Here is a 144179-nt window from a genome sequence, read left to right as displayed (position 1 = left end):
ATGAACAGCACAGGAAATAATTTTAAAAATGTAATGTAGTTGCCTACTTCTCTGCAATCATTTGACTATAACTCTTGTTGCAATGACTGGCTACCCCCAAGGCACCTGCCATGTTTGTAAACATGTTACCATTGCTTTTACCATTGTGTTTGCTCAGTGCCAACATAAATCCCCCATGCTATTTATCTATTGTTTCACCGCACCACTCAAAATCCTCCTGAGTCTTAATGGAAATACCTAGCCTGTGATGCAAGGAGACCTATTCAAAACGGCATTTTGAAGTATGTAATGCAGTACTCTAACAGCAGTATTTTATGTACTCTAACATACCTCTCTGGCTTGACCCCAAATAATTTCACATTGAAATACATTAGGAATGATCAGGGAGTAAACATTTATTTATAGTTAGTACAATTAAAAAAGATTGTGCCCTCTGTGCCCCCTTTGCACTTTCATTAGTAGTGAATCAAACATTCACTGCTGATTCGCAAAGGCATGTTACAGTATGTAAAAGAGTACTTCTCTAGTAGCACTTCCCATACTCATTAATGTATGTGTGACAAAGTTCTGTGGTGCCGATTCCAGTACTAAAATCATGCTTTTGTGAAGATTTCTTCTAAATGTCATCGCCTTAGATACATCTGTTTCTCAACTCCAAATTGTTTGCTAGAAATACGTCCACTGTACCCTTCAAACACACAACTTACTCCACCGAAATATAGACGACATCACTGTTAAACACAGCTCTCATCTCTAAATAATGAGCACTATTGATAAGCCCTCATTCTTCTCTTATGAAAGAGTTATGCTCTGTACTCGAACTGCCGGAGCATATCAAAAATGTATAGGCAGTGTGGCACTTGGTGCGGGGGCACTGAAACAAGGGGTGTGGCAGGTGCTATAGCGCCCTCGGACCTAGACGCAGATCAGAAAGACAATGGAAAACAAACCAGGCATTCACTCAGTTTTAATTTCATGTAACCTTAACTGTTTGTTCCAGTGCAGTGAAAGGTCAAAGGCACAGCGAACAACTTTAAATAAATTATTGCACTTTTGCTTGCCATGTAGATCTAAATTTACATTATGTGGCTTCAAAGAGACGACATTTGCTAACAGATTTTTTTCACTCTTGTAATAGCGTCATATCAAGCATAAATATATGAGGCCGATGGAAGGCACCAATGTAAAATAAAAATCACTTCTCTTTAAAGTTAATAAATATTAACAATCCGGCTGATTTGGGAAACAGCCTTTACCATGAAGGTTGAAGAACAAACAGCCTTAGCAATGAAGGCTGAACTACGCAAGCCCTACCGTGCATATGGCATATGCCTTAACCACGCATGTGCATGGTGAACGCATGTGCGCGGTAGGGCTTGCAGATGGACAGAAGCAGCAAGAAATTGCAGTGAGGTAAGTGGGGCTGGGGGGTCTGGTTATTTTAAGTGGGGTTGGGGGGTCGGGTTGTTTCATGTGGGGCTGTGGGGTCCGGGATGCTTTAAATGGGGCTGGGGGGTCGGGGTTGTTTTAAAGACGGGCAGGGTCAGGGTAGTTTAGTGGTCTGGGGGGCAGGGATTGTTTTGTGGACTGGGGGTGGGTCTGAACTGTTTTGTGGCCTGGGGGTGGGTCAGGGCAATTTTAAGTGGGGCATGGTTGTTTTGTGGGCTGAGGGTGGGTTGGGGTAGATTACTGGGCTGGAGGTGGGTCAGGAGTAATTAATGGGCTGGGAGACGGGTCGAGGACGTTTTCTGGGCAGGGGCGAGTCAAGGAAGTTGTCAGGGGGGGTGAGTTCAGGGTAGTTTTCAGTGCTGGGGGGTTTGGAATCGTTTTCATGGCTGAGGGGCTGTTTTAGGGCTCAGGGCTGGGGGTAGGTCTAGAAATTATTTTTAGGTCTTAGAGGGCCAGGATAGTTTTTAGGGCTTGGGGGTAGTTTTCAAGAATATGGAGAGGGCAGGGCGAAAAAGTTACTAGGGCTGGGGGGTAGTTGGGTAGTTTAGGAACTCAGGTCAGGGGCAGGGGTCAGGTGGTTAAGACTTACCTGTAAAGTCTTAACCACAGATATGTGCTTATCATATATGCCTTAACAACTTATGATTTGTTGTTAAGGCATGCGTGGTGAAGCCATATTCGTAATTAAGAATATTGTTGTTCAGCCTGCATGGAAACGGCATGTGTGGTAATATATGCGTGGTTCCATCATACAACTGGCTCATTTTCATTTAGGAGTTTAAATTGTGGAATGTTATGGTAGGTACGTTTTAAAGAAAGGTGAGAAAGCAAACAAAAGCCCTTCTATGCATGCGTGTCTAATACCATGGTCAATTTTAAATGCCTCTCTTTTGAGGACGAATTGACACAATGGGACAGAATCTTTTAAAAAAGGGACTCAAATGCAACGCAGCCCGGAAAGAGGCTGCACTGTCTTGCATGACAGGGAGGGAGAAGGAGAACACCATAGCTACATGACACCCCTTTCCCTAGTGCTGGCACTGATTTTGACTGCCGTGTGCTAGGCACACACCTTTGCACCATATCGCTAAGGTATGTGCCTGAGTTTAGCATAGGATTTGTATAGGAAGGTTACCCTTCCTGTGCAAAATACTACGCCTAGACAAGTTCAAACACTTATGCCACTTTGTATGTGTGCTGCACAGTGCAGCATGCATGGAATGTAGGAAAAGAAAGGATAAATTAAATCATTTCTCTTCTTAACACCTCTCTTCAGAAGGCGTTAACTGTTGGTGCTAAACCCTGTCTACACTTGTTTGTAGATAGGATTTTGCATCAAAAGTCATGGGTGGTTGCATGGTAACGCCCATGTACCACCCATATAACGCCCCTCAAGGCTAAGTAATGCAAAGCAATACTTTGCGCTGCTTTGCATTACTTTTAGGTTACTTTCTATGCAAAATAAGTTTTGAGCTGAAAAGTAAATTGATAAAAAAACATTTTGTGCTGGTTAACGCCGCTTTTGTAATGCTAACCCAGCATAAAATGTTCGAAAATCTACCCCTTTGTAGTCATATGTTTAAGAATATTGCATTGTAATGTGGCATTGAATCACATTTTTGCAAAGAAATTCTTGGACGACCATTTCATCCAGCTTCTCCCCTCCCACAATCGCATGATCCCCACTTAAACTTTTTTTTCTCATTTGCTGCATGTTCTTGTTCAGTAATGCCAGGATTTTTGAATCTCCATAATTTTATTCAGTAAATGTCCATGGCCAGCATCTCCAGTCAAATAATTGTTCCAGCACTACTGGTTTACTGTGACTCAGGTCTGAAAAAAATATAGGTAAACTATTTTTTAATAATTACAATATTGCAAAACCAATGCTGTTGCCTTTCTGAAAGACACTTTACCAAAACTGAATACCTAACAGGTAAATATTGTGCCAGGTGATAGCAAAGGCAGCAAAAGATGTACTTAATGTCATGTCACTCTTCTTTAACCCCTTCGCCGCGGCACGAATTCCGCCGCGGCGCTGGGGGGGTTCGGGGTCAGCGCGGCGCCGCCATGCTCGTGACGGAACCACTCCGTCATGAGCCACGGGCGCGCTGTGCTCATGACGGAGTGGTTCCGTCACGACTCCGCCCACTTGCATTGATCGTCCGCACAGGTGGGGAATCAGTGCCGCATGGGCGGAGCGGCCGCCAACGGCCGCAGCATGACGGAACCACTCCGTCATGAGCACACGGCTACCGTGGCTCATGACGGAGTGGTTCCGTCATGAGCAGGGAACGGGTTAACTCAGCCCCTTACAGCAGACCCGAAGTAGTGTCAACACCTTGTCTATCATGGAAACAACTTTGTAGTGCTCAGCCTGATATATGAAGCAATATACTTTGGGTTGTATGTATCAATGTGTTGTGTTGTCCTTGCACCACACAAGGGGGGTGCAAGGGTGACACAACCCTAAAGTAAGATTTATCAAGCCACGGAAGGCCACCTTGCATGACCCTGCATTGCTTGATAATTCTGGAGAAACACAATGCAGCACATATTGCTGCATTGCGTTTCTCTGCACAAGGAGGCGTTCCATGGGCGGACCATGGCATTCCATCCATTGATTTTGGTGCATTCCTAGATTTACCAATACTGGTAAACATGAGAATGCATCAAAATGCTATTCCTCCCCAGATAGATTCAACAAGGGGAAATATCTTTATTTCTCCTCATTGTTTCCTCTTTCTAAGTGTGCTGAGCTTAAGCCGCTGAGGATTGTTTTTGTGCATGTAGGTGTCCTTCCTGCACAAAAACAATCATGCCTACAATGCAGGCACCCTTGCACCATGGCACACAGGGGACTATAATGGCGCTAGTCAGCTAAAAGGGCACCAGAGCAAGGAAAGGACAGGAATGCACCGTATAATAACTACAGTGCCCTCGTGCCCGTTCCCTTTCATGCATCACAGCACAGCAAGGTGGCTTGCTGCACTGAGCAAAAGTTTAATAAGTATACCCCTTGGGCTTTATAAGGTCATGCCAGTAAGTACATCAATCTAAACTCCATAGAATTCAATTGTCCAATATCCGGCAGAGATGTAAACATGAGACTATTCACAAATACATTTTGGAGTAAGTAAGGTAGTATTCCTGTGGTACTATTTTACAAACGCATATGCTTTTGTGAAATTTCCCTAAAACATAAAAATGGCGATATTCTGCTGGGTGTATAATGAATGGCCTTCCCAGACTTCCCTCTTTCACTTTTATTTTTTCATTTTCGGTTTGGCAATTTCCAAGTGTTGTGTTGTGGACAACATGATTTCTCTTCATGGAGCATTAAAACAGATAAATAATATACTTATAGATTTTTAATGCTGGTGTTCTTTATAAGTGTTTTCAAATATGCAAGACGAGGGACATGAAGGAAATTAAGGTGATTTGCCCAGAATCACAAAATTTGGGGAAGCAAAGATTTTTATTTTAACACACTGTTCTGGTTAAACATTCAGTAATATACCTACTAAAGTATATTTCCTCCATAAGAATTGAAAACAGCAAACATTTAGCAATATTTAGTTTTCTACACATGTATTTTTATAGTGCATACTTCGCCATCAATGGTAGAGTACTGTTTTAAATTAAACACAGGCTCATTATAAAATAGGAGATTATACAAATAACATTAATGCATGATAGGGAAAGACCAGAGATGTGCCATTTTTAAGGCAATACAACACATTCCAGCCTTTTTTCCTGTGCCGGTGCCATTTTGGCTGCCTAGCACCAACACAGGCATCCTTGCACCATGGTAAGGCAACACAGCGATTTGCACTGTCTTGCTTTACTCTGGATACAAGAAACCACTCAGGGCCATGCAAGGGGGCCTTGCATGGCTTCATAAGTCTCATTTTGGACTTGTGTCGCTCTTGCAAGAGTCATGCAACTCCTCTCGTGAATATGCCGCAAAGTTTTAAAAAGTGTTGTCTTTTTTAATGGCAACAAGCACCAGTGGCGTCACTAGGGTTGGTGTCACCCGGTGCGGGTAACTGATGGTGTCACCCCGTCACGACTTACCGCATGGACCTCCTCCGCTCCGAGTCCGCTTGCCTACAAGCCCTAGATTAGATTATATCTACTTGCAAACAGTCACCAGTATACAACGGATCAATTCTGTGTGTATACAGAGCATGTGGAGAGTTATTTGAAAGTAAGAGCGAAGTCTGGATGTAAGTGCAAACCCTCAAATTCCAACAGGCCATGTTTTAACACAAGTACTTACTTCCAGGCCCGATTATCCACTTTTCCACCATCCCGCTCCTGTGTACCTTATCTCACAGCTGACCTTCGGGCCCCAGCCCCATATCAGCCCCATCCAGCTCTACTTTCATTAATCCCGTAAAAAACATTAGCAAAATCACCTTCAAACTTAAAACATTAAATATAGCAGTAAATATAATTAGCACGCACTTTAAAATATGTTCCACAGTTGCCCTAATGACCTGATTGCTAATTAAATAAAAACAGAAAGGCAATGACAGGGTCGGTTTTATCGCTAGTATGTAATACCGTCTACAGGGAATGTCACATGAGCCAATGAGGATTACAAGATGTAGGAATCACATGGCATCCATACTGGTGGGCAGTACATTTAAAGAGGGTTTGGGCTGGGGAAGCCCAAACTCAGGATTTAAAGCATACCGTAGTGGTTGGGGCTTGGCTTTACTAATAAAAATGTATATCGGCCCAAACTCTTTTTAGCAACATTAAAATAATGAAAGACTGGGGATTTCTAACTTTATAGTAACACAAAAAAAGTGAAGTTCTAACTATACCATTCATGTTTGTCTGCAGGTCTTTGATGACAGTTCATAGCCACTGTCCTATGTTAGGATTGTAACTTTTGAACTGCAAGTAACACAAGAATCTCTGTGACAAAGGCAGTAACCCACTGAGCTATCCAAATAAAATACAGTTTATCTGCATTTCAAAACTACCAACAGGCAAAGGACTGCTCTCCAGCAGGATCATTAATCACCAGTTCTCTGGACATGTTTTATTGTTGCCTTGCATCCATGGCCATGATAATGATGTGCCTTGCTGGGCCTGTGCAGATTTTTAAAATAAAAACAAACAGTAATGAGGTCCCTAATTATCCCCTTCCATTCATCTTTAAGACTTTCATGTATACATCCATCTATCCATCGTTTCATACTTTCATGAATCCTTTCACCATTCCATCCATCCACCCTTTCATTATTAGTTTTCCATCCATCCATCCTTTCGCTCACACTTCCAAACATTCATACATCCTATTACCCATCCATTCGTCAATCCATTCATCTTCATCTATCCACCAATTCACCCTCCTTTTATCAGTCCAGCAGTCCATCCTTCCACACCCCCATCCAGGCGGCCATCCATCCAGACTTCTATAGTTCCAGCCACTTTCTTTCTCACACTCATGCAAATATTGTTTTGTCCTTACATCCATCAGCCCATTTGCCCATGCATTCATCCTTTTATCCTTTTTACCCTTCCTTCTTGTCACAGTTCCTTCCTTATTTTCATATGCCCTTCATTTCCCTCTTCCTCCCACCCATCTCCCTCTACCTCCATCTTGCTTTCTTTCCCTTTCATTTCCTCTTCATTTCTTTGTTGTAATTCGTTTTCCTTGCTTGACCTCTGTTATCGGTGTCCCGTGTGTTTTTAGTGCTTTTGTCGGCGGGGGGAGGGAACCCGGGCATTAGAGAAGAGGAAGCGCGTGCGCACTGCAGAATTTGAGTGCGCCACAGCACCACTACCAAGAAATAGGATGTGATAAATGCAAAGTGTGTATAGGAACACCTCGATAGAGTGTAGTCTCGGATTCCGCTTAGTTAGCAACAGAAGTCACATGAGCAAGAGCTTGAGCTATTGCCATTGTAAATGACAATGCCTTTTATTTATGTGTTTTAAAAACCTGCAAGCGGTGCGTAAAAACGCAGTTTGTACTTCTAGTTCTTGCTCACCGGAAGCAAGGCTGGCAGTAACTGCACCTGTTACTGTCAGACGCTTCTAGTGAGCAAGGACTAGAAGTGCAAACTGCGTGCTTATGCACCGCTTGCAGGTTTTTAAAACAAGAGTAATTCCAACTAGGAGTCTATTTTTGTACAATGCTAAGACTATCTGCCAACGAAAGATCAAAACATTACCCACAATTAATCCCACATAACACCAATATAAAGTACCACATTCAATAATATGCATAACACCATTCAAGCTTAGTGCAAATTACTGTATGTCAAAGGGGCTATCCAGTGCAACTTTCAGAAGCAGCATTATATCAGATGAGCGTCACCATAAAATGCAGTGTGGCGTAATACAACCTCTTAATTATTACGGTTCAATGTCAATATACAACATCACCATGAGGGGTTCACAATAAGCTAAAAAAAACTGTACGGCATTGATCAAAAATAGGTAATGCGTTCTTTCATATCTCTATCCGCTATCCACACAAGGCCCTCGGCTTTTCTTGTAAAATGCTTTTCCTTACACCCTCCCGCGTAATACAACCTTTCACAAAAAACTTTGATTTCCAACTTCATAGTTTTTCATACTGTATCATACTTTAACAACAATGCCAATGATGAACAGAGTTGTGTAATCAACGCAGTTAACCAACAATTCAGGGAAGAGCGGGGCACATGATTTAGTTACCGAGGGAGGCTCGATAACAATCAGCATGTGAGTGCATCCACGAGCTAATGGTTAAACTATAAGTTTGTGCAGATTCTAGTAGTTGGAAACAGTGACTTATGGGAGTTGTATTCTTTGACGACTAAAACAGGCGTCCCTCCGTCAGTATTTATGGGGTGAGCAATTAGCACCCAGGATTGCGTTCAACCTACAAGGCGCACCTATTTAAAAAAACATTTAGTGGATTATTTCACTAACTCTCTCCATAATTCTGCATCCCAAAGACAGAGCCGCCTCACTTCTTGCGCACTGTTTTACTCCAGAGAAGCCAAGTTTAATCTGTGAGTCGAACTGGGGCGAGGGGGGTAAGATCAGGTCCTGTGGGTGGTGCGTTCCCGTCAGTTGGTGAGGCACGCAAGGGTGGGTCAGCAGGCTGTCAGTGATGCCAACACTCGGGGGCCTGCGGCCGTTGCCCGTTAGCCTTAAAAACCAGACTCCACGCTGCTCTCCTTGCAGTTGGAATAAAATTTAATTATAGTGGCGCTGTGGCAGTGTGGCGACCTGAGACCTCCTCACCTTCGCTCCTCGTCCCTCCTCGTGATGCCAAGTCACACGCAGTTTGGGCCCAATGCTGCGGGATTCGGATTCCTCCAACAACGCCGCCCGACTGCACCCCTCTAGTGACGACGTAACGTCACTGCCGAGGCGCGCAGACGCGTCGGTGGAGGAGGAGACAGTGCGCGCTGCGCACTGGCACCTCCTGCTGAAGATTAGGTTGCGTGCGTCTTTGCGTTTCGGTTTCTGGAGTTGGACTGCTGGTTGGTTTCAATAACATTTTGCACGGACGGTTGCAGTGCACCACACCACACCGACCGGACCGGCCCTTTGGTGTCACCCCCCGTGAGGGTGTCACCCGGTGCGGTCCGCACCCCCCGCACCCCCCTAGTGACGCCACTGACAAGCACTCAATTTTAATGAAGGGACAGCAATTTTCCTGTCACTTAGCTCAGGTAAAAGTATTAACTTGAGCATTTTTATGTGAGTGCTGTTTGTCAAACCGGAGTAAAATCAGATCATTTTAAATTTCCAAAAGGTGAAATGGGAATATTTACTAAGGATGACTTTACTGGTTCCGCATTATAACTAAGGCCTCCATTGTTTCACACTCTTTAATCTTTTTGTCATTCGTTTCACCAATTTGCCACAAATATATATGAATAAGGATAATGTTGTACCCACAACCTCTCTTATTCTGATGTGGTACATTGATGTTTGTAGAGAACAATGAGAGAGCTAGGGAGGCATGGGGTGCGTCCGTATCCCCTGTGGTATGTATTAGTTTTATCAAAGTTGGACGAACCCAAAAGTGTTGGTACAATCACTGTCAAGCAGTGCTTGGGAACCCACTAGGTAAGTAAAAAGACCCCTCACACACCAACCTAGTTGGTGTCATGCTTCATCATAGGGGTCCCAACCGGGTGGCCGAATGCCCCCCGGTTGTGCTACGACGCCTGACTACAGCGGAGCTGGTGTGGTGCAAAGGTGTGATGTGGTGAAAGTTTAAAAATATCTCTGAGAGTCCTTGCCGGGGAAAGTTTATTAATGGCGGCTCAGGATATGTTAAAAATAAAACTATGTAATGCAACTACGAAAGAGTTTAGTTTCTAATAGTTGTCTATGTGGTTGGTCTACATGTTTCAGCCCACGTCAGGGTGTAAGGGGCTTTCGTCAGGACCAGTGAGTGCAGTGAGTGGCAAAGTGAAAGATGCCACGTGGATGGTGAAAAAATAAAAAGGTAATTTACCTACACACTCGCTAAGGTGTGTGGAATCGGTATCGGCTCAATGGCAGACACCGCAGCGAAAAAAGACCTGTGGGGAAAAGAAAACACAACACAAAGACATGTATAACACATGATTTGAGGTGCTAAGTATCGCAGCAACTATAAGATGCAATCTTACTTGTTGTGAGGAGATCAACACTTGCAGACGGTTGTACCTGTGGCAACACACATACTGTGCTTGTGTGGCATGCTGCTGTTGTCTGATGCTGACTACTGCCAGGTTATAAAAAGGACGTAATGTGCCCTGTGAATAATATCGGTGAAAATAAGCTCCTAACACTCATTCTATGCAATTGCACGGGAACCACTTGTGCAACCATAACTATGCCCAAAGTCCATTCTAAGCCTCTATCGTCCATCAAATCTGCTTCTGTTGTTTTCTTCCGCATTGGGCCTCTTCATTCAGGCCTTCCATGAAAATAGTGCTTCTCAGTATCCGTTGGAGTGCCCTCCTGGCAAACACTCACAGCTCACTCGAAAGTCTCAATGTCTCAAGGCAGTGCACCAATATATTTCCTCTGCGGCAAGCACTACAGATATTGTGCTCTTCGTTGGTCATGGGCACAGATCATCTTGTGCAGACCCAAGTACTATTAATCAGAAAGAGCAACAGACTTTCACGCTCAGCAACACTTTCATGCTCCAACACTCGCTATTCAGTGTCAGAGGATGTTTGGGCTGCTGTTTCATTTAATTTTCCTTTCATCATGTAGTGCCTTAGATCCTCCGGTGCACTGCCCTTCCGTTGGAGCAAAGAAGAGAGGGGGGGTGACAAAAACTCAGGCCAAGGGGCTCAAGGGACTGCACACTGTCAGAGGTTACCAGCACATGACAGGTAGGAAACTAACCAGCCCTGCCATCCACAACAGGGATCCTTCTCTTACGCTCTTTTACACTGAAACTCTGGTTTTGTGATGTCCAACGCCGTCTGATGGAGCAAGTACGATGCTTTGGAGATACCATTGATGGCGCGCTGGCGATCGCTGTCCAGCCTTGCTACTTTCTGGGTGCTGGGACTGTTGGGCCAAGACGTTCGCCTTTCATCTGTAGCTGTCACTGATGGGAATTAGGCTTAAATCGGTGTTCTGCAGGTTATTATGACTTAATTCCCGCAGAATCTAGTGACGTAGGAAATGTGACACAGTTGTTAGTTTCCCTCAGTTTAGTATAAAAACAGTTCATTGTATTTAACAATGGGACTGCAAGCAGGTGGCCTACAATCTGCAAGGGAGTGACCATACACCATAGGACAACTCTGGTCTAGAATACACTGTCATTCTCAAAGGCAGTACTTCTAGCCTCTTCAATTTGGGTACCCTTCATTATCCTCTGCCATCTGAGGGTAGATAATTACATGGGAATTCTATCACATGGTGGCATTGCCTAATGGGGTAAACATTTTCTTTTTTTTTCAATGATTACGTCCAGGTGTTCCTAAATTCCTTATCTAGAACACCTCAAAAGAGAAATCACATGATACAGATTATCAGGGACATGTAGATACCTCCCTTTAATAACTGTGCATCAGGTGCACTATGCAATACACAGGCTAAACAATATCTCCTCATGATTACTGAGAATACCTGTCACCCTAGTCTAATAATTCTGAGGTCTCTGGTGCGTGATCTACAACTTTTCCTTTCCCTAGTCACCTGTCCGGAGGGGGCACTATACCCACTTAAAATCACAATCCTGCTGCTCAAGACAGCAAATAAGAAACTCTTGGTGTCTCTTATGACTACATGTAGAAGTGCAATATCATAAGGAAAGTTAGGTCACCTTTAGCAAGAGCCACAGATTTATAGTTCATCCTTAGGGTCTAATCAGGGAACATCAATCTAGGCTGCTCGTCCCTTAAAGGAAGGAGCAGTAACATGACTAACTGCAGGTGACACACTTTTAATCCTGTATATCTCTTTTGTTTATTTTTTTTCAATACCATTATAGCCAAATAGACATGCACTGGTGAAGTGTTGTCTGTCATATTCACAGCATGAAATATCATATCTGTGAAATTTAGTAACCAGAACAAGTCCAACCAACTGTTGCGTAGCGATGGGCATCGTCATGACCATCCCCTCACAACACAGGGAAGCTTGTAATAGTATTAAAAGCAAAAGCGTAAACACAACGCAAAAACAAAAAAAAGTGCATAAAATAAAACACACATGCCAAGCCATCAGGTATACTTGCTGTATACCAAGCACAGAAAGCATAGACAAATTTCAATATCTTATGTAAATGAGCGGTGACGCACAACATAATGTCATGCACTTTATGCACAATGAACCTGCAACCCAACAACTAATATTCTGGCTTGCTTAATTTGTCAGGCTCAAAAATATTATTCCATTTCCTTACTCAACACAACTTACTGTGTCGCTTCTGACACACAGGACCAGCAGGAACAATTCATAGAAAGACAAAATGCCCAAAAATAAACACGAAAATTTCTTTCCAAAGAAGTTATGCAAAAACACATCTGTTTCAACACACAGCTGACAGCACCCTCCTTTTTGCAATTCGCACATTGATTAGGTCCCACAGGTACATATGGAACATTCGTTCCACCACCTCATTATATGGACCATCGGTGTTTCGTTGGCTGTTAATCCCTGCTTTTTCACTACTCCTCTTCACCTACTGTAACATTCTCAGTCCTTTCTAGTCTTCTCTCACCCTAATTCCTGCCTATAGCCATTCAGGGCGCTCATTTCACCATTATTCCTTCACAACTGACAGCTTCGTCAAACCAACTCACGTGTCCAACTGTAGTCTTGTCAGCCCTCGAACCACCCAGAACAATCCATGAATGATCTGGGGGCAGAAGCAAAAAAAAAAAAAAATACACAACACACAAAAGAAAAACACTTCACATAACACACAAAAATATCAACTATAACTTTTAATCAGGAGACAAAACATAACACACATTAACAAAACACAAAAAATAAAAAATACAAACCTAGTGGTACTTAACTGTAACCATCTTGTAAACTTTGCAATGACTAAAACATGTAAGCATGTTAAGCCACCTTAATTTTAACTGTCCAAAAGGAAAACATTTTCACAGACACTCGGGTGCCGATCACAATCCTGTAAAAACCGGGTACGAACCGTCGGACGGAGCATATTCACCGTCCGACGCGTACCCGGTCGCACCAAACTACAAACATGGAATCACGATTCGCACGGACGCCACAGTTCCGTACGAATCGTACAAAAGCCCGGCCGACTAAAAATACCATACAAATGTGTTCCGGGAAAGCGCCGACGCGACGTCGGGACGCACGCAGGCAGCCATTCACGAACCAGGAATCACGATTCGCACCGACGTCATCCCGCACGGTGAATATTTTCCGGCTGCCAAAAACTGCCGGGAAATCAAGACGACGCGAACAAGGAGTACCTGCACGCGACGGACAGACATGGACCCGAACCTACGTGTCATCCCGGCCCTCATAGCACTCGACCTCCTCTACAGGATCCGACGCAGACGCCGCAGAAGGTCAGAACAACACAGGGAGGGGGGAAATGGGGGGGGCAGGAGCATGGGCTGGCCACTAAACCCCCACCCAAGTCACACAGCACACATGCCCTGACCATACCTGACCCCCAGGCCCTGGTCACTATGAGGGGGTGGGTGCGTGTCCAGCAACGCCAGCGTCCGCCACAACGGAAGTGCCAGACGACACAAACCGGCAACAGTACCATACAGGTACGTCCCGTACCCACGCCTTAAGAGCGTGGGTACGAGTCGTACCCCGCCCACAACTACGTCATCCCAACAATGGCGAGACGGCCGTACCCACGTGGCAAAGGCCTGGGTACGGCCCGCACAAGCACCACATAGTGTGGGGACGCACATGTACGGGCCGTACCCCCACCCCTGTATGCATGGAGCGTACCCCCACCCCAACAGTGTAAGTACGACCCGTACCCACACCCGTGGTCCCATGGAGCGCACCCCCACCCCACCAGTGTAAGTACGACACGTACCCCCCCCGCGTATGCATGGAGCGTACCCCCACCCCACCAGTGTAAGTACGACACGTACTCCCACCCGCATATGCATAGAGCGTACCCCCACCCCACCAGTGTAAGTACCACACTACCTCACCCGCGGACGTACGGACCTACCCCCACCCCACCAGTGTAAGTACGACACGTACCCCCACCCGCGTATGCATAGAGCGTACCCCCACCCCACCAGTGTAAGTACCACACGTACCCTCACCCGCAGATGTACGGACCTACCCCCACCCCACCAGTGTAAGTACGACACGTACCCCCACCCGCGCATGCACGGAGCGTACCCCCACCCCACCAGTGTAAGTACGACACGTACCCCCACCCGCGTATGCACGGAGCGTACCCCCACCCCACCAGTGTAAGTACGACACGTACCCCCACCCGTGTATGCATGGAGCGTACCCCCACCCCAACAGTGTAAATACGACCCGTACCCACACCCGCGGTCCCATGGAGCGCACCCCCACCCCACCAGTGTAAGTACCACACGTACCCCCACCCGCGTATGCATGGAGCGTACCCCCACCCCACCAGTGTAAGTACGACACATACCCCCACCCGCGTATGCATGGAGCGTACCCCCACCCCACCAGTGTAAGTACCACACGTACCCTCACCCGCGGTCCCATGGAGCGCACCCCCACCCCAACAGTGTAAGTACGACCCGTACCCACACCCGCGGTCCCATGGAGCGCACCCCCAGCCCACCAGTGTAAGTACCACACGTACCCCCACCCGCGCATGCACGGAGCGTACCCCCACCCCACCAGTGTAAGTACGACACGTACCCCCACCCGCGTATGCATGGAGCGTACCCCCACCCCAACAGTGTAAGTACCACACGTACCCCCACCCGCGTATGCACGGAGCGTACCCCCACCCCACCAGTGTAAGTACGACTCGTACCCTCACCCGCGGACGAATGGAGCGTACCCCCACCCGTGTATGTTCCAAGCGTACATATCCAGAAATAGGAGGTGTGTGTGCAGATTCCTCCCAGCAGTGCCCAGAGACAGGAGGGGTGGGTGCAGAGTCCTCCCAGCAGTGCCCAGACATGAGAGGGGTGGGTGCAGAGTCCTCCCAGCAGTGCCCAGACATGAGAGGGGTGTGTGCAGATTCCTCCCAGCAGTGCACAGCGACAGGAGGGGTGCGTGCAGATTCCTCCCAGCAGTGCCCAGACATGAGAGGGGTGGGTGCAGAGTCCTCCCAGCAGTGCCCAGAGGCAGGAGGGGTGGGTGCAGAGTCCTCCCAGCAGTGCACAGAGACAGGAGGGGTGGGTGCAGAGTCCTCCCAGCAGTGCCCAGACATGAGAGGGGTGGGTGCAGAGTCCTCCCAGCAGTGCCCAGACATGAGAGGGGTGTGTGAAGAGTCCTCCCAGCAGTGCCCAGACATGAGAGGGGTGTGTGCAGATTCCTCCCAGCAGTGCACAGCGACAGGAGAGGTGGGTGCTGATTCCTCCCAGCAGTGCCCAGACATGAGAGGGGTGGGTGCAGAGTCCTCCCAGCAGTGCCCAGAGACAGGAGGGGTGGGTGCAGAGTCCTCCCAGGAGTGCCCAGACATGAGAGGGGTGGGTGCAGAGTCCTCCCAGCAGTGCCCAGAGACAGGAGGGGTGGGTGCAGAGTCCTCCCAGCAGTGCACAGAGACAGGAGGGGTGGGTGCAGAGTCCTCCCAGCAGTGCCCAGACATGAGAGGGGTGGGTGCAGAGTCCTCCCAGCAGTGCCCAGACATGAGAGGGGTGTGTGCAGATTCCTCCCAGCAGTGCACAGCGACAGGAGGGGTTGGTGCAGATTCCTCCCAGCAGTGCCCAGACATGAGAGGGGTGGGTGCAGAGTCCTCCCAGCAGTGCCCAGACATGAGAGGGGTGGGTGCAGAGTCCTCCCAGCAGTGCCCAGACATGAGAGGGGTGGGTGCAGAGTCCTCCCAGCAGTGCCCAGAGACAGGAGGGGTGGGTGCAGAGTCCTCCCAGCAGTGCACAGAGACAGGAGGGGTGGGTGCAGATTCCTCCCAGCAGTGCCCAGACATGAGAGGGGTGGGTGCTGGGACTGTTGGGCCAAGACGTTCGCCTTTCATCTGTAGCTGTCACTGATGGGAATTAGGCTTAAATCGGTGTTCTGCAGGTTATTATGACTTAATTCCCGCAGAATCTAGTGACGTAGGAAATGTGACACAGTTGTTAGTTTCCCTCAGTTTAGTATAAAAACAGTTCATTGTATTTAACAATGGGACTGCAAGCAGGTGGCCTACAATCTGCAAGGGAGTGACCATACGCCATAGGACAACTCTGGTCTAGAATACACTGTCATTCTCAAAGGCAGTACTTCTAGCCTCTTCAATTTGGGTACCCTTCATTATCCTCTGCCATCTGAGGGTAGATAATTACATGGGAATTCTATCACATGGTGGCATTGCCTAATGGGGTAAACATTTTCTTTTTTTTTCAATGATTACGTCCAGGTGTTCCTAAATTCCTTATCTAGAACACCTCAAAAGAGAAATCACATGATACAGATTATCAGGGACATGTAGATACCTCCCTTTAATAACTGTGCATCAGGTGCACTATGCAATACACAGGCTAAACAATATCTCCTCATGATTACTGAGAATACCTGTCACCCTAGTCTAATAATTCTGAGGTCTCTGGTGCGTGATCTACAACTTTTCCTTTCCCTAGTCACCTGTCCGGAGGGGGCACTATACCCACTTAAAATCACAATCCTGCTGCTCAAGACAGCAAATAAGAAACTCTTGGTGTCTCTTATGACTACATGTAGAAGTGCAATATCATAAGGAAAGTTAGGTCACCTTTAGCAAGAGCCACAGATTTATAGTTCATCCTTAGGGTCTAATCAGGGAACATCAATCTAGGCTGCTCGTCCCTTAAAGGAAGGAGCAGTAACATGACTAACTGCAGGTGACACACTTTTAATCCTGTATATCTCTTTTGTTTATTTTTTTTCAATACCATTATAGCCAAATAGACATGCACTGGTGAAGTGTTGTCTGTCATATTCACAGCATGAAATATCATATCTGTGAAATTTAGTAACCAGAACAAGTCCAACCAACTGTTGCGTAGCGATGGGCATCGTCATGACCATCCCCTCACAACACAGGGAAGCTTGTAATAGTATTAAAAGCAAAAGCGTAAACACAACGCAAAAACAAAAAAAAGTGCATAAAATAAAACACACATGCCAAGCCATCAGGTATACTTGCTGTATACCAAGCACAGAAAGCATAGACAAATTTCAATATCTTATGTAAATGAGCGGTGACGCACAACATAATGTCATGCACTTTATGCACAATGAACCTGCAACCCAACAACTAATATTCTGGCTTGCTTAATTTGTCAGGCTCAAAAATATTATTCCATTTCCTTACTCAACACAACTTACTGTGTCGCTTCTGACACACAGGACCAGCAGGAACAATTCATAGAAAGACAAAATGCCCAAAAATAAACACGAAAATTTCTTTCCAAAGAAGTTATGCAAAAACACATCTGTTTCAACACACAGCTGACAGCACCCTCCTTTTTGCAATTCGCACATTGATTAGGTCCCACAGGTACATATGGAACATTCGTTCCACCACCTCATTATATGGACCATCGGTGTTTCGTTGGCTGTTAATCCCTGCTTTTTCACTACTCCTCTTCACCTACTGTAACATTCTCAGTCCTTTCTAGTCTTCTCTCACCCTAATTCCTGCCTATAGCCATTCAGGGCGCTCATTTCACCATTATTCCTTCACAACTGACAGCTTCGTCAAACCAACTCACGTGTCCAACTGTAGTCTTGTCAGCCCTCGAACCACCCAGAACAATCCATGAATGATCTGGGGGCAGAAGCAAAAAAAAAAAAAAATACACAACACACAAAAGAAAAACACTTCACATAACACACAAAAATATCAACTATAACTTTTAATCAGGAGACAAAACATAACACACATTAACAAAACACAAAAAATAAAAAATACAAACCTAGTGGTACTTAACTGTAACCATCTTGTAAACTTTGCAATGACTAAAACATGTAAGCATGTTAAGCCACCTTAATTTTAACTGTCCAAAAGGAAAACATTTTCACAGACACTCGGGTGCCGATCACAATCCTGTAAAAACCGGGTACGAACCGTCGGACGGAGCATATTCACCGTCCGACGCGTACCCGGTCGCACCAAACTACAAACATGGAATCACGATTCGCACGGACGCCACAGTTCCGTACGAATCGTACAAAAGCCCGGCCGACTAAAAATACCATACAAATGTGTTCCGGGAAAGCGCCGACGCGACGTCGGGACGCACGCAGGCAGCCATTCACGAACCAGGAATCACGATTCGCACCGACGTCATCCCGCACGGTGAATATTTTCCGGCTGCCAAAAACTGCCGGGAAATCAAGACGACGCGAACAAGGAGTACCTGCACGCGACGGACAGACATGGACCCGAACCTACGTGTCATCCCGGCCCTCATAGCACTCGACCTCCTCTACAGGATCCGACGCAGACGCCGCAGAAGGTCAGAACAACACAGGGAGGGGGGAAATGGGGGGGGCAGGAGCATGGGCTGGCCACTAAACCCCCACCCAAGTCACACAGCACACATGCCCTGACCATACCTGACCCCCAGGCCCTGGTCACTATGAGGGGGTGGGTGCGTGTCCAGCAACGCCAGCGTCCGCCACAACGGAAGTGCCAGACGACACAAACCGGCAACAGTACCATACAGGTACGTCCCGTACCCACGCCTTAAGAGCGTGGGTACGAGTCGTACCCCGCCCACAACTACGTCATCCCAACAATGGCGAGACGGCCGTACCCACGTGGCAAAGGCCTGGGTACGGCCCGCACAAGCACCACATAGTGTGGGGACGCACATGTACGGGCCGTACCCCCACCCCTGTATGCATGGAGCGTACCCCCACCCCAACAGTGTAAGTACGACCCGTACCCACACCCGTGGTCCCATGGAGCGCACCCCCACCCCACCAGTGTAAGTACGACACGTACCCCCCCCGCGTATGCATGGAGCGTACCCCCACCCCACCAGTGTAAGTACGACACGTACTCCCACCCGCATATGCATAGAGCGTACCCCCACCCCACCAGTGTAAGTACCACACTACCTCACCCGCGGACGTACGGACCTACCCCCACCCCACCAGTGTAAGTACGACACGTACCCCCACCCGCGTATGCATAGAGCGTACCCCCACCCCACCAGTGTAAGTACCACACGTACCCTCACCCGCAGATGTACGGACCTACCCCCACCCCACCAGTGTAAGTACGACACGTACCCCCACCCGCGCATGCACGGAGCGTACCCCCACCCCACCAGTGTAAGTACGACACGTACCCCCACCCGCGTATGCACGGAGTGTACCCCCACCCCACCAGTGTAAGTACGACACGTACCCCCACCCGTGTATGCATGGAGCGTACCCCCACCCCAACAGTGTAAATACGACCCGTACCCACACCCGCGGTCCCATGGAGCGCACCCCCACCCCACCAGTGTAAGTACCACACGTACCCCCACCCGCGTATGCATGGAGCGTACCCCCACCCCACCAGTGTAAGTACGACACATACCCCCACCCGCGTATGCATGGAGCGTACCCCCACCCCACCAGTGTAAGTACCACACGTACCCTCACCCGCGGTCCCATGGAGCGCACCCCCACCCCAACAGTGTAAGTACGACCCGTACCCACACCCGCGGTCCCATGGAGCGCACCCCCAGCCCACCAGTGTAAGTACCACACGTACCCCCACCCGCGCATGCACGGAGCGTACCCCCACCCCACCAGTGTAAGTACGACACGTACCCCCACCCGCGTATGCATGGAGCGTACCCCCACCCCAACAGTGTAAGTACCACACGTACCCCCACCCGCGTATGCACGGAGCGTACCCCCACCCCACCAGTGTAAGTACGACTCGTACCCTCACCCGCGGACGAATGGAGCGTACCCCCACCCGTGTATGTTCCAAGCGTACATATCCAGAAATAGGAGGTGTGTGTGCAGATTCCTCCCAGCAGTGCCCAGAGACAGGAGGGGTGGGTGCAGAGTCCTCCCAGCAGTGCCCAGACATGAGAGGGGTGGGTGCAGAGTCCTCCCAGCAGTGCCCAGACATGAGAGGGGTGTGTGCAGATTCCTCCCAGCAGTGCACAGCGACAGGAGGGGTGCGTGCAGATTCCTCCCAGCAGTGCCCAGACATGAGAGGGGTGGGTGCAGAGTCCTCCCAGCAGTGCCCAGAGGCAGGAGGGGTGGGTGCAGAGTCCTCCCAGCAGTGCACAGAGACAGGAGGGGTGGGTGCAGAGTCCTCCCAGCAGTGCCCAGACATGAGAGGGGTGGGTGCAGAGTCCTCCCAGCAGTGCCCAGACATGAGAGGGGTGTGTGAAGAGTCCTCCCAGCAGTGCCCAGACATGAGAGGGGTGTGTGCAGATTCCTCCCAGCAGTGCACAGCGACAGGAGAGGTGGGTGCTGATTCCTCCCAGCAGTGCCCAGACATGAGAGGGGTGGGTGCAGAGTCCTCCCAGCAGTGCCCAGAGACAGGAGGGGTGGGTGCAGAGTCCTCCCAGGAGTGCCCAGACATGAGAGGGGTGGGTGCAGAGTCCTCCCAGCAGTGCCCAGAGACAGGAGGGGTGGGTGCAGAGTCCTCCCAGCAGTGCACAGAGACAGGAGGGGTGGGTGCAGAGTCCTCCCAGCAGTGCCCAGACATGAGAGGGGTGGGTGCAGAGTCCTCCCAGCAGTGCCCAGACATGAGAGGGGTGTGTGCAGATTCCTCCCAGCAGTGCACAGCGACAGGAGGGGTTGGTGCAGATTCCTCCCAGCAGTGCCCAGACATGAGAGGGGTGGGTGCAGAGTCCTCCCAGCAGTGCCCAGACATGAGAGGGGTGGGTGCAGAGTCCTCCCAGCAGTGCCCAGACATGAGAGGGGTGGGTGCAGAGTCCTCCCAGCAGTGCCCAGAGACAGGAGGGGTGGGTGCAGAGTCCTCCCAGCAGTGCACAGAGACAGGAGGGGTGGGTGCAGATTCCTCCCAGCAGTGCCCAGACATGAGAGGGGTGGGTGCTGGGACTGTTGGGCCAAGACGTTCGCCTTTCATCTGTAGCTGTCACTGATGGGAATTAGGCTTAAATCGGTGTTCTGCAGGTTATTATGACTTAATTCCCGCAGAATCTAGTGACGTAGGAAATGTGACACAGTTGTTAGTTTCCCTCAGTTTAGTATAAAAACAGTTCATTGTATTTAACAATGGGACTGCAAGCAGGTGGCCTACAATCTGCAAGGGAGTGACCATACGCCATAGGACAACTCTGGTCTAGAATACACTGTCATTCTCAAAGGCAGTACTTCTAGCCTCTTCAATTTGGGTACCCTTCATTATCCTCTGCCATCTGAGGGTAGATAATTACATGGGAATTCTATCACATGGTGGCATTGCCTAATGGGGTAAACATTTTCTTTTTTTTTCAATGATTACGTCCAGGTGTTCCTAAATTCCTTATCTAGAACACCTCAAAAGAGAAATCACATGATACAGATTATCAGGGACATGTAGATACCTCCCTTTAATAACTGTGCATCAGGTGCACTATGCAATACACAGGCTAAACAATATCTCCTCATGATTACTGAGAATACCTGTCACCCTAGTCTAATAATTCTGAGGTCTCTGGTGCGTGATCTACAACTTTTCCTTTCCCTAGTCACCTGTCCGGAGGGGGCACTATACCCACTTAAAATCACAATCCTGCTGCTCAAGACAGCAAATAAGAAACTCTTGGTGTCTCTTATGACTACATGTAGAAGTGCAATATCATAAGGAAAGTTAGGTCACCTTTAGCAAGAGCCACAGATTTATAGTTCATCCTTAGGGTCTAATCAGGGAACATCAATCTAGGCTGCTCGTCCCTTAAAGGAAGGAGCAGTAACATGACTAACTGCAGGTGACACACTTTTAATCCTGTATATCTCTTTTGTTTATTTTTTTTCAATACCATTATAGCCAAATAGACATGCACTGGTGAAGTGTTGTCTGTCATATTCACAGCATGAAATATCATATCTGTGAAATTTAGTAACCAGAACAAGTCCAACCAACTGTTGCGTAGCGATGGGCATCGTCATGACCATCCCCTCACAACACAGGGAAGCTTGTAATAGTATTAAAAGCAAAAGCGTAAACACAACGCAAAAACAAAAAAAAGTGCATAAAATAAAACACACATGCCAAGCCATCAGGTATACTTGCTGTATACCAAGCACAGAAAGCATAGACAAATTTCAATATCTTATGTAAATGAGCGGTGACGCACAACATAATGTCATGCACTTTATGCACAATGAACCTGCAACCCAACAACTAATATTCTGGCTTGCTTAATTTGTCAGGCTCAAAAATATTATTCCATTTCCTTACTCAACACAACTTACTGTGTCGCTTCTGACACACAGGACCAGCAGGAACAATTCATAGAAAGACAAAATGCCCAAAAATAAACACGAAAATTTCTTTCCAAAGAAGTTATGCAAAAACACATCTGTTTCAACACACAGCTGACAGCACCCTCCTTTTTGCAATTCGCACATTGATTAGGTCCCACAGGTACATATGGAACATTCGTTCCACCACCTCATTATATGGACCATCGGTGTTTCGTTGGCTGTTAATCCCTGCTTTTTCACTACTCCTCTTCACCTACTGTAACATTCTCAGTCCTTTCTAGTCTTCTCTCACCCTAATTCCTGCCTATAGCCATTCAGGGCGCTCATTTCACCATTATTCCTTCACAACTGACAGCTTCGTCAAACCAACTCACGTGTCCAACTGTAGTCTTGTCAGCCCTCGAACCACCCAGAACAATCCATGAATGATCTGGGGGCAGAAGCAAAAAAAAAAAAAAATACACAACACACAAAAGAAAAACACTTCACATAACACACAAAAATATCAACTATAACTTTTAATCAGGAGACAAAACATAACACACATTAACAAAACACAAAAAATAAAAAATACAAACCTAGTGGTACTTAACTGTAACCATCTTGTAAACTTTGCAATGACTAAAACATGTAAGCATGTTAAGCCACCTTAATTTTAACTGTCCAAAAGGAAAACATTTTCACAGACACTCGGGTGCCGATCACAATCCTGTAAAAACCGGGTACGAACCGTCGGACGGAGCATATTCACCGTCCGACGCGTACCCGGTCGCACCAAACTACAAACATGGAATCACGATTCGCACGGACGCCACAGTTCCGTACGAATCGTACAAAAGCCCGGCCGACTAAAAATACCATACAAATGTGTTCCGGGAAAGCGCCGACGCGACGTCGGGACGCACGCAGGCAGCCATTCACGAACCAGGAATCACGATTCGCACCGACGTCATCCCGCACGGTGAATATTTTCCGGCTGCCAAAAACTGCCGGGAAATCAAGACGACGCGAACAAGGAGTACCTGCACGCGACGGACAGACATGGACCCGAACCTACGTGTCATCCCGGCCCTCATAGCACTCGACCTCCTCTACAGGATCCGACGCAGACGCCGCAGAAGGTCAGAACAACACAGGGAGGGGGGAAATGGGGGGGGCAGGAGCATGGGCTGGCCACTAAACCCCCACCCAAGTCACACAGCACACATGCCCTGACCATACCTGACCCCCAGGCCCTGGTCACTATGAGGGGGTGGGTGCGTGTCCAGCAACGCCAGCGTCCGCCACAACGGAAGTGCCAGACGACACAAACCGGCAACAGTACCATACAGGTACGTCCCGTACCCACGCCTTAAGAGCGTGGGTACGAGTCGTACCCCGCCCACAACTACGTCATCCCAACAATGGCGAGACGGCCGTACCCACGTGGCAAAGGCCTGGGTACGGCCCGCACAAGCACCACATAGTGTGGGGACGCACATGTACGGGCCGTACCCCCACCCCTGTATGCATGGAGCGTACCCCCACCCCAACAGTGTAAGTACGACCCGTACCCACACCCGTGGTCCCATGGAGCGCACCCCCACCCCACCAGTGTAAGTACGACACGTACCCCCCCCGCGTATGCATGGAGCGTACCCCCACCCCACCAGTGTAAGTACGACACGTACTCCCACCCGCATATGCATAGAGCGTACCCCCACCCCACCAGTGTAAGTACCACACTACCTCACCCGCGGACGTACGGACCTACCCCCACCCCACCAGTGTAAGTACGACACGTACCCCCACCCGCGTATGCATAGAGCGTACCCCCACCCCACCAGTGTAAGTACCACACGTACCCTCACCCGCAGATGTACGGACCTACCCCCACCCCACCAGTGTAAGTACGACACGTACCCCCACCCGCGCATGCACGGAGCGTACCCCCACCCCACCAGTGTAAGTACGACACGTACCCCCACCCGCGTATGCACGGAGCGTACCCCCACCCCACCAGTGTAAGTACGACACGTACCCCCACCCGTGTATGCATGGAGCGTACCCCCACCCCAACAGTGTAAATACGACCCGTACCCACACCCGCGGTCCCATGGAGCGCACCCCCACCCCACCAGTGTAAGTACCACACGTACCCCCACCCGCGTATGCATGGAGCGTACCCCCACCCCACCAGTGTAAGTACGACACATACCCCCACCCGCGTATGCATGGAGCGTACCCCCACCCCACCAGTGTAAGTACCACACGTACCCTCACCCGCGGTCCCATGGAGCGCACCCCCACCCCAACAGTGTAAGTACGACCCGTACCCACACCCGCGGTCCCATGGAGCGCACCCCCAGCCCACCAGTGTAAGTACCACACGTACCCCCACCCGCGCATGCACGGAGCGTACCCCCACCCCACCAGTGTAAGTACGACACGTACCCCCACCCGCGTATGCATGGAGCGTACCCCCACCCCAACAGTGTAAGTACCACACGTACCCCCACCCGCGTATGCACGGAGCGTACCCCCACCCCACCAGTGTAAGTACGACTCGTACCCTCACCCGCGGACGAATGGAGCGTACCCCCACCCGTGTATGTTCCAAGCGTACATATCCAGAAATAGGAGGTGTGTGTGCAGATTCCTCCCAGCAGTGCCCAGAGACAGGAGGGGTGGGTGCAGAGTCCTCCCAGCAGTGCCCAGACATGAGAGGGGTGGGTGCAGAGTCCTCCCAGCAGTGCCCAGACATGAGAGGGGTGTGTGCAGATTCCTCCCAGCAGTGCACAGCGACAGGAGGGGTGCGTGCAGATTCCTCCCAGCAGTGCCCAGACATGAGAGGGGTGGGTGCAGAGTCCTCCCAGCAGTGCCCAGAGGCAGGAGGGGTGGGTGCAGAGTCCTCCCAGCAGTGCACAGAGACAGGAGGGGTGGGTGCAGAGTCCTCCCAGCAGTGCCCAGACATGAGAGGGGTGGGTGCAGAGTCCTCCCAGCAGTGCCCAGACATGAGAGGGGTGTGTGAAGAGTCCTCCCAGCAGTGCCCAGACATGAGAGGGGTGTGTGCAGATTCCTCCCAGCAGTGCACAGCGACAGGAGAGGTGGGTGCTGATTCCTCCCAGCAGTGCCCAGACATGAGAGGGGTGGGTGCAGAGTCCTCCCAGCAGTGCCCAGAGACAGGAGGGGTGGGTGCAGAGTCCTCCCAGGAGTGCCCAGACATGAGAGGGGTGGGTGCAGAGTCCTCCCAGCAGTGCCCAGAGACAGGAGGGGTGGGTGCAGAGTCCTCCCAGCAGTGCACAGAGACAGGAGGGGTGGGTGCAGAGTCCTCCCAGCAGTGCCCAGACATGAGAGGGGTGGGTGCAGAGTCCTCCCAGCAGTGCCCAGACATGAGAGGGGTGTGTGCAGATTCCTCCCAGCAGTGCACAGCGACAGGAGGGGTTGGTGCAGATTCCTCCCAGCAGTGCCCAGACATGAGAGGGGTGGGTGCAGAGTCCTCCCAGCAGTGCCCAGACATGAGAGGGGTGGGTGCAGAGTCCTCCCAGCAGTGCCCAGACATGAGAGGGGTGGGTGCAGAGTCCTCCCAGCAGTGCCCAGAGACAGGAGGGGTGGGTGCAGAGTCCTCCCAGCAGTGCACAGAGACAGGAGGGGTGGGTGCAGATTCCTCCCAGCAGTGCCCAGACATGAGAGGGGTGGGTGCTGGGACTGTTGGGCCAAGACGTTCGCCTTTCATCTGTAGCTGTCACTGATGGGAATTAGGCTTAAATCGGTGTTCTGCAGGTTATTATGACTTAATTCCCGCAGAATCTAGTGACGTAGGAAATGTGACACAGTTGTTAGTTTCCCTCAGTTTAGTATAAAAACAGTTCATTGTATTTAACAATGGGACTGCAAGCAGGTGGCCTACAATCTGCAAGGGAGTGACCATACGCCATAGGACAACTCTGGTCTAGAATACACTGTCATTCTCAAAGGCAGTACTTCTAGCCTCTTCAATTTGGGTACCCTTCATTATCCTCTGCCATCTGAGGGTAGATAATTACATGGGAATTCTATCACATGGTGGCATTGCCTAATGGGGTAAACATTTTCTTTTTTTTTCAATGATTACGTCCAGGTGTTCCTAAATTCCTTATCTAGAACACCTCAAAAGAGAAATCACATGATACAGATTATCAGGGACATGTAGATACCTCCCTTTAATAACTGTGCATCAGGAGCAATATGCAATACACAGGCTAAACAATATCTCCTCATGATTACGGAGAATACCTGTCACCCTAGTCTAATAATTCTGAGGTCTCTGGTGTGTGATCTACAACTTTTCCTTTCCCTAGTCACCTGTCCGGAGGGGGCACTATACCCACTTAAAATCACAATCCTGCTACTCAGGACAGCAAATAAGAAACTCTTGGTGTCTCTTATGACTACATGTAGAAGTGCAATATCATAAGGAAAGTTAGGTCACCTTTAGCAAGAGCCACAGATTTATAGTTCATCCTTAGGGTCTAATCAGGGAACATCAATCTAGGCTGCTCGTCCCTTAAAGGAAGGAGCAGTAACATGACTAACTGCAGGTGACACACTTTTAATCCTGTATATCTCTTTTGTTTATTTTTTTTCAATACCATTATAGCCAAATAGACATGCACTGGTGAAGTGTTGTCTGTCATATTCACAGCATGAAATATCATATCTGTGAAATTTAGTAACCAGAACAAGTCCAACCAACTGTTGCGTAGCGATGGGCATCATCATGACCATCCCCTCACAACACAGGGGAGCTTGTAATAGTATTAAAAGCAAAAGCGTAAACACAACGCAAAAACAAAAAAAAGTGCATAAAATAAAACACACATGCCAAGCCATCAGGTATACTTGCTGTATACCAAGCACAGAAAGCATAGACAAATTTCAATATCTTATGTAAATGAGCGGTGACGCACAACATAATGTCATGCACTTTATGCACAATGAACCTGCAACCCAACAACTAATATTCTGGCTTGCTTAATTTTTCAGGCTCAAAAATAATATTCCATTTCCTTACTCAACACAACTTACTGTGTCGCTTCTGACACACAGGACCAGCAGGAACAATTCATAGAAAGACAAAATGCCCAAAAATAAACACGAAAATTTATTTCCAAAGAAGTTATGCAAAAACACATCTGTTTCAACACACAGCTGACAGCACCCTCCTTTTTGCAATTCGCACATTGATTAGGTCCCACAGGTACATATGGAACATTCGTTCCACCACCTCATTATATGGACCATCGGTGTTTCGTTGGCTGTTAATCCCTGCTTTTTCACTACTCCTCTTCACCTACTGTAACATTCTCAGTCCTTTCTAGTCTTCTCTCACCCTAATTCCTGCCTATAGCCATTCAGAGCGCTCATTTCACCATTATTCCTTCACAACTGACAGCTTCGTCAAACCAACTCACGTGTCCAACTGTAGTCTTGTCAGCCCTCGAACCACCCAGAACAATCCATGAATGATCTGGGGGCAGAAGCAAAAAAAAAAAAAAAAATACACAACACACAAAAGAAAAACACTTCACATAACACACAAAAATATCAACTATAACTTTTAATCAGGAGACAAAACATAACACACATTAACAAAACACAAAAAATAAAAAATACAAACCTAGTGGTACTTAACTGTAACCATCTTGTAAACTTTGCAATGACTAAAACATGTAAGCATGTTAAGCCACCTTAATTTTAACTGTCCAAAAGGAAAACATTTTCACAGACACTCGGGTGCCGATCACAATCCTGTAAAAACCGGGTACGGACCGTCGGACGGAGCATATTCTCCGTCCGACGCGTACCCGGTCGCACCAAACTACAAACATGGAATCACGATTCGCACGGACGCCACAGTTCCGTACGAATCGTACAAAAGCCCGGCCGACTAAAAATACCATACAAATGTGTTCCGGGAAAGCGCTGACGCGACGTCGGGACGCACGCAGGCAGCCATTCACGAACCAGGAATCACGATTCGCACCGACGTCATCCCGCACGGTGAATATTTTCCGGCTGCCAAAAACTGCCGGGAAATCAGGACGACGCGAACAAGGAGTACCTGCACGCGACGGACAGACATGGACCCGAACCTACGTGTCATCCCGGCCCTCATAGCACTCGACCTCCTCTACAGGTTCCGACGCAGACGCCGCAGAAGGTCAGAACAACACAGGGAGGGGGGAAATGGGGGGGGGGCAGGAGCATGGGCTGGCCACTAAACCCCCACCCAAGTCACACAGCACACATGCCCTGACCATACCTGACCCCCAGGCCCTGGTCACTACGAGGGGGTGGGTGCGTGTCCAGCAACGCCAGCGTCCGCCACAACGGAAGTGCCAGACGACACAAACCGGCAACAGTACCATACAGGTACGTCCCGTACCCACGCCTTAAGAGCGTGGGTACGAGTCGTACCCCGCCTACAACTGCGTCATCCCAACAATGGCGAGACGGCCGTACCCACGTGGCAAAGGCCTGGGTACGGCCCGCACAAGCACCACATAGCGTGGGGACGCACATGTACGGGCCGTACCCCTACCCCCGTATGCATGGAGCGTACCTCCACCCCAACAGTGTAAGTACGACCCGTACCCACACCCGCGGTCCCATGGAGCGCACCCCCACCCCACCAGTGTTAGTACGACACGTACCCCCCCGCGTATGCATGGAGCGTACCCCACCCCACCAGTGTAAGTACGACACGTACCCCCACCCGCATATGCATGGAGCGTACCCCCACCCCACCAGTGTAAGTACCACACTACCCTCACCCGCGGACGTACGGACCTACCCCCACCCCACCAGTGTAAGTACGACACGTACCCCCACCCGCGTATGCATTGAGCGTACCCCCACCCCATCAGTGTAAGTACCACACGTACCCTCACCCGCAGATGTACGGACCTACCCCCACCCCACCAGTGTAAGTACGACACGTACCCCCACCCGCGCATGCACGGAGCGTACCCCCACCCCACCAGTGTAAGTACGACACGTACCCCCACCCGCGTATGCACGGAGCGTACCCCCACCCCACCAGTGTAAGTACGACACGTACCCCCACCTGTGTATGCATGGAGCGTACCCCCACCCCAACAGTGTAAGTACGACCCGTACCCACACCCGCGGTCCCATGGAGCGCACCCCCACCCCACCAGTGTAAGTACCACACGTACACCCACCCGCGTATGCATGGAGCGTACTCCCACCCCACCAGTGTAAGTACGACACATATCCCCACCCGCGTATGCATGGAGCGTACCCCCACCCCACCAGTGTAAGTACCACACGTACCCTCACCCACGGTCCCATGGAGCGCACCCCCACCCCACCAGTGTAAGTACCACACATACCCCCACCCGCGCATGCACGGAGCGTACCCCCACCCCACCAGTGTAAGTACGACGCGTACCCCCACCCGCGTATGCATGGAGCGTACCCCCACCCCACCAGTGTAAGTACGACACGTACCCCCACCCGCGTATGCATGGAGCGTACCCCCACCCCAACAGTGTAAGTACGACCCTTACCCACACCCGCGGTCCCATGGAGCGCACCCCCAGCCCACCAGTGTAAGTACCACACGTACCCCCACCCGCGCATGCACGGAGCGTACCCCCACCCCAACAGTGTAAGTACGACACGTACCCCCACCCGCGTATGCATGGAGCGTACCCCCACCCCAACAGTGTAAGTACCACACGTAACCCCCACCCGCGTATGCACGGAGCATACCCCCACCCCACCAGTGTAAGTACGACTCGTACCCTCACCCGCGGATGAATGGAGCGTACCCCCACCCGTGTATGTTCCAAGCGTACATATCCAGAAATAGGAGGTGTGTGTGCAGATTCCTCCCAGCAGTGCCCAGAGACAGGAGGGGTGGGTGTAGAGTCCTCCCAGCAGTGCCCACAGACAGGAGGGGTGGGTGCAGAGTCCTCCCAGCAGTGCCCAGACATGAGAGGGGTGGGTGCAGAGTCCTCCCAGCAGTGCCCAGAGACAGGAGGGGTGGGTGCAGAGTCCTCCCAGCAGTGCCCAGACATGAGAGGGGTGGGTGCAGAGTCCTCGCAGCAGTGCCCAGACATGAGAGGGGTGTGTGCAAATTCCTCCCAGCAGTGCACAGCGACAGGAGGGGTGGGTGCAGATTCCTCCCAGCAGTGCCCAGACATGAGAGGGGTGCGTGCAGAGTCCTCCCAGCAGTGCCCAGACATGAGAGGGGTGGGTGCAGAGTCCTCCCAGCAGTGCCCAGACATGAGAGGGGTGTGTGCAGAGTCCTCCCAGCAGTGCCCAGACATGAGAGGGGTGTGTGCAGATTCCTCCCAGCAGTGCACAGCGACAGGAGGGGTGGGTGCAGATTCCTCCCAGCAGTGCCCAGACATGAGAGGGGTGGGTGCAGAGTCCTCCCAGCAGTGCCCAGAAATGAGAGGGGTGGGTGCAGAGTCCTCCCAGCAGTGCCCAGACATGAGAGGGGTGGGTGCAGAGTCCTCCCAGCAGTGCCCAGAGACAGGAGGGGTGGGTGCAGAGTCCTCCCAGCAGTGCACAGAGACAGGAGGGGTGGGTGCAGATTCCTCCCAGCAGTGCCCAGACATGAGAGGGGTGGGTGCAGAGTCCTCCCAGCAGTGCCCAGACATGAGAGGGGTGTGTGCAGATTCCTCCCAGCAGTGCACAGAGACAGGAGGGGTGGGTGCAGAGTCCTCCCAGCAGTGCCCAGAGACAGGTGGGGTGGGTGCAGAGTCCTCCCAGCAGTGCCCAGACATGAGAGGGGTGGGTGCAGAGTCCTCCCAGCAGTGCCCAGACATGAGAGGGGTGTATGCAGATTCCTCCCAGCAGTGCACAGCGACAGGAGGGGTGGGTGCAGATTCCTCCCAGCAGTGCCCAGACATGAGAGGGGTGGGTGCAGAGTCCTCCCAGCAGTGCCCAGAGACAGGAGGGGTGGGTGCAGAGTCCTCCCAGCAGTGCCCAGACATGAGAGGGGTGGGTGCAGAGTCCTCCCAGCAGTGCCCAGAGACAGGAGGGGTGGGTGCAGAGTCCTCCCAGCAGTGCACAGAGACAGGAGGGTGGGTGCAGAGTCCTCCCAGCAGTGCCCAGACATGAGAGGGGTGGGTGCAGAGTCCTCCCAGCAGTGCCCAGACATGAGAGGGGTGTGTGCAGAGTCCTCCCAGCAGTGCCCAGACATGAGAGGGGTGTGTGCAGATTCCTCCCAGCAGTGCACAGCGACAGGAGGGGTGGGTGCTGATTCCTCCCAGCAGTGCCCAGACATGAGAGGGGTGGGTGCAGAGTCCTCCCAGCAGTGCCCAGAGACAGGAGGGGTGGGTGCAGAGTCCTCCCAGCAGTGCCCAGACATGAGAGGGGTGGGTGCAGAGTCCTCCCAGCAGTGCCCAGAGACAGGAGGGGTGGGTGCAGAGTCCTCCCAGCAGTGCACAGAGACACGAGGGGTGGGTGCAGAGTCCTCCCAGCAGTGCCCAGACATGAGAGGGGTGGGTGCAGAGTCCTCCCAGCAGCGCCCAGACATGAGAGGGGTGTGTGCAGATTCCGCCCAGCAGTGCACAGCGACAGGAGGGGTGGGTGCAGATTCCTCCCAGCAGTGCCCAGACATGAGAGGGGTGGGTGCAGAGTCCTCCCAGCAGTGCCCAGACATGAGAGGGGTGGGTGCAGAGTCCTCCCAGCAGTGCCCAGACATGAGAGGGGTGGGTGCAGAGTCCTCCCAGCAGTGCCCAGAGACAGGAGGGGTGGGTGCAGAGTCCTCCCAGCAGTGCACAGAGACAGGAGGGGTGGGTGCAGATTCCTCCCAGCAGTGCCCAGACATGAGAGGGGTGGGTGCAGAGTCCTCCCAGCAGTGCCCAGACATGAGAGGGGTGTGTGCAGATTCCTCCCAGCAGTGCACAGCGACAGGAGGGGTGGGTGCAGATTCCTCCCAGCAGTGCCCAGACATGAGAGGGGTGGGTGCAGAGTCCACCCAGCAGTGCCCAGACATGAGAGGGGTGGGTGCAGAGTCCTCCCAGCAGTGCAGACACAGGAGGGGTGGGTGTAGAGTCCGCCCAGCAGTGCCCAGACACAGGAGGGGTGGGTGCAGAGTCCTCCCAGCAGTGCACAGAGACAGGAGGGGTGGGTGCAGAGTCCTCCCAGCAGTGCCCAGAGACAGGAGGGGTGTAACACATGTGTGTGAGGCTGGAAGTACACACATGCATACTGCCTAAAACGGAACATGTCCCCATGAACTCATGTCAACAGACTCCATACACAAGTACAGTGATCACCAAGGATGCCACGAATGTTGCAGGTGGAGACATGGCCCTGCATGCATGGCCAAAGTTGAAGGGCTCCGTCACACACACAGCTCATGTAGACACAGCTCAGCGCTAAATATTGGGAACACCCTGTAGGGAAGATATCAGGGTACACAGAGGAAGTAATACACCTTGGGACAATTGCACCATGCAGTAACTGCTTACATGAACGAAGAAAGTTAGCTAACACCTTGTGATGGCACACAGATCCCAGGGTCCCCCCAATGAGCAGCACACTACTACATTTCCCACACACCCAACACATGAACACCACCCAAAACCATGTAGCAGCCCCACCAACACCAATACCAGCAAAGCAGTAGTGTTATAATGGAAAAAAATATATTGCTTTATTCAGCATAACCCCAATGTTCGTGGATTGCAGGCAGTTCAATATTTACAAAGCCCATAGGGCAGTCAATAAGTCTCAGCTGGATGGGGGACACAGTGGGATGCGTGTCCCCTAGCTTGCCTGCACAGTCAGACTCCGTCGTCTTCCACAGGGGTGAGGGCATCATGGGGGGGGAAGGACCAGGCACCGCAGGGACATCAGGGCAAAGGGGAGGCGTTGTGGGTGCAGGGATGGAGGACTCCACCACAGGGGGTGGGGCAGGGCCAAAGGCGGAGGCCAGGATGTCACTACACACCTTTGCAAGGTCCTCCAGGGATTCCCCTGCACCCGAAGGAACCACAGGCCCCAAGGAGGGGGGGGGTCAGAGGGATGGGTCGCAGCGCCACTGGGGGAGGGTGTGGACAGGGGGGACTCAAGCACCCTGACCGTGGACTTCCTTGACCGCTTGCGGGGTGGTGTCACTGTGGGGCTCAGGGACAGTGCGGCCATGAAGGAGTCTTTGGGGGAGATGTGGCCAGGAGAGCTGAGGGGAGGGGATTTGGAGGGAGTGGATTGGGTGGAATGCGGACTCCCACTCTGGCTGCGTGTCACACGTTTGCCCCCCGACCCAGTGGGTGTGCCTACTTCACCCTGTGTGTGCGTGTCAGGAGGAGTGCGGTGGACCTTCCCTGCTGGTGTGGTGCCTGTGTCTGTTGATGTGGGTGCATGCCGACGTTTGGGTGTACGTGGGACAGGCATGGGAGTGGGAAGTGTGGATGGGGCAGGGGTAGGTGGTGGGAGGTCGCGCTGCAGGAGACCCACTGCTGCAGTCAGTGTCGAGTCTATCGACCTCAGCAAGCTGCGTTGGTCAGCCTGCGATGAATGAATGCCCTCCAAGTATGCCTCGATGTTGTTGAGGGTCTGGCTGTGGGCATGGAGGACATTAAGGATCGCAGCCTGACCAACCTGCAGCTGCCGCTGGATGTCCACAGACTCGGCATTGGCGGCAGCAGTGGAGACAGGGGCAGGGGGTGCGGTGCCTGGCATGAAGGAGACATGCGGTGACCGGGCACGCTGGGAAGGGACACGAGCAAGTGGGAGGCGGCTGATGGGAATGGAGGGGGCGGGGCCAGATGTTGTTCCGCTGTCAGCTGCTGGTGCAGCCTCCGCCCACTCGGAGAGATCCTCCTCGGACCTGTCAGCTTCATATTCCGACGTGCCAGTCGACAGGTCCTCGGGCGCACTCTCCTCCGCCTCTGTCCCACTCGATGTGCCAGCCCCGATGTCACCGCTGGCACTGGTGCTCGGTCCCTCCGCTTGGTCTGTGTCCATGTCTCCCTCCGTGTCCCCCGACGATGCTGTGGGCAGGGTGAAGAGACAGAAATTAATCAGACACCTGTACACATCTGTCACATGAGTCCAATCTACATAGGTTACATTGCATAGCCTGAAAAGAAAGATCCCTAACATCTACAAAACAAGGTACTGATGTAGGGCATGAAACACACAGTTGGTTGACCCACCATGCCACTGAAATACCATGGAGAGCATGACACAATAGCAAATTACAGGAAATGGAGTCTGACATAGCACCCAGGCCCTGGGGACAATCCTGCACTGCATCTGCACCACACAGCGTTGCCGAAAATAGGGATGACCAGGGACCATATCCATGAACTTGAGACACATGCAGCATAGGAAATGCTGAAAACATGCCCAACATGACTGAGTCACTGCACCTTGAGTGTATGTCCAGACAAACATCACACACTGCCCAGACCCAGCAAGTAGAATTCAGGATTTGACATGTAGGCTTTGCCCGCACCAACCACCCCCTACATGAGGAAATTTGTTGAGACACAGGTGGCACTAACATCTCTTAGTCTGGGTGATAGACACAGGGGCAGGCAAAATGCAAGATTGGACGCCAAACACCCAAGGTGCACCTGTACAAATAATGAGGTACCAGCGCCCATCATCAGATGAGTATAACAAGACACACAGGCACTGGCAACTGTGAGTATGAAGAAGGACAATCAGGTCAGGCTGCACAGTGGACACTTGTACTACATTTCACGTCTATATACATGGTGCCAGGGGACAATGGCACAGAGCACAACTGTTGGACCCGGCCTCGCAGAACGGCCCTCCGTGCACCCGCACCACCGAAACCTGGTACCTGCAGCCCCAACCACCCGGCCCAGCCGGCCCCCCCTACCAGAACACCCGCACCCGGCCCGGACATCCCCGTCCATGGCCTCCCTCCTTTCGGCCACCCCGGGCCCGCATGCCCACTTCATGCGTCAAGATGGCCGCCCGGCCCCAGCGCGACCCTGGCCTAGAGGCGCCACTCCGGCTGGAGGACATCACACTTCCAGGGGGATGAGAGAGGGAGGAGCAGTTTCTATCGCACCTCTGGACTCCCCTGGGACGATGGGTTTCGATCGGCCCTCCGGCCTCCCTGAGAGCTGGCTCCACGCCTGCTGGGTGTCTGGGACTCCTCCCGGCCCGGCCCTGAACGAGATCAAAAGACAATAGCAGGAAACCCCGACAAGCGACCCCCAGGTGACAAGACCCCTGCCTCCACCGACCCCGGACATCAAAGAGGGGTCGACCTATAACAAGGGGTGCTCCGGGCCGGTCCGAGAGATTCGACGCTGGAACAACGTAAGCCTGCTGAGTGACTCGCGGCTCCTGAAAGATCGTAACATCTCTGAACTTGCGCCTAAGCCTGCTGAGTGACTCGCGGCTCCTGAAAGATCGTAACATCTCTGAACTTGCGCCTAAGCCTGCTGAGTGACTCGCGGCTCCTGAAAGATCGTAACATCTCTGAACTTGCGCCTAAGCCTGCTGAGTGACTCGCGGCTCCTGAAAGATCGTAACATCTCTGAACTTGCGCCTAAGCCTGCTGAGTGACTCGCGGCTCCTGAAAGATCGTAACATCTCTGAACTTACGCCTAAGCCTGCTGAGTGACTCGCGGCTCCTGAAAGATCGTAACATCTCTGAACTTGCGCCTAAGCCTGCTGAGTGACTCGCGGCTCCTGGAAGATCGTAACATCTCCGAACTTGTGTCTAAGCCTGCTGAGAGACTCGCGGCTCCCCCAGATTCTCACGGCCCCGCCGGACCCCGACTACGACCCCGTATCCCCCGGCTCGAGGATTGTGAGCTGTGCGCCGGATACGTCCCTGCTTGAACTTTTGCCAAAGACTGTCCCGCTACCCCCCTACCTTTCCGAGACTCTTGCACCCGTGCACACCGTGTACATATTTGCCGTGATAGCCTACTTGATAAAGATTGTTTCTGAGAATAACCGGTGTGATTACTCTGTGTCGTGTGGCGCCAGAAGTACGATCCTAGCTGCGAGATTCCTCCCCCTGGGGAGTCTCCCGCCAGTACCCGGCTACGATACTTTGAGGGTGGGTCTCAGGGTAGTCAGGACCCCCTTTCCGGGCTCCTCTGAGGTCGCCGTCTAACATTGGTGGCAAGCGACGGGATTCGGGCCCATCACCTAGAGATCGTACCGTGAACAACGGACGCACCACCGACAAGGATGGCAGAAGGAAGCGCCATGAGCCCCGCAGAAACCAACGCCAACAGGGTGTTCCAGGTGGAGCATCTAGGAGAATATACACACAAGGAGCTGAAGCAGTTTTGCAAAGAACTTAAAATCGCTACCACTGGTCTCAACACGAAGGAAGATTTGCAGAAAGCACTGAAAACTTGGGTGGAGACCGGGGCCTCCCGCCCGGAAGGCACGGGGGAGCGCCCCGACGAAACCGAACCTCCCCAAAGTGAAAGCAGCAGCAATCAGGTGCGAGGAGGCGTACCAGACGGGGGCTTCTCCCCAGAAGAACTCGCGGACAGAGAGAGAAGCCGCAATCATGAACTAGAGCTAGCCAAACTCAAAATTGAGGGCGAGTTGAAGTTAGCGGAAAAAAAACTAGCGGTAGAACAAATGCGTGTACAAGGCGAACTGGAGGAGAAAAAGCTCCAACGGGAGCACGAAGGAAGGAAGCTCCAGCTGGAGCACGAACGCAGCTTAAAGGAACTCGAGCTCAAGGCCCGAAACGAGGAAGGGAGGCCCCCAAGTAACCGAGAGACGGTCTCCCCAGCGGAACAGAAGGTCCACATCCCGAAGGATGTGGTCAAGGAATATTATAAAAAGGATGACATTCAGCAATGGTTTCGGGCCTATGAGGTCGCCATGACCTCCCATCGGATCCCGGAGAAGGACTGGGGGGCGGGGTTGTGGGGGCGGTTTCTGAGCGAAGGAAGGGACACCCTGCTCGACCTACCCCTCTCCCTGCAGACCTCCTACAGCCACATGAAAGAGGCTCTACTCACAAGATACGGCCTCACCCCAGAAATGTACCGTCAGCGGTTCCGGGACTGCAGGAAGATCCCGGGCACCACATGGGTGGAATATGTAAACTTTTTCAGTCGGGCCTTCGATGGGTGGACCAAGGGCAGCAAGGTCACCACCCTGGCCGAACTCACTGATCTCATGTTGTGGGAACATCTAGCTGCGAACTGCTTCGTAGAGCTACGTCAACATCTGCTGGACAGTAAGCTCACAGATCCCCGGAAGCTGGCTGTGGAGGCCGACCGCTGGACCAACACCCGGGTCTCCCGGGGCATGGTAGGAGAGTACCCCCGAACCAGTCAGGGACCACCCCGCCAGAGAGGAGGAGGGAACCAGGGAGGGCCGAGAGAGTCCCAGCCTAGCCCCCCGAAGACACCACCTCCACCTTTCCCGGCGCCCCCTCCACCAGTAACCGGGCCCCCTGGGAAACGGGGACACCGGGTGACCGTCACATGTTTTCGCTGCCAGAAACCCGGGCACTACGCCAATGACCCAGAGTGCCCCATGGCCCCCCAAGTCCCCCCGATGAGACAGATAGCCAGCGTAGCCCTGGGGGAGGGGGTAGAGGAATCCGAAGAGTGGGAACCCGCAGCAATGGCCCTAGTATCCCTGGGAGATAGGGAGATGGTCCCTGGTAGCCTCCTCCCCTCCAACACCCAGAAGTATGGGCAGCTTGTCAAAATCAATGGCCACCAAGTAGAGGCCCTGCGAGACACCGGGGCCAGTATCACCGGTGTCCTCAGGCACCTAGTCCCCGAAGAGCAGATCCTCCCCAACGTCTTTTGCCCTGTGATATCCGCAGACAATAGAGAGAGCATGTGCCAGGTAGCCCTGGTGCCATTTGAGTGGGGAGGGGTGATAGGCAAACTCAAGGTGGCCGTAAGAACCTCCCAGCCGGTCGACTGCCTTTTAGGGAACGACCTAGAGAGTTCCCCATGGAAGCACGTAGAGCGTAAGGCCCACCTGGGAATGATGGGACTCCCCGAGTGGGTGTGCGCCACCACCCGATCTATGTCCGCCCGACTCACTCCCCAGAGGGAGGTCGAGAGCATCCCGATCGAAGAGATCAGAACAGTCCCCGCCGAGGGTCCTTCCGTCCCCCCATCAGAAGGGTCCGTCGCTAGCGATGAACCCACACCATCCGACCCGGACCCAGTCCCTGAGTTAGGCGATCTACCCGAGTGGGCCCAATGGCGCCACGAGGGCGGACCCACTCGGGAGGAGTTTTGCAGGGAGCAAGCCACTTGTCCGTCCCTGGTCGGGCTGCGGCGCCTAGCCGAGGGCCAAGCCGCAGGTGACCAGACCGGGACGCACCAAATCTATTGGGAGAATAGCATCCTGTACAGTGAGCAGAAGTCGGTGGAGCTGGGATCGGGACGGGTACTGGTGGTACCCCTCCGCTTCCGAGGTTTCCTCCTGGGTTTAGCCCACGACGTCCCCCTCGCCGGTCACCTGGGACAGGACAAGACGTACAACCGTCTTGTGACCCATTTTTACTGGCCTAAGATGAGAGCAGCGGTAGAGGCCCATTGCAAGTCCTGCCCCACGTGCCAGGCTAGTGGAAAGAGTGGAGGGAAACTCAAGGCTCCCCTCCAACCCTTCCCGGTCGTCAGTACCCCCTTCGAACGAGTCGGGATCGACATCGTGGGACCACTGGACCCCCCCACCTCCCAAGGCCACCGTTTTATCTTGGTCCTAGTGGACCACGCCACCCGCTACCCAGAGGCTATCCCCCTGCGCACCATTACGGCCCCTGTGGTGGGCCGGGCCCTGATGGGGATCTTTTCCAGGGTGGGGTTTCCCCGCGAGGTCGTGAGCGATCGCGGCACTAATTTTATCTCAAAGTATATGACGTCCCTGTGGCAACAATGTGGAGTGTCCTATAAGTTCACCACCCCGTACCATCCCCAAGGAAACGGCCTAGTAGAAAGATTTAATAGGACCTTGAAAGGGATGATCGCTGGCCTAGACGAACCCCTCCGGCGGAAGTGGGACGTCCTGCTCCCTTGCCTATTGTTCGCGTATAGAGAGGTCCCCCAGAAGTCCCTAGGATTCAGCCCGTTTGAGTTACTCTATGGGCACCCCGTCCGAGGTCCCCTCAGTTTGGTAAAGGAAGAGTGGGAGGCGGCACCCCAGACCACCCCCCGAGATGTGTTCCCATACGTCTTGGCCCTCCGGAACCAGACCAGGAAGTTCCGAGAACTGGCCGAGGCCAACCTGGAGGCGAGTCAAGAAGAGATGAAACGCTGGTACGACCAGAATGCCACTCTGGTTGAGTTCCAGCCGGGCCAGCAGGTGTGGGTCATGGCCCCCGTGAAGCCTGGCGCCCTCCAGGACCGATGGACTGGGCCGTACAAGGTGGTGGAGCGAAAGAGTCCAGTTACGTACTTGGTGGACGTCCAGTCGCCCCGGGACCCCCTCCGGGTCCTGCATGTGAACCGACTCAAGCCTCACTTCGTGCGGACAGAACTGAGCCTCCTGCTGGCCACCGATGACGGGGCCGAAGATGAGTCGGATCCCCTCCCGGACCTCCTGTGTGTCAAGGAGCAGGATGGCTCCGTGGAGGGAGTGAACCTTTCCCCAGCCCTCACGGCCCAACAACAAGCGGACTGCCGCCAGCTCCTAAGACAATTTGCCGATCTCTTCTCTCTGACCCCCCGGGTCACCAACTGGTGTGTTCATGACGTGGACACCGGGGACAGCCCGCCGGTGAGACACCGAGCCTACCGGGTTCCTGACCGGGTCCGGGCCTGCATTCAAGATGAGGTCTCGAAGATGCTGACCCTGGGGGTGATTGAGCCCTCTGACAGTCCCTGGGCCAGCCCCGTGGTCCTGGTCCCGAAGGCAGCGGCCCCCGGTGTCGCCCCCGAGCTCCGATTCTGCGTGGATTACCGGGGGCTCAATGACGTTACCCGAGCCGATGCCCACCCCATTCCACGAGCCGACGAACTCATTGACCGACTAGGGGCAGCTCGGTTCCTCAGCACATTCGACCTCACCTGCGGATACTGGCAGATTGCGCTCACCGAAGGAGCCAAGGAGCGGTCCGCTTTCTCCACCCCCGACGGGCACTACCGCTTCCGCGTGATGCCCTTCGGGATGAAAAATGCCCCGGCAACTTTCCAGCGACTGGTGAATAGGGTCCTGGCCGGGTTGGAACAGTTCAGCGCGGCATATCTAGACGATATCGCCGTCTTCAGTTCGGAGTGGAGTGAGCATCTCCAGCACCTCCGGAGGGTGCTAACCGCCCTGCGCCAGGCAGGCCTCACAGTAAAAGCTAGCAAGTGCCAGATCGGGCAAGGCTCCGTAGTCTACCTGGGGCACCGGGTCGGGAGCGGCCAGGTAGCCCCTCTACAACCAAAGATCGACGCCATCCTGGCCTGGGAACCACCCATCACCCAGACGGAGGTCCGAGCCTTCCTGGGACTCACAGGATACTACCGACGCTTCATTCGGGGATATGGCAGCCTGGTCGGCCCTCTCACCGAACTCACATCTAAAAAAACAGCCAAAGAAGGTGCAGTGGACGGCTGCCTGCCAAGAGGCTTTCGATGCTCTAAAAAAGGCCATGTGCACTGCTCCCGTCCTCCAGGCTCCCGACTATGCCAAGGAGTTCCTAGTCCAGACCAATGCCTCCGAACATGGCATTGGGGCCGTCCTGTCCCAAGTGAATGACCAAGGCCTAGACCAGCCCGTCGCCTTCCTCAGTCGGCGGCTGCTGCCCCGAGAGCAGAGGTGGAGCACCATAGAGCGCGAAGCCTTTGCCGTGGTCTGGGCACTCAAGAAGCTACGACCCTACCTGTTCGGCACGCATTTCAGAGTCCAAACTGACCATCGGCCCTTGCGGTGGCTCATGCAGATGCGAGGAGAAAACCCCAAGCTACTGCGGTGGTCAATCTCCCTCCAGGGGATGGATTTCACCGTAGAACACCGCCCTGGTACGGACCACGCCAACGCCGACGGCCTCTCCCGGTTCTTCCGCCTCAGCGAAGAGAACCCCCCAAGATGATGGGCAGTTCTCTCCGGCTTTCAGCTGGGGGGGACGCGTGTTGGACCCGGCCTCGCAGAACGGCCCTCCGTGCACCCGCACCACCGAAACCTGGTACCTGCAGCCCCAACCACCCGGCCCAGCCGGCCCCTCCTACCAGAACACCCGCACCCGGCCCGGACATCCCCGTCCATGGCCTCCCTCCTTTCGGCCACCCCGGGCCCGCATGCCCACTTCATGCGTCAAGATGGCCGCCCGGCCCCAGCGCGACCCTGGCCTAGAGGCGCCACTCCGGCTGGAGGACATCACACTTCCAGGGGGATGAGAGAGGGAGGAGCAGTTTCTATCGCACCTCTGGACTCCCCTGGGACGATGGGTTTCGATCGGCCCTCCGGCCTCCCTGAGAGCTGGCTCCACGCCTGCTGGGTGTCTGGGACTCCTCCCGGCCCGGCCCTGAACGAGATCAAAAGACAATAGCAGGAAACCCCGACAAGCGACCCCCAGGTGACAAGACCCCTGCCTCCACCGACCCCGGACATCAAAGAGGGGTCGACCTATAACAAGGGGTGCTCCGGGCCGGTCCGAGAGATTCGACGCTGGAACAACGTAAGCCTGCTGAGTGACTCGCGGCTCCTGAAAGATCGTAACATCTCTGAACTTGCGCCTAAGCCTGCTGAGTGACTCGCGGCTCCTGAAAGATCGTAACATCTCTGAACTTGCGCCTAAGCCTGCTGAGTGACTCGCGGCTCCTGAAAGATCGTAACATCTCTGAACTTGCGCCTAAGCCTGCTGAGTGACTCGCGGCTCCTGAAAGATCGTAACATCTCTGAACTTGCGCCTAAGCCTGCTGAGTGACTCGCGGCTCCTGAAAGATCGTAACATCTCTGAACTTACGCCTAAGCCTGCTGAGTGACTCGCGGCTCCTGAAAGATCGTAACATCTCTGAACTTGCGCCTAAGCCTGCTGAGTGACTCGCGGCTCCTGGAAGATCGTAACATCTCCGAACTTGTGTCTAAGCCTGCTGAGAGACTCGCGGCTCCCCCAGATTCTCACGGCCCCGCCGGACCCCGACTACGACCCCGTATCCCCCGGCTCGAGGATTGTGAGCTGTGCGCCGGATACGTCCCTGCTTGAACTTTTGCCAAAGACTGTCCCGCTACCCCCCTACCTTTCCGAGACTCTTGCACCCGTGCACACCGTGTACATATTTGCCGTGATAGCCTACTTGATAAAGATTGTTTCTGAGAATAACCGGTGTGATTACTCTGTGTCGTGTGGCGCCAGAAGTACGATCCTAGCTGCGAGATTCCTCCCCCTGGGGAGTCTCCCGCCAGTACCCGGCTACGATACTTTGAGGGTGGGTCTCAGGGTAGTCAGGACCCCCTTTCCGGGCTCCTCTGAGGTCGCCGTCTAACAACAACCTATGCTGTAGACACTGAGAGTGTCCACGTATTGTGATGACACATTCAACACCTAGGAAAGGATGCCCCAGGGGACAGTAGTGGCCACACAACTCCATGCTCCTGAATGGTAATGACTGCAACACACGCCACCATCCCTGCACTATGCGTATCGCACACTCATGCACATCATGTCACAGGCCACTACATAGGACATGCGCGCTGTAAGGCATGACACTTGAGAGACTAACTCCCATGTCTGGACTCAGCATCAGTGCCAACTGACATGGAACCCACATGCAGTGAACTGGACAGGGCACTGGCAAGGTCCCAAAACCTGTTACACACCACCCCCACACATGATGCTACAGGCATAGTTCACGTGGACAAAGCGCCAGCCTACATTACCGTGTGAAGGAGTGACTACACACAGACCAGGGAACACATTGCAAGGAGGGGAAGGGAGGCAGGAGCACAGCGCTATACTGGGGCTATCAGGATCTGCACAGCACCTTTAAACCCTGGCAGTGAATCCATGCTACTGTGCCCTTACAAATGCTGGTGACACACAACAAACACACATGTACCTACCCCCTTCCGGCTGCTGCATCTCCTGTAAGCGCCTCTCCAAGTCTGAAAAGACCACCGGCAGCACATGCCTGTGGAGGTGGCTCAGACGGCGGCGCCCGCGGTTCTTGTGGCTCTCAGGTGAGTCCCCCAGCAGGACCCGTGCGATCCTCCGCGTCCAGCACCGGATATCCTGCCAGCGTTTCCTCACCTGGGACAGGCTCCGCCTCCGACCATCCACCCTCCTCACGGCACTGACGGCGGTCAGCCAGATCTGCTCCTTAGCAGAGGCGCCTACCTGTGAGGATGAACAAGTGACACCACATCAATACACCAGCCACATGTCACAGAGAGACATATTAGAACACATTTTCTGTTCACAACCAGGCATAGTATGCATCCAACGCATTGCACCTTTGTTAGAGGGACATGATCCCCTGGGGAGGGAAAAAGCAGTACGTGCCATTGTAAGTACACAGGTGGAATGATGGCAACGTCACAATCAATGATCAAGGCTCACACTGTGCATCACACACACCCCTCCTGTGTCTGGGCACTGCCGGGAGGAATCTGCACCCACCCCTCCTGTGTCTGGGCACTGCTGGGAGGAATCTGCACCCACCCCTCCTGTGTCTGGGCACTGCTGGGAGGACTCTGCACCCACCCCTCTCATGTCTGGGCACTGCTGGGAGGACTCTGCACCCACCCCTCTCATGTCTGGGCACTGCTGGGAGGAATCTGCACCCACCCCTCCTCTGTCTGGGCACTGCTGGGAGGAATCTGCACCCACCCCTCCTGTGTCTGGGCACTGCTGGGAGGACTCTGCACCCACCCCTCTCATGTCTGGGCACTGCTGGGAGGAGTCTGCCCCCACCCCTCCTGTGTCTGGGCACTGCTGGGAGGACTCTGTACCCACCCCTCTCATGTCTGGGCACTGCTGGGAGGAATCTGCACCCACCCCTCCTGTGTCTGGCCAGCACCTCAAAGCAGTCACATGCCACAGGCCACTGACGCCACCTCAGCAGAGTACACAGACACACACAGGCACAGGACATTCACCTGCCATTGCCAGATGCAGATACAAACCTCACTGCACATGTGCCACTAGATTGGGGGGGCTCACAGGTGTGGGGCTGGCTCTGCACGTCAGACACACAGCACTGCTCCCTGCTCACATGAGATGTGCAGGGCATATCCAGGCCTCATGCATCTGGGGTGGTCCACTACACATATGCACCCACACAAATGACATTGGACTTACACACACCGATGTCCAGGGGACAAACACATCATGTGGACACTCTCAGCACAGGTACAGTGAACAAACACACATCTGTAGGTACAGTCACCTGTCACACTGGGGTAACCACAGAATCACAGGAGGACTGTAGTAGCTACATACCCTGCAGGATTAGACAGGCACAATGTGTAATGCCACATGCAGTGATTGTCACAGTAAACACAATGCAAGTGAGGAGAGCAGACATGCACCACAGCATGCTCTGGCTGGGAGCCATCAGGCATTTCCCCCCCTGGGACACCCCCTACAGTACATAGCATGTGTGTCACACCTGGACACAATGCCAGAAGTCACAGTCACAACAAAGGGACAGTCTGTGCCAGTGGCCTCTGCACTCACCTGATACCCTGGTCGCCCATACAGAAGGGGGTACTGTGGGAGGATCACATCCAGCAATGCCATGTTCTCCTCCAGGGTGAATGGCTGTGTCCTCTCCACAGCCCTTGACATGGTTCCAGGGAATCAGTAGCAGCAGCTGGGTCAACGAATTCAAAGATGTGCAGGCAAGTGCTCCCTCATGGGACCTGGCTGCCTTATATGTGCCTTTCTGCCCTGTTTCATGCACAGGAGTACAGAGTGATTGGTCACTCACATTTGCATCCTATGTTTCCTCCAATACCTTCAAACCTAGCACAGTCATTTGTATTTTAAAGTGTTTTTTTCTTCAGCATGATGTAAACTCCAGAACCACATTGCAACAAAGTATATTCATTCAAACTGACTTCTGCTGTGCACCTTCTGGACGAATTCAAACTTTAAACTTGGTCTCCATGACAACCTGCATGCATGTTGGCCTTTAGACTTCTCCCTCATGTCTCCCCCATGTAATTTGGAGCTCCACACACACGTACGGTGCATACCGGGGCCCTAGGGCACCACAATTGCATCTCAACGGCCGGTACACACGCCTGTACGGTCCGTCTCACAATGGGTCCGCATAGTCGCGACAACCCATAGTGGTACGGACCGTACTCACGCTTGTACGTTCCCTATCACTATGGCCGTGTGCGCGTCGGCGTACTCATAGTGATAGTGAACGTACAAGCGTGAGTACGGGCCGTCTCACTATGGCTCCGCATAGTCGCGAACACCCATAGTGGTACGGCCCGTACTCACACTTGTACGTTCCCTATCACTATGGGTGTCCTCGCGTATGCGTACTCGTAGTGATAGTGAACGTACAGGCGTGTGTACGGTCCGTACCACCATGAGTACGCATACGCGTGAACACCCATAGTGGTACGGCCCGTACACACGGCTGTACGCTCGCTATCACTATGGGTGTTCTCACGTATGCGTACTCATGGTGGTACGGACCGTACACACGCCTGTACGTTCACTATCACTACGAGTACGCATACGCGTGAACACCCATAGTGGTACGGCCCGTACACACGGCTGTACGCTCACTATCACTATGGGTGTTCTCGCGTATGCGTACTCATGGTGGTACGGACCGTACACACGCCTGTACGTTCACTATCACTACGAGTACGCATACGCGAGGACACCCATAGTGATAGGGAACGTACAAGTGTGAGTACGGGCCGTACCACTATGGGTGTTTGCGGCTCATCGGAGCCATAGTGAGACGGCCCATACTCACGCTTGTACGTTCCCTATCACTATGGGTGTTCTCGCGTATGCGTACTCATGGTGGTACGGACCGTACACACACCTGTACGCTCACTATCACTATGGGTACGCATATGGCAGCACTCCCATGGTGATACGGGAACGTACACAGGCCCTCTTAGCGAAAGTAAGGAGTATTTGACACATCACAGTGGTGACAGGCAGCACACAGGAAGGAATGGGTCTGACATACCTGTCCATGGATGGACAGCAAGGCATTGTCTGTGCAGTACTACATGTGTGGGGCACAGGTGTCAAGGGCTGTGATGTGGCACATTACTCCAGAGTCGAGTAGGCACCAGATGTATGATGAGATGTGTACACATGTACTGTGTGACAGTGCAATGTGTGCCAGGCATGGCCTTTACTCCTTTGACATGTGTGCATGTCGGACTGCACACTTGGGATGAGCGTCACTGGCATGGCACGGACGACAACACAGGGTAGTGTCCCGTGAGGCCCCGTACAGGGGTTACCACACCTGACATTTCACTACCCACGGTGCACGATGTGACTATGTCATGTATGTGTGGGGGATGTCCATTAGGTTGATGTTGGAGCTCCCTCAAAAGACGCAGCTGTTGCAGCAACCAACATGTGTCTGTGTGTAGACGGACATGGCACACTGTTCCAGACACCATGCCACATGTGGTATCGGATGTGATGTGCCTATGTATGCATGGGACACGGAGTGGCGTTACATGGACATGCCTGCATTCTCCCTATGAATGTGTGGTGAGTCATCACATGTACACCTTAATGGCAAGGTGTGTGGGCTGTCCCAGTGTGATGTCATGTTACCTGTGGCTCTAGTGTTCCGCTACCAGTCTCTGCAATGGACATCCTACTTCTGCTGATGTGTGGATGTTTGTCACTCCTGTGTTGCGTCTGGCTGTTCACTTACACTGGGACACAGGTAATCCCATGCCATGGCATGTGGAGGTTCACAATCTCCGTGTGTAGCTGGGTCTTGGTAGGAGTGTCACCTGGCAGCCATATGTATCCAGGGCATGTGGCACATACCAGACTCCGTATGTAGCAAATGTGCATAGACAGATTAACATGTGCTCAGTACAAATGAATTGTTGTTGTGGTGCACTCACTCTTCCTTGTCACTTCCAAATCACTGCAGGGCGCTGCCTATTCCCCGAGCAATGCCGGACTTGGCTGCCATGCAGGACAATGATCGTATCCGGTGCTACCGCTTCCCCCAACGTTTGATTCTGGAGTTGACGGCGAGACTGGCACCACACCTGCAACCGCTGCACAGGTATCCTACGGCACTGACACCCAAGCTGATGGTAATGGCAGCCCTACATTTTCTAGCCACGGGTACCTTTCAATATACCATAGCTCATGTTGGTGGCATGTCCCAGAGCATGTTCTGCCGTGTGCTGCATGATTTCTTAGAGGCCATGTTGATTCACCTGGATGACTTCATCAAGTTCCCAACCCCTGAACAGTTGACTGTGGTCAAGCGTGGCTTCTATGACCTGGGAGGGATGCCCCATGTCATTGGGTCCATAGATGGGACACATGTTGCTTTGGTACCGCCACACGCACAGGAGGTAGCGTACCGCAATCGGAAGCACTACCACTCCATCTATGCCCTTGTGGTGTGTCTGTCCAACATGGTGATTTCATATGTCTGTGCTCGTTTTCCAGGATCAGCACACGATGCCTACATCATGAGGCGTAGCAGGGTGCCTGAAATGATGACGCAGCTGCGCAACGAACGAGCATGTGTTGTTGGTGGGTACAGTCTGTCTGTCCTGTATTTTGCATTGCCTACCGGCACGACCGCTTCACCAGTTCTAACGATGTCCATGTGCTTCCCATGTAGGGGACGCTGGCTATCCCAACATGCCATGGCTGATCACACCTCTCCGCAACCCCATCACGCCGGCCCAGCTCCGCTACAACACCGCCCATGGCCGGACAAGGCGAGTGATAGAGAGGACGTTTGGCCTCCTGAAGAGCCGATTCAGATGCCTCTACAAGACCGGTGGCGCACTTCCATATGCCCCGGCGAAGGTCTGCAAAATCTTCATGGTCTGCTGCATGCTGCACAACATGGCAGTTGAGAGAGCTGTGCCACTCATCCTGGAAGAACATGACCAGGAGCATCCACCCGTGGAGGACGAAGGGCTTGGCAATGGGGCCAGTGATGTGGAGGATGTGGAGCCGCAAGAGGACATCCGGACTCGGCTCATACGCAACTTCTTTGCTTAGTGGTGAGTACCAGTGTCTGAGTGTGCACACATTGCTCCACGTGTGGCATGTGTTGTGATGTGTGTCTCCACCTGCATGTATGGCACATGAGTCAGAGGTGTGTGTGGGTGTGTCACTGGAGTGATGGTGGCAGTGATGGTTGTATTTCCCCAGTCATAATTTTGACCTAGCATGTTGTCATCCGTACATGTGTCGAGTAAATGCACATGCAAGTGTCTGTGCTTTTTGTGGCTGACTTCTTGTGTGTCTCTCTTCCCCAGGTACTTGCGCATGCCGTCTGCTGCTTGCATTGTTGTGGCACTGCTATTCCTCATGGACACGTCATCGTGTGCTGACTCAGCGTCACACGCACGGACAAGTTTGGAAGTCTCCTTCGGGTAAGGGATGCATCAGGGGTGTATTGGGTTTGGCAGTTGTTCACGATGTATGCACACTGCCCCTGTTGATGTTTGGTTCCTCTGCAGCCATGTAGCATCACCATGTGACAGGACATGCAGCTGTGTACACCTGAATAGATGGACTGACTTGTTGACAGTCATCAGTGATGGGATAGTGGATTGTGATGATGGCATCAATGTGTGTAACACTGCCCTCGGACACATACGGTTTGCATTGGCTTGACATGGTGTGGGACTTCTACATCAGCGGATCAATGGTGTATGGCAGTCTCTCCGTGAGCAGCGGGGGGTGTTCAGCTGTTAACCGACAATTGTGTGCCAGTTCCATGGCTATCACGCATTTGTGCTGCAGAAGGGGGGTGCCAGTGTTGGACCCACATGTTACTCCACATGAAGTGTTCATGTGTACTTCAAGTTGCCTCTGCAATCCCGAAGACATGACTAATAAAGGTGTCCCAATGCCTCCAAGGTGCCACTTCTCAGTCAATGCTGGTGTGTTTCCATGGGGCATCCAGCATGTCTGGCATGGTTTTCCCTGATTGTGGCTATGTGTCTATGTGTCGAGTAGCAAGATGCAAGCTGTGTGTGTGGGATGAGACTGTGTATTGTGCATGATGTCCATGACTGTGTGAGTATTGTGACATGTGCCATCCCCATGCATCCAAAGTTGTCCAGGCCCCCATTCTCTGCATCCACCGGACTCAAGCTTGCAGGACATGGTTCTGCCACCTGTCTACACTTACCTGGGTGCCCCCCAGGACACTGGACTGGATCCCTGACCTCTGCGCATTACTGTGGCTGTACTCAATGTGTCTGTCAGCACGGTTGTGCGGCCACCCCCTCAGCTGGTTGGGCCCATCACGGGTGTGTATGGTGCTCCATGTCTGTCTTGCCTAATACACTGTGACCCGTGTGTCCTGTGCCAGACTCAGGCCCCAGGGTGTGGATGGTTGAAGTCAAAAGAGTAGTCAGGCATGTTTAGACTTTACAAGACACATGTAAGGTAATAATGCAACCAGCAGGCATCTTCTCTTCATAGTGTGAATTTTTATTATTGTGGGGGGGGTGGTGGGGGTTATGACGTGAGGGGCTTTCCAGGATTTTTGAATCCAAAGTTCAGTAGGGGAGTTGGTGTCCTTGCCATTGGAAGTCCTCAGAGTCCATGCCGCAGTCTTTGTCAACATTGGTCAGACAGTGACCAGAGGGCCATGTGGCAGAGAATGTCTCTTGATGCTGTGATGCTGTTGCTCCAGTGGGCCAGGTGCCAGGCCAGGTGTCCTGGGAGATGGTGATGTAGTGCCGACCCTCACGGTCCTTTCCGTGGACATCCCGGCCTCCTGCGGGAACCCTCGGAAGCAGGCCTTGACGATGCTTGGGAAGCTCCGTCGGAGGTTTCCTCCTCCTCCGCCCTCCCTGTGGGTGGTGATGTTCTACGCCTTCTGGCACAGGGAGGGTTGGCCATGTTGTCGGCCATCCGACGGAGTGTAGTGTGAATTCCCGTGAACACCGTCACGAGCTCAGCCTGTCTGTCCTCCATCCTCCGTTGGTGTTGCAGTAGACAGGCATGTTGCTCCGCATGTTGCTGGGCCTGCTGGGTCTTGATCTCATCGAGGGTCCCCTTCATATCGTTGAGGGTGGACACAACCTGGGCCATGCCCATGGTGTCCTGCCGGTATGTGTCCAGGATGTTACGGACATGGGTAAATACCGGTTCCCCAGCCAACTGGTCAGGCTGGCGCCTCCGCCGTCCTCCACTCCCACCACCCCTGCCCACTTGCACCTGGCCTGCCCTTGTGGGCACATCGGGTCTCCGGGACCCCTGAGGGGTGGCATTGGCGTTGTCGCCTGCCTCCTCCTGGGTGCCCGGGACACCGTGTCCCTCCTGGCCAGCCTGGCTGCTTTGTGGTGGTGGGGCAGGGATCCTGGGTGTCTCCTGGGATGTGGCAGGAGTGGGGGTGGTGGTTGGCCCCGTTGTACCTGACACAGATGCTGCAGGTCGTGGGACACCAGAGGGGCCAGGTTGGTCGGGGTCGTCCCCAGAGTGGTGAGAGTCGTCACTGCCGGTGGGTCCGTCATCCTGCTGAGCCGGGTCCTGTGAGTCTTCCCCCCCAGTGTTGGGGGGTGATCCACGAGGTTGACCTGTGTGTGAGAGAGACAATGGTAATTTTGTTCCATGCAACATCCATGTTTCATTAGTTTCACAGTTGGCACATTTGCTCTGGGAATTTGGATCTGTCTTGCATTCCACTCACGGTGCACTTGTGCATGGTTATGTCCCTTTGGCACAGCTTTGGAAACTTTACCTATGTGTGGCACAGGCCTACTTGCTACGTCTAGTGTGACTGCAGTCAGCAGTCGAGTGGGCAGGTGTGGTGGGCCATGCATTGGGGCCTTCCGTGTAGCACTGTACATGTGCACATGGAGTGTATCCACACACTTATATAATACAGGTAGCTGTCGTTGTGCTCGTGCACAGGTTGTGACATGTCCCTGTGTTTTGCCATGGGGAAGAGGGGGGTTTTTGGCACTGGCCACCACTGGCTACATGCACGCAGTCCACCTGCTGACGAGCAGACATTCCCACACACCACAAGGCTGATTTGCTCTCCCTGTGTCTCCCTCCCTCTCTGTCCCCCTCTCCCTCCCTCTCTGTCCCCCTCTCCCTCCCTCCCTGTGTCAGCCTCCTCCCCCTGTCCGTCTCCCTGTGTCTCCCTCCCTCTCTGTCCCCCTCTCCCTCCCTCCCTGTGTCAGCCTCCTCACCCTGTCCGTCTCCCTGTGTCTCCCTCCCTCTCTGTCCCCCTCTCCCTCCCTCTGTGTGTCACCCTCTGTCACCTAAGGGCAGCTTCCTGGGCATACACTGTTCGCAGATCTTTGAATGGCCCTTGGCTTGTTGCTGCAAGTTGGTTTCTGATCTCCAGGCACCCATTGGGTGTGGTGTGTGTGTCTGCGCTGCTGCTGTGGTGGTGTGTGCTGCCACTCTTTCACAGTGTTGGCTGTTCATTAGCTGCTGTCATATGCAACAAGTGCCTTCACCCCCATGTGTTAATGCAAGGCGTCCGCCATTTGCTGGCGGGTCTTTCCTGTGTGGGGACACGGTGTTAGTCTGGCTGTGACCTAGGCCATATGGGCAGAGGGCATTGTTGTCTGCTTCTGAGTTGCACTATGTGATTTTTGGGGCCCACCCTCCCGCCATCCGGCTTATCGTGTCATGTGTTGGTGTCTTCTGTGGCCTGTGACTTGACATTGTGCAGCTGGGTGCATGGGGCATGGTGGCGCCAGTGGCATGTGCGTGTTCATGGAGTGTGGTTGAGTCATGCGATAGCTTGGGGTGGTTGCGTGCCTGTTTGTGGGTTTGGTTGTGGATGAGGTTCCCCCCATGTGAGGTGCGTTGTTTGTGTACTCACCCGGGTCTCGGAGTCCTCCTAATCCTTCGACTGCCTCCACTGGCAGTATGGCCATCACCCTCTCCTCCCAGGGATGGTAGTGTACGGGTCTGCGGGACGGCCCTCCTCCAGTGACGTTGGCCTGGTTGTGTTCGTCCGTCATCTTGGCTCGGACCCTCCTCCGCAGATCGTACCACCTGGCTTGGCATTCCTGCTTGTTCCTTCTGGTGTCCGCAACAGCATTCACAGCATCGACGATGGTCTACCACATGGCTGTTTTTTCTGCAATGCTGGTCTGTCTGTCCAATGTTCCAAAGAGGTGTGGCTCGACTCTGAGGATTTCATCGACAAGGACCTCCAACTCTCGGTTACTGAACTTTGGATTCTTGTTAGTGGGCATGGTGAGGAGTGTGGGTGTGGATGGTGGGGGGTGTGTGTGGATGGTTGTGGGTGTGTGGGTGTGGTTGTGCAGGTGTGTGTGTGTGTGTGAATGTGATGAGGGTGTGTCTGTGAAGGTGGTTGTGTGAAGGTGTGCAAGTGTACGGTGTGTTGAAGCTTCTAGTTTGGTGCTGTAGGTTGTCTGTGGGGTCTGGCAGCAGTAAGTCTGTTGCAAAGGCTCATGGTTTGTGTGTGTGGGCCCTTTTTATTGGTCCATTGGTGGGTGTGGCTGTGTTTGAACTTTGGGTGGGTGTGTTATAAGGAGTGGTGGTGTTTTGGGCCTCTGTTTGTTTTTGGCAGTTGCAGGTCAGTGAATGTGTTGTTTTAGTGGTTGTTGGACATGTTTAGTGGCTTAGTGCCATTCGAATGGTGTATTCTTGTGTTGTTTTGTTTTGTCCTGGTTGTGTACGTGCGTTTTTAGCGTGTGTACGGTGTGTACATGGGCCATTTGGTTGTACAGTGCTGTCCTTGTGTGTGGCTTGGTACGACTCGTACATGCGGTTGTGACGTTGGGGCCTGGGGTGCGCTCCGTACTTAGGAGGTTGTGGTGGGGGTGCGACTCTGACGTACTGGGGTGTGCATACACGGTGTTACGACAGTACACGGGTGGGGGTTGGACTCGAACGTACTGGGGTGTACATACATGGTGGTACGACACGTACACGGGTGGGGGTTCTACTCGAACGTACTGGGGTGTGCATACACGGTGGTACGACACGTACAGGGGTGGGGGTTGGACTCGAACGTACTGGGGTGTACATGCACGGTGGTAGGACACGTACTGGGGTGTGCATACACGGTGGTACGACACGTACAGGGGTGGGCTTGGACTCGAACGTACTGGGGTGTACATGCACGGTGGTAGGACACGTACAGGGGTGGGGGTTGGACTCGAACGTACTGGGGTGTACATACAAGGTGGTACGACACGTACACAGGTGGGGGTTCTACTCCAACGTACTGGGGTGTGCATACACGGTGGCACGACACGTACAGGGGTGGGGGTTGGACTCGAACATACTGGGGTGTACATGCACGGTGGTAGGACACGTACAGGGGTGGGGGTTGGACTCGAACGTACTGGGGTGTACATGCACGGTGGTAGGACACGTACTGGGGTGTACATACACGGTGTTACGACAGTACACGGGTGGGGGTTCGACTCGAACGTACTGGGGTGTACATACACGGTGGTACGACACGTACACGGGTGGGGATTCTACTCGAACGTACTGGGGTGTGCATACACGGTGGTACGACACGTACAGGGGTGGGGGTTGGACTCGAACGTACTGGGGTGTGCATACACGGTGGTACGACACGTACAGGGGTGGGGGTTGGACTCGAATGTACTGGGGTGTGCATACACGGTGGTACGACACGTACAGGGGTGGGGGTTGGACTCGAACGTACTGGGGTGTACATACACGGTGGTACGACACATACACGGGTGGGGGTTCTACTCGAACGTACTGGGGTGTGCATACACGGTGGTACGACACGTACAGGGGTGGGGGTTGGACTCGAACGTACTGGGGTGTACATGCACGGTGGTACGACACGTACTGGGGTGTACATACATGGGGGGTTCGACACGTACAGTTCGACACGTACTCGGGTGTACATACACGGGGGGTTCGACACGTACAGTTCGACACGTACTCGGGTGTACATACACGGGGGGTTCGACTCGTACTCAGGTGTACATACACGGGGGGTTTGACACGTACTCGGGTGTACATACACGGGGGGTTCGACATGTACTCGGGTGTACATACAGGGGGGGTTGGACACGTACAGTTCGACACGTACTCGGTTGTACATGCACGGGGGGGTTCGACACGTACTCGGGTGTACATACACGGGGGGTTCGACACATACAGTTCGACACGTACTCGGGTGTACATACACGGGGGGTTCGACACGTACTCGGGTGTACATACACGGGGGGTTCGACATGTACAGTTCGACACGTACTCGGGTGTACATACACGGGGGGGTTCGACACGTACAGTTCGACACGTACTCGGGTGTACATACATGGGGGGTTCGACACGTACTCGGGTGTACATACACGGGGGGGTCCGAGCCGTACTTGGGTGTACATACACGGGGGGGTTCAACACGTACAGTTCGACACGTACTCGGGTGTACATACACGGGGGGTTCGACACGTACAGTTCGACACGTACTCGGGTGTTCATACACGGGGGGGTCCGAGCCGTACTCGGGTGTACATACACGGGGGGGTTCGACACGTACAGTTCGACACGTACTCGGGTGTACATACATGGGGGGGTTCGACACGTACAGTTTGACACGTACTCGGGTGTACATACACGGGCGGGGTTCGACACGTACTCAGGTGTACATACACGGGGGTTCGACACGTACAGTTCGACACGTACTCGGGTGTACATACACGGGGGGGTTCGACACGTACAGTTCGACACGTACTCGGGTGTACATACACGGGGGGTTCGACACGTACTCGGGTGTACATACACAGGGGGGTCCGACTCAAACGTACGGGGGCTGGGGGGGGTCGACTCGAACGTATGGGGGCTGGGGGGGTCGACTTGAACGTACAGGGGCTGGGGGGGACGGCGCATACATGCGGGGGCTGGGGGGGGACGGCGCGTACATGCGGGGGCTGGGGGGGGTACAGCGTGTACATGCGGGGGCTGGGGGGGGATGGCGCGTACCGGGCACCTGTTTGGACGTCTCCATGGTTGCGATTGGAGTTCGGTGCGGACGGTCTTTTGACCTTACGGTTGTAAATTCGGACGCCCGGGACGGATCGTGATTCCCCGGTCGGACTTCGCTTTTCACGTTTGTACGGTAAATCGTCCGAGGACGTGTCGGACACTTTTTCCGACCCGAGGACGTGTGGGGAATTATTCCCAATGCGACTCGTATGGGCTTTTTACCATGCGAATCGTGATTGCCAGTTTGTACGGCACTTGTACGATTCGTACGGTAAAAAGACCGGCTACGAGTCATACGGGGAATTTTTTTACCGGATCGTAATTGCCACCTTTGTGTTCCCTTGCGCCACAATTCCTCCTGTGAAAAATGAATCTTAATTTGCTGATCATTTTTACCTAGGCATGTAGCCCACAAAATTCTAAGAAAGAGCTTCATCATACTTTTTGTCTGAGGCTAATGCCACATTTGTTAAATGAAGGCAACTACGTGGACATTATTTTTCAAAAGCAGAAATACCAATGTATCATTTTCTTCTCAGCACTCCTTTTTTTATTTTGTCTTGAACAATATGGGAACAGACAGGGCTCCGTAACGAGTCTCCGCTGTCCTATCTTATCAGAAAAGCTAAAAATAGCACCTCAGCGCGGAACCAGCCACTGCGAGCAGTCCTGGCCCCCACCTCTTTCCAAGGCTCTCCTGCTGCAAGCATTACACATTTTCATGTCAGAGAAGCTTTCTAAGCAGTGATTTCACCTCCTGGTTTACTCGCTCCTACTTCTAGCCCCCACCTTACAGGCTTCAAGGTCAAAATCTGCCTTCAATTTCAGCATCGCATTCTGCGCTCTTTAGCCCTGTCTCTTTCCTCACCCTGAAGCTTGTCACAGACAAAAAAAAACCTTCTTAACCTGCAATAATTAACCCTATTTAAAAACACGTTATATATATTACTTTTTTTAGGGGCTACAATTTATTTCTATTTTAAAATTATTAAAACATTTACTGTGAATAACTCACAGAACATAATAACATAACATATTAGCTTTAGAACAAATGTTTGTTACTACCCTATGCAACGGTACTTAGTTCATCAACCTTAAAAGGATGAACGTCTCAGTAGGTCTAGCTAGAGTTAGAACCTTCAATCTTGATATTAAACCCAAACCTCTGCACTGGGCACATTGGCTCACTGAGACATTAAAAGCAACCCCAAACGGGAACAACCTGCACATTTGTATTATACCTAAATATATGCATTTACTGAAGCCTAAGGCACTTTAAAGCTATTGTAAAGGGCAAGAATGCTGTTTAAATAGTCTATTTTACCCAATTTCGACTTTGATATTTGGGGCACTTAAAAATAAATATCCTATAATTGTGCTACATATTAATCATCCTCAGAATGTTCTTTACAGATTGCAGATATTGGATATTCGACATATCTCTTGCAAATCCTTTAGAAAAATGAGTTTTTTAAAGTCTGCGCCAAGTGAAATTCCATATACAAATGTCCTCATTATGCAGTACAACACAATTTAAATTAAATTCTAATGCTGGGAGGTCACAGTATGAGTTTTAAGCTTTATAAATAGTAAAAAAATTAATTTTTGCGCCACTTTTTACAATTATTTTAACATTAGAACTAAGAATATTCTTATAAAAATCCTTAAAGAGAGGAAACCCTTAATTGAAATGTCTTCCTGTAATACAAAATAATGAACCTTAGTTTTGGAACTTTTTTAAAACAACATTTTGAAATGCAAAGTTTCACCCGTGTTCAACTGAGGGCGAAGTCCTGGTTGAGTAAACATTCCTGTCTATTAGAGCTGCTTGCTTAGGGACAATAAAAGCTTGTCTCTCAGTGTTGTAACATGAGAATAGTGGCAGTCTTTTTTTAAAACTAAAACATATCAATGCGTGTTGCATTTGAGTTCAGCAAAAATTTACTTCAGCTGAAGTGTTTGCCTGTTAATATCTAATACAATGTATGTAAGTAAAAAATACTATAAGTTTATTTTTCTACAAAACACACAATTTTGTTTTTGAGGCCATTGTATTCCTAGTGAATGTGAATTTTAATTTTATTTTTAAGCATTCAACAGTTTGTACATGTGCATAATTGCTTACTCTATAAATTATATAGCAACATATAGCTATTTAGCTTATCACATGGTTCATTTCTGGATTTGTATTTAATTTCTACTTAATATTAATAAACTGACATTTTGCTTAACAGACTGAAAACATCAAGAAAAACCACAAACACACATTGAGCTAATTTCAGACATAAACAGAAAGGGGTCAAACACTCAGGACACATACATCTAACCCACAGAAACACACATTTTAACCCACAGATCAACACTTAGGACAGAAACAAAGGACAGCCCACAGACTGTACTTAAACCAAACCATTTGTAAATACTAGTTGCAAGTCATATTTACAAGAAATGCTTCTTAATAGTGTTCCAAAAGACTGCAAAAAAACCAGCCCAAGAGACTGCTATATGTCCTGCCATACGATGTTGTCTATCTAAAAACTCAATTGTATAATCATTCTCATTATCTTTAAACTGCTGGGCAGCCTGTATAACAGCCATGCCCTTTTCCTTCCTATCTCTTTTTGCTTGTCTTATTTCTTTCTGTTTGGCTTCCTTGCGCCAAAGGCGGAGAGTCAAACATTGCCGGCCGGGCTTTCCTTTTAAACAAAATTGCTTCCAAATTATCTAACACCATCGTTCTTTGTGTATCTGATCCATGCCTCATTAAAGGCAATGGGGCCAACACCATGTTTAGAATAAAGCTCATAAGTGGGAGTTCCAACCGGAGGAATTGGACAAGAGTCCTCCAGCCGGGAATCCCTATCACAACCAAAACAACAAAACTTTCTAAACCTACTCAGACCAGGCATCGTTATTTCACTGGACTGTTCACAAACATCAAGGGGTTAAATCAAATAAAACAGCACAAATGTACTCACCCCTCGGCTTCGGCTTTTGCAATAGCCGAATCAAAGACCCAAAGACCAAACAAAATAGTGAGAGCTACCCACCACCAATACTTAACTAAGTGTCTTCTTACGCCAACAGAGGGCCGTCTAACGTCTCGCATTACCATACATCACCAAAAAGGGCCAAAGCAAGGCGGCAGTCAGGGCAGCAGTCATCAGCAGCCGTCAGGAAGAAGAAACCGCGCTGAAAAAGACCTTCGGACCACTTCGACATACAGGGGTCTTTTGACGTGGTTCGCGATTCCTCCAGAATTTTCTTGCGGGGTTGCTCACGACCTTCAGGCAAAACCGCTACCTCTGTAACCGCCTCACAGAGGGCACCAATTGAAGAACCTAGGCCTTATGGGCCTGGCGGCGCAGGGTACGCCTTAATCTTCTGAGTTCACCTGCTTTGTTGAACAGAGACACAGGACACTCTGTTGAGCGTAGAAGATCAGGTTTATTAGCTGCAGCTAAGTACAGTTGTCCCAGAAGTACACTCGGTATGTTCTTAGGAGACTGCCACTTTACTCCATGGCGCACAATCTTTTATAGCATATAGATTCACCAAGAACACTCCCAATGTATACATGGTTAGCCAATGAGAAAAGTTTGAAAACAAGATATAACCAATGAGAAAAGTTTGAAAACAAGATATCAAGTAAACCAAATAAACCTCTCTTCCAACTGTTTTTGTCACCCCTCCCCACAAGTTAATCAGTGGTAGTATCCACAACTCAACTTGCAGGTGGCAGGACACATTTGTATGCTTTGGAGGACAGTTGTGAAATGAGAGAATACAAGTAGAGAATAGCGAAGGCCAGAAGATAAGATCAAGTCAGGAAAGAATGGTGCGAACCAAGAGATAGTCGAGACAGGGATTAGTCAAACCAGACGAGGATTAGTGGACTCAGCCAGTCCCTGACATCAGTTTCGTAAACAGAGGCAGGAGGTTACTTGACACGTCGCAGTACAAAGGGCAAAAACATTTGGTTTACCAAGCTGCCTGAGCGAGGGCAACAAAATTGGCTACAGAATACAAAATGGAGTTAAAACTGAATTACCTCACCAACACAGCCAAGCACAGAGCAAAGTGGTAGCTCCTCCTAACAGCTTCTCCAGCTCTTCTTCTTGGCGGGTTCCTTAGTCCAAAAGAGTTCTGAAATTCTTGGGACAGGGCCCCAATATTTATATTACTTTTCCCTTTGAAGTTTTAGGGAGAAAGTCTCTGAGTTCAGTAGAAACCAGTTCAGTCCTCTCCAGTTCAGCTTCACTTCAGAAGGTGGAGACAGCATTGTGCAGAGCAGACACAGCCTATTCAGGTGCTAGTGAAATCTCCCACCACTCTAAATGCAAAAAGTTGTATTCACCCTGGCTATGTGTCACCCAGGAAAGGCAGGACACACCTCAACCCCCCTTGTGACTGTCTAATCTGAATGCACATCACCAGCTCCTGTCACTCCAAAACCAGACGGTGAATACACAAACAGGCAGAGGTACATAGGATGGTTAAGAAAGAACATGCCCACTTTCTAAAAGTGGCGTTTTCAAACACACAATTTAAAAACCACCTTTACTAAAAGATGTGTAATTAAAGTCTGAGTTTAGAGAGTCTGGCCTCCATTTCTCAATCTTGTCCCAATGAAAAGTTACACTTGTAATATATTACAAGGCAGCTCTCTTGTTAACCTATGGGATAGACAGCCTTTCAATAGTGATAAACAAAATGCACAGTATTTCACTATCAGGACATGTAAAACACACTACCACATGCCCTACCGTTCACATACACTGCATCCTGCCCATAGGGCTACCTTGGGCCTACCTTAAAGGTGACTTACATGTAAGAAAAGGGAAGGTTAGGGCCTGGCAAGTGGGTCGATTTTCCAGGTCAACATGGCAGTAAAAACTGTGCACACACACACTGCAGTAGCAGATCTGAGACAGCTTTTAAAGGCTACTTGTTTGAGTGGCACAACCAGTGCTGCAGGCCGTCTTGTAGCATTTCACAAGCCTTGGGCACACCTATAAACATTACTAGGGACTTATTAGTAAATTAAATAGGGCCAATATACCAATCAGTAACACAATTTACACAGAGAGCATATGCATTTTAGCTCGGAATATCAGCTGTAAAGTGCCCAGTGTCCTAAATTCAATGGAAAATAGGTAAAAAAAGGAGGTAAAAAAGCCAAAAATCTAGGGGGTAAGCCCTCTAAAATGCCAGGTGTCTAGTATTTACCTCTGCAGGTTCCTAGATTCAGGCTAGCACACATAGGTGGATAAAAGCTGCATTACATTGATCCCAAATGTGGAATAATCTCCCTCTTAACCTATTTTAGGTAATGTAGGGAAATAGGTAATTAGCTGTGTGGCCTACTCGTGTAATTGGTCCACCATTCTCTTTAATGGGAACCAAACACCCTATTGGCACATCTATTACGCACAGCCTACTAAATACTATACATTCATTTACAAATATGTACATAGGCAGATGGAGAACACCATAGATGAATATGCAGAATAAACCTTGACCTGCTAAATGGGTAATGCAAACTTATAAGTAGGTCTATTGGCTTGGCCAAAGGCTCAAGATGAACAAGCAACATATTAAAGTCATCATTTTAAACATCAATCTAATCATCAATATTAATCAGCAAGTGTAAATGCACTTATGAATGTCAATAAAGCATATTTACTGTGATCAATAATTATTGTCAACATTAGTTTGTCAATAAAACATTTTCAAATAAATAAAACATGTCTTTCTGCTTTTGTAGACTTTTAAACCATGAAAATGCAATCATCAAAGTAGCCTGTAGAAGGCATTATGTTTAGATTACATAATCCTGCAGCCATAGACCCTAGAGAACTCTTCTACATATGTCCCTCCTTATCACAACTTTAGTCAACAATAAATGCAACCATAAAATAAGCCTCTAAAAGGCGCAGCACTCTTATCAGTTGAGCAGAAACTCCAGCCATAGGAGTGCTTTAAAAGGTAAACGTCTGGCTTGGTATTTCTTTTGATGACCGTGCAAACTTAGGGTCAGTCCTATTTGAGAAATTATTTAGGTGAGAGCTGCTGCACTCCTGCAGCCTGTCCAAGCTCCCTTTAGTACGTTGGTGGTGCACCTACTATCCTAGGGCCACCATGAAGGAAGATGTAAAACTGATAAAGCCCCACAGGGCATTATGGGGTGCTCCAGTTGGAAAAGAGCATATTTAAGAAGCGGTTGTGCCAGGGAGCTTCTTCTTTTGTTTTCTTGTCTTTTTTGCCGGTGTCTTGTCAGACCTGGGCACTTCACATGCTCACCACATTGGAGGAAAACCTAGAAAGCCCATCCATGTCTGCCTCACCAGCTCCCCACAGCAGCCTCGCTCCTTTGCTGCTGTGGGAGCTGGCAGCTCCATGTGGGTAGGGAGTGTGTGATGCAGTGGTAATCCAGCTCCACTCAGACACCGGCACAAGTAGTGGGGGCAGGGCCACTGCTATTTGGGAGGCATGACGGTGCTCCCCAAAGAATGTTCTGTCCCAGAGGAGATGGAGGCCCTGGGGGCAAAAGTGAAGATGGGTGGGAGCTTCAAACTTGCCCCTCCCTGGTGCAATACATTAATAAATCCTGGGCGGACCCCTGGGCCCTGGCACACACCAGGGATAGATTAAGAAATATTTGCAGAGCCCCATGCACTTTGTCACAGAAAAGGTCAAAGGTTGCCAAACTTCAATATGCCGTAACTCAGACCCGGTTTGGCCGATGTTCATGATCTTGGGCTCATTTTACTGCTGTGGTGAGCTCTAGCAACCAGTTGCAGTTGCAGCTGACTTCCTCTCCTCCAAAGTGGGGCAGTCCTCAGGGAACTAGTTCTCCTGGCTCCCTGCGCCAGGATGAATCCTAGTCTTGTTTCTGGTCGAAGAAGCCCAGGACTTCCCCCCAACTGGTCATCAGGTGGTGCAAGGAGGCCAGCCTCACTGGCGAGAGACCCACTGGTCCTGGGGTCAACTGGGCAGAGTCCTTAGTCCTTTCTGGGAATCATTGGGTTCCTCCTTCCAGTTCCCCATGGCAATCCCAGTTTCCGGCAGTGAAGCACAGAGATATGACTTGGCAAGAGAAAGTCTTTTCCTATGTGCAAGAGTTTTTAAGGGGAGTGGAAGGTTTCAGAAGCCAGGAACCCCCGGTAAATCCTAGGGTTCCATGTCACCTCTTCACCCCAGTCCCAACCCTCTTGCACAGCATGCTGGTGCAATTTAACCAGAAGTCACAAGTCACTTATACTCTTGGGTCCTCAGCTCAGCCCCTCGCTGACATCACTGCCAGGGCCTTTCACAATATATTTCCAAAGTGGAGCCCTCTACTTTGTCGATGCACTGCTATCGCTCCTATGTGTTGGGAAGCCTTTGTTCCTGCTGATGTAGAGAAATATAAATAACCTGGCACAGCAGTGTGACAAAGGGCCATGACTCTGACCCTAAGCTTAGCCAGGGGAATATGGTATTAATGAATGAGCCATAAGTTGTACAAATATCATTGTGGAATTTGCAGATTTAATTTTTCCACACAGGGTATACCCTAACGTGATGCATCACTGGTCTTTATAAGCCAAAGGGAAGCAAAAGTGCACACTAAGGCAGTTTTCTCCCTGTATGTGTAGTAAAGTATCACTAGAGACAAAACAGTAAATCACACTGACTTTACCTATTAGTGCACACTTATAAATATAATACCTATCCAATATTAACATCTAATCCTGCAGAATCCCCACTGAGCCAGGCTACCTATGAGCAGTTACTGGGCTGAGCCCACAGTACTCTTTCATATGCAGCCCACACATGTGTGGACACACGTGTGTACTTGCCTTTACATGTAACCAGGCCAGAGCCTCTTACCCTTTCTGCATCGCAGTGGCCTTATCTTAAAAGGCGGACATTGGCTGTTAGCGTGCTCAGTCCATTTGCCATGTGATTACCAGAACATAGCATGTTACATTGCATGCTTTACATCGCATTCTATTACAACGTGCTCGTTACAATGACTGGGTTGTTAGAACACAATACCTTTACAACGCAAGTCCTTAGATTGACTTTCTGTAGGGGGCGCGCTGGGCTTAGGAATAGTATTATTTACTATTCCAACTCCAGCCTGCGCAATGGTAGGAAGGTGTTGGAATAGTAAATCATACTATTCTTTAGGTTAGAGCGCCCCCTACAGCAAGTCGATCTAATGACTTGCGATGTAAAGGCATCGCGTTCTAACATTCCCACATTTCCTGCTATCATTTCTACTTTCAGTTTGTAAATATCTAAAATCTTTGGGGGTGAGCTTTGTTTTTCTATTCCCTGTGCCCATCTCTCCTCTTCTGGAGTTACCGCTGTTGAACTTCTGGATCCTGAGGGTACCACAGACCTTCTTTCTTTTGAACTACTGGGTGTAATCTTTTTGGGGTTTCATTTACCGATTCTCTTATCGGTAGATCCATTAATGAAATTACTGAATTGCACTCACTGGCTTGATCATCAGATATTGCAATCTCTTTTCTAGGATTACTCAAAGGAGTTGTTACAGCTTGTGGTTATGGGCAAAGTATTTTATCTCCATATGATAGAATAACAGGACCTATTGTTACTGGCACTGTCAATGTTTCAGGGTTTAAACTCAATTGGCCTATTTTCTGTTTTAATTCCTCTCTATTTTTACTTAACGCTTATTTTTCCTTGTCTTGAAGCACCCTATTAACTGATGTATCATGTAAAATTTGTGGAATTAAGGGTGTTCCCATTACTGGTGCACTCAGGGTAACTCTATTGGGTCCTTCTTGATACGGTGGATGGTTTTTAATTAAAATGTCCTCCAATAATTTATCATCTGACTCACCATATCCTGTCACTTTCATGTATTTTGTTTTCTCCTTACACTTACCCCCTGACTGTTCCTCAGCCATTAATACTGGATATAAACCTTCTGATACCATTGATCTTCTCCTTTGCTTCATCTGACCTTCACGTGACTCACGTAAATATTTTGGAAAAGGTCCCATATATCTCCCACTCCCGTTTTTCTCTTGTTCGAATGACTCAGTCTCCCAATCTTCTAAAGCCTCATACTGCGTTAACCTAGGTCTTGGATCCAAATCATTCATCCTCATCCTCAAATTCTGGAGAATTCTCCCATTAAACTTACCATTTTCAGGGAAAGGTCGAACACCATCACCCTTCGTATATTCTATCCAATTCTCCAACCACACACAAGTATGATACTCTCTTTCCATCATCATGAATGAAGCAGGATTTTTTGGTGGCGGAATAGGAATTCCCTCTCTAGTCAACACAGGATTATCTTTCTTAAAGAAATTCTTAATTTTCTTTATTAATGATATTTTTCTCTTTTCTCCATACATTCTGGATGCTCGATGTTGGAAACAATAATCCGCAAACCCTCGAACTTTTCTGTCGGGGCAACTCACACCAAAATGGAAATCAGAATCAAATATACAAATTTTCGTCGACCAATCCTAAAGCAGCTTTTATTCAATCACCCAATCAGATTCTGGCTCACGCTCATGATCTAACCAATGCCAGCGCGGCCCTTTCAATGTCGTCAGTTCTGCTCCTTACTACTGACTCCTCCTTTACAATCTGCTTCTGTCACATGCATGCTGTTTTAACCTATCCCAGCTCGGCTCTCTGTGACGTCAGTGCAACTGCAGCAACTGACACTCCCTTCACAAGGTAATACGAAAACTTATTTCTTTTCTTTAAATGAAAATCATTATTAACATCATAAAAACATTCGCGACTCTGCCTGTTCTGCCAAACAAAGGATAGATTACCGACTTATTCTGGAGTCTCAAAATTGCTCCTTTTCCACTGTGAGTAAAATCTTCTGTTTACCCTTCATTCAAGCTCAAGAGAACCTGTTATACCTTCAGTGTTACCCTTACTAGGTGATATAAGACCAAAGTTTCACCAGTGAACATTTTTGTTAACATTCACACTCAACTTTTATACGAAATAGTCCCTAATTTAACACTGCCAGCCCTGCGTAGCTTCTCAGTACTATTCCAACAGACGAGTAACCTCACTGCAGTGTGGCTTCTGTCGCCACCCACTATTCATTCCCCGGGAATTTTCCAGACAACATAAAACAAGACGCTAACTCTTTTTGTTAAACATAAATCATAATCAATACTCATCACCAAACTAGTCAATAATAACCATAGCTGTGCTACCAGAAAACTGATCCAGCGGTGTACCATCAACAAATACTCCAATACCATATACTCACCTGGGCCCATAAACATACACACACTTGGGTAAAACCGCTGGAGTCAAAGTTTATGTTTTGGAATCCAAGATTAGTTACCTTTTATTCCTAACAAATCTTTCACTGATTGAAAAGTTCTTTCCTCTGGTCGATGGACCATGAGTTGAACTAGTTGATGGTGAAGTGACATAAATTAATCCTTTTATTATAACTAAATAACCACAGACTCGGGAAAAGTTGAAATCTTCTTCTAAATGAATTGCATGTGAACCACTTCAAAGTACAGTACAGTCACCGATACTCAATGGAGAGAAGATTCAATTAATCAATCATCAAACACATACTTTGTACTTTTGCAATGACTTATGCTCAGAAAGGAGAGGACAAAGAGAAAAGAACATCTGCAAATTCACAAAGTTATAATTACCTAGGATGGTGTGAAGACCAACCCCCTGGCCAAAGGGCTGGTAAGGGTCCCCCGGGATAGATCAGGGGACAAAGGCTTCCGGACAGGATAGATGACCTCTCTAGAAATACTGACGACTGCGTTGCACCCCTCTCTGACACTCTCTTCCTTCTCGAGATTCTTCGACGATCTTCTTTCTAATCCTAATAATTTAGGATATCAGGCTCAGCATTCGATTCTTCATCAGCATCTCATCATTGATGTCTCTCTCAGGCAGCATCCTGAGCTCTGCTGATTAACTAACTAAAACTACCTCAGTTATACCTTTCTTCCTTAATGTTCCACCCACTAAAGTTTCAATATCGCAAAAATACTAATTCTAATTGGTCAGGCAAGGGGGGGAAGATCATCACACCATGCTTACATATCACTCTTTTCAGTTAGCTCTTTGTTAACAAACCCATCCCATTAATTTTTATTCATATTTTATTTTCCCACACACATTGACATTACATTTGTAACAAATGTATTTATTAGAACATATAGTCTTATTCTTTCAGATTCTTCACTGCCGATTTCCAGGCTTCAGGCAGACTGTGACCTTGTCCTCTTCTTAACCTACTCGTCATTCTTCTGGGCTGTTTCTCAGCTGACATGCGCAAAACCCACGTGTCTCGGATCACTTCGGACATACCCAAGAGGCCCAAATTGGCACTAGTGATAGAGTCAGAAAAACAGATGTTACTTTAACCCTTTCGTTGCGGCGGGAATTCCGCCGCATCGCTGGGGGGGTTTGGGGGCAGCGCGGTGGCGCGGTGCTCATGACGGAACCGCTCCGTCATGAGCCACGGTTGAGCTGTGCTCATGACGGAGTGGTTCTGTCATGACTCCGCCCACTGCGCTAATCGCCCGCACAGGCGGGGAATTAGCGCCGCGTGGGCGGCGCGGCCGCCAACGGCTGCAGCATGACGGAACCACTCCGTCATGAGCTCACGGCGACCGTGGCTCATGACGGAGTGGTTCCGTCATGAGCAGGGGAGGTGTTAAAAAATAAATGATTTCACAGTATACCACCCATCTCTACTCTAACCCCCTTTATTTATTAATACTTTCCCCGCATTAGCATTAGTAAAATAGCTTGATTATGTTTCAGCTAAGCAGGTGCCATGCACATGAGTCTTCAAGACTCCATATTAGTGTCTTCTGCTCATGCGCGAGAATTTCCCGCCAAGCGACAGCTCGTCATACTGCGTAGATGCAGTTGACACATGCGCAATAAAGATTTCCCGTTTGCAGCCGTTTTAGAAATTTGTTCAAGTTGCTCACATTAGTAAACACATATGCAAGCTTCTCTAACCCTCATTTTTATGTGGTGCGCATTAGTTTTACACAATACGTAATTAATACCATGTTAGGGGGATAAATGAGAGGATTGCTTCCGAGCAAGTCTCTTTTCTATGCGTCCTTGCTCCATCAGTAGTATGGAAAGATACATGGAAAGTTAGCAAAAGAAAAAAGAGTGGAGACAATGTCAAAAGGCGAAATGTGTTGAAGTAACAACTGGACCAATAGCAGTGAGCTACCATCAACCAGGATAATGAGTGAGCAGTATTTAGGTTGAGTTAGATAGAAGTCTTCCAGTCAAAGAGGAAGGTAAGGATGTTAAGGATGTGAGCCAGGGATGAACCTTGCAGACAAATTCAGGTTACATACAGTCACTGACGAATAACATTGTCATCTCATCTTTATATGATTCTTAGACGTTCTGTGGAAAGGATAAATAAGGGCTGATACAAATTGGAGTTCTGGGCTACTTCAGCTGCCCAGGAAAAAGTAGAAAGATGCACTGTTTCTTGTCAGTGTTGTTCTCAAATAAAGGCCCTCTAATTCTGCATGCATTTCCTAGCATACGTGTAGATACAGATTTGTATTAAATCATCTTTTATATAATAATTTGCGTCTTTTGTGAAAAAAATCCATTCCCACCAATCTGGAGCTTGTACAGTGCAGTCCTAATATAACCACTTCAACCATGTAACCATCTGCCCAGCACATGCTTTGCATTTTCTTTATCAAGATTTACTATTAGTAGGGCGCAAAATTCTTTGAAATAACTTGGCTAAAAAAGAGCATCCCGTTTTTGTAATCTACTAATTGTCACGCTCAATTTTGACATTTTCAGTGAACAATACAATCCACTGTTTCCCCTCGGCTAAGGGTGAAATCTTTTTCCTTAATAATTGCTGAACAAAACTTTTAATTTTATCATAGAAAATGAGCCATGAATATTCATCAGGTCTCATCCAGAGCAAATGTTTATCTTGGATATTCAAATTGCTGCTCCCTGTCTGCCTTCAAGAAACTAAAGCTTTTATCGTTTCTATGAACAATTTAATTTGCTTTCCACCCAAAGGTTAGAAAAAGGCTCCAATGATACTGCCCTAAGAGTGAAAACATTTGTGCTAATTTGAAAGTCAATTGCCTATTCTGGCACTCTTTGCATAGTTATTACTGATAATGGTATTTCTCTGGAAAAAATTCCCCAACAACAAGCAAAAGGTTTGAAATTGCAGTCATTATCCGGGACACACTATCCAAGTGTGGTAACTCGATTTATCTATAATGACAGGGTATTGGCTTGAATTATTTAGCTTGCGAAAATCTGCAAACCGGTTTAGACCTATGAACCAGTCCTCGTGGTGTCATCCAGCTTTCACAGCTCTCGTGTTATTAATATGCATTTAAGTGGGATTGTTGAAGAACGTTATGGGACCATGGTTTTTAAAAGAAGTAGGATTTTTATGTTTAAAATACGTTTCCCACAAACAATGATTATGCTTATTTTTTCTCAGCTAAACCGCCTTTTTTTAAACCAAATCTGCGCAGGCTTGGTACTTTCGCTTCGGCCCGAATTCTCTGACATAATTTGTGCACTTAATGGACGTTGATTTTTTTCAAGGTGTCAGGGATAACAGATGTGAAACCACTATCCCTAACATGATAGGAAATGACATTACATGACCCTTAACCCGATGACATGCCAAGTCGTCATGCCACCTTTGAGCCTCGCAACATCACAGTTTGTGATATCATTGAAGTAAAAATTATCGGTTCAGTAAGTAAAATCACAAACCACTACTGAAGCAGATAAATGTTTCCTTTTGTTACCAAATTCATGTTACTGTACTGTTACTGTCATGATATGCCTGATTGGAAGCACCATATGTTAATGAGTGGCGGCTCCTCGCTAAGGTGGAGGAGTGTCGCCCCACTGTTTTTTTCAGCAGTATAAGAAAAAGATAAAATGATAGCTCAGTTATTATCGTATTATTGTTTCCTTTCTTCAAGGCAGCATTGCGAGGCGAGGCCGGGCGGGGTTGAAAGAGCAGCCGAGGAGTGGTTTTCCCCCACTCCCAAGTGCACAATGACAGTTTGGCCAGACCTCTTGGGCCGACCATAACAATCATACACACCTCTCCTCCCCCCAGGCTGCATTACAGCCTGAGTGTAGAACATGCCCAGGCCCCCTTGCCCAGTTGTGTGTCTTTTGCATTCTGAGTGCCGAGCCATGGCCCTCAGGCCAATCATAATGCTGCATTGCAGCATTGTGATTGGCTCAGGGGAGCCTGGGTGCTTCCAGGCTGCTTCCTGTTACTACCAGAGGGAGGAGGGGAGACGCGATCAGGAGGAGCAGCGAGGAGCACGCGGAAAATAGGTAAGTTAAATATATATTTTTTTAATTTAACCTCCCTCTCCGCAGCTGCCCCTCCACCCCCAATCAGTGCCGGCCACTGCTGACGCCGAGGCAGAGCCACTATCTGCTTTCATACAGCTATTGCAGGCTTAATATTCAAACGCTGTTACAGCTACCCTCTTACCCCCAATGCCGGGAGCACCTCAACCACCCATACATATTCATGAGAGGTCCATATAAAGTCACAACATGCAGTGATATATCCTCACATTGTCAAGTGCAGCCGCCTGTGCCGTACGAGGCCTCATAAGTGCCAATACAGCCTTAAACGCTACTTTCCAGTTGTATAGGTCCTTCACATCTCAGTGCAGTCAATGATAGCCTCAAACATCTTGCAAATTCTCACTATAAATAAGCATGTCCTTGACTACATAGTGAACCACTCAATGTACAGAAGCAACCTGAAGCAGACAGCCACCTAATGCACAAGGTACTCCTAAAGTCTCTGTACAGCCTCTTCTTCTTTTGCTACATCCACAAATAAGCAATCTCACATCCCAATGAACATGTTGAGTTTCAAACACTCTGAACACTAACCATATGCACATGACTGATCTCTAATGCCCAACACATGCTCTCTTAGTTTAGGTCGAGTTTCAAATGCCAAGTGCAGTGCACCAATTTGATGAAGGAATTTCTGGGAAAGTTGAGGGAACTGTTGACAGAGCATCACCACTTTTCTAGGCCTGGCTTTATTTTATAAATCATTGCTATCCCACGTGCCACTCAATTTTTATTAATTGAAGCAAGCATTAAAAATGGCAGAATTAGCTAATAATTAACTGAAAATATAATATTGTTGCCCTGCCAACATGGAGTGATCTGGCGACCTGCAAAGAGAGCACCTGTGCTCCAAGGAAGAGTATGGAAACTGTACATTCGTCCCAGGAGATAAAGTGCCAAAAAAGGGAATTGTTTAACTACAGGAATGTCAACACAAGGGCTGTTTCACACCTAGAGGCATGCTAAGAAATTGTGTGATTTGCACCCAAAGACATTGATGCTTTACAAGTAGTTAGGATGAGCATTGAAGAGTGGGAGATGTGGCATATGTATGTTCTTTTTAAAAGTATGATTGACCTGAAAATGTGTTTTAAATAAGTGTTTAATGTGTATTTTCCACTTCACCTAGAAGCACCTCTCAGGATATTGAGTAAGGTATCTGCCCTTCCACCCAAGTGTTCCTGGATCCTAGCCCTCTACATGATTTTCACTGTAGTACTTATTTCAGTGGTCAGCAGGCTTTCTAAATCTACCTCTCCCAGGCCATAGAAAAATCCTAAAGCAGATTGAATATAGGGACAATACTATAAATCTTTCAGGCCGGTGCTCCTGAAAGGCGGGAAGGATTAATCAAACGTTTAGGTTCTGTGTCATGCACCTAAACGAGTCCTAGATCTACAGGCATTGCAGATGTATTTGTCATGTGTTTCCTTAGTTCCCCCAAATGCCAATCCGCCTATCTCAGAGCTCGTCAAGAGGGAGTGGATGCCAGAACTGCATGCTGCTCTTGTTCCTGATATGTTGGCTGTCTGCTTCATCCATGAGGCTGGCCCCGCAATTGATTGGCTGCATGTACAATTTGGTTAAAATTACTGGCCAAAATAATACTGAAAAAGACACAAGCTGTAGGCAGCCTTTACGGAATGAGATGAATGATGTTAGCACTTTCCATCCTTACCCTTTCACTTATTTCACAAGATGCTTATGTTGCTATCCGTGGACTCCCACTTATTTTGGGTTCAGATCTTTCAAGAAATGTCCTGTATGTTGCAAGAACAAACATCCCTGTACTCTGCATCCGGTTGCAGAGCTAGACCTTTCTGAAGTGGTGCTCTTTCACAGGAAGTACTGTAGCTTGACCTGCCAAATCTCGTAGCAGCATGCATTGTGCAGGTGATGTGCTACAAGTTTCAAAGAGGCAAACCTGCCTGGAGTATGCCTTATGCATGGAATACACTAAAAGCTAGACGGAGAGTTCCCTTCAGCATGCATCATGCAGGGAAACAAAAGATAAGCTACAGAACCAGGCTCCCACGTAGAATGCGGAGAAGTGTGGCTCAATGGTTTTGGAGAAGTGTGGCTCAATGGTTAGAACAGGCAGACCTTGATGCAGAGCTCTGGCCAGGGACCAGGGTTCGATTCCCGCCTCGGCGGGTCTCGGGCTCATTAATTCCTCTGACCGGATATTTTCGCCTCAGTGCCTTTCTAATCATGGGTCCCACGCTGCAACTCTGGGCAATAGCTTGCTTAGTCTCCACAACGGCCCCCACAACACGAGGGATGCCTGGTTTCACCATGGGGGTGCCCAGGAGTGGACACTTCACAATGGAAAACCAGGAAGGGTTCCCTTGCGGTATTCGTACAAGCGCCGGGAAACCCACTGCGGGTAGCTGTGTGCTATACAAGTACAAAAACATTTACATTTACAATGCATTTTAATTTGTATTACACTGCAGTATGCATATTAACCTCTCTCCAAATGTGTTGTCTGTCTAAAAACATTGCAAAGTAAGTAAGCAGACCCCATTGAAGTATGCATCATGAACTAAAATATACTTCACATTTAGTTTAAGCACATTTTCATTCCAGTCATTACCTTTGATGAATGCATCTCTGCAAATGACAAAGGTGGGTACACGCATGTTGAAAAGTGGTTTATTAGTAAGGACCTACTACTAGTAATAAGTTCAGTCAAGCTCTTAATAAATGATCCCCTTGCTCAATCCTGAGTAGCTGGCAATGAGCAGGTTGACTTAACTTAAAAGACAGGTACGTAAAATAATGTAAAACACCAATACACCAAATAAGTAAACACACAATACATCTCCAACACCAGTTTTTAAAAATAGGTTATATTTTTATGAACAAATAGACATTGATACAACAAAAATCCAAGAAGGGAACCGGAAAGGTGAATTTGTGAAGAATAAACAGTTTCTAGTACCTAAAAAACCCAAATCGACGCATTGGGACATCTGATCGTGCTTGACCCGGACACAGTCAAAGTTTGAGGCCAACCACGATGGAGCCCTGGTCCAATACACTAAGTGGGTGGCCCAGGTGAATTTTTTACCTTCTCACTTAATCGTTTTTCTGGAGCTTTTTCTCTCGACTTCGACAGACGCTCCTGGTCAGACAGGGTTTTAAGTTGACGACTGCAGCTTGGTTCAGTGCTAGGCCTCAGTGAAATCCTGGAAGTCTTTAGCTCTGAAGCTTTCAGCAGGATGTACCTGAATTCCAGGCTGGTTTAATGTCGGCATCTTGACTCTAGTTGATGGGTCGGTCACCTTATGGAGTTTTTTAACAAAAATGCTCCAAACTTCCTCAAACATCTGGAGCTCCTTCCAGAAGGTCCTTCTAGGATTCAAAAGTATCCACAACACAAATTCAAGGGTCTAGAATCTCTGAGATGCTCTATGGGGGGGGTTGGACTATTTTTCCAAGAATGCACCTGCACAGCTCCTTAAAGGTCTCTTGGATGCCTTCCAGCTGAGATCTTCTTGGGGGAGATGATGCAGGTCGAGCTCTTTTAACCTGCTAATTTCATGGAGTCCACTACTTCACTTTTGAAGCAATGCAAAGTCCTTAGGGTTGTAGTTTTAAGTGTGCAGAAGGTGCAGTCATTTAGAGTGCAATCTTTTGGGGTGCAGGTCAGAGTTCAAACAGGGAAGTCGTTCTTCCCATTGTAGTTTCAGAGAGGGATCTAAGTTAATGGCCATGCTCCTATATTTATTCACAGTTCCAGGGTGACAAGCAGGGGGCACCCCTGACCAATGGGGTACAGGGTGCCACCCTAGGTTATGACCACTTCTTCCAAAGTGTGGCAGATTCTTGACCCAGAAAGCACTATTCTTCTAACATCCAAAATGGAGGAACTCTCTCCTGGAGGTTAAGATCTGGCTTAGCCATCCAACTGGCATGGCTAAGTTTCCCTAACATCCCCCTTCCAGCCTCTCTGCTAATCATTTACTTGGGTTCCTATCAGGCTGGGGGTGCAGGCGGTGGGGGTGAACCTGTGCTGCCCTTAACTGCCATTGCCTCTTTGAAGATCAGTTTGGCTATTCCAACCCCATCCTGCCTTTTGCTCTGCAGCTTGCATTTCTCCTACCACTGGAAATCCTTTGTCTCTAGTAAGACTACTTCACACCTCATTACCACAGCTTGTCTCAGATTGGCAGAGGCTAACCAATCAGAGCAGGGCTGCTGGAAGGCTGGATTTTGGCTTACAGAAAATAAAGTTCTATAACGTATTTTCTGTGATAGTTATAATAAATCTAACAATGGCAAGCTGTTGGATTTATTCTAACTATCAAATGTGATACATTGAAGTTTATTTTAACTCCTTTCTTTCAGTAGTTACACTTTATTAAAGCATTCCCTTGTTAACCTATGGAGCCAATGGGCTACAATGAGGAAAAATGAAATTTGTCGTTTTTTTTCCACCAGGGCATATAACACACATTTTATAATGTCCATGCTTATATTTACAAGGCAGACTTTAGGGGTGACTTATTTGTAAAAATAAGGTAGTTTAAGACTGCAGGCATCACAGTAGTGCACACTTAAGTGCATTAAATCTACTGGGTTCCTAGTCCTACCACATACTAGAGGCTTACAGGTAGGTTGTCATGCCAATCGTAACTATGCACGTAAGCAAAAGTAGGTATGCAAACCAAGTGTTTCACAGGCATGCATTGCTCATGATACCTGCATTTATCTGTTTTTATGGGTGTGCAATCATCTTGATTTGTCTGTTGCATCCTAGGTCTTTTGATCTACATTTCTGAATGGTAATGCAAAAATGAAATGTACCAAAATGACTGAATGAACTGCATCAACTTACCCGGCACAGGATGACTTGAGATCGGTTTCTACCCATATCTGTATCTAGTAGTGTAACAAAGTTGTGTAACACCACCATAGCCCTTATTACGAGTTAGGTAGAGAGATTTTCTTGGATGCGATATTGCTCTGCCTCCTTATGACTGGCCCAGCATTCCAGCACCTTGTTTTCCCAGGTGCAAGAACACCAGAGTCAATTTTACAGCATGGTGATGCAGGCCAGTTAAACTTCATGTGACTTTGGCTGCAGCTGCAGGAACACCTTAGTCCACTTCCTAGAGTAACCCCCATAACTGGGGTTTGTGCTTGATAGATTATCTGACAAACTTCTGAGAATGTTTACACACATGTTATGGCAGATGAAAGACTCATTGGAAGAGTCCTTTCACCGGATGCAGTGAAGGGCTTTGATCACATGGAGTATGGATGCCATTTTTGCACACCCAAGAGGGTTAGCCTCAGACATGACTTCTTATCTAAGATGTGTTGGCTGTATGACTCTCTTTTCTCAATGTTGAGTTACAGCGGGTTTTCCTTTTGCCCCATTGTGATCAAGAGAGGAATACTTCAGAGCTGGCCCTATGCCATCATCTCTTTCCCATATCCTTGTAATCCCTAGCAGTTGTGATCTGTCTTTTTGTGGAGAGTTATTGAGGTTTACTCATCAGTAGGTCACATCAGGGCATTTTTATACACACACAATATCTTCTTCACATTGACTGACCTCAAGAGAACCCTTCCTGGAATGAGGCCTCACTTAAACTCATTCTCTGGTTACAAACTAGTTTGGAGAAGTGTGTGGCTTTTCCTGTGCCCCATATGATCACCACAGTGACAAGACTTCATTGATGAGTTCACCATGCATTATGATACTTGGGGATCAATGTCAACAGAGTCTTAGAGACAATGGTTGAGGATAACATTCAATCTCTGATACCCAACAATCAAAATAACTTTGCCAACTTGAATCATCTCAATGTTTCAAGGTGGGGCAGAATTCAGACCATCAAACTGACTGTGAACACTTACCTTATTAGCATGGTATTGATACTAATCCACTGAGACTTACTTTGACACATTTCAACCTCTGACTTTTTGCCTCTCCCCTCCACTTTTTGCTGAATTAGTTTTTTGCTGACCTTAGGACTCTGTACAGTCTACCACTGCTAACTACTGCTAAAATGTTTGTGCTCTCTCCCTAAAATATGGTAACAGTGACTTACACCCAATTGGCCTATTTAATTTACTTGTACACTCTTAGTAAAGTGGTATTACGTGTGTCTAGGGCCTGTAAATTAAAATGCTACTAGTGAGCCTGCAGCACTGATTTCAGGCCTGCCATTGCAGCCTGTATGTGCAGTTCTAAATTGCCATTTTGAAGGGGGCGCTAGACAGCCCGGCCTCAAGATGGCCGACAACCTGTGAGGTTCTGCCGGCTGGAGCGCTTAGTCCAGCATTTATTCTGAATAAAGCGAGCCATCTAGGTGCAAAAACCTCTGGACTGTTCTTCTGGTGTCCCGCTGTGCACTTGAGCCCAGTTTGTCCCCAAATCTCAGCAGGGAAAGCAAACTTTGCTGTGCTGATTGACAGTGCCTGGATGCATGGCCATGCTGCTCTCATTTGGGCCTGTCAGAGAAATGGTAACGTTTTTGGACCCTGTCTATTGAGACCTAGTGTTAAATACTGTTCCAGCCAGCTTCCCCTACTATGATCAGGCTTTAGGTCTGTTGCACCAGTCCCTGTGGAGAAATTTAAATGTGTGCTTGACTGATTTGTCCTCTCGGAGCTGCCTGGCCTGACAGACCGCTGGTCCGACCCGTGGTGTGCTGACGAGAGCTGACACAGGGCCTGCCTGGGACACAAGGACACATTCAGGGAGAGTCCTCCGCTGCAGCTGAGATGCTGTGGGCCAAAGCCACTGGCACAGGGGGGAGCAGGTGAAGTGCACGGACAACAACTGGGAGCCACATGATTGAGGCTGGGCCCGGGGAGCTGGAGGTAGTGTGGTGGAGGCCCGAGGTCGGGACTCTTCTTCGTCCCATGTTGACTGGACCCCATGGAGCACCTAAATAGATGAGGTGGCGGGCGGAGTGGAGGACTTGGCCACCCTACTGTGGGCACGGCTGTGCAGTAGACCCCAGTGGGCCTGAAAGAGCTGTAAGCGGGGGTGAGAGGGAACCGCAGTGGGGCCTATGAACTTTCTGAAGGCTCTTTCAAATTAGGACTGGCGACCTACAAACAAAAACTTCAGGAGGCAAGCAGGCCTGTTGGACTAACAAGATAACTAGCGCTTCAATTTTAAAGAAAGATGCTTGCAAATTAGTAAAGAACTCCTGATACCAGCAGAGTTTCATCTGAAATTGCCCCACCTCAAATATTCTGCAATTGACTAAGTACTTCTTTCAGGCCAAGTTCATTACTATGAGAAATGGAACAGCAAATTAATCAGATGTATTGGTAACCTTTAACCCCTTTGCTGCTAGTCCTTCCCCCCCCCCCGTGCTATGCCATTTTTTGGCTATTTGGGGTAGTTCGCGCTTAGGCCCCTGTAACATTTTGACCACATAAGGTATCCACGCCAAATTTGCGCCCTTTTTATCCAACATCATGGGGATTATAAAGGTACCCAGGATTTGTGGATTCCCATGGAGGGGACCCAGAAATTAGCCAAAATACAGCTACATTTTGTTTTTTTTGGAAAAATGAGGAAAAAGGGCTATAGATGAAAGTGTCTGTTTTTTTCCCTGCAAATGGTATCAAAAAAGGGGCTGTGGTGCTGAAATAACCATCTTCCCAGCTTTCAGGGACAAGCAGACTTTTGTCAGAAAACCAACATTTTTACACAGTTTTGCATTTTTCTGGGACATAGCCTATTTTTGCTATTTTTTGTGCTTCCAACCTCTTTCCAATTAATGGTAGAAATAGGTATGAAAGCAATAATGGATCCCAGAAAGCTATACATTTTAGAAAAGTAAACAGAATTCTGAATTCAGCAAGGGGTCATTTGTGTAGATCCTTCAAGGTTTCTTTATGGAAACTAACTGTTGAATATAGGAAAAATTGAAAATTAGTTGAAAAAAACTGCCATTTGTGTCACCTGTAACTTCTTCTAATTATGACAGCTGTTTGAAAGCAATATACCGTTACAGCTACTGGACCTTTCTGGTTGAGGGGATATATAGGACTTGTAGGTTCACTAAGAACCAGACGAACCCATAGCCAATAACTGAGCAGCGTCTTGCAATGGTTTTTTATTACATACCCGGTATATAGCAATTCATTGGGAAAATACATTCATGGAAAAGTCGGTATAAAAGAAACCTATGTATTTTTGAAATTGGAACAAAATATAGAGTTTGGAAACAGTAGATATTTGCACATTTCCAAAATTGTGAGTACCCATAATAGCATGTGAATTATTTTAGGTTATTTTTCAAAATGACTTCTTTCTTACACATTGTCTTTCATTTGGAAGGCAGAAATGCATCGAAAGTCAATAGGTAATAGTAGTTGCTCTACAATTCTGTATTACCCTAAGTCTCCCGATAAAAATGGTACTTCACTTGTGTGGGTAGGCCTAGTGCCCGTGACAGGAAACGGCTCAAAACACAACGTGGACACACTTTATTTATCAGTGAAAACTGACACTTTTTTTGCAAAGTGCCTAGCAGTAGATTTTGAACCCTAACTCTTCCTGCACCTAGTGAAACCTAGCAATCCTATACATTTTTGAAAACTAGACACCTAGGGGAATCCAGGATGGGGTGACTTGACTGGCTCTCACCAGGTTCTGTTACCCAGAATCCCTTGCAAACAGAAAGATTTGAAATTAAAAAAACACATTTTCCTCACATTTCTATGGTGTAAAGTTCTGAAATCTGCATGGATCCACAACATTTTACCCAGCCCGCATTCCCCAAAGTCTTCCGAGAAAAGTGGTACCTCACTTGTGTGGCTTGGTCAAGTACTCGCGACAGGCAAGGGCCCAAAACCTATTGAGGTGAATTTTACCTATCACAAAACAACCTGGTTTTGCAAGGGGGGGTCCCATGAGTTTTTGGCCCCGGGCTCGGCGGCCATCTAGGGAAACCTACCAAACCCACACATTTCTGAGAACTAGACACCCTGGGGAGCCTAGCAAGGTATGGCTTGCATGGGTCCCCCAACATTTCCCTACCGAGAATCCCAAGCAAACCTCAAATTTAGCTGAAAAAAATCACTTTTTTCTCACATTTCTGTGTGGGAAAGTTGTGGAATCTGCATGGATAAAATAATCCACATTTGTAAAGCGCGAACAATCACCCGTAATGGTCTCTATGTGCTGGGGGCCATCAGGAAGATTAAGCAAGCTATCGCCCAGAGTCACATGGTGCTGGGCTAATCTGCCGCCGGCGATCGAACCGTGATCCCCAGATTCCGGAGTCAGTCACCCTGGCCGTGGCGCCACACCTCTTCCCACAAATTTCCTTCTACACAGCATTCCCCTAAATCAAGTTTTTTTTGTTGAAATCTGCAGATTCTGTAGCAAATGCAGTAAACTGATAATTATGTGAAAAACACTGCTGTTGCAGAAACTCATAATTCCAGTGGCCCTGTTTTTAAGTGACTCAATCAATTAATGGCTGGTAAAAAGGCTGGTTTCTTTAACTTTCTGCACTACCACCACCACACCCTTCGCTTTCAGGCAGAGGCTCTTCAAAGTCAGTTTTAACCATTCAGGGGCAGTTTTTCATGAAAGCTGAGTCCATGGGGTGGTAGGTAGAAGCCCAGCAGGGTTGCATTCAGACGCAGAGCCCTAATCCTCTCGAACCCTGGGGCCTCACAGCAATGGTCCAGGAGACCAAAGAAAGGAGCGAGATTCATATATATTGTCAAAGAGAAGGCCCAGAATAGGGAGCACTGTATGAGGTCTCATTTTTCAGTTTACAAATGGCCCGAGACATCTTCATCTGAGAGATACCCCAAAGAAGGGGACAATATAAGTGTTTCTTTTTTGCTGATACTGCTGCCAAGTGTGTAAGTGGCCATTGCTGGTTATTATTAAGTAAGCAGATGCAGCAGGACTGAGGCCCAGGGATTTGAGGGGCCCACTGCATCACAGTTATGACTGTGTACCTTTAAAAAAAGGGGCATCAGAGCTTATTTTCCTTTCAAGCATTAGGACTGAGGTGATGATCCGTCATGGTGGGGTAGAGGTAAAAGATGCAGAGGAGATAGCCTGCTACTCAGGACTGCAGTTATCATTAGTGCAGCAGGTGTAGTTGCATTGGGGTCAATGAGTGTGAGGGGCTCACAATATCCCAATTATGGGGAGCAGTTTGTTTGGATAAAATCTGTTTTTGTTTGATGCATTTGCTGTTTTATAAGTCTCATATTTAGTACAGTTCAAAAGCTATAGAAAAAGTATTCCTGATATCATCTCATAGGCCTTGCTCCCTGCGGGAAACATCGTTTACAACACGGGGATTACATCGCAATGCCATTACATCGCGGTTTTTACAACGCAAGTCGTTACAACGACTTGCGCTAGATGGCGCTCTAGGACAAGGAATAGTATAATTTACTATCCAACACCTTCCCTACTGTATGTAGACTGGAGTTGGAATAGTAAATTATACTACTCCTAAGTCCAGCGCCCTCCAACGCAAGTCGTTGTAACGACTTGCGTTGTAAAAACCGCGATGTAATGGCATCGCGATGTAATCCCCACGTTGTAACGTCATACATACCTCCCTGCATGCGGCCATGTCCCTCCAGCTCCCCCAATCCTTGCCATAAACCTCAAAACATTTTGCTTGGGGGGGCTCAGAGTAAAAAAGTTTGAAGACTTCTGCTCTAGGGTAAAGTCAACCCCCATTACATGAAGTGAGAATCTTTGGGACCCCGTCCTGGTCTTGGTTTGGACACCCCACAAGGGATGTCATAACACTACGAGCTGGAGTGTCTGCATGCACGAATCTCAGCTCTTGTGTCAGTGTTTTGGCATGGAAGTCGTGACCTCTTCTGCCTGTCTCATCAAGATGTGATGTTTATACACCATAACGTATCCCCAGGGGTTCTACCTTGCTGCGCCACTGTCGTACTTAGGATGACGTTGGGGATGTACCTTGCACATAGTTATTATGCAGGAGATGGTAGTCCTGCTGAGAACGCGGGGATTCAGGTAAGGCGATCACGTGCGCGCAAGAATGTATTATTTTACAGCGCGAGCAAGAAACAAATTATCGCTAAGCTGCGGAATGCAGAAATTTTGACATTTTCACGCTCTCCGCGGAACGCGAAAATGTCAAATTATCGCAATTTCCGCGAGCGGAACGGAAATTTAGCCCAGGCCTAATCCTCATGCATAATGTATGAGGCTAGTGCTCAGGGAATACTCCATGTTCTGTAAGCAGTACTGTAACTAGGCAAAGGGTCAGTCCTAGCAGCCTGTTATGTATGTAGTGTAGGGACGGATATAGGTGAAAGGTTGGGATGTTACCCTGGCCTATATTGGGGTACCTATATGGAATATAACACCCAGTCCTCTTCCGACTGGACGACATAATCTAATTCCAACGTACTACCTGTCTAGGTACTGTTACGCAAACCTATGCAGTAAAACCCAAAGTTCTGCTAAAAAATTATTACAAACTCCCAAAAAGTGCTAAAAAAGAAGCATTGTCACTCAAGCAATAGCTCTACTGTGTCCGTATATATAGTTCGAACAACTACAAGTATCAGAAAGCCATGCAGGTTATACAAACTGTCAATTTGTTTTGGAGTTTGTTTTAAAAAAAAAAGATTCTCCTCACACAACAAGCCAAACGTTTATGTGTCCTAGCTGGTAGACGCAACATTGCTGTTTCCTGCCTTCGCAGGTGACGATCCCTGTAACACCTCGCAGTGCATGTCAGTTGAGCACAGATGATCTTCCGCACTGCCTGCAGCTGATGCTGGGGATGCCTGTTAGCCATCCACGGCCTGCTTGTCAGTGGAGGAGCCGGTATCCATTCCAACAGGATTAGAGAGTCCCTGTGGAGGCTCTAAGAATGCCACCATCAACATAGGAATAGGCTGGGGACATTGCAGAACATTGGCCGTTATCGGATCCAGCATTGCATCAACGTCCGGTTGCTCAATCGATGGAAGTCTCAGACAGAGCTCCAACATGCATTGCACTCCGCAGAACAGGCATCGGAGAACAGGTAAGATGCAGTCCACCCAGACTGGTCTGAATGACAGGAACCAAGAGGCACTCAGTTCCCGTAGGCAAGGTGTGCTCAGATGTTGTACCATGCAATCACAGTATTTACACTCTAGGAGCACTGTTTCCATCTCCTTGGTGACTGGGGCGTCCATCGCGTAGCAGAAAAATTACAATCAGGATACCTGTTATTAGAAACAGGATCAGCGGAAGTCCTCCAAAAATGCTTCAGAATACGGAGTGTATGAAGTTTGGTATATCTCCGAGGACCATCTGAAAGGTGCTTAACAGTCCCGAACCTGTGGTCTTAAATAGGTGTACTATACACATCGTATCAGACATGTTAAAGATACGATTCACCATTTCTGCTAAATGGAAGGGGCAGTTCGTATGTATGAGTGCCTGTATCTCGGCCGAGGACCTTGCCATCTGGAGATCAAAAGTCTCCCGGGCGGAGGTTAAGGGAACGGTTTTCGTTAGAAGCATGGCTTTCATTCTGCTCAGAGTATCAAACTGTTTAAGAGAAACATTCAATGAAGGCAATAGTGGTGCCTCCCTGACTGTATGTGTTGGTGGAAACCATACTTGCATACAGCAAGTAACCGTGGAGCTCACGGTTACTAGATATGCGATTCCCGGAAGCATGCCACATCAACCTTGATCGTTCAGCATCAAATAACTCCCATTTGAGAGAAGCTTGAATACCGGAGTGATCACAGCTGCCGGGGTACCATCTAAATGACAGGATAGGCTTGCCACTAAACCATTAAAAGCTGTTGTAGCATAGTATCCTGGCATATGAGAGATCTACTTAAAGTGTTTTCACAGTTAGTACTGCTTAGAAACACTTCTCGATACCCACTCCTGCATCGAAATCAGTATGATAATTCCCAGGATTCCTTGATAAATTCCCTACCAATTTCTTCATATCTGCCTGCCTGTTGTTGTTCTAGGCAATACTGAAACTGGAAAGTTGTCACCGGTAATGTGATATGGCCAGGGATCAACCATTCTGTAGACAGTGATTTTGCCACAGTAAAAGGTAATCTGTCCAGTTTTTCAATACACAGCATTGTATATTGTGTTCCCCGCTGTGCCATTTTTATCTGTTTTTCCCTTAGATTGCATGCAGAAAATAGTGAGGTACTGTTGATAAAAACACCAAGGCACATAACCAGCGCACAATGATTGCAGCGTCCAGCTCAATAACATAATAGAACTTTATTGTGACTGTCCGTGCTGTAGTATGGACAAATCTTGTTCTAGTACATAAATAGCAGAAGATACAATGTTGCCCAGAGACTAAATTCTGGATGTTAATGTAGTCATACCATTGTCAACTATGGCTAACACCTTTTCTAAATTGATCCTATCCATTTCTCGTAGTCTCTCCGCTGCTTCTTGTTGGGAGATTTCCCAAATTTCATTATAGACAGCATAATATAAACGTTTCTGACGTGGCTTTCTGGGGTCTAGTAAAAAATCCCTTAGGTCCACATCGTCTATTATTAAGGATAAGTGTTGTTTCACCTGTGTTAGTGTTGAGTTTCTTAGCCAATCGAGGCATAACTTCCCAACACTGTATGATGTCACCACCCCCGGATGTTCTCTTTGTACATAGCATGAGTCTGGCCTATGGATACTGAACCCTTCGGTGGTACCCCTGAATCTTTCTTGACACCTATTCGTGTCTGTGGGCCAAACTGACCATCCTTTCCAATCAGGGTCTGATCTATTGTGTTGAAAAATACCATCTAATGTAGCCACTTTTAGTGATGTAAAATTGCCCTCGGCCTGTGATGGTGTTTGAATTTGAGGAGTATTTAAATCCTTGTTCTTAGCTATTCCAGGGCAGGAAGTCTGTTGCACAGTCTCATTTAGAAATATCATCTGGTGAGGAATGAGGCATGCTCTATTGTTGCTTAGTACATCATTCCTTATGGCCGGCTCTTCGAAGGTGATGAGCCTTTCTGTTTGAACTTCCAGTATGGTAGCGAGAAGAGTGCATCGGCTACTCAGGAGCTCACGAGGTCTACTGTTCAGTATCCACCACATAGTGTGGTTTTATCAGATCAATGGAGACAAATCTTTTCTCCATTTTTCCGGCAAGAGGTGGCAGAGTTCTTGTTCCTTCAACGACCAGAACTGGTACAGGCTTTCTGTATGATGGCCCAAATTCTTTTTTGTCTGTTATCTTTTCCCTGACCAGATCCCTGACTTTTGGAATCCAGACAGGTCTTGCAGTGAATGACTTGACTTCCCCATTGGCGATCCCTTTCACTTGGACATTGCGCTGTACTGCCCGTGATTCATTCAGATCCTGTAAAACAGGCAAACGTTTATGGAGGTAAATAGGTTTTTTCATCCGCCACAGTGCCTTCAAAATCAAGATCAGGTACCCACATTCTCGTCCCAAATAGGACCTCATAAAGAGTGATACTCCCCAGAGAGCTTCTTGGCATGTTGTTTAAGGCCCTCTAAACCCCAATTATGTGATTGACCCAACTACCACCCCGCCTAATACTCTAGCTGTTAATGATTGCTTTAAGTCCCAGCTTTTCCTCTCCATGACCAATTTCCCTTGGGATGGTATGGAGAGGAGTACCACAATACTACATCCAAACCTCCCATGGCCTCCTTGTAAGCCCTAGAGCTAAACGAGGGCCATGGTCAGAATATAATGTGCCAACTGCAAATGTCCCTATAAAGACTCACAAATCTTTGATAACAGTTCAAGTGTCAGCCGAGCGCTGAGGCCGTACCCATAGGAATCTCAAGCACGAATCCACTGCAACCATGATATACTTGTAAACCCCATCGCATTGTAAGGAGCCGCAGTGGTCCAGATGGACAGATGTGAGTGGTTTGTCTGATATCAGCAATGGTGTCTGCGCTGGATGTGTTATGGTGGAGCCCTTCATCTGTTGACAGATGTCACAATTTAAGACATAATCTTTGGTCTGCTCCATTAACCCTGGCCACCAATAGCATTGTTTCAATTAAGAAACAGTCACCGTAACTCCTGCATGTGCAGAGCCCAAACCCTCGTGTGCAGCTATTATGCCTAATCTGTGATCCATGTTTTGTATTTCTCTATCCCCCACTCCAGGAATTTGAGCAAATGGAACGTTATTTGCATCTAACTTGTAGGAATATTTGAGTGGAAAACCTTTAGGAAGTGCTTTGTTGTCTTTGCGTGAAGCAATGACTGATACCAATATCTGTCCGTCTATTCTCATTTTTTAACAAGTGATTGCAGCTACGGACGCAGTCCATACTGCCCCTTGCACGGCTTCATCAGCCAATGAATTCCCTTCAAGGCTAACGCGTTTGTATCACGTGAGCTCTTGGTAGTTCGTTTTTCAACTCAGCTACCTGTTCCCATAGCATTTTGTGCTCAATTGTGCCAAGTTTTGAGTCTTTAAACTCGTTTTGTCCCCAAAAGTGATGATATTCCTTGTATGACGGGACACAGTAAAAGGAATCGTACACTATTAGTATGGGGAATCCTCGATCCCTATTTATCAGTGCCAGTGAAAGAGCTTTTAGTTCCGCTAACTGATCCATGCAGTCTCCTAGAGACTGAGTCTTTGTACAGCTTGGATGGAACTTACCATCTCACATATGACCTTTTATAATATCCCACGCAGTGCTGTATTGTTGTTTACTTTCTATGGCCAGTTGTGCAGATCCGACAGTGTAAATTATGAATTCATACTGATCTAGAGGCATTATTTCATTCGGGAGAGGATATTCTTGTTCGTATTGCAGGAATGCTTGTGTTTTCAGATTGGGATCATATCTGTAGTCTACATCTGATGCAGTGAGAGAATGAGCCCATTGTATCCATCTCAGATGTAACACTTTAGCGTTATGAACGCATGCCTTTGTAGCAGCCTCTAAGGTTGGTACTGGAGTCAAGACTATTATTTGTTTCCCCTTAGCCAGTGCTTTTGTTCTCACTACAGCAGTCTGCACTGCTGTCAGAATTTTTTCTGTGGATGCGAAACTCATCTCAGCATTTACGTACAAATGTGATTTGTAAGCAATGGGTACTGTTTCTCCTTCATCATATGTGAAGTATGTGAACCCAGATTGACCCGCAACTACACGGATCACCATGTTGTGGCCATTTAAGCATGTCTGTAAGTGTTTAGACGCTATCATGTCAGCCTGGAGGGAACAAAGTGTATCTGTGTGTTCCTGTGTCAATTGCCTAACTGAAAAATCAGTTCTTATGATCTTTTATCCTTTCTGTGTAATCCAAAATGTAAGCTCTGTCAAATTCAGGAATCCCAGTATGGATTGTAAATGTTTCAGTGATTTTGGAGGTTGCAGCAGTACGCACTTTTCTAAAAAGTTAGCTGCCAGGCTTTTCCCTTCACTTGAAAGCTCATATCAGAAAAATAGGACACTGAGGTGGGCTATTTTCAATTTGTTTAATTTAAACTCGTAGCACTCAGAGGCAAATCCCAAAATGATGGTGCTCACCCTGGTCAAGTGTTCTTCCAGGTCATCATCTGTCAGATAAATATCATCCACATAGGACAATGCCTCCTCGTCCAGATTTTGAAGTAACTCAGTTAACCTGGTGGAAAACAACCCCGGGCTGATCTTATACCCCTGTGGGAGTCGACCAAATTGACCCTACGACCCCAGCACTGAGAATGCTGTCAAATATCTGCTCTCAGGTGCTATATTCTGGCAGAAAAATCCATTCGAGATATCTAATGTTGTTTTGTATTTTTCCCGCACAATGTTCTTCATCAATGCGGCGCTATGTGCGTTCTGTACTGCAAATGTTTTTGTGCATGAATTTAGATGTCTGTAATCCAAAACTAGATGATATGTATTTTCAGTTTTCATTACTGGAAACAAAGGATTATTCATTGAGGAGGTACAAGTTTCAATCACACCTTGGTATTTAAGTTGATCTAAGATCTCCCTGACCTGTTTTTTGCTTCCTGTTTTATTGAATACTGTCTCTGTGAAGTTAGAGTAGATTTTAATAGTATCACATGGTGGGTCGACTCTTCATCCCATCCAACATGGTTTCGATATAGTGCTGGAGCAAGGGCTACTGCCCATTCCCATGCATATGTATGTTTTAAATATTGGGGAACGAGGTCAGAAAAAGCTGGCATAATTACAGTTTCCCCTTTTGGTCAATCCATAAAAATAGCAGGGAGCCAGAATTTTTCAGCTAATAGAAAGTCATAGCCAAAAGTTAGGTTCTTGGAAAAGAGACCTTTCATTTTCTTGGGTTTGTCCCCTTCCATCCGGAGTGTTATCTCATGTAACCTATGTGGGATGCTTATCCTAGTATCAGGCATTTCCACCGTGAAATGCTCACTCAACTCCGCTGTCACCATAAATTCATCAGGTTCTGGAGAGCTATTGTTACTTCTGCTGCACTGTCTAGCATAGTCAGAGCCCATTCCCCTTTCTGTAGTTGAGTCCTCAGAATTCTGGGCATGTCTGATCGTGAGACCTGCTACATTCTTCTTTTTGAATTGAGGTTTATGATTTTGTTTTTCTTCTTTCTTAGGTGCATAGTCCGCAGCACTTTGCATGTCTCTAGACTTTGTACGCTCCTCCTGTCTGTGTTCCGACCATCCTTCTCTCTCAGAATTTTTTGAAGAGCCCTGAAAGGAACAAGAGGAACATTTATCAGTGTCCTGATACCTGTCAGGTTGTCTAATGTTGTTCCTATTCCTAAGGTTACACCTCCTTTTGGAGGGCTCCTGTTGAGGAGTTCTACCTCTGGATTGAGATCTATTTTCTTTATTTTTTTGTTGTTTGTTATTGTCCCGTTTCGGTGCTTGCTTAAAGGTATCCTTTTCAGGATTCCCCATTAGTTGAGGTTTTACTGGTCTAGCTCACAAACTATCTCTACCTAATTCTGCATAAGTAGTTTCAATTATTTTAGGTAATTCTGTCTCCTGTTGTAAAGGAGTGAAATCTATCAGGCGTTGGCGTATTTCCACTGATTCTTCTTCTCCTTTAATGTTTGCAAATATTATAGCTGATACCTGGGCGAAGATATTCAATAACTTCATCCCTAAGTTTAGAGCAGGTTCTGCTGCATACTCATTCTGTTTCTGTCTCAATACGTCTGGTATTACTGCTAATGAAGGGATACCATGAGTCCTGGTATATATTGCAGAAAAGATTGTACCCCAAGAATTACAATCCTCTATTCGGGGTGCTATCCCTATTGGCAAGCAAATTGTTAGAATTCTATGCTTTTCGTGTGGACCAGTGTATGGGTGTGTGGAAATACTGCCTCTAGCTGTGTTACTTTTTGAGCTATCTAGAAAGGCATTTGTTCACGTTTAGTGGGTATTTTACCCATCACTGCGTGTAACGTTTGTGGTGTAATTTTAGTTGTAGAACTTTGAACTGGTCCTGGTTGTGTAGCCGGTGTTACCTGAAGTGTGAGTGTTCTCATCACAAACTGTGTCATGTTTCTGTAAAGTTTTATTAATTCTTTAAGTTTTGTAAGTAAGTTTCCTCCTGGCATTGTGTCAATGTCAGGATGTGGTATGTAGGCCGCTAATACTGGTCATGTTGCTCTGTCTCTTCCGAGCAGACCAAGTCTTATTCTATTTCCTGGATGGGGTAAGGTTCCTTTAACCAGTATAAATGTTCCTGGTAAGTAAGTGGAATTTCAATGTCCTCGTACAGACAATATTCGTTCAGTATTTCATCTTTTGTGTAGTAATGAAGTGTCTTTGTTAATTCATTCCCCTGTAGGAATGTAACCCCTGAATAGAATACCTCTGTTCTAAATGACTTGTGTGCCTCAATCACAAATGTCACCTGCCCACCCCTATATGTTAAACCGTATGCAGCTAGTTTTAGGGTTATGGCAGTTCTAACATTTTCTGAATTGTGTATTGCATCTGCATCTTCTTCTTCTCCTGAGAAATTTAAGTGAACCACAGGATCTTCCTGTACCGTTATTGTTTTAGTAAGAAGAGTCTTTCAAGGAAACTTTGAAAAGCTTTAAAGCACAATAGGAACAATGTGTCCTTCAATCTTAATTAACAAACAGCCAATACATAGGGTTTTGCCTATTCAGCTGTGGTGGATTTTGTACCCTCCCACTCCAGACGTCTATGGAGAAATGTGAGTAGTGGTCTCTGAGAATAGCACGACTGAATTACTTAGATTTGACCGTTAAATAAGTACCCAACCAATGTTGGTGGCGCCATGTTGTGTAGTTCCCATAAAACCTATACAGAATATGCACATTTAGACAATATATACAGTAGGATTGGTGTCAGACTTTTTCTGAGCACCCCCACCAGGTATGTTGGCCTTTGTACCAGCTACCTCACAGTGCCACCAGAAACTCCTCTTACCATGGAGAGAATAGTTCTTGGGAACCCTCGAACATGACAACCCTGATCCCTCAGGACCGTGGAAACAGTGTACTACTTTTCGTTCAGTCACTCGTGCTCACTTAGTCTCAGAGAGATACACAGAATAAATGGTAGTGATGTTTTCAATAAGTATTTATTGAGCAGTCATTGTTCTAGCGTAAAATAGGTGTACTGAAACAATCATTAGATAGTAACAGATATACATGAATAGAAGCACTAGGAAAGTAAAAGGATGGTAGAGTTCTATCATCTTGCTGTAACCATGAATACAGGCAAGTATATAAAATACATGACCATAAAAATGCGTACTCCCATGATGCTACCCTAACTAGATATACCTAAGTGTACCTAGCATGTATGTAGGTGTTAAGCCAAGAATCCCTCTAGGATAAAGTCAACCCCCTTTACCTGAAGTGAGAAACAGTGGGACCCCGTCCTGGTCTCGGGTTGGACACCCCGCAAGGGATGTCAGACCACTGCGAGCGGAAGTGTCTACATGCAGGAATCTCAGCGCCTCTCATCAGTGTGTTGGAATGGAAGTCGTGATCTTCTCTGGCTATCTCAGCAAGATGTTTACATACCGGAAGGTATCCCCAGGGGTTCTACCTTGCTGTGCCACTGTCGGACTTAGGATGATGTCGGGAATGAACATTGTACAGTTATCATGCTGGAGATGGTAGTCCTGCTGAGTTTCCAAGAAGCTAAGGATCCTCATTAGGGGTGGGCGGAATTTGCGAAAGTGACTTTCGCAAATTATCGCGAAAATGTTAAAAATCTCCGCAAACACGTGGAAATATCACGAAGATGCTGAAATTTTTTCCCCGCCCAATCGCGGTATTTTCTGCGTGGTCGCGGCTCGCCAACTTACCCATGCGGTTGCTCGCGGGTGCGGCCATCTTGTTTTCACTCTTCTCGCGGTGCATGATCGCAAGAAGAAAGACGTGATCGCGCGACCAATGACATTACTGCGGGTGCGAACTGTCGCGAGACAGCACAAATGGCTACCAACAATCCAACATCTCGTGGAGAACGCGACCGGATCGGGAAAACTTTTCGGCGAACGCGGGGATTCAGGTAAGGCAATTGCGCGCATGCAAGAATGTATTATTTTACAGCGCGAGCAAGAAACAAATTATCGCTAAGCTGCGGAATGCGGAAATTATCGCAATTTCCACGAGCGGAACGGAAATTTAGCCCAGGCCTAATCCTCATGCATAATGTATGAGGCTAGTGCTCAGGGAAAACCCCACGTTCTGTAAGCAGTACTGTAACTAGGCAAAGGGTCAGTCCTAGCAGCCCGTTATGTATGTAGTTTAGGGACGGATATAGGTGAAAGGTTGGGATGTTACCCTGTCCTAAATTGGGGTACCTTAATAGAATATAACAAACTCACCTGCTGAAACAAGTAGCCCTAAAGAAAATTGACTTCAGAGCATTGGGAAAATACCTGCCCATTACCGCCATTGAGATCCACAGGGGCTAAGCCTCGATGAGTAGGAGAGCTGCTGCAGTACACATGGAAGCCAGGGGCAAGGGCCCAGGTGGAGCCAACACATATGAAGATTTTGGTGGTAGTAGCAAATATTCAAACAAGAACATTGAAGGCCGAAGTGAAGAATGGTTCCATGTAAACAGCAGTGGAACATGAGCAGTCAGTCCTAAGAGATGGATGAGCACAGTTTGGAAGGGACTGGTTATTGCCCTCAGCTGATTGAAAGGGAGTCAGGTTCAGATTCCCAAACCCAGAGTGGCGGATACGGTCAACCTTGCGGCATACAGTTGTGTATCACAAACGATCCCAGAGAAGTCAGCGGGAGCCCTGTGGAGAGATCTCTTTTCTTTGTGAAGGGCAGGGTGCCTCAGAATGGGTTCACTATGAGAGGGGCCCAAGCCTTGAAAAGCGTTGTGGTTCCGGTGGCGTCTGGTGACCTCTTGCTGGTCCTTGAAAATCTGGGGAAGATGGTGTAAATCTCACGCCAAGCTGTACCTATATCTGGAGCAGGTCACCAAGGTAAATAGCCTCTGGCATGTTGAAGCATTGTAGGTAAGGGAAGTCGGCAAGTCAGATCCGTAACTCCAAGATAAGGATTTGCTCTAAGAGCTGGTCAGTTGGACTGGTTGCGAAGCGGAGCTAGGCCTGCGCAGCACCTAGCAAGTGACTTAGAACTGGTGCAGACAGAGGGTATCCGACTGTTTAATTAAAATAAAGCATTGTGAAGGCACGAGGTGGGTGTTGATCCAATGTGATTTCTGCCCAGTGCTCTGAATGTCAAAGTGAAGAAATTCAAAGAAGAGCGGGCAAACAGGGAGAGTAACTATGACTCTCTTAACCTCATCTCTGTTGTAGTGGCCTTTACCTCCAAGTGGCTCTGCAGGTAACTATTTTTATACCACTATATTCTTTGAGGAGAAGTCCATAGAGATAGGCCAAACAAGGTTCTATTATGGCCGTGAGCATGATAGTGAGAAATAGCAAAGCTAAGGAGCACAATTCCAGATGGCATAGTTCCTGGAGCTTAAAGACCACATTAAGATGGTGAAAGGAGGTGCTGTCTTTTCCACAAATCATTAGCCTCCTTACCAATTTTGTCAATTCAACACCCAATTCTAACAGAGCATTAAATAACAACAAATTGAATCACACTGTTTCACCCTGTTCACCCTCCATACTAATAGTAGATGAGGTACCTCTAAACCTCAGTGAAAGCACTGAATGTATAGCATTAACCCCAAGTCACAGATCTGGGATGAATCCATCATTTTTTGTAGACCATGCAGCCCCAGTTTGGACCCAGCCATACACAAATCAGTCTTGACCCTACTCACCATGGGTAGAGTCAACCCTGAACTGCCAGGCCAGGTCCTCCCTGGACAGATACAAGCATTCTTGAATGGGTTTCAGTGAATTCATTGGGACAGTGAGCCCAGAACCCATGTCTGAGCATACCCAGTGCAATTAGGGCAGCAAATGAAAAAACAACAAGGTGATGGATAGAATCCATGAATTAATCTCAGCCACTGGCAATCGCTCCGATCGCACCTCAGTCCATGTTTTTTTGCCCACCTTGCTGCCCTAGTTTGGACCCAGCCATATGGAAATCAGTCTTGACCTTGCTCCCCATGGGTACAGTGCAGCCCATGCTGTTGAAACTAGTCCCAGGAAGCTTGTTTGTGATCCAGGGAGGATCTGGCTTCGCAGTTTGGTCTGGACTGCTCCCATGAGGAGAAAGGTCGAGAATAAATTGCATATGTCTGGTTCCAAACTGGGAAGGCAGGGTGGGTGAGAGAATGATGGATTTAACCCAGATCAGTGTCTGAAAGTGAATGTTTGATTTGGTCAGTATTTAGTCTATCATTTGTTACCACAGCATTTGTTGCCCTAATTGCCCTAAGAGGCCTAGACATGGGTCCCTTAGTCATTGTGCCACTAGATTCAAACACTTAAAATCCTTATTCTGTATTCAAGAATAATAAGCCCAAAATGGAAAAGAATGTGCATGAGACACTGTGCATGACACCCTCTACAGTTAATTTATCAACATTCTCTAATATCGGAGTGGGCATCCATGAAGACGCATATTAAAAGTTCAATGTCTTACTGCACATGACATCCACTGTGCAAAGGAAAGAAATGGTGGGCTACAATACAAATATTATGTGGAGGGAATTCTATAAAGAGAACTCTCGACAATGCTGGATAGTATTATTACTTTGGTTGGAGTTCCATTGCCTCCTTCAGGTACAATGGTTATACCACTTTGTATCTTTTATCCTGACATAATTTTAATCAGTTTTGTGGCACAGATTCGTAGAGATTCAAGGTTAGAAAGATTGTCAGTAAATATCATCAAAACCCTCATTTCTGTAGAGAATCCAAGTAAAAGCAATGATAGAGAGGTTATAGTTAGGAAAAAAATAATCTTCACCACAAACAAACGCAAATAGGTGTGAAAGAATATCAGGCTTCAACAGAAGCAGGACAGATATGTCAAATATAATATTTCTCTATCAGTTGAAATTGGAGTGGACTGCCAGAAACCTGATGTTTCTACTGTTAAAGGTATATGTTAAGGAAAAAGAACCTGTGGTAGCAGTTGACTCTCAGCTGGATCAGACTGATATAACCAGTTGGAAAGCCAAACTGAGGTTATTACTCAATTGGAAGATGTTATTAATGTTACTAATATTAGACATAGAAGGAGAAGAGATAGTATAGAAGATATGGAGGAGTTAAGTAACATAATAGTATATCATAGTTCTTTCATCAAAATATGAGATGAGGGATGGAAAGAATGGATGGATAGCTATGATATATGTGCTTTACCAGAAACATTCACATGGAGGCAATTTCCAGACCAAGCTATATAACATTTGAAAAACTAGCTGAGAAAGGTAAAAAACGTAGAACATTTGAAGGATTAATAATCTGTATGACAAATGCCTCAGGTTGCAAATGGAAGGATATCAAGGTTAGTATCTAAAAATGTCTTGTCAGTGAGAGGTGTTCTTGGAAATTGCATAGTCAATTTGAGAAACTGTTACAGTTTTGAAAGGAGGAATGAAGAAAGTTTGGAGAATATAGAAAATGATGATGAAATCTGTAAATTGCTTAACAAACTTGACAATGTAAAGCTAAATCTCTGAAATGGAACACCCCATCAAAAATGAGGTAGACAATGTGAGAAGAAAATGTGTGGGACATTCATCCTTTTCAATCCCCGCGAGACAGTAGTGATCAACAAGGGCATAATCTAACTGGTATAATGACAGTATGTGCGTTGATAATAGTGAATGGTAAATTTCTCAGGAAATACATCTGTAAAGTTTACATTCTATCATGCTGTAAAGGATAAACTGCTTGATGTTATCAATTTAATTATGGAGACGTGCTGTATGATAACTGATTTAGAAGTGTTTTGCAAGCCAGATATTAACCATGGCTCATTGTTTTTTTAAAATAGAAAGATATAGAAAGATATATTTTGCCCATATCTAGTGTTGTAGGCAGGGATAAAGAGCATTGTTTATAGTATCCAACAATAGAAAAGATATTACATTGAAAAAAAGATCAGGAACTATTTATCTTTGAACTGAAGAAACCCCAAAAATGGTTAACACATAATAACTTTATGCTAAACTCACTCAAGAATGAATTTCTCCTGATCACCCCACAACCACTCTGCCACAATAGAAGAATTGCTCAAACAAATAACGCTGCTCAACTGCACCCCACATGTTGCTGACTCCACTAGATCCTTTGGCATAAATCTGGACAAATATCTGCATATGCAAGATCACATCAGTGCAAAGAGAAAATCACCAACTGAACACACAAAGGAAAATCAAACCATTCCTGCCTCCAGATGACTTTCAGTTAGCAGTCCAATCTCTAGTTATCTCCCATTTAGATTTCTGGAGTATGACCCTGGCAGGGTTACTTACGTAAAGCTATTCTGAACCTTTAAAGGCTACACTGAATTCAGCTGAAAGATTCATCACGGGAAGAAAACACGATCACACCACACCAGATCTAATACAATTCAAATGGCTCTCTCTCAAAGTAAGGATTCAGTTGAAGATAGCCTGCTCAATTCACAAAGCTGTTAATCATAACTCTCGCATCTGCCAGGCAAAACAACTCAAGCTATCTAGTATGAGTTGGTCCCTAAGAAGTTCTAACTCTCTACTGTTGAAACCACAGAAATTCAAAAAGACAAGAACTTTTAAATGCTCCTTCTCCGGTCTTGCCACTAGAATATGGAAAGCCCTTCCTCATGAAACCAGAAGTAAAACGTTTGTCGCTGAATAAATACCTAAAATAATAGACCTGAAGCCCCTCAAGTTGACTATTATTCTGTGTATACATCTCTGGACTCCCAATATACTATGCAATTTCGTTACTTTATATTTATAATGTTTCGTATTGTACCTTTTCTCATTTGTATGCTTAACCTGTTTGTTATATGTACAGGATTTACTATTTACATCTATGATTGTTTACCATGCCTGCTTTTTGTTCATGTTCGCACTATATAAAACTCCTCAAATAAATAAAATAAATATATAGGATAGCACCCCTCGGGATTGGAAACTGGCCTAATGGAAAACAACAATGATCAGGTTACACTGAGAAAAACAGACGGGGCCAATAGTGGATACCAAAAGGATGTCTGTGATATTCCTATAAAGGATTAATAAAATGAGAAAAAGGGAACATAGAAAGAAAATGTGGGGATGATCTTTGGATGCAGTGTTTAGTTATGACCTCAGATTCATTTGAAGGTTTGTTGCAAAAGGCTCTAATGAGTGCAAGGATTGCCCAAGAAACTGCAATTTCAACAGGATATCAGTATGCCTAATGTGACCCCTTGTATGAAGAGAATCAAGTAGAGATTGCATTCCAAGAGGCTGATATTGATTATGATGATCCTACTCAGTCATTCTAGATACTACTTCCTATTCTGTTTTTTTTCTATATAGGAGGATGAGAATGCAATAAAGGAGCTAAAGAATGAAAAGGTAGTTGGACCCAATGCTTACTGGATATTTCAGCAATTGTACTGCAGAACCTTTTATTTATTTTTTGCATAGTTTTTACATTTGTAATTTTAACTCAATTTGACCCTAATATTGAAATAAAGCAAAGAATGTACCTCTTTTCAGACATGAAATAGAAATAGCCCTGGAGTGTTACAGCCCACTTTCCCTTTTCATTATGCATGCAAACATTTTCATTGAAAAGATACATGTAGAATCCTCAAATTAATAGAGAAAAAGGATATATTAGCTTTACACCATTAAGGTTTTTAAGCCCAAAATTATAATCTCAGACCAGTCAATAAATCTTTATTTACCGGTATCAACAGCACTTCATGCCAATTTGAGACAAATCTATTTGGCATTCATTGGCATGGATATTTTGAGGACCGCATTGGGAATGTTCAACTGCCTGATGTTACAATATGAAAGGTATTCAGTTGCTGTTAGAGTATGAAATGATGTTGAAACAATTAGTTTGTTTCTTGTAGCTAGAGGTGCAAACTAGGATGCTTGAATTAATTTCAGCACTGGCAATCACTCAGTTCTGTTCCCATGTGGAGCAGGGTCAAGACTGAGTTGCAAATTACTGGCTCAAACTGGAGTAGCTTAGTAATAAAAAAAAATAGATTTAAGCTAGATCTGTGACTGGGCTGAATTTTTGATTTGTTCAGCATACCATCCATCCTCTGTAATTTTTGTATTTATTGCCCTAAGTTGGTAGGGTATGCCCAGATGTGGGTCCTGCGCTCTCTTTGCCACTGGATTCAAGCTGGCCTTGCTGATGAGGGGTGAGACCCTGTTAGACCTGGCACCTTGGCTTGAGTCTCCCTTCCACTTTTTGTCACGCTGTGCCTCATGTTTTTGCTGGTGTTAGCTGCTCAGAGCACTGTGCCACTGCCAACCAGTGCCACAGTGCAAGTGCTCCCTTTATAAAATGCATATGTTGGTTGGATTCCATGATTGGCTTATTTGGTTTACTGTCAGACCCCAGTAAAGTGCACCAGTAGTGCTCAGGGCTTGTAAATTCAAATGCTGCTGGTGGGCTTGCAGCACTGGTCTTGCCACCCACAGAAGCGGCCTGGTAAAATGTGTCTAAGGTCTGCCATTGCAGGACCTGCATGCAGTCTGGTACTGTCATGCTGACTGGGCAAGTGCACCCACTTGCCAGTCCCTAAACCTTCCCTTAACTTCATATTAGTCACCCCTATGGTAGGCCCAAGGGAAGGGTGCATTGTAAGCATAAGGTAGGACAAGCCCTGATGTGTGTGGCATGTCCTAATAGTGAATTACAGCCAATTTAGTTTTTCACTATTGTAAGGCTACCTGTTCTCCATAGGCCAGAATGGGCTGTTAGAATTGTTACATTCTATGATCCTAACAGACCCAGGGAACATGGTAGAAATTCGAGTTTGGTATGCCTGAACTCAGAATAATAAAATACATCTTTTAGTAAAGTTTATTTTAATATTCTGTGTTTGCAAATGCCACTTTTAGAAAGCTGGTATTTGCTTGCCTAACCATTTCAGCCCGCCTCTGCTAGGATGTGTATCTGCTGTCTGGTTTCTGTGAGCGACAGGGCTGAGGAATTCCAGGACACAGGCTGGGGCAGCCCGGTGGTGAATAGAGAGATCTACATCCAGATGGGTAGGAGGAGTACACCTGGACTCTGAATAGGGCTGTGCTCTGCCACCACAATGCTGGCTCCACCTCCTGTGGAGCGGCTGATGTCTCTGCCCTGCACTCTGAATGGGAAGTCAGAGACATGTCAAAAAAGTGCTCAGGGACTGGTTTGGACTGGGCAAAGGCCTCTCTACCCAGGAGGAACAAAGTAATTAGGGGTATAAGTATTGGGACCCTGTTCCCAAGAAATTAGATCCTGCTTGACAAGAAGAACCTCTGCCTGAGGAGAAGGAACTGGGAAAGCTGTAAGGAGGAGTACTGTCCCTGACCTGGGGGATTGACCTGCAGTGGTTGCCTTGCTGCTGAAGGAGATGAGAAAGACTACAAAATACTTTATTTCAACTTGTGCTTAAAAACAATGGCCTGAGTAGAGCTGGTCTCCTGTTAAGAAGTCCCAGGAACAAAAGGACTTCACCCCCAGCTTCCCCTGTGTGAGTTCTGCCTTCCTAGAGTGCTGGAACCAGTTGTGGGGCCTCTGGAAGGTGTGCCTGCTGTTGGGGAGCTGGCCAAGAAGAAAGAAATCAAAGATCTCCACTTTTTCACACACGGCCGGCTTAGCGAGAAAATTTCCATCGCACCGCTCGTTAGCGTGCAGAATTTTATCGCTGAGGACATCGTCACAGAGCCTGCTGCCGCTGAGCCCGATCAGCGCTGGGAGAATTGTCGCCCCGCTGCTTAGCGGGCCGAATTTGATTGCTACCAGTCCAAGATCCCCGCTCCACCTGTTAGCGGGCAGAATTCTATTGCTGCGAACATCGTCGCAGAGTCTGCTGCCACTGAGCTCGATCAGTGCTGGGAAAATCATCACCACGCTCGTTAGCGGGCCGAATTTGATCGCTACCAGCCCAGGATCCACGCTCCGCCTGTTAGCGGGAAGAATTCTATCGTTGTGAACTTCGTCGCAGAGCCTGCCGCTGCTGTGTGAAATCGTCACAGAACAAGCCAAGATCATCGCACTGCTCGTTAGCGTGAGGAATTTTGTCGCATCGTGCCTTAGCGAGTAAATTTCCACTGGATGAGCTACACCTTGATTTTCAACGCTGGAGCACCGCAAGGAGCTTTTATCGCATTACAAGGTACTGTGGGTTAAAACGGACGCTAAGGTGAATGATTTTGTCGCTAACCTAAGAACTCTTTCTGAAATCATATTCTTGAACTGTGTATGTCATTTTTGTCGTTATTTGGTCTTGTGCTAAGTCTTTATATAAAAGATCACTTTTTTATATAAATCTAGTGTGGTGTCCATTTGTGGTGTTGTCACTGAGTTACTGTATGTGGTCACAAACGCTTAACCTATAACGCTCTGAGATAAGCCTTGTCTGCTCGCGCCAAGCTACCTAGAGGGTAAGCAGGGGTTCTTTTAGGAGTGTAACCCCTTACCCTGTCTAGAGGAGAGGGTCCCTGCTTGTCACAAGTACCTACTTGTGCCAACCAGAGATCCTCAATTCTAACAGACCCCAAAACTGGTCCCAGGATGCTTGTTTCTGGTCAAGGAAGGACCTAGCCTGGCGGTTTGAGCTGTACTGTTCCCATGATGATCAGGGTCAAAGCTCATTTGCATATGGTTGGGTCCCAATTGTAATATCGTGGCAAGCAAAACATAACTGATTTAACCCTAATCTGTGACGGCTAACTGGCAGATATATACAGCATTCCATCCGTCTTCTGTTGTAGTGCCAAACGCAACTGTAAAAGAATTGAGAGAAAATGGCGTCTCGACTACTTACCTACGGACAAAACAGCTTACAAAGCAGCTATCAAAAGCTACAAATCCAGTATTAAATTAGCGCAGGCAAAATACATTGAGGAAAAAATTGACAAGGCAGCCTCTAAGCCCAAGGAGATCTATCGGATAGCAAAATCCCTCCTTCAACTACCCGAGACACGAAAGGAGCACAGCAACACCCAGGCCCACTGTGACGAGCTAGCGGACTTCTTACACAGACAAATAGAAATCATTAATTCCTCTTTCTCACAAAATATCCCTCTGCCCAGCTGCCCTGTAGACCCAGGTTCTGTGGCAGCACTACCCGTCTCCCTCACATATATACCGCACTTAGATCTTAGCCATGTAGAAAGTATTATGCAACAGGTCAAATCAGGATCACCCACTGACCCGGCCCCTCCGCGAGTTCTCACCCCGATCACCAGTCAGATCTCACCCACCATTCGGGACCTGCTCAACTCCTCTCTCCACACGGGTATCGTCCCGCCTTTATGGAAGAGAGCAATGGTCAAGGCTTTATTAAAAAAACCTAGCCTCGATCAAAACAATCCCTCCAACTATAGACCAATTTCTCTGCTACCCTGGCTCAGCAAACTACTAGAGAAATATGTCAACTCAGTCTTGACACACTTCTTGGAATCAAACGACATACTTGATTCCTCACAGACGGGCTTTCGGCCCCTTCACGGAACCGAAACAGCCTTGGTCGCAGTGACGGAGGAGGCAAGAAGGATCTTAGACACCGGTGGGTCTTCGGCCATCGTTCTACTCGACCTTAGTGCCGCCTTCGACACTGTAAACCACAACATTCTTCTCCACCGTCTCAGTAGGATAGGAATCTCGGGAGCGGCGCTCACCTGCCTGAGATCTTTTCTCACAGATCGATCTTTTCAGGTATTTGAGAAAGACTTCACTTCCTCCAGCAGACCCCTGAACTGTGGGGTGCCCCAGGGCTCTTCCCTGAGCCCCACCCTTTTTAATGTTTACCTTAGTCCTTTGGCTGATGTCGTCCGCCCCTTTGGAGTGAAAATTGTCACCTATGCGGACGACACACAGCTGGTGGTGGCATTGGACCCCCCTCTCAATTCCCACCACACCCTACACAAATGTCTGGAAGCAGTCGCCGCCTGGATGTCGACCTCATGCTTAAAGCTAAATGGGGAGAAAACAGAGATTATGCTCTTGGGAAATACCATCACCAAATCTATCGACTCCATCTGGCCCCCTTGCCTAGGCTGTCCCCCCGAACCCAAAGAACAAATCAAAAGTCTCGGCATATGGCTGGACAGAACACTCAACTTTAACTACCAGGCAACTAAGCTTGCTGCCACATGCTTCGGGCTCCTGAGGCTACTTCGCAAAATCCTCCCCCTTCTCCCTTTCCACTCAAAACGGATCATGATCCAAGGGCTGATTCTATCTCGCCTTGACTGCGGAAATGCCCTATACCTTGGGGCTCCACAGTCCACGCTCAATAGACTTCAAATTGTCCAAAACTGTGCCGCCAGAACCCTCCTCGACATCCCGCAATGAGTCTCAGTCAAAGCTCGACTAAAAGATCTCCACTGGCTTCCTGTGAAATCAAGGATTGAATTCAAGGCCATGTGTATTGCCCATCGCTCCTACTGGGGAACAGGCCCTGATATCAATCGCCCCCTGGTAAATGCCTATCATCCCAATCGTCTCCTCAGATCCGGGACATCTTATCTCACCACAGTGCCCCGAATCAAGAGAGCCAGGTGTGGAGGCCGGTCGCTCTCCTACAACCTAGCCAAGATCTGGAACACTCTCCCCCTCTCAATCAGATCAGAACCTAAACTACTTACTTTCCGATAGCTCCTTAAAGCCTGGCTTTTTAATAAATCATCCTTTTAATAAATCATCTTTTTTAATAAATTATTTTAATAAATCGTTTAAATCTAGCGTACTCCGTTCAGCCCAACCTCTGCAGCGCTGGGACGCCCCAGGGTAGCCATCGCGCTTTATAAATTATCTTTTCATTTCATTTAATTTAATTTAATTTCTTTTCATTTCAGTGAAGATCGTTATCTACGTATATACAATGCTAAGTTAGCAGAACCACGTTAGATGTTAGAAAGCCATCTTGCCTCTTTTGCTGCTTTTGCACACGACACTGTAGTCACATGTTATTAAATTGAGAAATGCTTACTCAACTTTGCTTCACATGAGAACTGTCTATTGTTAACATCCCAAACAGTGAGCAGCGACCTTGGTCTGTACACAGAGAAACAGTATGGGTCGCTAGACGGTGCAAGTTGTTGAGTTCAGGTTGATCGGCCCACTAGTTTAGCCATAACACGCACGCAGCTGCAAATACCTGAAAGTCGAGTGCTTTTAATATTGCAGTGTTACATGTTTTCATTACATTCGGAAGAAGAGCGTTCCTAGGAGCAGAGCATAGCTGATCCTGTGATGTGAACTCTCTGAGCTGATCTTTACGGTATGGGGTTCCCCATTCAAGCCTAGAGACCTTCTATTAGTCTAAATAATACTATTAGTGTGTTAGAGAAAGGAAGGTGGCTTAGATCCACTGTCATTTTAGTATGATTGCTCCTTTCATTTTCTATGGTATTGTAACTATGCTGATGGTTTTGATTTTAATCGTTTGTCTGCCAATGTTAGCCAAACTGCTGCATCTTAGGACACAAGGTTTATAAAATAAACTCTTAAAACTTTTTACCGTGTCTCTGTTTATTCTGTTGTGGACTGGTACGAGAATAATTACGAAAAGGTATTTCTGATTCCCACCATTCCAGAGAAATATGCTAAGTCGCTTGTTCTGGGTTGTCTATACATTGGGACCGCCGAGCTAAACCTCGGATAACGAATGGGACACTGATGCTGGCCGGATAAGGGGTTCTGGGTTCTGAGGTGAGTTTTTGGTACACCGCAATTCACTGAGGGCCTGGGTTCCTGCACATAGTTCTGCGCATAAGCAGAATCCCTACAACATGGCGCACCTAACGTTTGGTCAATTGATTTGAGACGCCTTAGTAGTGCTTGTATTAGTCCACAACACCCTCACTACGGTTTCCGGATAACGGGCGTGACGGTTTAACCTACCTGTGTTTTGACTAAATAGGTTCCTTCAAGCTTGAGCATTAAAAAGGTTATTTAATCTGAACCCTAGTGCTACTAATATACTGTAGATTTACTGTTTGTGTCCTAATGGCGGTCGATATTCCGGCTCATAGCCGGGCACCCCTGAAACGTCATCTGGTGCAGTATGGGGTGCCGGACGATGGTATGGCTGTGATTTTTGTGGTAAGTGCCGATGCCTTGTTTCTGTTTGAGTTGTTCTACTCTTGGGTTACTTTGCCGGCGGTGAGTGAAGACGATGATACGTTCCACACCTATACTGCCACGCAGCTACCAGCCAACTATACGCCATAAAGGACTCAGGAAATTCCTATTTCTGCCTAGCAGCATAGCATTTGGTTTAATGGCGCCCTTCCCCATGCGGTTATACCGGTGAGAATGGGATCTTTGTCGATTGCAGGGGCCACATGGCCGGTACTAGCCGGATATACGCCTTATCCCCGCTATCTACATGTGCGGTGGCTGAGTTGCGTGTGCTTCACACAGCCCTTATTGCAGTACATAGGGCTTTAGTGCAGTACGTGTCACGCAACATGCAGGTGGTCGCTACTGCTGTTGCGGGACATCAGACGGACCACCACGCGGTGGTTATTAGTCCTGTTATGGTTAATTCGGTTGTCAGCAAGCAACCCCATAGGGATGATTTCCCTTATTGGCTTGCTGAGAAATTTGACCAGTTAGAAGCGGTTTATCCACATACGACTCCTGTGGAAAAACACAGGATCCTTACCATCACTTTGCCGAAAGACTTAGTCCCAGATATGGCCGATTGCGAGAACTGGGGTAAGGTCTTTGCAGCGACATACTCGAAGTGCTTTGGCACTCCGTCTCTGTCGGTACTGCCCTCCGTTATAAAACGTGTTCAGGAGAATCATGGTGCGGAGGCTGCTGTTGAATTGGGAATGAGGCTTGTCGGTGTGTTCGATGTGGTTGCTACCATGATACTGGGCAACCTCAAAGGAGATGCTATGCAGTTCCAGGTGCTTAATAAATTAGAAGCAGTGGACGAAGACGACAAGCCGAGGGAATTTGCGAAAATTATCGCGAACGCCTATAAACAAGTTGGTCGTAGCGCTTTAGGTGTTAAACCAACTGTGAAGAATCCTGATTTAATACAGCAGACAAAGGCAAACTCGTCTGGTAAGGACGAACGCCCTAATTTTCCAAAACAAAGTTGGCGGGCGAAAAAACAGGAGAAACAGCAACAGAAACAGGGGTCTCGTCCTGCCTCTCCAGTACAGTCAGGTAGTGAACGCACTTATGATCTGCGCAATCGTGCTACTATTAAGTCACCTGATCGATTTCAGGTTTCTGAACAATGCTCTCCTCGTTCTTCACAGGAAACATCGGCTTCACAGTCCGGTGGCGGAGGCGCTGGCAAAAGTCGGGGTGCACCGCAAGCACGTGAGCAATCCCGACAGACTGACGGCAAAGGCAAGCAAGAGGACTCTGCACGACAACGACCCCCGTTTCAGAAGAAGAAAGTTGCTGCACTAAAAGCGAGGTATGCCTCAGATGGTACGGATGCAGCTTCAGAACCTGACATGGGCACTAACGCTGCTAGACAGCGCAGCGGAAGTTACAGTAGTGCGACAAGCACTGCGTCCATATCTGGTGGCAACAGCAACTGATATATTTGTGAATATTGAAACTGCTGACACTCGGGTGTCTCCCCCTGATAGACTATATAATATAGTCATTCAAATTGAAGGTGACATACAACGTACAATTCAAGGTTTTTTTGGGGATAATCTGACCACTACCTATGATATTCTGTTGGCGGAGGCAGATTGGCCCCCGGCTTTCGTTTTAGATGCTCCTAGAGGGGAGGAAGTAATCCTCCCGTCCTTTGCGCACACTGTGTCTAAGGTCCTAGCTAAAAAGTACGCCGGGGAATGGGCTCAGGTGCAAGCGCCTGCGTTATATCGAAATAAGGTTGGCTGGGATAAATTGTCTCCCGGCCATGAGATTCCATTGCGGACTACGCCCCAACCTCAACCCCAATACCCCATGCGACGCCAAGCTAGACCTCACGTCGCGTCAATCCTTGAACAATTGGAATATCAGGGAGTAATCGAAACATGTGTGTCACCTATGAATAATCCCTTGTTCACTGTGACGAAGCCTGACGGGTCGTACCGCCTAATTTAGGATTACCGGCACCTAAACTCTCATTGCCGGACCTGTGCAGTACAGAACACCCACAGTTCGGCTCTCGTCGATAGTCTCGTGAGAAAAAGGTTTAAAACCACACTTGACATTTCCAATGGCTTTTACAGCCATAACCTGTCCTCTCTTAGTAGTGAGTGGACGGCGTTCACCTCTGGTGGCAAACAAAAAGAATTCAAAAGATTACCAATGGGCTATAAGAACAGCCCAGGAGTCTTTGTCGCTTGCGTGGTCTCCCTCTTAGAGGGTATAGACCCGGATGCGTACTCGTATGTGGATGACATTTATCTCACAGATGACGAGTTGGACCCGCATCTCCGTCGCGTTGATCGCATTATTGTTTTCTTTGCAGACTTCGGTTACAAATTCAACTTTGCGAAGTCACACATTGCGGAATATATAGTGTTATTCTTGGGGTACGAACTCAACAATGAAGGTCGAGGATTGGCTCCACACTTTCTAGAGAAGTGCGCATGCCTCCGTGCTCCTACTTCACTGAAGAAATTACAGTCCCTGCTGGGTTTTCTGAATTTCGGTCGAATTTACATCCCGGATTATGCCCAGCGTATCAAGTCGCTTTACGCCTTGGTACAACCTACTTTTTCCAAATCTTGTTGGCTGCCAGAGCATTCAGCTATACTGCAGTTATTGCAAGCTGATCTTCTTGCTTCTAATTACTTACTGACACGTGATAACCACACTAACCTGGTCATAAGAATAGTGCCCGGCGCAGTTGGTTTCACATACTTAACGTTCAATGAGGGCGACACCGTCCCCATTGCTTACAAATCTCACTTGTACACTTCAGCTGAACTGCGTTTTTCCACTGTCGAGAAGGTTCTGACAGCAGTGCAGATGGTGATTCTGAAAGAATGAGCGCTGTCGCAAGGAAAACGCATGTTGGTGCTAACACCCTATCCTGCCCTTGAGGCAGTGACAAAAACGAGTGTACCGAATTCTAAAGCTTTGCATCCAAGGTGGATACAATGGGCCACTTCCTTGACCTCGCCGGATGTCACGTTTATCTTTGACGCGGCACTTCAGGCTCAGGAGTTTTTGCAGTATGAATTCGTTCATCCGGCTCCTCTGTCCTTGCGCCCGCTCGAGGATTACCATTGTGTCATATACACTGATGGTTCTGCGCAAACCGCAACTGGATCAAAGCACGCCTATTCAGCGGCTTGCGCAATTGTAGTCGGTACTTTCGTAAATGGTGAATTCCAGTCCGATGTCGTGCATTCTATGCCTGGGCAAAATTTCCGTTCCGTTTGCGGAATTTGCGATAATTTGGCATTTCTGCGTTCCGCGGAGAGCGCGGAAATGTCAAAATTTCCGCATTCCGCAGCTTTGCGATAATTTGGTTCTTGCTCGCGCTGTAAAATAATACATTCTCGCGCCCGCGCGATCGCCTTACCTGAATCCCCGCGTTCGCCGACAAGTTTTCCCGATCCGGTCGCGTTCTCCATGAGATGTTGTATTGTTTTAGCCATTTGCGCTGTCTCGCGACAGTTCGCGCCCGCAGTGACGTCATGCGTCGCGCGATCACGTCTTTCTTCTCGCGATCATGCACCGCGAGAAGAGTGAAAACAAGATGGCCGCGCCCGCAAGCAACCGCATGGGTAAGTTGGCGAGCCGCGAACACGCAGAAATACCGCGAACGGGCGGGAAAAAAACTTCCGCATCTTCGCGATATTTCCGCGTGTTTGCGGAGATTTTAAACATTTTTGCGATAATTTGCGAAAGTCGCTTTCGCAAATTCCGCCCACCCCTAGTGCATACGCAGTCATTGGGTGATTGTACCGCTCAGTTGGCGGAGCTTCGTGCTCTGGTGCTTGCACTGGAGTTTGCTGATCCCCGAGTCACTACACTTATAGTGAGTGACTCCTTTTATTGTGTTCAATCTTACAACGACAATCTAAATTTTTGGTCTCAGAATGATTACCATGATTCCAAAGGTAGCATGATTAAGCATAAACTGCTTTGGGTTCGAGTGGCAGATCTTAAAGAACGTCTGCCTCTCGTGAATGTAATTCACACTCTTGGTCACCAACGAGTTGGTGTCCATGCTGTCGGCAACAACCTAGCTGACGAGGCAGCAAAAACAGCAGTGGCGACATACTTAGTAGCAGCAGTTACAAGATCCAAAAGTAAGATTGATGATGACATCTTGGCAGCTATTGCTGCTACAGAGCAGGGAACGAAGCCACCGAGAGGTTTCCCTGCTCATTACCATTATCGCTTAAGTCCTGATAAAGTCCCATTAGTGAGGATTAATGACGTTGGTGACAGATTGATTCCCAACGCGGACTGCAGACCTTCTTTGATATTAGCAGCTCACGAGGGCATAGCGTCCGCGCATGCCGGCGTTGCAGCTACTGTATCTCTGCTACAACAACGTTCCTGGTGGTGCGGTTTGTACAAACAGGCCAGAGCTTATGTTCTTAATTGCGACATTTGCCAGCAGATTAAACCTTCAACTGCGACGCGCCCACCACAAACTCAGTTGTACATATCTAATAAACCATTGGGTTGTGTTTATTTAGATCACTGCGGTCCTTTTACCTCTGATACTGCGTACAAATACATCTTGGTTTCAGTTGATTCGTGCACACGTTTTCTGTGGGTGTGGCCACAAAGGAGTGCTGATTCTCGCACTGTCATAAAAGATTTGCGTGTCTTTGTTGGGAGTTTTGCATGTGGTACCTTTCATTCTGATCAGGGCCCGGCGTTCACCTCTAAGGCGTAGAAAGAAGCCATGAGAAATTTGGGGGTCCAAGTCAAATTTTCGTCTCCATACCGGCCAGAGAGTAATAGTGTAGTGGAGCGAATGAACCGTGACTTAAAGCAATCTTTGACAGCCAGAGTTTTGGGTACTGGCCGGAACTGGATTGCCCACTTGTATGATGTACAACGTGCACTAAATATTCTCCCTAGAAGGTCTCTGGGTGGGCGGACCCCATACATGATGCTCTTTGGTGTTCGAATGATATTTTCCAGACCTTGATGGTCAGTGACTTTCGCAAATTATCGCGAAAATGTTAAAAATCTCCGCAAACACGCGGAAATATCGCGAAGATGCTGAAATTTTTTCCCCGCCCGTTCGCGGTATGTTCTGCGTGGTCGCGGCTCGCCAACTTACCCATGCGGTTGCTCGCGGGCGCGGCCATCTTGTTTTCACTCTTCTCGCGGTGCATGATCGCAAGAAGAAAGACGTGATCGCGTGACCAATGACATTACTGCGGGTGCGAACTGTCGCGAGACAGCACAAATGGCTACCCACAATCCAACATCTCGTGGAGAACGCGACCGGATCGGGAAAACTTTTCGGCGAACGCGGGGATTCAGGTAAGGCGATTGCTCGTGCGCAAGAATGTATTATTTTACAGCGCGAGCAAGAAACAAATTATCGCTAAGCTGCGGAATGCGGAAATTATCGCAATTTCCGCGAGCGGAACGGAAATTTAGCCCAGGCCTAATCCTCATGCATAATGTATGAGGCTAGTGCTCAGGGAAAACCCCACGTTCTGTAAGCAGTACTGTAACTAGGCAAAGGGTCAGTCCTAGCAGCCCGTTATGTATGTAGTTTAGGGACGGATATAGGTGAAAGGTTGGGATGTTACCCTGTCCTAAATTGGGGTACCTTAATAGAATATAACAAACTCACCTGCTGAAACAAGTAGCCCTAAAGTAAATTGACTTCAGAGCATTGGGAAAATACCTGCCCATTACCGCCATTGAGATCCACAGGGGCTAAGCCTCGATGAGTAGGAGAGCTGCTGCAGTACACATGGAAGCCAGGGGCAAGGGCCCAGGTGGAGCCAACACATATGAAGATTTTGGTGGTAGTAGCAAATATTCAAACAAGAACATTGAAGGCCGAAGTGAAGAATGGTTCCATGTAAACAGCAGTGGAACATGAGCAGTCAGTCCTAAGAGATGGATGAGCACAGTTTGGAAGGGACTGGTTATGGCCCCCCTTGCCCTCAGCTGATTGAAAGGGAGTCAGGTTCAGATTCCCAAACCCAGAGGGCGGATACGGTCAACCTTGCGACATACAGTTGTGTATCACAAACGATCCCAGAGAAGTCAGCGGGAGCCCCGTGGAGAGATCTCTTTTCTTTGTGAAGGGCAGGGTGCCTCAGAATGGGTTCACTATGAGAGGGGCCCGAGCCTTGAAAAGCGTTGTGGTTCCAGTGGCGTCTGGTGACCTCTTGCTGGTCCTTGAAAATCTGGGGAAGATGGTGTAAATCTCACGCCAAGCTGTACCTATATCTGGAGCAGGTCACCAAGGTAAATAGCCTCTGGCATGTTAAAGCATTGTAGGTAAGGGAAGTCGGCAAGTCAGATCCGTAACTCAAAGATAAGGATTTGCTCTAAGAGCTGGTCAGTTGGACTGGGTGCGAAGCGGAGCTAGGCCTGCGCAGCACCTAGCAAGGGACTTAGAACTGGTGCAGACAGAGGGTATCCGACTGTTTAATTAAAATAAAGCATTGTGAAGGCACGAGGTAGGTGTTGATGCAATGTGATTTCTGCCCAGTGCTCTGAATGTCAAAGTGAAGAAATTCAAAGAAGAGCGGGCAAACAGGGAGAGTAACTATGACTCTCTTAACCTCATCTCTGTTGTAGTGGCCTTTACCTCCAAGTGGCTCTGCAGGTAACTATTTTTATACCACTATATTCTTTGAGGAGAAGTCCATAGAGATAGGCCAAACAAGGTTCTATTATGGCCGTGAGCATGATAGTGAGAAATAGCAAAGCTAAGGAGCACAATTCCAGATGGCATAGTTCCTGGAGCTTAAAGACCCCATTAAGATGGTGAAAGGAGGTGCTGTCTTTTCCACAAATCATTAGCCTCCTTACCAATTTTGTCAATTCAACACCCAATTCTAACAGAGCATTAAATAACAACAAATTGAATCACACTGTTTCACCCTGTTCACCCTCCATACTAATAGTAGATGAGGTACCTCTAAACCTCAGTGAAAGCACTGAATGTATAGCATTAACCCCAAGTCACAGATCTGGGATGAATCCATCATTTTTTGTAGACCATACAGCCCCAGTTTGGACCCAGCCATACACAAATCAGTCTTGACCCTACTCCCCATGGGTAGAGTCAACCCTGAACTGCCAGGCCAGGTCCTCCCTGGACAGATACAAGCATCCTTGAATGGGTTTCAGTGAATTCATTGGGACAGTGAGCCCGGAACCCATGTCTGAGCATACCCAGTGCAATTAGGGCAGCAAATGAAAAAACAACAAGGTGATGGATAGAATCCATGAATTAATCTCAGCCACTGGCAATCGCTCAGATCGCACCTCAGTCCATGTTTTTTTGCCCACCTTGCTGCCCTAGTTTGGACCCAGCCATATGGAAATCAGTCTTGACCTTGCTCCCCATGGGTACAGTGCAGCCCATACTGTTGAAACTAGTCCCAGGAAGCTTGTTTGTGATCCAGGGAGGATCTGGCTTCGCAGTTTGGTCTGGACTGCTCCCATGAGGAGAAAGGTCGAGAATGAATTGCATATGTCTGGTTCCAAACTGGGAAGGCAGGGTGGGCGAGAGAATGATGGATTTAACCCAGATCAGTGTCTGAAAGTGAATGTTTGATTTGGTCAGTATTTAGTCTATCATTTGTTACCACAGCATTTGTTGCCCTAATTGCCCTAAGAGGCCTAGACATGGGTCCCTTAGTCATTGTGCCACTGGATTCAAACACTTAAAATCCTTATTCTGTATTCAAGAATAATAAGCCCAAAATGGAAAAGAATGTGCATGAGACACTGTGCATGACACCCTCTACAGTTAATTTATCAAAATTCTCTAATATCGGAGTGGGCATCCATGAAGACGCATATTAAAAGTTCAATGTCTTACTGCACATGACATCCACTGTGCAAAGGAAAGAAATGGTGGGCTACAATACAAATATTATGTGGAGGGAATTCTATAAAGAGAACTCTCGACAATGCTGGATAGTATTATTACTTTGGTTGGAGTTCCATTGCCTCCTTCAGGTATAATGGTTATACCACTTTGTATCTTTTATCCTGACATAATTTTAATCAGTTTTGTGGCAAAGATTCGTAGAGATTCAAGGTTAGAAAGATTGTCAGTAAATATCATCAATACCCTCATTTCTGTAGAGAATCCAAGTAAAAGCAATGATAGAGAGGTTATAGTTAAGAAAAAAATAGTCTTCACCACAAACAAACGCAAATAGGTGTGAAAGAATATCAGGCTTCAACAGAAGCAGGACAGATATGTCAAATATAATATTTCTCTATCAGTTGAAATTGGAGTGGACTGCCAGAAACCTGATGTTTTTACTGTTAAAGGTATATGTTAAGGAAAAAGAACCTGTGGTAGCAGTTGACTCTCAGCTGGATCAGACTGATATAACCAGTTGGAAAGCCAAACTGAGGTTATTACTCAATTGGAAGATGTTATTAATGTTACTAATATTAGACATAGAAGGAGAAGAGATAGTATAGAAGATATGGAGGAGTTAAGTAACATAATAGTATATCATAGTTCTTTCATCAAAATATGAGATGAGGGATGGAACGAATGGATGGATAGCTATGATATATGTGCTTTACCAGAAACATTCACATGGAGGCAATTTCCAGACCAAGCTATATAACATTTGAAAAACTAGCTGAGAAAGGTAAAAAACGTAGAACATTTGAAGGATTAATAATCTGTATGACAAATGCCTCAGGTTGCAAATGGAAGGATATCAAGGTTAGTATCTAAAAATGTCTTGTCAGTGAGAGGTGTTCTTGGAAATTGCATAGTCAATTTGAGAAACTGTTACAGTTTTGAAAGGAGGAATGAAGAAAGTTTGGAGAATATAGAAAATGATGATGAAATCTGTAAATTGCTTAACAAACTGGACAATGTAAAGCTAAAACTCTGAAATGGAACACCCCATCAAAAATGAGGTAGACAATGTGAGAAGAAAATGTGTGGGACATTCATCCTTTTCAATCCCCGCGAGACAGTAGTGATCAACAAGGGCATAATCTAACTGGTATAATGACAGTATGTGTGTTGATAATAGTGAATGGTAAATTTCTCAGGAAATACATCTGTAAAGTTTACATTCTATCATGCTGTAAAGGATAAACTGCTTGATGTTATCAATTTAATTATGGAGACGTGCTGTATGATAACTGATTTAGAAGTGGCTCATTGTTTTTTTTAAATAGAAACATATAGAAAGATATATTTTGCCCATATCTAGTGTTGTAGGCAGGGATGAAGAGCATTGTTCATAGTATCCAACAATAGGAAAGATATTACATTGAAAAAAAGATCAGGAACTATTTATCTTTGAACTGACGAAACCCCAAAAATGGTTAACACATAATAACTTTATGCTAAACTCACTCAAGAATGAATTTCTCCTGATCACCCCACAACCACTCTGCCCCAATAGAAGAATTGCTCAAACAACTAACGCTGCTCAACTGCACCCCACATGTTGCTGACTCCACTAGATCCTTTGGCATAAATCTGGACAAATATCTGCATATGCAAGATCACATCAGTGCAAAGAGAAAATCACCAACTGAACACACAAAGGAAAATCAAACCATTCCTGCCTCCAGATGACTTTCAGTTAGCAGTCCAATCTCTAGTTATCTCCCATTTAGATTTCTGGAGTATGACCCTGGCAGGGTTACTTACGTAAAGCTATTCTGAACCTTTAAAGGCTACACTGAATTCAGCTGAAAGATTCATCACGGGAAGAAAACACGATCACACCACACCAGATCTAATACAATTCAAATGGCTCTCTCTCAAAGTAAGGATTCAGTTGAAGATAGCCTGCTCAATTCACAAAGCTGTTAATCATAACTCTCGCATCTGCCAGGCAAAACAACTCAAGCTATCTAGTATGAGTTGGTCCCTAAGAAGTTCTAACTCTCTACTGTTGAAACCACAGAAATTCAAAAAGACAAGAACTTTTAAATGCTCCTTCTCCGGTCTTGCCACTAGAATATGGAAAGCCCTTCCTCATGAAACCAGAAGTAAAACGTTTGTTGCTGAATAAATACCTAAAATAATAGACCTGAAGCCCCTCAAGTTGACTATTATTCTGTGTATACATCTCTGGACTCCCAATATACTATGCAATTTTGTTACTAGTACATCCACTGAAGTATATAATTATGTCAAGACATTCCTAAGGTAATGTTGGAAATTCCATCTTAGAAAAGACACAGCATAAAAGGGCTGCCACTTGACCACTTGTCAGGAGAGAAACTTTACCCAGGTCCCAGATGCAGATCATTGATCTAGATGAGCACAGCACCACATTCCATCTTGACTGAAGAAGCCTCAAGCAAGATCCTCCGAGGCTCTGCAAAGCATTCCATCTTACCTTCATGAACTATTAGCTCTTGGCTTTGTGTCTGAAAGTAGCTGACAAGCTATTCCAAATAGACAACAATCCCTGTTGTCCAGGTATACACACCACCTCTGAAAAGTATTCTTCTGCTAGAACTAGCACAGCACTTAGAGACAGCACAGAGAAGACTTTATAGGCTATAAATTGTGATATGATTTTTCCCTTTTTTCATTGTTATTGAAAAGCTTAGCTGCTTTTCATTCTTATGTTCTGTGATGTTACCAACATTATGTGTGCTAGATCTCGGCATTTTAAAATCATTATTTTAAAATAAATGTGTTGACATACTTATATAGTTTCTAGTGCTCTTGAGTGTGTAAATCATTAACCCCTTCAGCGCGGCGCGGATTACCGCGACGTGCTGAAGGTTCCGTGCGTGGGCGGGGCCGTGACGGAGCAGTTCCGTCATGCGCACAGCGCAACCGACGCGCATGACGGAACCGCTCCGTCACTCGCATCGAAGGGGTTAATGAACGATTATTTGGATTACCACTGCTTCCTGTCAGTAACCCATATAGATTGACACCACCTCATTGATGTATTATTGTGTGGGATTTTGAAGGGCTACAATAATCTGTCTTTCGCATTCACCATTGGTGCATTGCACTAAGTTCACGCGTATCACTTCATGGGTGTGAAAACAAACCTTGCAGGTCTGAGCCAAAGACTCCCTTTATGCAACAGATTCCTCCTAATAACAAAACAGTAACAATATTTTTAATAGATTTGCCATACTGCTGTTTTGTACAAGTACAAAGTTTACTTTCCGGCCTGTTCATTACAAGACCCAGATCTGTACATCATAATCTAAGGAAATGGATGAGGGAGAGCACAACATAGCGCTACCAATAAATGTTTATTCACTGAGACCCACACAATGCTATTAGTCACTGCATTGCCGTGATTGCAGATTTCCTTTGACGCAGTGAACACAGACTCAGACAGACAGAGAAATTGAGATCTCAAACCTCATCTATCAGGACTCCTCAAAGCATGTTCAGTATTCGAATAATGAATATTGCAGAATTGGATCTGATGTAGTTCAAGGATCTGCGGAGCTTGGATGTAACAGGGTTTGACATACGTCACCTGACAAATTGGAGCGAAAGAGACAGGTGAGTAAGTCTTCAAATGGATGACCGAATCATTTCTTCTCAGAGGTTTCTTTCCACCTTTCATCTACACAGCCGAAAAAAGAGGTGTTTGAAGTGAAAAAAAAGTGTTTAATTATTTACACTCGGTAAGTAAAGCGAAGTTATACCATTGAAACTACAAAGAATTACAAAGAGTTTGTTTTAGAAAACAAGCGGGCAGACGGCCTTAAAAACACAAGGCAATTACATGATGCGGTGACTGACAGCCGATTCTAGCAGAACACATAAATAAATAAGAGGAACGGAAAAGATGTGTATCTTATTACGCATTTATGAAAATGGAAAACATCCTATAGCGCAGACACAGCCACTCAATGTCCAAAACACTGGAAGCAAATAGCTGATGCGAATAACTGTTCCTCATACCACGCCTTCTGTGCATTCATTCTTCTTTCACCTTTAGATGACCTTCACTGTGATCTGAATTGTAAAATCAGTACCGACAGCTGACTTGCTTACTGGGTAATGCTGGACTCTGGTAGATCCTTCAGTGTAGTTCGGTCTGTACTCGGTGATCTGAACTGTCAGCCAATTTGTGAAAGCAGAAGCGGATTGACTATTTATTGTAGAAACAATTCACTGCAGCAACCCCCAGTACAAGAGGTGGGGCAACGTTCTGATTGAAAACGAGGCTAGCCTTGTTTGCATAAAGGATATGTTCAGCAGGAGGTAAGGATAACTTGTCCCTCCCCATCCATGAATCACAGTTCAGAACCGGTTCCAGTGATATTCAAAGGCAGAGTTAGTGAAGCTGGTAATGACAGAGTGGAGGTCTAGTTGTTTATTGTATAAGTGGGAGAAGATAATCTTCATATATAAATTTATAAATTATTTTTTTGTAATCCAGGCATGCTCTGGCATCAAAATGCTACTGTATTAAGATGTGTATCATTAATAGCTTGTAATTACTTATTACAAACTGGTAGTGACATCAGCAGATATGTGCTACAATGTCCATCACATGGCCTCCAGCCACCACCACCTCCTGCTGTGATTATAACATACAGACACTGCATGCAAGCCAGAAAAGGAGGGGGGCCGAGTAAAGTTGGTTGGTTGGTTGAAGTATGAGTTTCCAAACTGTGCATGCTCCACCTATTGTATTAGGTGAAGGTCCATGTTACCAACATCTCATGGGCTGTACTAGTGATTAGTTTGTAGAGCAATAAGGGCAGTGCCCTAAAGTTTTCTTGGGACCCTTCCACCGATGCTGACAAATCCTGAGATTTCAAACTCCGAAAAGGTGACGCGAGGAATGCTTGCAATTTGTCTAACCACTGGCAATTGTTTGGGAAGCCTTCTAACCCATTGTTATTTTTCCAACCATGCCACCTTAGTTTGGGCCCAGCCACATGCAAATCAGTCTGAACCCTGAGCCAATAGGAAGAGTTCCGCCCAAACTGCCATGCCTTGTCCTCCCTGATCCGGATCACAAGTAACTGATTATGCAAGATATAACAAATCATAATATAAGACACATTTACTGATTTAAGACATGAAAAGCTGAAAGTGCAACTTGCTTCCGTTAGACATAGTAACACATAAAACTGAAAAAAGTGTAGTAGAAGCACCGTAAAAGCGTGCCTTCAAATGAAAGACGAAGAAACATATATACAATACAATGCTAATACTTATAAATGAGTTGCATTAAAGAGATTACTAATCAAAATGTTGTTTATTGACATTTACTGATAAAATAATGAGTTATTAATAAAATGGCCTAGTGTTTCTAATGCTTTCCATTAGAATGCATAATGTAGAAAAGTTGGTAAAAAACTGTGAAAGTACTAGATATGAACTTGAAATTCAAACTGATAATACTAGGCATTCTATAGTCGATAAAAAGTTAAAAAACATTTTTGTTACATGAACTTAGAACATTAAATACACATGAAAGTTAGGAAAAATAATGCTAGTAGGCTATTTTTACCACTAATTAATTTCATATGATAATACTTAGTGAATATTCTACTTTATTTCCTATGTGAAATGAATTTATTGCATTATATTTAGGGCTCCTGGTTTTATAGTATTAATTTTTTTTACATTTCCATCTGCATTTATCCATATTTATTTTTTGCTAATCTCATTGGTATCTATCCATATTTACTTTGTGTTATGCAAATATATGGAGTCATAAAATGGTATATTTTCACATTTTTTTAACTGATAAACATGCACTCATATCTTGCTGCCTGTCCCGTTTTAGCAAATTAAGCAGCCAAATATAGCAAAACACTACACCTTCAGGTAAATATGAGCATTATAGTACAAATATGTGTTATCATGCACCTGGTTTAGGGAAATCTCAAACTATTTTTAACTTCCCATGCTGCATATCTGCTCAGCTGTTGTCCTAGAAATCGCGTAAAACAGCAAGGAGAGTCAACCACAAGAAGCATACATTTCTGCATTTGTCTACTTTGAAATATAAATATAGACAGGAAACACTATGTTTTCTGTCTGTAATTATCTGTAAAAACCAGTAAAAACAGAAAAAACAGGACTCTTAATTATATTTGATGTAGATTTAGAGTTTATTTCATTTAAAATTGAGATGCAAACGTAAGGCCTTTTCCAAATACGCTCTTTCTTTAAAGGTGCCTTATTCCTAAGTCTAATGCAATGGTCCGTTGCAGCTTAGTAAATATTACTTTATTTGTTCAAGTACATGAGAAATGCTTAACATTCCTAAATGTTTCTTTAACATTCAAAGTGAAATGTTCTGTGGAAACCAGGTTTTCAGCTGCTAATCCCGACTGATACTTTGTATTCGTTTTTAATGTTGTTAGACCTACGAGGACCTATGAGGACTTTACATTTCTCGTTTCTGATGAGAACCATGGGAAACCATCTAATAGTTACTAATGTCCTAGGTGACATTATGTGTATCGGAGCACATGACAATAGTATGGCAGTGGTGAGATGGTGCATCATTAGGACTGTAACAGAGACATTATAAGAAGAAACCCCAAAGGAGGGGCAACACCACCTGATTTTTGCCTCTTATCAATGCCATTCTGATATTTACCTACTTTGAGACCAGAACGCTATGCTGATCGAATTTGCTTTTTACTTTTGGACTGCCTTTGCTGACGCTACAGCCGGTAGCAGATGGAGGGAAAATCTTCCTTGCCGAACATTTTCATTTTCTCTGTTTCATTTTTGTTCCATTCTAATGGACTTGCTCTTAGTGGACTTTACATCTGAATCCTTTTACCTTCTTCTTTAGGAATGTGAGCTGTTAGATAAATTAACTATCCTTCTGCCTTTGATGGTTGTAGGACTCTGTAAATCGATTTATGAGATAATTATCCTTTGAAACTTGGCCTAAATGTTTGACATTATATTGCAAGCTCTGATAATTTTAACAGGATTGCTTAAAAGACTGCTTATTGCAATGAATTTTTAATCTTTAGTACAAGAACCAAATTAATTTAATACCTGTCTGAGCCTATTATAGAGTCCTGTTGACTATTCCATTGAAACTGTGCTATTTCTCCAATGATTTAAGTGTGTTGTATGGAGAATCAGCGAGCTTTTACAGAATATCGAGTGCTGCTTCTAATATTCTGTGTGTCTGTATCAGAACTTTTGGTCTGCATAATTATAGTCTCACTTAACTTCTTTAGGAGGATGGGTTTTCCTGTTGCAATTTTTATTTCTACAGTATGGTCTTGAAAGTGGTGTACTTAACCTGATTTCAAATTTGTGAGTTAGCTGTCAATTGATGGTCCTCATTCAACAGTTAACTCGGTGTTTTGGTCACCCTAATTTCCACCATTCCTATTGGCAGAGAAAGATTAATCAGGGGATCATTGTCTCTGTGGTAAATGGACATGCTGCAGATTGTCTAATTGTAAATGTCCCAGAACTGTTAGGACAGTAAGAAGAGTAAGAGTACAGAAATGTTTTATCATGCTCGTGCTTCAACACAACCCAGGCCTGATATACTACTGATTGTGGCTCTTCAGTCAGGTGTGGCTTGTTTCCAGTGTCCCAGGGAGTATGCAACCCACATCTGGCCATACCCTAGCCTTTTACGGCAGGACATCAAACATGGAAGAGGTGATGGGAGAAATGCTTGCATGTTTAACTACTGGCAACCGCTTGGGGTAGCATTCAGACCCATGATTCTTTTCCACAAAATGCCAACTCAGTTTGGGCCAGCCATTTCAGGGCAACACCGGTCTTGGGTTGCATGTGCTCTGGTTCAGTAATACGTGCCAGTGGTTAGACAAATCACAAGCATTCCTCCAATATTCCTCCCATCATCTTATGTGTGTTTGAATGCCAAGATTAGTCAACTTGCAATGCTGCCTAGTCTTGATTGCTCCTAAAGCTCTTTTATTTCCACACCCTCTACTTCTTGCCCCATTAATTCCCTTGTACTACGTTTTATTCCTTCTTTCTCCTTTTCTCAGTGTTTTCCTATATTTGTCTTGCATCACTATTATCTAATTTCCTCCATTTTCTCTCTCGCCATGGTCAAAGTCTGATGGTTTGCACAAAATGAGTGCCAATAGCCACTACAAGACAGATCTAAGTACATGCTCCTAACCCACAGTACAGCAACAAAAAACAATGCTGCAGGTGGGCCTTTACTAGGAAAAACATGCATTTTGCATTTGTGCCATAGTTCATTAGATGTTTGTTACACTAATCTTCTTTTTGCCTTGCATTTTAGGCCTTGAAAGCCAAACTGCTAATCCCAAAATAAAATAAATACCTTGAATCCTGTCAGCCCAGTTCACTCTGGTTTTAGAAACTCAGGGGTAACTAGGATCACCTTGTAACTAGTATTGTTGTTGTCCTTGGATCACATAATGCAGATACTACTGTGAGGTCACTGAACTGCTAACTACCTCGTCGTTGACCTTGACGTACATGTTTCATCAGTCAAGGCTTACTCTTGAAGTTTGGTTTCTCTGTAGGGAAACATTTACCTCACAATAAGCTCAACCATCTATGCTAGATTGACCCACCATTTCAAACTACCAATTAGGTGTATACAGCCCTTGACCTCTTGCCTTCCTCCTTTCAAACCTGGAGCCATCTTTTTGCTATAATGGTGCACAAAAAGCCTGCAGAACAGTAAAAAAGTTATCCTGTTCTGCTTCTTACATTATCTGCTAACATCGGAAGAATGCAGGCATAGATACCTGATTGTTCTCATGCATGCTGATAGATCAGGGATCTCCAACCTTTTCTGTAGTGAGAGCTACTTCTGCTCAAGGAAAGTCTTCCTGAGCTACTAGCAAATTTTATACCTGTAAAATAGTGACTACACTGTGACCACCCAAAGCACGATTTTCAATAGTTACCACCCAAGTATACCAAGTGCGGTTACCAGCAGAAATGCTGTGAAAAAGTTCTTCAATATTAAATGCCTCTCCTTGACTTATAAAGTAACATTCAAATCTTGACATGCCCAGTGGCACAAAGGACATAAGCACAGCAGTACGTCTCCCCAGCTCAGCTTAAATTATCATTCATCAGTTTCTGAAAATGCACATTTTTATATCTAATACTACTTTCCACTGTGGGCAAACAAACTCAATTTTCCAGAAGAAACCCAATTTTTGAAAACTAAAACTGCCTTTAAAATATCAGTTTTTGAGAAATGCACAGTCTCAAAACATCAGCTTGTCATTATCATCATGTACTCCCATGTGCAAATGCCTCATATGGACAGACTACTTTGAATTCCCAGGTATTACAGTCATATGCCATGGATGCTTACCATTGTTATAGGAAACAATGGTCCTGGACTTCTTTAAAGCTACAATTCAGTTATGAAAAACATTCATTAGTCAAAGGGCATCCGGTACATATAGAATTAGCATTGTATCATTAATGTACCACCATTTTCTTTACAATGCACACACGTATAACCTCAAAAGACACAAAGGCACAAAATATTGCTCCAATAGTGACTGTTTATTATTTAGTTACTTTTATAACAGATCATCATATTCAATGCTCTAAGTACAGAAAGAGTTTGCTCCAAGGGGAGTGTGAAAAAGGAAAGTGCTTGTGAGGTAGGACAGATCTAAAGGAGGGGAATCCAAAAGGCAAATTCAATAACCAATCAATTGCACATTCTGGTGTCCTTAGTAAAACTGGTCGTGGTTCATAGTGGCACCAGTTTTACAGATAGGCCTGTCCCTTATGGATTTACAAATATTCATTTCATGATTTTCTAATGACGCACAGAGAACATTCATCTGTGAAAAGGCAGGCTGGGATGATATCCGGTATCAGGCCCACTGGGGGAAGAGTGTCGACGTTTCGATCAAAGTGCAATGAGGGTAATTTATATCCTCTACAGGTGGGTCTTCCTCGGGACGGGGGAGAGGAGGCAACCTTGGGTGAGGTACAGTCAGGATACAGCCCCTGAGGAAGATCCGCCTGCAGAGGATATAAATTACCCTCATTGAACCAGGGTCAAAACATCGACACTCTTCCCCCAGTGGGCCTGTACCTGATATCATCCCAGCCTGCCTTTTAATTATTTCCTTGATTATATTCAAAATTGGCTACAATTAATAGTGATACTAGCTACTAAATTTATAACTAGATTGATGCAAATGAGCTGTTTCTACACTATCAGATTTTTTAGAATTTAGGTCTTGTACCAACACTCTGTCCTGAGATGATCTCATGTACTCTATACTGACACGTGAGACCGAAACGTCAACTTCTTTCCACTACAACTATTTTCAGATGGGCAAATTGGAATATAATGTATGTACGGTGCTGACCCCCAGTGCTACGCGCTGGGTGTCCGCACCGTACATACACGGGTGGGGGTACATCTCATACATACACGGGTGTACATTCACGGGTGTACATTCACGGGTGGGGGTACGTCTCGTACATACACGGGTGTACATTCACGGGTGGGGGTACGTCTCGTACATACACGGGTGTACATACACGGGTGTACATACACGGGTGTACATTCACGGGTGGGGGTACATCTCGTACATACACGGGTGTACATTCATGGGTGTACATTCACGGGTGGGGGTATGTCTCGTACATACACAGGTGTACATACACGGGTTTACATACACGGGTGTACATTCACAGGTGGGGGTACGTCTCGTACATACACGGGTGTACATTCACGGGTGTACATTCACGGGTGGGGGTACGTCTCGTACATACACGGGTGTGCATTCACGGGTGGGGGTATGTCTCATACATACACGGGTGTACATACACGGGTGTACATACACGGGTGTACATTCACGGGTGGGGGTACGTCTCGTACATACACGGGTGTACATTCACGGGTGTACATTCACGAGTGGGGGTACGTCTCGTACATACACGGGTGTACATACACGGGTGTACATACACGGGTGTACATTCACGGGTGGGGGTACGTCTCGTACATACACGGGTGTACATACACAGGTGTACATACACGGGTGTACATTCACAGGTGTACATACACGGGTGTACATACACGGGTCGGGGTACGTCTCGTACATACACGGGTGTACATACACGGGTGTACATACACGGGGGGGCTGGAGGGGGGCGGCGTGTACATACGGGGGCTGGGGGGGCGGCGTGTACCGGGCCCCCTATACTGCTCGCGGCGTGCTTACCTTTTCCGGCACTTTTTGGGTGCCGTAAAAATATTGCCGTCCGGACTGCTGTCGGTACGAATCGTACTTGCTGGTACGTAAAAACATGCCTAACTCCGTCCGGACGTCACGTCCGCGGTGTCCCGGATCACATTCGTATGTATTTTACTGTCGGTCGGTGTTTTGTCCGACTCGTACGGAAATGGTGTTTCCGTACGAATCGTACTTGCAAGTTTGTAGGGTTGGTTTCCCGGGTACGAGTCGGACGGAGAAAACGCTCCGACCGACGGTTCGTACCTGGTTTTTCCAGGATCGGAATCGGCACCATAGAGACTACTAAATACCTATTAGTCAAGGAGGCAATTGGCAATTTGCATTAGGTTATTTCGCCAGTCAACTTTGGAGATGGAAAATAATTGAATAAAGAGACAAGACTGAACAATAGAAAAGCATGTAGATATAATTATATATATATATAATTGTACTTACCTTCACTCGTCCTCGACGTCATTGCTGAACTAGTAGAAGAGAAAGGTTATCAGAACTGTACTACTACATCTGGCAGTTAGGACAAGAAAGTGCAAGTATAGAAGGAAAACTTAAACATCAGTTTCAGGTGTAAGAAAGAATCTGACAAGACATCACAACACCTAACCAGTGTAGAATAGAGCCAGAACAAGAAGCATCGATCTGCACTATTAAGAGAGTGGCAAATCACTGTGGGAAGACAGGTAACATAAGAGTGGTACTCTCCTACTTGTGAGTGTTGAAACTCGCAATTAGGGTAGTCGGGAATTGAGGAACACGCATCGGCTCCTGTGGAAGCAACAGTTTGGTGTAGGTACTTGACAGCTGATAACGTAAATGAAGACTAAACAAGATGGCGCTATTGATGAACAGACCGACAGACAGCAAACTGTAAAGTATTTATTTTGGAGTGGATTTAACATAATGTAAAGAGTGATACAATCAGTGGGAGTAGCATAAAATGTGTTTATTGCGCTGCACTTTCAGGTGGGATCCTACCGAAGGTCTAGAGCCAAATTCAGCTGTCATAGAACGAACAGAATTTGCACCTGCTCAAAACAATTCTTCACAGACCAACAATAAAGGCAGCTTCTCTACACTGCTATCAGTGAGGCCCAACATGCAAAGCAGCCAGGCTGGTGTATGGGTACAATGGATCAAGTGAAAAAATGTTAACACAACGTTACACATCACAGCCTATCGCGGGAAAATAATACAGTGTCAACGTGGAATTCACAACAAGGCAGCCCCATGCAATAGTTTGCCGAAACCGCGACCAATGCCTACGATACAACCACCTCGACGGAGATAAAAACACAAACCCCAACATGAAAAAACCTGCGATGGGCCAAACCACGATGAGGAAATCAGCGCTAAGCAGCGCCAGCCCTGCAACACACACCTGGCACCATAAAAGTAGAAAAAACACCAAAACACAAACTGACCAACACCCAAGCACCATGGAGGCAACCGGAGCAGGTGCAGAGGATGAGCGCAACCCCAAAAGCACCTCGGATGACCAGACTGGGACCTCGGGGACAGGGAAGGGCAAGGACAAGAAGAAGAGGAAGACGAAGTTCAGTCCGCAGGCGGACAGGATCATAGTCACGGAGGTGATGGAACACCATCAACAACTGTTCATCACCTCCAACGTGTCATTGGGCACCAAAAATGGAATATGGCGGGACATCGTGGACAAGGTGAATGCTGTCGGAGAGCACAAGAGGACAATGGACGAGGTCAAGAGGCGATGGAGTGACATCAAGCAAAAGACCAAGGAGAAACTTGCAGCCAACCAGAAGGCAGCAATGCAGACTGTAGGTGGGGACCCAGTGCCACAGCTCATGCTGGATGACATGGAGGAGCTGGTGTCGACAGTCATCAGTGTGGAAACTGTGGCTGGAGTCGGGGGACCAGACACTGTTCGACAGGACACAACACAGCCGCAACAGTGACCATCAGGTACTGGGGGGACGGGTGAAGATGGCCATGATGGCACACATGCACAATCAAGCAGAGCATAGTGCACACCCTCAATGACTCTGGGTCATCGCCCACATCTATAGACTGTCACAATGAACAATGCCATGCTGTCTGAATGTCAACATGTACCATGCAGCTACATACATGTGGACACATTGCAATAGACCATATCCCCTTCACATTGCAGGGCCACCATCAACACCCCATGCAGAGCAGTCCCAGCAACTGTTCACTGATGACGAGGAGGAAACCCCAGCATCGACGCACAAGCCCTCCTAGACATCTTTGACATCATCAGGGCTGCCCAGTTGCATTGAGGAGATCCCACCCACCATCCAAACCACCCAGCAGGAGGCACCCACGGCCCCGGCAGTCCCCCAAGACCCCCAGGAACAACACACGGCCTTCCAATGCCGTGTGCTGGAGGGCCAGAGGGTGACAACTGAGCAGATGCGGGTGGGGTTCAACTTCATGGCTACGAAACTGGACGCCATTCATGGGTGTCTATGCCTGCTCCATGGTCTCCAACGAGCCCTGACTGACATCGCTGGAGTCATGACGCGGAGAGAAGAACACCTGTCCACTCAGAGGGGCTCCAGCGATACCAGCCGTGAGCTGGCACACATGCGGAGGCTCATGGAGGACATGGTGCGGATGGAGGCGGAAAGGATGGCAGCCACCGCTGCACACAAGCGAAATGTAACTGGGATCTACCTTGCCCTGCAGATCCTCATCATGGCATTGCTGCCACAAGGCGTGGCGATGATGAATGCTGCTGCCTCCACACCATCCACATCTCCGCCCCCTGGTGTGCCGTTGCCTCACAGTGCGGCCGACAATCCTCCTCCAGCCCCTAGTGTGTCAGTGGCACACAGTGCCGCAGACGGGACTGCAACACCCACAGGTGGGGCAGAGCACACATCCAAGGACGAGGACGTGGATGGGTTTGAGTTCAGAAGGAGGCACTAGGATTCATTTGCATCACCTGGCCGGTTTCCGCTTGGTGCCGCACATGGCCCCATGACCTTCCACTGACCCCCGATACACTCCGATGCACTCACCTTGGACAGCGACATGGACTGCCATATCCTGTTTGATGACCAATGACACGGCGAGCAGACTGCGGACTGTACCCTTCCTCTCCCACAGTACTTGTCATCCCCGGATGGACTCTGGCTGGCCCTCTGTGGGCCCATATTGTGTAGTGTGCTTGGCATTGCCCTGTACCACTCCAGCTGCAAAACTGCACTGGATGTGCAATAAACATCCAGTAACGCACTGCTGTGTTATGTCTTACATCATTCATGTATGAATGTGTGGATGAATGTACGGACAGTGATATCCCTTGCGTCAATGATGCTCATCCTGTGGGATGCCATTTAGAGGGGGCTACATTGCATATTGTGTTCCGGGTGCAGTGGACACTACAACAGGGACACACGCATCAGTCACTTCCATGTCCGGACATGGACTGAACCACGCCCAGAGCCTCCGAGTCATTGTTGCAATCCCTGCGCTGGTCCGGCACATGCCAGGCCAGACCACTCTGCTTACTCTCCAAGGGGGGGCCCTCATTGCTACCCATCGCAGGCGTACTCGCTGCTGGTGTTCAGGTCACTGGTCTAGTTGTCAGCATCTCACAGCCACTCCCTGAGGGCAGGTTTGCACACACACCACACCCATCTGGCACAGGCATCACAGGCCATGTGACTCCGCCAACATAAGGGGCGGACGACGTCACATTCCCCTCTGACAGTGGTGACTGGATGACAGGCGCTCCACGTTTCTCAATCATAAAGGGCCCATGAGTTGCTGCGCACAGGGTTAGTGCCACCCGAGGCATTGTGGCGGTCACAGGCCTACCACCACATGCCGCTGACTGGGGTTGCACAGGGTTAGTGGCACCCAAAGCTTTGCGGCCGGCACAGTCACCCCGCCACGAGACGGTGACTTTGGGTGCACTGAGGTAGGGGCACCTTAAGTGCTGAGCGGGTGTGCAGCCTGCGATGGTGCCCCGTCCCAGAGGTCCGGACTGCTCAGGTTTTGTGTGCCCTGCTGGACTGCAGTGTAGGCCAGAGCCAGAGGGCAGCGGGGGCCTACCGCCACGTGGCGTCGCTTCCGGGATCCCAGATTTAGTGTCACCTGTTGGGCTGAGTGGGTGTGCTGCCTGGGATGAGGCAGGGTGCACTGGCATGTCCTCTGCCATGGAGTAATCAAGACCCAGCACCAAACATGAGAACTGGTGGCCTGCGGAGCGGGGCTGCATTATGTGGAGCGTGCCATGTCCACGGGCCCTGAGCTTGTGGCTTGCAGTGGCATGTGGTGAGACCTCCTGTCTGCATGCCGGTGGCAGAAGCTGAGCAGTGAGGCCTGGGTGTGCATGGGTGGGCATGCTCCGATGGGTGGCGGGAGGGGCAGGGGTGCCTCTGCTGGCGTGTGCATGGGAGGGAGGGTGGGAATGCTCCGATGGGTGGCAGGAGGGGCCGGGGGTGCCTCTGCCCAGGTGTGCATGGGTCAGCAGGCGATGTTGGCTTGTGCAATTGTGTGTACTGTGCCAATCATGTATCTGGACTCTGTTTCAGATGACGGGTTTGTCTCAGATGTGTGACCTGGTGAACTGCAATACATACCGGCAAGTGGTTGGAGACACACCGGTGGCAGCAGGTGAGCAGTGTGGCCTGGGTGCGCAGGGGCGGCACTCTCTCACTCTCTCCCCCTCTCTTCTTCTCTCTCTCTCTCCCCCTCTCTTCTCATCTCTCTCTCTCCCCCTCTCTTCTTCTCTCTCCCCTCTCATCTTCTCTCTCTCACCTCCTATCTTCTTATCTCTCTTTCTCCCCCTCTCTCCTTCTCTCTCTCTCCACCTCTCTTCTTATCTATAGCCAGGTTGGATACGTTGGGTAAAGAGTCTCCCAAACTATTGAGGGAATTCCCTCTATTGTCTCTGGAAGGATTGAGCCTCCTACTTGATAAGATTAAGGGCCTCATGTAGGTAGCCAAATACCGGTCGGTAACGGACGATTTTCGGTAATTATACCGTTACCGACCGGTATTTTGGCCATTGGTATGTAGGGGGACATATTTTGCTTTCGGAATTTACCGAATCGGTAAAATTACCGATTCGGTAATAATACCGAATCGGTAATGTTACCGAATCGGTAACTTTTCCGAATTGGTAATTTTACCGATTCGGTAAATTCCGAAAGCAAAATCGAGATGTAGGGGGAGTGTGTGTGTGTGTTTATGAGTCGGTATTTACCACCAACTTATAGTTGGTGGTAAATAATGAATGTATGTGTAAATGCATTTTTACGCGCGTAGCAGTGTGCAATGTGGCATACATACATGCCCTTAGGGCATGTATGTGTGCCACATGTGCACACATGGCCGAATCAGGGGTGCAACAGGGTGTCAATGTGACACCCTGCCACCCTTGTATGTGTTCCCCCCATTACCGAATCGGTATTTACCGATTCGGTAATGAGGCATACCTTCCCATCAATGGGAAGGTATGCCTCATTACCGAATCGGTAAATACCGATTCGGTAATTACCGACTAGTAACGATTCGGTAAAAAATACCGACTCATTACCTACATACCAGTTACCACTTCTAAAATACCGATTCGGTATCGTTCGGTATTTTAGAAGTGGTAACTGGTATGCTACCTACATGAGGCCCTAAATCTTCCTCTCCTATGGATCCCTTACCCCTAAAAACTTTGAAGGAGTGCAGAAACAGTATCCTGCCACCTATGCTGGAAGTCTTGAATAAGTCCATTGTTCAGGGCTCTTTTCCAGTAGTATGGAAGAAGGCTATTGTAAAGCCCCTCCTTAAGAAACTTTCTTTGGACCCTGCCTCCTTAAAAATTTTAGATCCATTTCTCTGCTTCCCGCTCCTGCAAAGATACTGGAGGCACACCTCAACTTTCATCTCTCCACCTTTCTTGAGACCAGTGAGTACCTAGATAATACACAGCACGGATTCAGAAAGCATCACAGCACTGAATCCGCACTCACTGTTGTAGTCGATAACATCCGACGTAAGGTGGATAGTGGCCAAACTACAATACTGGTCCTATTAGATCTCACAGCCGCATTCGATACCCTGTATCCCGCCATTTTAACTTCTCGGCTTAGTGAGGCAGGGGTTACCGGACCGGCCCTGAATCTCCTCGACTCTTTCCTTCTTGACAGAGAACAACGAGTAAAGCTTGGAAGTTTCCTCTCCCCTGCTAAGTCATTACAAGGTGGGGTGCCACAGGGGTCGGCTCTTAGTTCGACCCTGTTTAACATCTATGTGGCCCCCCTTGCCAGACTATTAAGATCGCAGGGGGTGGAGGTGGTGTCCTACGCAGATGACACCCAGATTATGGTGTCACTGGCCCATTTCTCTGTCCAGACATCCGCCATTAACTTTAGGTCATGCATGCAGCATGTTGCAGATTGGATGGTTATCAATTCCCTAAGGTTAAATGGCGATAAAAACAGAGGTCTGGGTCTTTGGGAAAGATCTTGCTGTCTGGTCGAGTGAGTGGTGGCCTACTACTCTTGGCATCTGCCCCACCCCTTCCTTATTCGCCAGAAATCTCGGCGTGGTTTTTGACACCTCACTTTCTATGACGCTCCAAACAAATAGGACCGTGGCCACATGCTGGGGCGTTATTAGAATCCTAAATAGGATTCGTAGCTATCTTTCCTTCCAGGCGCGGAAGCAGATTGTAGTGGCTCTTGTAGGTTCCAGGCTTGATTATTGTAACTCCTTACATGCTGAATCCAACAAAGGCCTGATCCATAGACTGCAAATTGTGCAGAATGCTGCTGCACGTTTTGTTCTGGCCCTTCCTCTGGCATCTTCAGCTACAATTGCTAGGAGAGATCTTCATTGGCTTCCTGTCCAATATAGAGTCTCCTTTAAGATTCTATGTCTCACTTATAGGGCTCTTGTGGCTGACACTGAAAATGCACTTGGATCTTTGCCTACCCACTACTGCCCTTCCAGAACTCTTCGGTCTGCTGGATTACTTCAATTGGTAGTCCCCCGTACTAGATTAGCCAGATGGGGAGCGAGAGCATTTTCTGTGGTTGCCCCTAAGCTTTGGAACTCTCTCCCAATTGAGGTTAAAACCCTTCCCTCCTTGGATCTGTTTAAAAAGGCCCTTAAAACCTGGTATTTTACCAAAGCGTATTAGTAACAGTTCACTGTTTTCGATTGACGAGCTGGATTATTTGATTTAGGCGCCTTGACGCCCATTGGGCTAAGTTTCGCGCATGATAAAACGCAAATCATTCATTCATCTATCTCTCTCTCTCTCCCCCTCTTCTTTTCTCTCTCTCCCCCTCTCTTCCTATCTCTCTCCCCCTCTCGTCTTCTCTCTCTCTCCCCCTCTCTTCTTCTCTCTCTCCCCCTCTCTTCTTATCTCTCTCTCCCCTCTCTTCTTCTCTCTCTCCCCTTCGCTCTCTCTCTGTCCTTAAATATGCGCAGGACACACCTTCTCATCATGATTTTTGTCTTGCAGGCTGTGACCTACGGATTGTCCTGAGGGGAGCCGCCATATGTCTTCATTTCAGTTCAGTGTTCATGTTAATAAAGTTTAATCGGTTGCTTCGAAAGTGAATGTGTGATGCTCACTTTTGTGACGACACATGCATGTCACCAGTTGTGATTGTGCAACATCATGCAGATTATTTTGTACATGTTTAGGTGTAGCTGATGTGGTATGTCTTTGGTTGGGGGGTTGCCGGGGAGGTGGGGTCCTGGGGTGGTAGTGGCGGGTGTTGCTGCCCTTTCGGCCCTCCGGGCTGCATGTTTAGTTGCCCGGGTGCATCTGTTGTTCTTCAGGTGTGGCTGTGGGCTGGGCTCCCTTTTGTGGTGCAGGCTGCAGTCCGACTTTGCACCAGGTCAGACGAGATGTTATTTTCTGCTGCTAACGCGCCTTATCGCCTGTTTTGTGTTCTTATCACAGATCTGGCTAGTCGTTGAGAATGTTGTGGAGTGGTGTTGTCGCGGATTTTGGCACGGGAACGCCTACTCTGCATCTCATTAGCGATAGTTGCGGGAGTCATCTGTGGCAATGTTTTTAGTGGCTGCTATCGCCGGTAAACTGGGATGTTAACACCAGCTTGTGATTGGGGTGATACGTTTATCGCTACTTTGGCTGCGATAAAGTGCAGTTGACTCGGCGATAGATCCTTGTGAATATGCCCCTTTGTCTGTATCTGTTCCTAAACCAAAGTTATCACCTTTTTAGTGTAAAAACTGACTTTAGGAGTTTTTCAATGTCAGGACATGTAAAACCTAAGGACTTGTCCTACTTATCAAATTCTTTGCACCCTGCCCTTTGAGCCATTTTTGCCTACTCTATGGGTGACTTGTAAATATAAAAGGAAGAAGGTTTTGTCCTGGCAAATGATTTATGTTCAATAGAGGGGTTATAACCTGCACACCATTATTAGTATAAACTTTTAACTTGTGTGATCAATAATATACGAAAGGGTGCCACCCTGTTCCCACGACCAGCTCCTGTCAGGTAAAAGAATCAAAAAGAACATGAGAACAAAGAATTGTCACATGAGTGCAAGGTGCTCTTTTCACCAGCCCAAAAATTGGTGCTATGCAGTTGCAATGATTGTTGTACTCAATTAAATTATATTCAGTATTGCAAATAACATAATGTTCATTTCAGAATACAAAAATTCAAGAACTAGTTTCCAAAAAGTTCCTATAGCCAATAATTATGCAAAATTGATGATGATAATATACAGCATCTTATTTATTGAACAATAAATCAAAATACGTGAATTCATTCTTCAAATATCCAACTTCATGTAGTGTTTACATATCCCAATGCATTTCGGGAAGACCCTTCATCAGGGGAACAATGAAAGTGACAAAGTAAATTCTTTAATCAAAAACTGTGTAAAGCATATTTTGTTGTTTCATTCTACAGGCTAATCAGAGATAGACCTGTGTCTTACAGGTAAATAGTGTATTTTTTAAATTAATCAAAAATTTGGACCATACAAGCCTATCACGTGAAACTGCCGTAGGAGGTGGGTTAAAGAAACAAATGTGAGCAATTAGCTAAAAATCATGTACCACACTCCAGTGTATGGTGTTAAGTGTGTTGTGTTGACAACATGAAACTGCACCTTATATCCCAGAAACACACAAAAGTACAGTAAATCAGCTGATGCCTCACCTATCCAGATATATAGAGGTTAATTATTCCAATGCTGAAAAAACGAATAAAACTTCATAAAAATGTGCCACAGCCGTGGACTTGATATCATATAGCGTGTATCATAATAAGCCACCATATACATAAAAATATAACTCACATGCAAAAGTGGTGTTTGTTCTGTCTGTTGTGACAAAAATGTCCTAGTTGCTTGCCAGCCAACAACTGCATTAAGTAGATGAAAACCAATTCAATTTCTATGCAACAGTGCGTCTTCAATTAACACTCCAAACTACAAGAAGCATAAAAAAACGAGTCACTAATTACTCGGTCTTTACCAAAGTTCAAGTATACCCTCTCCTAACAAAGCACCTACTTACTGAATCGTCGCGCCAGACTCGCTCCTTTCACATCCTTCTGGTAGACTGTCTAAACCCTTACTGCATCTAGTAAAGTGCTTTTAAAACAGGAAATGGCGCGAAAGGTAAACGCGCTCGAGATAATAAATATCAAAAACAGACTATCGCGTTTCAGTAGTATAATGCTTAAATTCCAAACTGGCTGAGCGAGAGTGCAAAAGTCAATGTGGGCATCACTAGCAATCAATAAACATAATATTATGACGATGTATAAAAAAGAACTGAGAACATTTCAAAATAATTTAGATATTGGATAGGCCACTGGAACCCTATACGTGATAAGGGCACATGTACTTGCGATTAACAGGGTGAGCTAAATGTGTGTTCCCATACTCGTGGAGACGAAGTCCATGTAAACCAATCAGAATCTAAAGCTAGATGTGTATACCTATGATTCTACAGCTTGAGATGGGTTCTGGTAAATAAGCCAATCTAGGGACTGTAAACTATATGTGTAAATGTGATCTATGTGCACAATATGAAGGAACTATGCTGGTATATCAAAACAGATATATCAGTATATCTTGGCAAAACACGTGAGAGGCTTGAGAACACCCAAAACACATGATTCAAAACATAATTATAATAAAAAAGTTCATCTGTGGAATACACGCAAGTCATAAGCACAACTTACAAGAAACATACCATTTCTAATTTGTCAGTCAAACTATGGGGCATGAGAGTATTGAGAGTGCTTATCCAATACTTTTCCGGTTGCCCAAAGTGCTTATGGGCATCAACATGAGGTGTCACTGTAATTTTTTCAAGTATGGTGTAACGTATTTGGGGAATAGTGTGTTTCTTTTCTACCCAATGTGCCGCTAGACTAGATTTGATGTTAGCTGTCCTGATAGTACTTTTATGCTCGGTGAGCCTAACCTTCATCTTATGTGAAGTCCGGAAAACATATGCTAGCCCGCAAGGGCATTTGATTGCGTGAATCACCATTTCTAAATTGCAATCAGAAGTGTGTCTTAATTTTATTGTTTTTTCAGTGTGTGGATGAGCAAATGAATTACCTACGATCACGTTCCCACACTGCCCGCAGATAAAGCACTTGTGCATGCCTAAATATTTAATCTGGGGTTGAATGGCCTGATGCTTTTTCAACAGTTCACGTACATTTTTTGACCTTGAATACGCAAACATTAGTTGTGCAACAAAGACTTCCTTAAAATCATGTTCCTGTTTGATAATATCCCATCTTCTAAGGATACTCCGTTTAATGGCTGGAGCTACTGTGGAGTATTTTATGACGCCCACTTCCCTCTTTGTCTTAGTTCTTGTGATCTTCTTCAACAATTTTAAACGATATAGATGTGATACTTTTTGCCTGGCTGTTGCCAAGATTTCACACGGATACCCTCTTTGTTGAAATTGCTGCGACATATTCTCGATGTCTTTATTGCTTGTTGCTTCATCAGATGTTATACGCTTAATCCTGATAAACTGCGATAGTGGTAGGTGATTTTTTAAAGACGAAGAGAGGAATCTTTTAAAATGCTGCGCATTATTCCGATCTGTAGGCTTCCTGAAGACTCGAGTTTTGAATCCACCTTGTTGTAATTCAATATTGATGTCTAAGTAGTTGATGTTAGAGTTGCTGACTGTGTGAGTAAACTTAATGTGGGGTGACGTGTGTTCAGTATCCTAATGCATTCTTCCAAGTATTCTTTGGGACCCTTCCACATTAGTAAAATATCATCAATGTACCGGAGGTATAACATGAGGTGATCTGTCCAGGTTTGATCATTCAATATATGAGTATATTCATATTTTGCCATGAAAATATGCGCATATGTGGGTGCCCCCGTAAAGCCCATTGACGTGCCTGTACGTTGTAGAAAAAATTGATCCTTCCATGAAAAGTAACTGTGGTAGGGACTAAATTGTAGCAGCTCAAGTAAAAAGATATTCTGCGTCTCCTCATAGTGACTCCTCAACAACATCCACTCCACAGCTTCCAAACCTTAAGAGTGCGGTATTGATGTATATAATGCTGCATCATCAATTGTACATAGCCACATCTCTTCCACAGTATGAATTTGTGCCTCCATCAATTTATTCAGACAGTCAGTTGTATCTTGAAAATAAGATACCCAACCTTGCACCAATGGTTGCAAGAAGTGATCGATATATCTTTCTATGGGTTCAATTATTGAGCCACAACCTGGGACGATTGGACGAATAGGTGGATCGAGGGGATTCTTACGCATTTTCGGCAGCATGTAGATATATGGACGTGCTAGAAATTCAGATGATAAAAATGTCTTTGTGTTTTCGTTTATCCATCCGAATTCTAAGGCTTAATTAAGAATCTCAACCAATTTTTTTTTAAAGTCTGATGTGGTATCTGAATCCAATATGATATAAGTGTCGGAATCCATCACGTGTTCCTGCACTTTGTATTCATAGTAAGTGGTGTTCATAACTACCATGGCTCCCCCTTTATCAGCTGACTGAAATGTAATCTTCTCATTTTCTGCTAGTTTCATAGAGCAAGAGATTCTGCTTTGGTTAGGTTTTTTTGTGTATCAGCTTCCACCTTTATTTTCTCCAGGTCCTTCTTCACCAGGCGTTCAAATAGATCCAACAACTTATGCGTGATTGGAGATAAGAAGGTGCTCTTAGGTTTGAACACTTTTTCTTCTGTTTCTGATAGAGTAACATTCTCTTTTGAGAGATGATGGAAAAACCAGTGTAACCTTAACTTACGCATGAATTTGAATGATGCTACCTCTGTCTCAAAGATGTTAGTGATGTACATTGGGATAAAAGTCATGCCTTTATTTAATACTGATAGTTCTACTGGTGTTAAAGTCACATCCAAAATATTCATTACTAAGTTCTCTTCGGATTCCACCTTAGGTTTTCTGGATTTTTTCTTTTGTCCCCTCCTTGCGCTTTATTTTTGCTGCGCCTCGTTCATCCGGTGGATGATTGGAGGACTGGCCTGCCTCTAAAAAAGACATTTTGGTTGTTCCACTTGTACTTGGTGTTTCAGATCTGGGTTCTAGTGAACTGATCATGCTTGCTGCTGGGGGACGAGTTAATGCAGTGTCCTGTTCAATAGCCACGCTTTCTTCTGATGAGGATGCATTACATTTTTTAAAGATGCGTCTGTGAGGGTATTCATCAGCCCACGTATAAACCTCGTCTAGTTTATAGTCTAAAGAATCTCGCTTAAATTTGCGCAATTTTCGTCCATGCACTTCCTTGGCGTGCTCGTCAATTTTTGCATTAATGTCAGTCAATGTTTGTGTTAGCGTGTCTGCCGGCATCATTTGTTCTAAACTAGTCTTTGAGTCATGAATCTCCGTTGCCAAAACTTTTAGAATGGTTGATAATTCTTCTACAATCAGGAAAATAAGATCTAACAAACATTTATTCAGTATGGCAAACCAGCTCAACATGAAAGGTTTATTGAATTTGAAAAGCCTGGGGCACAAGGATATTCTTAACCCTCTAGGTATTCGTTTGACCTTATGATATTGAATAAGTGTCATGGCATGTAGCCTCTGATTTACTTCCTTTTTTAGCGTATACTCTAAGGGCCATATGTAGGTAGCCTAACATTTACCACTTCATGAATACCGAATTTTACCGATTCGGTATTTATGAAGTGGTAAATGCTATGTAGGTAATCCATCGGTAATATTTACCGATTTGGAATGGGTCGGTAATTTAGAATCGGTATTTACCGATTCGGTAATGGTAACTGACTTCCCATTGAGTCCTATGGGCCAGGAGGCCCATAGGAATCAATGGGAAGCCAGTTACCATTACCGAATCGGTAAATACTGATTCGGTAATGGGGGGAGCACAATCAAGGGTGGCAGGGTGTCACAGTGACACCCTGTTGCACCCCTGATTCCTGCATGTGTGCACATGTGGCACACATACATGCCCTAAGGGCATGTATGTCTGCCACATTGCACACTTCAAAGTGCAAAGAAATGCTTTTTTACAGCTATTCGTCATTTACCACCAACTTTTAGTTGGTGGTAAATAACGAATCCCCACAACAACCACACACTCCCCCTACATATCATTTCAGGATTCGGTATTTACCGAATCGGTAAAATTACCGAATCGGTAATTTTACCGATTCGGTAAATTACCGAATCCTGAAATGTGCCCCCTACATACCAAAAGCCTGAATACCGGTCGGTAACGGGATATTTACCGAAAATCGGCCGTTACCAACCGGTATTGGGCTTCCTACATATGACCCATGATGTTTTAAAACCTGATTTACTGACCGGGGTTTTGCCGGAAGAGCCTGTGTGTCTTGTAATAGTGAGTATAGGGACTCTGCTTCTTCAGCTGTGTAACCTTTAGTATCAGCTTGGTTTGTAGTTAAATGTGCAATGTCCTCAAAAGCCATCGTCAATGGGTGCTGGTTATGTGTTGAAGCTGTAAAGGTATATAACTCAATTGTGGGGTTATAACTAAGGGTGGGCGTAGTTTGCGAAGTAGCACTTCGCGAAGCTACGCAAAGTGAAGTTCGCACTACGCGAGCTACGCGTAGCACTTCGCGAACTGCGAAGTAACATGTTCGCACTGTGCAAGATGTTGTTTTCAATGATTGCACAGTGCGGACAAGCAACCGGCACTGTGCAATCATTGAAAATGGCATCTTGCACAGTGCGAGCTGTAGTTTTCTGCTGCTCGGGTAGATTTTTACTCGAGCTGCAGCTTTCTCAACGCGAACTGGTAGTTTCTCATCGCGAGCGGTCGCGAGCATACGCAACCCCTCGCAATGAGAAACCTGACCTTCTCGCGTTGGGAATCTCGCCGGGAGGTTTATTTTCCATGCTCGCGATCGCGAACAAGGAAAAAGTCTCGCCAGGATGTCATTTTGCTTGCTCGCGGTCGCCAACTTGACGTTGAGGACCGCGAGCAAGCAAAAAATGACCGCAGCACTACGCAACACTACGCTACGCGTGTTCGCACTGTGCTACGTGCAGTTCGCATAGCGCGAAGTAGAGCGAACTTCGCAAACTACGCGAGCGTAGCGTAGTGCTTCGCCCAGGCCTAGTTATAACCTGCACACCGTTATTAACATAAACTTTTAACTTGTGTCATCAATAATATTCTAAATGGCACCACCCTGTTCCTCTGACCAGCTCCTGTCAGGTAAAAGAATCAAAAAGAACATGAGAACAAAGAATTGTCACATGAGTGCAAGGTGCGCTTTTCACCAGCTAAAAAATTGGTGCTATGCAGTTGCAATGATTGTTGTACTCAATGAAATTATATTCAATATTGCAAATAACATAATGTTCACATCAGAATACAAAAATTCAAGAACTAGTTTCCAAAAAGTTCCTATAGTCAATAATTATGCAAAATTGATGATGATAATATACAGCATCCTATTTATTGAACAATAAATCAAAAAATGTGAATTAATTCTTCAAGTATCCAACTTCAAGTAGTGTTTACATATCCTAATTCGCTTCGGGAAGACCCTTCATCAGGGGAAACTGAAAGTAACAAAGTAAATTCCTTAATCAAAAACTGTGTAAAGCATATTTTGTTGTTTCATTCTACAGGCTGATCAGAGATAGACCCATGTTTTACTGGTAAATAATGTAGTTTTTAATTTAATCAAAAATTTGAACCATTCAAGCCGATCACATAAAAATGCCGTAGGAGGTGGGTTAAAGAAATAAATGTGAGCAATTAGCTAAAAAACCTGTACCACACTCCAGTGTATGGTGTTAAGTGTGTTGTGTTGACAAGATGAAACTGCACCTTATAACCCAGAAACACACAAAAGTACAGTAAATCAAATGATGTCTCGCTTATCCAGGTATATAGAGGCCAATTATTCCAATGCTGAAAAACGGAAAAAACTTCTTAAAAATATGCCACAGCCATGGACTTGATATCATATAGCTTGTATCATAATGAGCCACCATATACATATGTGTTCCTGATGGCAAGTAAACTGGCATTCCTGTGTTAATGTGTACAAACGCAACAAACTACATATTTTACATTTTTTTCACCGTCGCCTTTTTTCTCTTTTTGAGCCTTTCTTTCTTTTTTAAATTACATTCATTATTTGCGTCTGTATTTGCTTAAGTCTATCGGCCATTTCTGTACATTTAATTATCTTTTTCAAAGCCTTTTTGTTAGTGTCTTTTATTTGATTGATTGATTGATACTGATAGCAAATGAATATTCAGCAGCCACAGCTGGGAATTTGACCACTTCTTAGAAAGCCAGCTGTGTGTATAAGGGTCATGTAATTTATAAAGAGGAGAATTTATAGGGGCTCAAAGAGGTTGCAGAACCATTTCAGGAAGACCAAAAACTGCCATGTGAAAGCGACTATCATTTTTTCTTTTCCATTTTATTAACCTTTTTTCCTGCTTTTCACAAGATGTAACACAATAGCCATAGGCCTTTTGGCCTGGACCCAGCTCTAAATTGTGCTGAAAGTATCCAAAACATCTGACTTTTGTACCTAAGCACAGCCTATTCTTCTCATTACTGGAATGTTCTCTTTTCATTACATTGTCCTCACTACCCTATGACATTGCACATGCTTAGTCCCATTCTAATGTACAGCCCGTGCCATATCCATTCTTTGGTTCTATGAGTACCTTTCTCTACACAATGAAGTAAAAGCACACCTGCAGCACTAGAAAGTTCTAGAAAATACACATGACTGAAAAGGCAAACCCCGATTTCTTTTATTCCACTGAACAAACATCTCTTTGATTTCCTTGTAAAGATAGTGCGCCTTGGGGGGCTAAAGGTGCCACTCATAGACGCTTGTTGCGGCTAAAAATGCCACTTACAGAAAGAAAGAGTATACGAACTGTTCACCTGGATCTTTAGGTCAATTTTTCTTCCTTCTATTATTTCTTTTCCAGTAGTCCCAATTCCCAAATTAAGAAGTCTATTATCAATTGTTTAAAAATTAGCAGATGCTTCGTGCTGCCATTGGTGCATATTTCACTCGCTCACTATGACGTACAACTCTTTGTACTTGTGAAAAAAAATTGCTCGATTTGCAACAAATGACTTTGAAGAGTGCATAGAAAAAAACTGACATATACCGAGTTGAAGACAGCTATATGATTTTTTAAAATACCGTTTATAAGGACTCCTTAATAATAGGTTCGTTGATATTGTACTTAAGACTGTATTAAATGTACTAGCAGTGTTTACTTTGAGCTCCATTGTGGTGCGAAATAAATGCGCAGTTCCATCGCGGACATATAAAGAGATAAATAGACGTCAGGCAATTTTGATGTATTAAAATGTTCCCTTTCTTTTGCTAGCCGTGACTATGTTAAAAAATAGCTTTCTTTCAAACAAATCCCCTGCATTCGATGTTAGATTGTTGATTTGTTCTGAGATATTGTGCTAACATGAGTCATTAGCCATTCTTACTAATACTATACTGCCTGTGCGTCCATTATCAAGAAGAAAAAGGAAATTGCTATGACATGTTTACCTTTAGATGAAAAAATATAATTGCTTCCACTGACAATGGTTTACTATTCAAATGTTGCTATTGGAATTTTATTACACTGAACCTTGAGCCATGAAGCCTTCTCGCTGGGAATGATTTTACACATCTCTATTTGAGGTTTGCATTATTCATTGAACATGCGCACATAAATGTCAATAGCTTGTCCTATTTTATGTAGCTGAAAATGCCCTAAATCCATCTTGTCTGCATATTTGAAAGATATTAAAGATTCAGCAGACCCAAATGAGGCGACCATATAATTTCTCTCTTCGACAAGCTCTTCATTTTCCTAGAAGGTGGTTGGGATCACTGAAAGCTATATTGTTAATCTTAAGATGCAGCTTCCGTCTTAAAACCGTACTTGATGCCTAGAACACTGGCAGAAATGAAAGAATCATGTAAATATGTCACACTTATTTTCTAAGAGGCAAGTTTGCAGACTATTTTTTCAGTCATTTTTCGGGAATAGTGAGCACCTCACACGCTATTCTAAATGCATTTTGGGATATCCTGAGTGAAATATACATGAGGGCATACCTCACATTCAAAAGTCACTCTTGACTCCAATAAGGGGGCTGATTCGCAGACATAGTGTCCGTAGTGACACATTTTCTACTCTAATCTGACTTCCCCGAGGCACTTTCTATTCAAACTAGTCCTCTGCAGAAAGAAATGGTGGAAAATTATTTCACATTGGCAAAATTTCTAATATTTTGCATAATTTGTGTCAATCAGTGATGAGCGTAATCAGATTTTTTTCATAAGCCTAGTTTTGTATAGCTCATTACATCATTTTGGGGTGCGGTTCAAGTGCCAAAAGTGGAAATGCACTTTGCCCCAGCACATGTTGCCCTGATGGTCCAGATACCAGTGGAAACCAAGGGGGCATATTTACAGAGGAATCGCGCCATCATAATGTCACTTTTTTGACGTTCTAATGGCACAATGCCCTGCACCATATTTACAAAGTGCTGTTAAGCCACTTCTTTGTGGCCTGACGCCACTTTGTGAATAGGGTACCCTTTCACGCAGGTATCAATGGGTGTTACTGTGGATGTTCCACCACAACACTTTACTTTTATTTGTCCTTGTTTTTTTCTTTTTTCTATGTGTGCTGCATTCTGCAGCACACATAGGGGTATACTTACAAGAACTAGCACTCCGCTGTTTTGCCGCAGCGAAGCACCAAAAATGTTACCACTGCAGTATGAAAGATCCTAACACCAAGGTAGCATCATACTTACAATGCGGCGCTACATGGTGTAAGGAAGAGCTAGTCATAAAAAAAATCACACTACAGTAAAAAAAAGTGATGTTTGGCCAATTAGTGGCTAGAAAATTCACGCTAGCTGTCCTAATGCTGCTACTTGCAAAAAACATCTACACTTACCTGAAGCAGCAATAGAGCAGCCAAGAGTGAGTACAGCTCAGTACAACAACCCCAGCAACCTCACTACCAGCCGGGGTGACCAGCCAGAATCCCAGGGGAAGAGGAATTGCAAGTTCAGTCAGGAGGAGAATGAGATCTTGATCAGGGAGATGATGGAGCAACAACACCAGCTCTTCGTCAGCTCCAAAGTGTCATTAGGTAGGAAAATGACCATATGACAGTCCTTTGTGGACAAGGTGAGCTGCATTGTCAAAGTCAAGAGGACAGTGACTGACTGAAAGAAGCGCTGGAATTAATGTAAGTGCAAAACTAAGGAAAAACTGCCAACCAATCTCGAGGCAGTTTCGCAGACCAGAGTTGGTAGTCCAGTGCCCCAAGAGTAGCTGGATCCCTTGGAGGAGCAGTTGTCAGCAGTCATCTCTGAGGAGTCGGTGGTTGGAGTTGCGGGACAGGACAATGCTGACTAGGGCGAACCACAACACCAACAGTGTAAATTCCAACAAGGGTAAATGTGGATAACTACATAATGTGCAGTCTAGGCAACTATGTGCCAGCCCTCTGTGACACTGTCTGAAGGCCTAAGGATAGGCACCTGGCTCATCTACTGTTAGACATGACATCAATAGGAGGCTCATGGGATTTTTGATAACACGTTGGCGTAACAAGCCTTCTAGCTGTGCTACCCTCTGTCAAAAATAAATCAGACACCCTCCAAGGCAGGCACCCTAGTACCATGGTTCAAGGGTACAGGTGTTGGTGCTAGCTAGCTGAATGTGCATCAGCATAAAGGAAAGCACAAGGATGCATTTGATGTAGTAAACACAGCGCAACCACTCACTTTTCTATTCAAGCATTTTGGTGCAGCAAAATGTTTTTTTGTGCTGTGCTGCACCTCATGTCTATGAGAGATGCCCCTCTGTCACATGCACATTAACGTTGCCCCCAAATCCCTAGCGTATAATTGTTATCTCTCAGGAGAAACAACACACTTGAGGGGTGGGGGATATGTGGGCCATGTGTAGTACCTACACATAGGGACATTTTAAGACTACCGCCCTTACTCACCTAGATTAAACTACATGGTGTGCAGCTATCCTGACATGCAGGCTCAGACCACACAGGTGTCAGCTGCCATGGTATGGTCCACATGAACTCCTCTCATCTACGAAATATGACTGGGTGTAGCGGTGAATGCAAGTGATGTACACCAGAAGACCGGGGGCATATATACAGTGAAATGGTGCAGCAATGTAAGCAAATCCGCAGTGGTGAGATGCATCACTGCAAGAATGCATGGATGGGCTGCATTTGCTAGACAATGTGCCCTCCCTGTGCTCACCATTTCACCACTGCACTGCTGCAAAAATAACAGAGATGTGCCAATGCATGCACCCTTGCCCCATGGCACAGTATGTCTGTGTTGGCGCTTGGGAGTTATTACCTGTGCCGGTGCAAGAGAAAACACATGAGGTGTGCCTTATCCTTGTGAATACGGTGCTTTCCTGTGTATGTGGAGTGATGCGGGTGGCACAGCTAAAGTGCTTGCAATGCCATGTTATGGAATTTCTATGTGACTATGCCCTTGGTGGGTAAATGTCACCATTACCAGCACTGCTACCATCTAGGGTGCTGCCTGATACATGTCTCTTTATAACACCGTGCCATTTCAGTCCATTGGATTTGGTCACGCATAATGTAGGTGTTATAGGCACATGACTGTCAATGTATGAACAGGGTGCCATTACTGTTTGGCTGTAAGTCAGCTGCCAGGAAAGAAAATTGGGAAAGGCAGAGTAGGCATGTACACATACAAGTGCATAGGCCTGATTAACATGGTGTGTGACACCCTACAGATAACCATATCTGGCCCTAATTAAATGGCTTGAACGTCAGCAATAGTAATCTGACTAGTATGACAGGGCCCATCCACTCTGAGTAGGCACACAGTGTTAGTGAGAAGAATGCGGAGATCCAGTCATCTGAAAGGGAAATCCAGTGCTATTTGTAATCCATACTCTTGCGTAACTAGTGTTCTACTCATCAATGAAGAACTGAAAGTTTAATGTATTGCAGTCAGTCAAAACTTTATTTTGGTCATTGCGACCATAAACGTGCAAGTGCATACAGTACAGAAATATGACGTTAAATCCATGGTGATAATTTATTGTATACATAGCAACAACTGTCAATTCTATTTGCGTCAGCTAGTTGTAAAAATTTAAGACAACAGTTAAAAAGGTTAAAAAAACATGGTGCCAATGGGTTAAGCCCCAATTACATTACAAAGAAAGACTGTGTTTATATTCACAATGTTAAAAAATCAGCCAAAAACTAAAATATGAGACATAAAATTATTAGCTAAAAGCAGGCTTAAAAGGTGATAAAAATTCATGGGGTGTGCCTTATCACTTCTGTGCTGCACACCTTCTAATGATCCACATTTACCCAAGAAACGTAGCAACTGCACAAACAACTAATGGCCTAGAATCTGATTTTAGAATGCGCAGCGCTTCTTGGTGGCATCGAGTTCCCAACAGCCTACAGACAGGGGCTAGCCATTTGATTCTCGGAGATTTGTACATCGGGTAAGCAAAGAAAATGTGGGTAATTGACTCAACAGAACCGGGGCAACCTAGGCAAGACTGTGTTGCGGAGGAAGGCCGATGCCATGCTGCTGTAAAGGAGTTCACAGGGAGGGAGCCAAATCTAAATTGGATGTAAAGCTTCCTATCTTTTGTAAATGTGATAACCTCCATATATTGTTTGTATGCACTTGACAGCTTGAATTCCATGAATTCTAGTGTAAGACGGCCTCCAGATGAAAGGGTGACAGTGGACTGCGCCCCCCAGTTTCAATATTGAGTCTTGGCCAGCTCTCTTCAAGGCAATAACCTCGTATCAGTTGCATCCCACAAGTTCCCCAAGCCTAAAGCTGAAAGCAATGTTTGGACTTTGGTGAACCACCCAATTTTTTTTAAATGGTCAGTTTGTAAACTTCTTCAAGACCAACTACGTAGTGAGAGATCTCTGGGGTTTGTTTTAGGCACCTTGATTGTCAACTGCATTACTCATGTGAACATTTAAGAGACATCATCAATAACATTTCCCTATCTCATTGCAGAGGATGAACCCTCATCTCCTGCCCAACATACTGTCCTGTACTTCACCAATGATGGGGGAAAAAAACAAATGCCTAGTACTCTATGACAGTTTCCACCCTAGGCATCTAAAAGAAAATCTCCCATTAGGACAATTTTTAAGACTCAGGAAAACTGTACGGAACTCATTGACTTCAGAAGACAGGCAGACCAACTAACAAAAAAATTGATAAAAAGGAACTATCCCATGTGAGTAGTGTCAAAAGCAAAATAATGCGCCTTAAACAACCATAGAGACAATCTGCTGGAACCCCGCCCAGCACAAGTCGTCCAAGAAGAAAAAAGACCCATCTGCATAACTACATACAACATAGTCTCATACCGGGTCTCCAAAGTCATACAAAAACACTGGAGGATTCTGAACAGTGGCAATCTGAACATACCAAAACTTATTTTTTCTCAGAGGAAAGGAAAAAGGCTGAGGGATATGCTAGTACACACCCACCCGACTCACAAACACAAGGCCAGTGAGCCAATCGATTTCTGGAAAAATCTCCCTGTGGAAATTGTAGCATCTGCTATCTCACCAAGATCACAAAATCGGTGTGTTTTAACAAGGGAATGAGATGGGAATTGTGTAATGTCACAAACTGTAACACTGCAGGAGTGGTTTATTTGATCACATGCCCCTGCAATATGCATTATGTCAGAATGACCACTCGCAAGATTAGAACTGGGATATGCGAGCACCGCAGCAATATAAAATGCCAACGTACCACAACAAAGATGTCAACCCATTTTTTAGAATTGAAACATACACC

This window comes from Triturus cristatus, chromosome 5_2 (assembly GCF_964204655.1).
Source record: "Triturus cristatus chromosome 5_2, aTriCri1.1, whole genome shotgun sequence".
In the NCBI taxonomy this organism is placed as follows: domain Eukaryota; kingdom Metazoa; phylum Chordata; class Amphibia; order Caudata; family Salamandridae; genus Triturus; species Triturus cristatus.
This window is presented reverse-complemented; position numbering follows the sequence as displayed.